Source organism: Coloeus monedula, assembly GCF_965178545.1.
Source record: "Coloeus monedula genome assembly, chromosome: 1".
Classification (NCBI taxonomy): Eukaryota; Metazoa; Chordata; class Aves; order Passeriformes; family Corvidae; genus Coloeus; species Coloeus monedula.
Window position 1 is genome coordinate 36,007,301 of NC_138781.1, and position 144,179 is coordinate 36,151,479.

At 39.8% G+C, this 144,179-nt stretch overlaps 2 protein-coding genes across 2 annotated transcripts; both read right to left on the reverse strand.

The window, feature by feature from the left end:
* Window positions 1-6,004: 6,004 nt before the first annotated feature.
* RFTN1 (raftlin, lipid raft linker 1) lies at window positions 6,005-90,669 on the reverse strand (the record flags this gene model as incomplete). The annotated part of the gene is made up of 9 exons (XM_082290560.1): window positions 6,005-6,442; window positions 10,279-10,360; window positions 11,740-11,843; window positions 22,460-22,575; window positions 30,937-31,140; window positions 35,756-36,179; window positions 49,698-49,803; window positions 60,257-60,443; window positions 90,525-90,669. The coding sequence occupies 9 exons, from the start codon at window positions 90,667-90,669 to the stop codon at window positions 6,005-6,007; spliced, it is 1,806 nt and encodes a 601-aa protein (XP_082146686.1).
* Window positions 90,670-122,078: 31,409 nt separating this feature from the next.
* DAZL (deleted in azoospermia like) lies at window positions 122,079-135,161 on the reverse strand (the record flags this gene model as incomplete). Its single annotated transcript, XM_082299608.1, has 11 exons — window positions 122,079-122,132; window positions 122,876-122,974; window positions 123,715-123,816; window positions 124,879-124,935; window positions 125,710-125,790; window positions 127,106-127,239; window positions 127,564-127,630; window positions 131,010-131,061; window positions 132,421-132,512; window positions 132,853-132,987; window positions 135,036-135,161. 11 exons carry the CDS (start codon window positions 135,159-135,161, stop codon window positions 122,079-122,081), a joined length of 999 nt encoding a protein of 332 aa, XP_082155734.1.
* Window positions 135,162-144,179: the final 9,018 nt, after the last annotated feature.

Below are 144,179 nucleotides of genomic sequence, written 5' to 3' on the forward strand. Positions count from 1 at the left end.
GCGAGCAGCAGCCAAGATGATGCATCTCCCCAGTCCTGCTGCATGAAGTACAGAGTTTTAGGGGACTCCAGGATGTACTGCTTGGAGAAAAGTCTCTGGAAAGGTTGCTCTTGTTACAGCTCGAGGTGTAATGGCCAATACCTGAGCCTTCCTAAATGAAGCTTCTTTGTCCAACTTTTAGAGAAACTCATCATAGAAATAAAGAAACCAACAAAAATCTGTAAGGAGTTTGTTAATTATCTGCATGGACAGTTCAAGTACTTAAGTGGTAGAGCTTCCTATTGTACATTTGAAGACATCAATCAGGAACAATATCAAAAGTGCTAAATTAATATTGAATTAGTAGAACGTTACACAGATAAGGCCTTCCCTTTGTTGGTGGCTCCTTTCCTTGAGTTACATGTTTCAGGCATAGTTAACTAGGAAATGCAGCAAGTTCCTTGCCATCAGTGTCTCCCTGTTCTGCATTAAATAGACATTGCAGAGACACTGAACCCACCAGCCACTTCCCAGCCTGCTGCAATAGTTGGTGTGAAGCACTTTGTTTTTCAAGCATAATGTCCCTGTGGTTGGCTAAAAACGCCTCGAGCCCAGCTGTAGTTCTCTCCAGAGAAGTCACTTCAGCATACTCCAGTTGTACCCTCTTATTATCAGTCTGGTATGTTGTACAGCCTGGGAGATACTGCTACATCCATGTGCACCTCATCCTTACAGTGCAGAGAGGCAGTCCTGCTGGGAAAGGCCAGGCCCTTGCTTTGAGTGAAGCACAGAGCTGCTCCTGGGCCTGTGTCAGAAGCTGATAAATGAAATAATGCCAGCGCTTCCTGGGCATCGAAGAGAACAGGCCATACCTGCTGCCACTCGGAACACACAGAACTTAGGGACAGGCTCTGTTTTCCATCAGGAGGGGTGACTCTGATTGATGGACCTTTAAGAGCTGCCTTTTGGGGACAGTACTGTGATGAGGCTTTGCCCCTAAGTTTGTGCCTTCTGCTGCCTACAGCCTCATCCACTTAGGGCTGTGCTTCTGTTCCGTGCAGTGCCACCACCAGCTGCCATCACTGGCCCCCTGTGCAGCCACTGCACACCCAGAGGGGATGTCTCATTCAATTCCTCCTCCTCAAATGAGAGGAAGATTCTTTCTGAGTACCCGTATTTCAAGGAATGCTTCCTTGTTTGTTCACTCTAGAATGTAAATAGGATAGCGTGCTTGTCATAAAAAATAACACCAAGGGGGTTGTGTGTTCACAGAGATCACAGCTGACATGTCAGAGCTTGATGCTTGAAAGAAGCAGGGTTTTCCTAGGAATGTGCAATACATTGCTATCAGGAAGTACTGGTGCCCTAAGATAGCCATGCACTAGGCTCCTGTGTATTTTAACAGTGCCATGATGAAAAGATTCTGAGAAGCCTTTAAATGTTTTTCTTACAACTTCTGAATCATTTCATGAATTATAAACTGGTACACCCTTTTCTTCCCTTAATGCAGAGGCTTTCTGCAGCCCAAATTACATCTCTTTCACAAACCCCTCATCAGACCTGCACCAAAATGTCCATTTAACAAAAGGCATTTTGAAATCCTTTGCTTCTGTAATCATCCTCTTTTCCCTCTAACCTCCTTCTGTCATCCCCTGTTACACTCAGCCTGAGTGCTGTGGGGCAAAGGCACATCTCTCTAATTGTGTGGGCTCACCCACTTGAACAGCAGGACAAAACACACACACACTGCCCCAAAACATGGACAGGAGTAATTATTTCATACCTCCCCACCATAGTGGTAACCTCTGGTACTGTGAGCAAGAAGTCCTTTCTTACCTTGCAATAAATGACATTTCTAAGCCAAGAAATCAGGAAAGTTGTTCACATCCCCTTCCTGTTGACACTTAAGATCTTTTGGAAGTCTCTTTCCAAAGAGTTTCATGGTCTTTTAGTGAAACATCAGTTTCACCTTAAAGTCTGTTATTGGATCTGACTGCCATAATTGAAGGCAAAAATAACACCCCAGAAATATTAACCCATAGAAACATATGTTCTACAAATAATGGAGTAAATGTGATATTAGCCTGCACTGGCAGGAACAGAGAGCAGCCCCTGCTGTTCAGCTGCTACTGAGTTGGAGAAATAGTCTCATCACACTGGTGAATCTTGTCATTGTAGAAAATGTTTATTCCTATTACACTTGTGCCATCAGCTAAGGAGCAACTGCAGAAGAAAAAGTAGAGTGATTTTTTTTTTTTTTGCAATAAAGGATGAGGAGTGAGAGATGTGCCCATCTTTACATTTATATTTAAACTTAAGGAGATGGTTGGTGAGTTACCTGGTGTTGCGGCCTTATTAGACTTTATCTTTCTCTTCTTCCTGTGACACATATTTTAGCAGTTTGCCATGTGCTCATCTGGTGCAATGAGTATCAAATATTCCTATAGTATTTGCATCAATTAGCTGGAAAAAGAGTGGCTATTCAGTTATCATTACATCATTTTAGTTAGTAGGGTGCTTTTATAAGTGAGTAACAGAAAGCACTAAAAACTGAAAAGCCTTTTTTCCCCCTTCAGTGTATAGGTAAGGTACTGATTAGAGTCAGCACTACAGGCACCTGCCTGAGGCAGGAAGCTTTGGCAAGGATCACCCTTTAAAGCCAAAAGCACATCTCCAGTAACAGCCTCAGAGACAGATGAATTGTGTCTACAACTACGATTCATAGGCATGTTGTTCATATAGTATTCCTCATACTTTAGAGAACATTTATCAGCAAGAAATTAGTATCTGCTCTTTATACTCTTCAGTTCTGGGAGGATGAAATTCCTGCATGAAAGGCTGATGATGCTTCATTTCTGCCCTATAATTGGCTCCCTGAGGCAAATGTAGAGTCACAGCAACTGCAAAGAAAAAGCAGGGTATCCAAACGCAGAGCCCTTCCTCTGCTCACCTCAGAACCTGAGGCTGACAGGGAGCCAAATTAGGGAGAAATGGGTCTATTGTTTTGTACTTAGCTTCATTTCCACACATATATTAAAGCTACTCTGGGCTATTGCATTTATACTGTTTTCAAGTGCACAGATCCAACAATCAAAGACATTAATGCAAGTTGAAGTACCAGTCCCATTGTTTGTGCATTTAACCCCTCTTAACATACCTATTTTCATTATGATGCTTTAAGGGTTTGGATACCCTACCCATCATAGTTGTACCCCTCTGCCCCTGCTCCCTGCTGTTTGTTGCATTTGAAAAACCCTTTTCCATCTTTCATTTAATTCAGCCACTCCTCTTTGCCGTTCTTCATTTGCCTCATCCAGTGTTTCCTTAAACACCTGCAGGGACGGTGACTCCACCTTCACCATTTGCCTCACCACCACCGCCCTGGGCAGCCCATTGCAATGCCTGAGCTGGATTTTCTCCTTTCAACTTCTCCTGTGTAACAGCTGGTGGCTTGTTCAGATGACCACCTGCTGACTGCTCTTTCACTTCCCTGGCCACTCTGGTGGTCCTGCTTTTTCAGACCCAAAATGGCAAAGGCAGCTGAGCTAAACTGCAGGTAACAGCTGTGGAGTCTTGCTGCTGCTGCACCACACACCTGCCTTCCCCAGCCCTCATCACATCTGGACCATCTGTCTGAGACATGATTTAGGCTCTTTCACTCTCCTTGGGAGGGGGGCATGGTGCAAGCACACGCACAACTTCAGACAGCTGAACCAGCTCAGAGTAATTCAAAGTCACAACTTGGAACTGATTATGAGATTATAAACCCCAAAGCAGCTGCCCTTTTGAAACTGAAAAAACATGCAAGTTCTCTTCAACTCTTCCCAACCCTAAGCCAGCTTTTACAGGAACAAAGTTTTAAATCAAGCCTTCACTTAAACAAGTGCAACTTCCCCACTGGCCCTTCCATGCTGTCAGGAAAGGAAAACCAAGTAGCCAGTTCTCTAGCACCAGTAACTACTGCAAATTCAGTAGGAAGGAGCTTCCCCTCATCACCACTTAGAGATCCTGAGTTTGTCCTTTTGGGGACAAATTACTGGCAGTTGTGCAAACACCACAAATAAGGAATCTCCTCATGACCTTTATTTCTCTTTAGTTTTGTAAGCAGCTGGGATTCAGTTAAGCAAGGTCAAATTGCAATCCAATAAACGTTTTCTATTAAAAAGTATTTGAAGAGGTCTTTCTACTGCAACACTTTCTACTAGCAAAACGTTCATTAAATATAGTGAATTTTTAAACAAGATGAATACAAAGCTAGTCCTTGAGATAGAAATCATCAGTAAAAGGATCTTATGCTAATAAAATCTGCAAACAGGAACTTAAAACTGTACAAAGCACAGACCTTGTATTTAAGTAGAACAACTGCATCAACCTATTTTTGAGGCTATTGGAACGCCAGTGTGATCTCAAAATACCAAATGAAACAATTGAAAAATAGCATCAGAAATTGAAGTTATTTACAGTCCTGTGGTTAAACCACTGAATTCAAAATAAAAAACTCCTTAATCAATGACAAAACTACCACTGTGCTTTGTGTGTGTGAAATCAAATGGTTTAAACTTGAGTGCCTTTGTCCCAATTAAATGAATATTTAAGTGATGTCATTTTTCCCTTCTCTGCAATGTTCTGCCAACTGAGTAATTTTTAGGCATGAAAGATGCTTTTGAACCACTCTAGGTGCACATCTGGTACAGAACATAGTCCTTTGTACAGCATTTTGATTTGAAGACTAAGGAAAATTATCAAGCACAAATCAGTCAAGGAAAAAACAGCAAATCACTTACAGAGCTCTTGCTTCAAAACAAGAAAATCAGGGGGATTTACAATATATTTCTCACCTTTTTACCAGATTACTCAACCACTTCTAAATAATGAAGGTGGTTAAGAAGAGACAAACCACTCCTTCCTACATTTGTAAAAATACTGAAGAACTTGGAGAACATTGGCACAGAAACTATATTACATGTACATTCACTTGTAAATATTTTTATGTAGCTTCAAACAGGAAAATGTTGGTAATTTTACAGAGTCCTGTTAGGTATCAGTCCCAGAATACGGTTACTTGTATGAAAAAAAATGGTCTGTTATGGTATTTTCATTTTGGATGGTCCTTTAGTGACATTTGTTGGCCACTGACCCCTGTGTACAATTTCAGTTCTTTACCACAAGGTATTTCAAAACAGTGAGGAAGTGGTGCAAAACCACCTGGAAAAGGTCAGGAGGTAACATCTAATTCCAATTTTGGTGAGGATAACCACTGATAGAAGTACTTTTTACCTGCTTTTTTGTTTCCTGCTTTTCTGTCTTCTGAAGCCCCCACAGCTACTGATGAACTGCTGATTGGCAAAGACCAAATAGGAAATTGCATTTTGTATTGGAATCATCTGCTTCACAAATTCACCATGGGGTTTGTTTACCCACTGTGCCTGAAACAGGTACATGATCTGCTTATTGCTTACAGATCTGTAAGGGTTAATAAAATTCAGAAGAGAGTATCATCAGTGAGTATGCTCCTGGAGAAAGATATGGATAACAGCCATCTTATCTAAGCTTTCCAGTTTCAACCTCTTTAAGTCCAAATACCATTTTTATGACACTACAAGCCTAGTGACAAAATAACATCTGACCACAATAACTTCTCCAGGAAAGCTACGTGGACAAGAAAGTACTACACAGTAAAATCTGACTGAACTGAACACTTGCCCTGACCCAGGCTCAAAGCTGGCCTGCTAAGGTTGGTCATGGAAAAAAGTATGATTTCTGTCCTTCCCTACTTTTTAATTTAAAGTGTAGCTCTAGGAGAGCATTTCCCACTACGTACAGAGAAAGGAATTTTGTAGTTTCTGTGGGTTGAAAAGTCTGGGCCCTGTAGGTACTAAAAACATTAAGATACCAGAGTGCTAAGGAGCAAAGTAAGTCAAAGAAATGCTGAGTTGAGCAATGGAGTTAGCGGTGGGGATTATCAAAATCTGTTCTTCTGTCTTGGCAAAGCATCAGCCACTCACAGGGTTCCTGCAAAGAGCTCTCATTCACAGGAGCAGTCCATGTCCAGCCCTGCCCCGTCACAGCCGCTGCCGCCGTCCAGCCCTGATGCACAGCCCCCGCCCTCTGTGGCCTCACCCGCGGGGCAGCCGGGCACGCTCTGGCTGAGGCAGGCCTGCCCAGCATTGTCACCAGTGTCACAGCTGGCAGGACACGTCTCTGCTGACGCCCCGTCACGGTGGGGACCTCTGTCGTTGGTCCCGGCTACCTCATCTCCCAAGTCTATGACATCATCCAGCTGCTGTTCTGGATCCGGCTTGGCTGCTCTTGAGATTTGTGCTTCTAGGTTTCTCGTGTTCTCTGTGACTTCAAATTCCTGCTTCTCCCCTGCCCTTTGCTTCTCCCTAGTACTTAATTTAGCCTTTGTGGAATTCTTCATTTTTCTGTTGTGCATGTCTTCTTTGGAGAACCTCCAGTGAAACTACAAAGAAGGGATCCAAATGTTAAAGACCATTAGAGGCAATCGCACACAGACATTTACTTTCCTGAGCAGAAATGTTTTGATTATTTAGTTTTAATTCAAAGACTAAAGGGTTTGACCAGAAAGACCCAAGATTAAAAGAAGTTGCCTGACCAAATCAGACGGCCTAAGATGATTTCTGCTCACCCAGATCTCTCTGTTACACAGAGGAAGGAGAGCCCGATGCTTTCTGCTTCTGCTGTTGCATGTGCCTGGTGGGCTCCTCTCTACACCGTGTGGAAAGGGAGGGTGTGCAAAGCTGCACAAGTGCAGACAGAGGAAGCAATGCTGTGGCGTTATTCCAGTGTTTTTCACCAGGTTAACAGCAGAACTAACACCACACCCATGACCATACCCAAACAGTAGAATATTCTGAACCATCTGTATGAATGCTTTTTGATGAGAAAGCATGAGGCTGCTTCTTGCAGCACTGCCACAGGACTTGCCACAGCCACCATTTCAGAACTGTTTTAACTAGTACTAAAAAACAAAAAGGATTTTTTTAAAAAACAAGCAGTACCTTGAAATAATAACTTGACAGGTATAATGTATATAAAGGCTGACAAATATGCCACTATAATATCCACTTCATTTGTCAGAAAATAAATCAACCTTCCCAAAGAAAGCCAGACTACAGAGCCATAGAATCATAGAATGGTTTGGACTGGAAGGATCTTCAAGGTCATCTGGTTCCAACCACTCTGCCATGGGCAGGGACTCCTCCTAGAAGACCAGGTTGCTCCAAGCTCCATCCAACCTGGCCTTCAACACTGCTGGGGGTGGGGGGGGGGGCACCCACAGCTTCTCTGGGCAACCTGTGCCAGTGTCTTACCACCCTCACAGTACAGAATTTCTTCCCACCATCTAATCTAAATCTGCCCTCTTTCAACGTGCAGCCATTACCCCTTGTCCTATCACTACACTTCCTGGCAAAGAGTCCCTTTCTAACTTCCCTGTAGGCCCCCTTCAGATACTGCAACACTGCTGTGAGGTCTCCGTGCAACCTTCTCTTCTCCAGGCTGAACAGCCCCAACTTTCTCAGCCTGTCTTCATAGGAGGTGCTCCAGTCCCCTTACCAACTTCGAGGCCTCTTCTGGACTTGCTCCATGGTTCCAAGCCACTGCTAAGCCATCCTACACAAATTTGCTAAGTACCTCTAAATGTGCACAACCATTTTTTCAGCAGTGTCAGTTGCTGACGGAAGCCTAGGAATGGGTTAGGAGGCAATGTCTGGATGGCATAAATAATCTCATCATGACATTCAGCACACCCAACTGTGTTCCAAAAAGCCATTATCTCCAGTGAAACTGGCTCTGTGCTGAAGTTGGCCAAAAGATCTTGTATTCATAAATTTTTGATCTAGCTATTTATTCCTTAATCAAAAAGCCATTCAAAACTTACTGGCAGATTACAAAGCTGGAACAATGTTCTTTCCTCCTGGTAGCCAGAACTTAATGTAAAAGAAGAAGGGGAAAGAAAAAAAGAAACTGGCTTTCACAAAACTTCTTGGTTTTACTTAGAAGAAGTTATCTTTCACTTCAATAGCACTGCAATTTAGAGAAAGAGGAACGATAACATCTCAGTTCTAGAGCTCAGCTGTTTAAAATTCAGACACCTGAGTTTTTTTCCTCTTTGATTTGCGGAAGTGCTGGGCACCCACTACTTCACTTAACTCAAAGCTCCCTTTGGCAGAAGGTATGATCAGGGCCCTAAATGTGATAAAGATCCAACTGTAGGAGGCTCTGTGTGTGTGTGTGTGTGTGTGTGTGTGTACTCAGTAAGGTACTTACACTGTATTTCACAAAAATGCATTTCAATGCATGAAATAAGCATCAGTTTTGTATAAAGTGAATGAACACAATTACCTCATCCCTGACTGAATATTGCACTAACAGGAGTACTTCTCACTGAAGAGAGAAGTTGTACCACTCCTTGCATATTTCCTTTTCTGTTCCTCTGACTACCTTGAACAGCAGTTCATTGATGTGCAAAGACAGGTTGGAACATTTTCCAACAATGCAATATCCTTTTAATTTTATCATCCTATTTCCCTCCTCTGAGGGTTATCTATAAACATTTTAGACATGCCACAGCTTAAGTTAAAAAAAATCCCTGAGAGCCTGTGATGTTGTATGTGCAGAATATTCAGCAACTTTTAATCACATGCTTGGGTTGGCATCTTTGATGTGACACAACAACCACTTATGGACGTTGAACCAGTCTTACATCTCTTTACAGAGCTATAATCAAGGTATGTCATCCTTCCTTGACCTCTGTTATGAAAATGTGCTGCAGTGATTCTTGCCCTCAAATATGCCTGTATATTTAACACTGCCAACAAGTAAGTCCTTTGTTTTGTCAACCAGACATTTTTAAATAAGTTTTTATAGCCCGGAATGAAAAAAACTTAAACGAAGTTTTAAGTCATCTGGTTGGTATGTATGTGTTATTATAATAAAAGAAATCAGCATCATACTAGTTTCTCTGTCTGAAGATGAACAACCACATATGGGTTCCCATCCCTTCCACTAAAACCACACACAGTAGTAGGAAAAGAATGACCAAATACAGGCACTCTTAACACTCATCCCAGAATCCCCTTAATCACCTGAAAACAAAGAGAAAAACCAAGGAAGATGGGCTTTGTAGCAAGTTCACACAATATTCTGGGCTCTTGTTTTGCTAATGAGAGAAGGTAAATCCTAAATCAGTTGCACTCCCAGCAGTTCTCTCCTACTTCAGTCAGTTCAAACACTCTCCTGCTCTGCACTGTATCAAAAAGACAACTTTCACAGAACCAGGCTCCAAAACAGTGAGGGCTTCATAGATGAAAACTATCTGCAATTATCTGAACTGCTGGGTAAAATGCTCCTGTTGCTCAGGTCTGCTCAGCATTTCTGATCTCCTACTGCAGCTCAGCTCCGCATGGCCTGAAGCGCCCACTCCTGCAGGGGACATCGGGCTGGCAGCACTCACCAAAGCCCACAGAGCCAGAACAAAAGCGAGGCTGCATTAGTCAGCAACTCATCATCACGTGGTTTCAGAGATCTTTTCCATACTTCACCTGGCTTTCCTGATCCCTTGCATACTGAAAGGACAAGGCAAATTTGACTATTGCAGGAAGATCATCTCACTTTCTCAATTCCAGTCCTTGCATTTCTCTCTCCAGCTGTATGGCATGACAGGTTTGGGCAAGGGTTCCCACAGCGAGGTGGTTAAAAAGGGAAATGGGAATACATACATACATCCACATCCATGCATCACTAGCTGTCAGCTATGTCCTTGGACAATTTAGCTGGATTCTAGTGGCTTTTTTTGGTTAAATTGCAGCAGAATTCATTAATATTCACACAATAGAAACACCAGCCAAGATCAGGCCTACATTGTGCCAGGTTCTACCAAAACAGAGAGAGAGAGCAAGAGCGAGAGAGAGAACGAGAGAACAATTTAAACAGAAAAGACAGTAAATGGGTGAGAGAAAATCGTGTTGGTTCCACCTTGCAGGCACTGAACATGGACAGAGAATTTTAGGTCTAAATGGAGGTTTATGGCTGGTTTACATGAAGAAAAATCTTCATCTCTTCTGCTGCTGTGAGTTCAAAAGAGAATGAAATCTAGGAGCATTGACATCATTTGAGCATTTTTTGTCTCCTTAATTTGAATAGTTCCATTCCTTGTGTCTCACTACTGTATTGCAGAAACATTGAATAGGCCATTTTACTTCTAAGGGAAATCATTTTCAATATAAAAATACCACCAGCAAAACCCAAACAAACCAGAAGCTCAAGGTTATTTACCTTAGATTCTTTCTTCTTTGCTTTCTGGGGCAAAGAAGGTCTCTGAAGAAATACAATTTGCTTTGTAGATAAATTCCCCTCCCTGAAAAGAAACAAATGCACACTCCTGAGAATGAATTAAATTCACATCCAGCATCATTCAAAGCAAAAATCCATCTCAGTCATTTGTTTCTGCAGGTCAAACAAGAAAAAAATGAAGAATGATCCTCACATTGCCTATCCCTGGTGTCTCTGAGCAGCCTGGTATTTTGGGGGGCAGGGAGAGGGGAATGTTCAGACAGATAGAGCCTGTCAGCCTGTGACACAGTTTTGCTGAATGCTTTAGCATTAGTGTGTAAACACAGAATAAATTGTTTGGAAAAAAAAGGAAGAAACCCAGGAGTCCCAGTGTGTGTGTGTCCCAGCAACACTGGAGTGTTCCTTCCCTCCTTCCCTCCCTCCTGGGGCACTGATCCAGAATGGGGCTGGGTGCTCCCTATAGGTCTGCAGCATGGCAGGAGGAACAACCACCAGGTGGGTGCCCTTCTGCACTGACCTCTGTTACTCGAGGTATCAGTGGGGTACAGAAAGCTGGAAGAGAAAGAAAATCATATCTGTATCTTCAGGAGTCAGGAATTACAAATTGTAACTGTGATCTTCTATTCATTCTTATATTTAAACATTTATGTGAAACTTAAATACAGTTTTTCCCTCAACACAGATGGCCTTTTACTTTTTAGGTTTTTATGTGTAGGAGTAGTCTTCATCCAAATCTCATAAAGAGCTGGGCATATTTTTACTCATTTTAAGATTAAAAATCATGACTGACTATACTGGTGTGTGTATATATATATATAAATATATCCCTGAAGAGTGAAAATTCAGAAAGCACCATCTTTCATGATTAACAAGTGGGATGATTGTTTTTCACCAGTTATGAAGATAATTTTTAAGTGATTAGCACTTATATTTAAAACCTCAGAATATTAGTAATAGCAAAGTAGACCACAGAATTATTATATCTGCACACAAGGCTACTAGAGCAGTGACACACTCATCTCACACGGTTCTGCTCAGCTGGACTGTATCAGCAGCATTAGACAGACATCTATTAAGAATAAAATGACTCTTCTTCAGTTGGACAACATCTCACTCCAAACATTATCACACATTTTGTCTTTGCTCTAAAGAACGTTACTGGAAGATCCAGAGCAGGAATTTTACAATCACGGAGTTTAGAGAGAGGCAGAAACAACACCCAGAAAATTCATGCAGAAACCACAGTGCCACCTTGCAGTCTTTCTGCCCACGAGACATGTGCTTCCTGCCACATGTGGCTTGTGATGCTCGGAAAGCCCCAAGAACAGCTGCAGCAGGCTTTGCAAGGAAATCCACACTGACTGCACAGGGAATTGCTTGTGCAGACTGTGGTGCTTGTACAGCAACTTCCCCGGCCAAAAGGCAGCACCCACCCCTCCCTACCTGTTTGTCTTCACAATGGGAGTAGGAAGCACGCACGTCAGCTGCCAGCCGTACATGGCAAGGGAGTTCAGCAGCGGAACGTAATCTGTCTGCACTTCAACTCCCTGGGGAAGGAAAAGCAACAGTTGGCATCGTCACTTGGAGTGCGACATTCAGCTCGACACCAAAAAACCCCAAGAAAAAATACATGTGTGGGTTTTCTCGGAGGGAGACAGAGTTTTTGCACTGAAGTGGGTCATGTTTTACATTCAGCTAGGCAGGAAGGAAAACATTCAAAAACATGAGACAAATGACTGACCGCCCATACATCCCAAACTGTTAAAGGAGTTTGTTCAAAATGGTAAACATCTGTGATCTTGTTTTTACACTGCCTGACTCATCCATCTAGCTTTAGATTATTACAGATCTGAACAGGGTAAATTCATTGTATGTTACCAATTATCTCCTCCCTAGAAAAATGATGTTCAAGTAAAAATTAAAAAATGACAGCATCGCTTTGCTTGGATTCTGCACTTGTCTAGGCTTCAGCAAATCCTGAATATCTGCACTGAAATCAGTCATGTTGCTCTACCATGATGGATCAAAAGGAAAATAGCCAACAACAGCAACAAAAAATGTAAGTACAAGTCTGTTCCTTTTATCGCCCACAAATACACGTTGCTGCCTTCTTATTTTGAATCAGGAAATCTGTGGGCGAGACGAAAAGCTTTGCCTTTCAGTGCAGGAGTCTGGCTCCTGCTGCACATGTACCCAGCAGAGCCTTGCTCATTCTCTTTCAACTAAAAGGCAGACCCTGCAATCCACACAGAAAGAACCACTGGTGGTTTCAACAAAGATTATTCCAGTGAGGTGTCTAATTGCCAAGACTGCCAGTAATTTAATGAATAGATGCTAGAGCATATTTACTAGTTTTTAATTTTAATAAACACAAAGCAGACAAATGGTAACTACTAGTCTCTTGAAATATAACTAAATTTGACTGGAATAATAATTACATTTGCCAAAAAGCTCAGGCACTCACAGCGGTTTCACGTGCACGTACGGAGTTTTAACTGCCAATTCGCAACACTGGGGAAGGCACAATAGGTCTGCAGCTCCAAAAAATCCATTTATTCCACAGTAATGAAATAGTCATTTGATCAGAACTAATCCAAATCCTGCTGTAGTTATTTCAAGGTACTTTAGTGAATTTCAATCTCAGCTGTTCCTTTCTTCTAACAAATGTAATTTAGGTCACTTGTATCTTTATAACTGAATGGCTGCCTGACTATACCTATTAAAAACCCGATCATGACTACAAGTGCAAATAGCTGAAGAAGCCGTATCAGTCCTGCTTAAAAGGAGAACGTTTAAAATCTCTACCCCAGAAAGTGCCTGCAAGAGAACACTACTAATGTACTTCTGCACAGAGGCTTGTGGGGGCTTAGAGAGGCAGTGCTACTTTACAACATCACCCTGTACAAACCGGAATTTTTAACTCTGGGAAAGAGATGCCCTGCAAGAAGGGGGCAATACCATGTGGCCCTTAATTCATGTCCTCTGGAGCAATCAGGGCTCACCCTGCAGCTGTGATCATGGTAGATTCAGAGTCTACTTTGATTCCCATTTCCCTCTGGAAGACGGATATTTGAGCGCTCTTTCCAGTTTTTAAAATAGTGTCCAAGAGTAATAAAAAAATTATTACATATCTAGATGCCTTTCAGATCTGATGTCTCAAGAAGACATATTAATAACACAGTGAGATTTATGAGATTGGTCAACAATGGCTTCAAAAAATGAAGATGAAAATATGCAACATGATGATTAAGAATAAGGTCAGAGCATCCATCATGACAAGCTCTTCATGAGGTGCCACATAAAAGGACCTGTCTAAAACCTTTCCTCCATCAAACAGTGTTTGCAGAGGAAAAACCAAAAGGAGCTCACTCATTTAGAGGGTGGAAGCAGATCAGGAAAGACTGGCACGGCAGACCTTGTTTGTGCCCCAAGGAACATCTTGTGTTGTAAAGAGGATTTCTATTTTGAATTCATTGCCTAAGGTGGGTGATTAGCAGGCAGAACTTTCTTCTTGCATCAGGATGTGCAACAAATGTCAGAAATCAGAGGGAGATTACAGCAATGAGGAAGGACATCAATACCACGCAGAGCTCATTTGGCTGCTGTGGAAGCCAAATTGTTTCAGGGACAAGCCATCACTCCTGCCACAGCCCCCTGTCCCTGCAGGCTCTGAGCAGCGAGACAGGGCTGGCTTTGGACCTGTCTGACTTGTCAGGATTAAGCATCATCTGCAGCAGATGATGGTGTATTTCACAACCCAGTGGTGCAGAAAGGAAACAAGCAGGTAAGTACATTCAAAAGGGTAAAGTTATCAGAAAATAAATTTAAGTCAATTAGGCCTAAAGAAATGTTTTTTTTTAAAATCTGGCAGTGTAAAAAAATCAAAAACAACCAACCTATTGAAAGAGTTCTATACAGTTGTTACCAAAAGGTAACCTCTTATTTTTCCCATGTGTTGGTACCCAACAGTCCAGTGTGCCTGTTGGGCTGTCTGGAGGCAGGAATTGTGTACAGGATGCAGAGGTGTACCCTCCTCTGAGCTCCTCATGCCCTTTACCAAGCTCTCTCCAACTCCACGGCGCTTCGCTGGAGTCAGACACTGCACCTCATCTCCAGGCCCTCGGGAAATAGACTACTCCCAGTAATTGGCTGAGTTTGAAGATGACAGACAGAGAAAGGAGTCACTCCAGAATAAACAGGTGTAATCCACATGGGCTTCAAACTCCTGACTTGCAAATACAGATAATTGAAGCTTTTTTTAAGACCACACGAAATTACTTCTCCCTCCGCCTCCTGAATCATTGGTTGTAATTCTATCCCACAACTGGAATTTGTGTGCCAGCAGGAGTCACAGTTATACAGACCTTTAATTGGTGTCATATTAAATGCTTTCTAAAGCAGAAATGCTTCTAAACAAACAATACACTGGGGGACGGGTGCAGAGGAAAAGAGTCATCTTGTATTCATTTTATATTTAATACAGTAATTATTTTATCTACTATTATTAGAGACAATAGAAATAAAATTTCAAACACACTGTTCCATCAGATGAAAGTGCAATGTTCTTTCTAACTAGCAAATACTGGATTTGAACACCAGCAAAAGTAGAAAAAAATGTGCAAGAGCTCTCCTGAAAAAGAAGTGTTCAAACAATGCATCTCAAACTGGGAGACATTTCATTCACTGAAAGGGTGGAAAATTTTAATTAACTTGCTTCCCACTCTCCTGTGGATGATAAGTAATCTCTGATCACACCTTGAGTGTCAAGAAGCCAGAGCATATTGAGCTAGGATTTTCCCTTGACTTGCACCACATGAAAAGAATTCTTTTTATTTGTAGTTGTATTGTTTGTTTTCATCATTTTTTCCTTTCACAGTTGCATCTGCTCATTAGGAGAAAAAAAAATAAGATTAAAAAAATGATAAGAATAATATCTAGGGCAAGCCACACAAACAACTGCATTAACAATTTTTCTTTTCTTTTTCCCCCCTACTGTGGTGATTTTAACCACAGCAAGATAATACACAAGACAACTACTAAGCTCTTGTAAGACAGAAGTTCTTCAGAAATCAGTCTTTCCTGGGCTAAGTGAATGTGATTTAGTTACAAGGCAGCTATGGATTGTCACTATTTAATATTTTTTTCCAGCCTGGATTAAAGAGTGGTAGATTGAAAATCCCATTAAATAAATCTTAATAAAACCTTTATCAGCAAATCCTAACAGACTGCATACCAAAATCTACTGACAGATGGCAAAGAGGATGGGAAGTAAAAAAACAAGTTGCTTTGAAAACCTACTGTTTGTTGCAGAAAATGGGCACTGCTTTCAAACCCAGCTCCTAACAAAAAATAGAGGGGAGAGCCCATGAGGGAGGCAACATGCACCCTCAGCCAAGGCTGGCTACCAGTCCTCACTGGCTTTTTGGCCAAAGCCAAAGTTTTTCTGTCCCAGGGAACTGAAGGGAGGAAGTGAAAGTGGCAAAGGCAGGATTTGCACCTTAGTGGAAAAGAAAGAAAATAAAATGACAGAAATTGACTATCTGGACTGTGCAAGAATGACCCAGTAAAAGCATGCTGCAAACATTTTATGTTTGCAGTAACACAGCTGACAGGGGGACTAAATTCAAGCTCTAAATTCGTGAATTATTTGCCTTTTTCCTTTTCAGACTTCTTCCAAGAGGTAATTTCTGCTGACAGTGTAACAGTATTGAATCATTAAAAACATTTATTGGAAGCAAAAAAGAAGTTTCACAAATGCTTCAGCAATAAAAAAAGTTGGACTTTGTTCCTCTATTATTGAGCTGCTCCTGAATTTCCATGTGTAACACACCACAGCACCTTGCTGGCAGACACTTGCTACACATCCATTAGCTGTGGAGCAGAGGGCAGTGGGATGGCTCCTGCACCCTTGGAAACATCAGTGGCTTTGGGAAGCAGGTGGGTCACTGACCAACAAAGAGTACCTGACAAATGGGGACCTTAGTGGAAAGGTAATAGAAAAAAGAGTAATAAATCCACAGGCAGGCTTTTCCATCAATATTCTGGGCATATGTAACTTAAGAGTTATTTACTATTATTAATATGTATGTCAATTCCTGCAATGTGAAATATTTTTGAGAATACAGTAAGTCTGTAACACTACATGAGGCAGCATCTTGCTTAAAACAGTGTTTCTGCAATTCAGATGTATCCAGTCACAATTTCAGTACACACAGGCTGCTGAGTAGCATTCACAGCTGGCTCCACATCTAGGGTAAAATTAGAAGAAAAACAACAACCAAAAACCCTTCTGTGCCCACAAAGACTGCTTCCCTCAGTGACTTCTGTGGATGCAAATCCTATTTTTTAGCATGTATGTAAATGAACAGAAAGATCAGAATGCTCCTGATACTGCCTGCACCTGTAACAAGAAGTACATTTGCACAGCAACAGAATTCTGCCTTTACAGAAGCACAAGGTCGGCAGCAAAAGCTGGAAAAGGTGAATGTGTCAACACAGAGGGTTTTCCACACAGGACACTTGGAAACACTCAATGAAATGTTGAACTCACCACTGCACAGACAATGTATACATGATGGGACAACTCCACTTAACTGTCCATGAAACACAAGAAATAAATGTGATCTAGCAATCCATCAGTACAGTTTCTTAAATAACTCTGGCATTTTTACTTTTACAATTCCTGCAACAGTTAAGGTGTACCTTAAGGTGAGCATTGATTTTACTGTTTGTCCATCAATTCTTTGGGGGAAAAAAACACCAACACAAAAAAATCACTTCCTGAGAACTTACATACCCCAGTGTGCCCTACACACGCAGCTTAATCATCCCCAGGCAGCTTCCCCAGCACAATTCCCTTTGGTTATAATTTATTCCCAAACAACATGTGGCTTCTACCAGAAGGCTTTGTGCACCACTCCCTAGTTATGCAAGTAATAATCTTTTTCCATGCAAGCAGCACAGCTGAAGCCCAGACCCTCCACTGCCCCTGGCTCGTGCTGCAGGAAGGAGAGCGCTGCACTGCCCCTCGCCCACAGGCGGGCTCTGCGTGCAGCCTATGGGGTCCCAGCACCCACTCCCATGCCCCTCAACATCCTCACACAGATGCACTACCCAGGGCACTACTGCCTGGCTGGAGTCACCTGCTGGGCAAAAGAAACGTGTGCCCTGCGTGGTTTTATAAGAAGTATGAAAGAGGACTGAAACACTTTTTCCCAGCTTGTTCTTAAGTGGGAAGTTCAGATCTGGGAGGTGCACTTTTCCCTGAAATGTTTTATGAGTGAGCAGAGAACTAATTCTTAGAAAACTGTGACAGCTAGGAAAGCTTTTTTTAATCCATAATGTGCTTTTGAGTCTGTTTACTTCAAATGCCCTTTACTCACATGGAAAAAGCATTCACCTTGTTAGACATTCAATACCACCACAGCCACAAGAAATTATCAAAGACATTCCTAGTTCATATTGCTAGGTTTTGTTATTACATTAATCATCAAAAACCAATGAAAGAATACTCTGTGGATTTTAACTGTGGATTTTAATAGATTTTAAACCTATGTCTACTGAGTTCAGCAAATATATATGTATATATGCTGCTTTCATATCTTACATAAAGGAATGAAACAAGAACTATAAAAATCTTTGGGAGGTAACAGGCTCCTGAAGGTTTTTGTTCAGCTCTTCTTAAAAAGCAACAAGCATTCAGCAACAGACATTGCTGAAATATTATGCCCAGGCAGCATATCTGTCCTTTGGGTGGTAAAGAGGGTCACACACATGACTCCTCTGGGCTTTTCATGCCCATCACCATCAGCTTCTTGGCTGACCTGGTCATGCCTTTCTCCCGTGGCCAGAGACAGCAGAACATGGCTTAACTGACCTAAATCAGATTTACAGACAAATCAAATCCTCATTTCCAGAGAATTTGTTTCAAGGCTTACATTAAGGCAACTTGCAACCTAGGCTCAGCAGAGATAAATTTTTAAATCTTTTGGTATGTCGCACTTTAAAAAGGTTTACCATGTCTACGGTGGAGACTGACCCCATTCAAGTCTCCCAGGGAAATGGCAACACCACAATGTATCTGAGATTTTAATTCATGTCAGTACAGTGAAGGTATGGTATAGCAGCAAATACAAAGTGATGAATCAGCAGCTCAAGACTTTCAATGAGAAAATCTGTGTAAATTAAGGACAGTATTTTCAAAATGAACACAGCTTCAGAGGCAGAACAATGCAGCAATCCTAAATGAATGTTATAGCACTCAATTTTAAGGACAGTATTAGCTATTTTGTCTTGGGTAATGGGGAAGGGAAGGTGACAGATTTAGAGTTAGGGAGAGGGAAATCATGCAGGCTCTGATTAGTCAGAACTGTCTACCCACATTTGCCTACACAAGCAGAATTAAAACCATCAAACAAGTTTTAGGGCTAGATCTCAGAGACTGCAGTGGAAATAATATGTCCTGACATTTTTAGAGTTAAAGTGGTAAGGATGAGTGCGGTATTTTGTCATAACAAGTCCTGTGGTCATTTGTAGAGGATACCACAGCTCTACTTTGAGAAGAAAGAGTTAAATTACTCAGAGCTATTACATCCTGTCTGCTGCTTGGCGGGACCACATACTGTGACAGCTGCGAGCTTTACATCCTCTACAAACTGACATTTTACACACATACTGAGTGCATCACACTGTTCAGCTTGTTTTCTCTATTAGCCTTAGCAATTAAAAAGGCAGCACTTTCCCTGCTAAGAGGTATGCCAACCTCTCTCTTTTGTGTTTATAGTTAAACAGCAACCCTTTACCTTTTCATTTAGAAAGGCTTTCTTTCTAAAGGGCATCGATACATGCTACATGTCTTCCCTTTCTAAAAAAGCTTTCTTTTGTTGTGACTGGGATTCTTTTGTTTGTTTCTTCTTCTTCTTAATTAGGATACAGCACAATAATTTACATTCAGTTCAGACCACATCTGAACAACTCCAAAGCTCATCCAAATAACCAAATTGAAAATAAGGATCCGTTATATACATTTGTGTCACTCTGCCCATCCAGGCTTCTTCCACTTCCTTGGTACAAATGGAAATAAAAAATAGAAAATATTAATGTAGATCAGAGCTGAATGTACACCAAAAAAACCCCAATCTTCTACATAATGAGTCATTCCACTGCTCCCTAACTATCTCTGTAACAATTATACTTTGTAACACTCGTAACAGAAAGAAAGCCTTTACTGGCTCTTGGACATCTTCTGTCACTACTGAACTCTGTCTTCTTCCCCATTTTACAGTCCCCTCCCCTGCCACTGCATTATTCCACGTTGATGGTAAATAAAGGTGAATTCCAACAGGGCTTAACACTTGGTCTTCTGGGTACAACACAGTGCACAGTGCCTATGGATCCCCCAGCTTCCAGTCCTTTCACTGATTCCACGGCTTTAAGCACCTACACCTATTATGTCTCAGAAAGCCTGAGGCATGATATATCTGGGCAGTTATTTGAATTGCAGGAGGAGGAAATCAAGGTGGCCAGCTCTGCTCTTTCTCTATATGGGCAAGACCTTTGCAAGACTTCCCCAATGCCTCAACATTCTTCCTTCAGGAGGTTTTTTATTCCCCATATTCTTCAACTTTCAGCTTGGTGGGGAACATTTTCATAGTGTCCTCAGAACAGCCACACTTGATCTCAAAAGAGCAAAACTGCCAGGGAACACCCAGCATCCAAATTTTTCATTACAGCAGAGAATAATCTGATCACACTGACAAGCTGTGTATATGCTATCAGTCAGTTTCTGAAATTGCACATCCCAAATCTTATGTCTGGAACAGGAGATTCTCTGCATTAGCCCTCACAGACATGGTGTGTAGCAGTACAGCATCTCCTGACACACCAGATGGCATCGGGAGGTTCATTCCTTAGTCTGTTGACCAGCTGTGTTCTCCAGTATGGAATTGCTAGAATTGAAAGCAAATGATACTCCACCTACAAGGCCTCTAACACTTCAAAAAAGGGCTCTGCTAGAAAATACTCTTCTGCTCTGTCCTGGTGTTTTGGTCAGCAATCTTCCAACACAGGATCCCCACTATCCTTCTCATGTAGCCTGACAGAAACTGTCCTGTGTCCACACAGATTATGCCTAACTTTGTTACGATATCCTACTGAGATGGAGAACCTTGGATTGGTTGTCTGAGAGCCAAACCAGCTCTGCCCAAGAATCCATTTATAACTCAGAAAACTGTCTCCAACATGGCTGTAAGTGATGGTTAAGGAAAAGCAATATATATTAGGTCAAGCATGCAGGATACTTGCCTCAAATATTTTGCATGTCTGGTTTAGTTTCTACTGAAAGAAATCCAGTTTGTGCACTGTGGGACCATTCTGTGAGGTGAAGTGAGGCATATTAAGGGCGGATCAGTGGGCTCACTTCAGAAAGGCACTCCTTATCTGAATTAAAATGCTTGTATGAACACAAGATCCTCTAAACTTCTGGAACCAACAACCTTGTCCAGAAAGGAGTTCCACAGATCTGCTGCATAAATAATTACCTGAAGTATCTTCTTTTTGTTTGCTTTGCACCTGGCCCTGACTAGTGCCATTTGGCACTTAGTTCTTATACTGGAAGAGACGGCAAACAATCCCTATTTACCTCTTTCCTATGATTTAGGAGCTCTGTACCTATTCCATTCCCTGCAACTCTTCTCCAGGCTGAAAGGATACATCATGTAAAGTCTTCCTTTTACAGAAGCTGTCTGTATTACTGAGCATGCCCACTGCTCTTCTCTGAACAATTACTGTGCTAACACAGCCTTCTGAAATAAGGTGCTGTCAAACACAGCTTACACAGTAGTATGCAGTATTATATACTTGCTGTTTCTCCCTCTATTCATTTCCTAACAGTTTTAAACATATGGTTAACATTAATGCTTCTTAACGTTTGCCTTCTTGATCAGCCCTGACCTAATACACTCATGAAACCATCTGTCATTATTCCAAAACCTTGTTCCTGAGGGGCAGCACCACAATTTGACCCTAAAAATGAACAACAATTTACAGTCAAGTCTGTCATAACTGGAATAACATTTAATGCAATAAAGGAATCATTTTTCAGACACACATCAGCAACAAGAAAAGCTGCTATTAACGCACTAAAGTGTTCTGCAAGTTGTTTGTAGCCATTATTATTTGGCCATTTCTTGCTGCACTACAAAATCATCATCTAATAACAAAACTCTTAATCCTAGTCTCCTGGAATTTTACACACTTACTCTAGCATCTGTCCCATTTTCCCTTAATCTGTTCTTCTGGCATGCGTGTGCCAAAAGGAGGGACTATCTGTCTAAGGATTTTACACCCTTTACTATACATTCCAAGTGAAATGATCAGGTATTGCCTTTGTAGATACACAACACCTATTTCTAGCAGACATCAGATAGAACAAAAAAAAACTTCTAAGAGTTATGCAACTTATTCTTTTTCCTCCATGTTCTTTTTGCTTCAAGTCACAAAGAATTTAGGCCCAGCTATTCAAATACACGGGTATTGTGTGTATCAAATTTGCTGTGGAAGATCGGTCTGCAGTGCTTCACAAATTGATTCATAACTATTTAATCAATTTATGATCTGTCCTAAGCAGTGCTTCTACTGATCCATGTGGGCACCTGGATCTGCAGAAGGCCAAGTTGTGACACATTTGGTTTGTTTATGGGGGCCTATCCAGAATATGCAGTTCTTTCAGCATATGAAGGAGGTCAGACAGAGCCAAGGCAGCTCTCTGTGCCTTCCTGCTGCAGCTCAGCCTGCCGACCTAAAGGGCTGCCTTCTTTAGAACTGCGATGCCACAGTGACTTGTGTGATCATGTTGCCCTGACAACCAATGGAGATCCTCTCTGCAGTTAATCTAGCAGACATCTGTAATTTTGAGACAGACAGCCCTGAGTTTCATTGCTCACTGTCACTCACATTTCCTACCTCCCAAAAAAAGCATGAGGTTTATCAAGATCAGAAGTACATCGTACAAACCCAGAGTGTGGTGAACTGGCATTACTGTAAATGTCACATCCCTTTACCTCAACTGCCTGTCTGGTACTGTTGGAGCACAGATCAGTATGTGAGAGTATTGGAGTGTTTTGATTTACAAAAAAAAGTCAAAGAAGAAAGACTATACACATACCTTCAAGACAGTCCACTGCTCTACCACAATTGCATCATAGCCCTGCGTGGTTTTACTGTCTTCCACAGCAACATCTTCAAAGAGAAATACTCCATCCATTGTCCCATGTAAAGAATCTGTGAAAACACAGGGCTGTCTGTAAGCTTTATAGAAGGCACTCCATGTGTAGTGAGGCATCTGAATTTATTAATAACACATTATTCCAAGGATGTTACTAAAAAGTTCATAGACATTCTCTAACAGTCCAGCTCTATTAAATGAATGAGACTTGTATCTCTAGCAGTTCTTAAAAGCAATACTACTCTCTAATAGCAAAACTTCGCTGTCCAAGTCTCTTATTCCACCCTTTGCCATCAGAAACCACAGCTCTCCCATTCTGAGCAGGCAAAAGTAATTTAGTCCTCAGTTCGGCAGTACTGCTCACCTACCTGAAGCTATAAACATACTAAAGACCATGTATTATGTCAATATGTAATTTTCAAGGGGTTTTGAAGGTATACTGATTTATTTTTATGATATTTATGATACTGATACTTGTGACTATATCCATTCATTTACATCAGTCAGAACCCTGCATATGGATCAGCCACTGCAGCCACAGTGATCTACACGGACTAAGGATGATCTGGCATATCTGAACAGTGTGAAAGAAAAGATACGTTCATAACTATTTAATCAATTTATGAAGGCATTTTGACCATCTGGTTTAGTGCCTCTCTGTTCTCATTTGCATTTCCAACACGTTCAGCCTTTTTTCAGACAACACATACTCTTAAAGTTACTCGAGCAGCACTTTCTCCTTTAACTCAGCCACACACTCAATAACCAGAAATCACTCCAGAACTTAAGTTTTGTCAGCTGCATGACAGAATAGAATCAGAATAACTGGAAAAAAAAAAAAAAAAAAGACTTATCTTTCTTTGTTAAAATAAGCTGATTGTTGGAACAATAGAATTATGTTTAGGAAAACTGTAAATAAGCAGGACTGTGCTCTTTACAAGCAGAGAAAACTCTTCTCACATTGTCAATAGGAGTCTTTTTCAGCCCTTCTAATATGAACAATATATTTACTCTGTATGACTGATTATAAAGACCTTGCTTATCCCCTCCCCAAATGTTGTATTTTGCATGATAGCTTCCTTACATTTCTAGCAACACTATATTCCTTGAACTGGTATGATACATGTTTTTGAAATGCAGTCACACATGCCAAACTGACAGATTCTTGAATTGACAGGGGCGTCTTCTGGATAAGCCTACTTAGGTGCTTCATCAGGGTCATTCTGCTTTCCTGGTGGATGTTACGAGGTCAAGAAATGCCAGCAGGAAGGAATCGCTGCCTCCAAGGGAAAACATATATCAAACTCAGAAACGTTCCTAATTTTCACAAAGGAGGCAGTGAAGAGGATTAAGAGGCTTTTTACCTCTTGCAGACACAAGCTCAGTCAACATCTCCCAATGTCATTATATGATCTAAATTCAATTTATTATCTGGAAATAAAGAATTTGTTGCAGGCAATGCCCACAACAGACCAGACTCCAACATTTGGAGGCTTATGTTTACACACACATACACACACACTGCAGCTAGACTGTTGCTGCAGGTGTCAGTGCACAACCCCTCTGTTTCCATTTGCACAGTCCCTCTTTTGCTGCTGTTGCAGTCCAGTCATTAAGTTGCAAGTGAGAAGATTCAAGTACTTGTCTCTAAACTAACACAGGTTTTTTTCTGTTCACTTGTGTGAAGGAAAGAAGTGGTAAACCACTTACTAGGAATTGTTCTTGAGATTCTGTTGGGAGACTGAAAGAACAAGAAGATGACTCTGTCTACTTTCACACTGTTTCCACAGGCAGGTTTCCTGCAACTCTATTTAAAATAAAGAGAGACGAAGACTCCCCACCACTACAGCAAGCCAGGATTACACATTGCTCCAAGGTGGATGAGCTGGACTACAAAGCAGTAACTCCTGTCATCCAGACAGATTTCTCATCCAAGTGAGAAGGACATTTTTGTTGCGAAATAACAGGCCAGATCACTAAGTAGATGGGTTACAGGTTTGAAAACAAAGGGAGAGAAAGCTTGTCACATTCCAAAGGGTACAAGATTTAATTACTGGATTTCATTCAAAAACAGCACTTTGTAGACCTTACACTACAAAGGGGGAACCAACTCAACTTCTGTGAAATATCACATTCCAACACCCAAACCCATATCCAAATCTATTTCAGGATGCCTAATGTACAAATACCCCTTTAATTTTCCAAAGGAGGGATGACAGGACAGCACCTAAGACTGAAAGCAGATCCCTACTAGACATAGACATCCAGATCTCACCAGAGCAGCTTTATACAGCACCAGTGCACTGCTCCTGTATTGTGAATTCCCTTAATGAAATTCAGTGTCACACTGTTGGCACAACTGCAGCTTGAGCTCTCCCCCCGCCCCGTGTTTGCCAGCTAATTAATAAGCGATCAAAACACAATCAGCAGGCGTGTGTTTACACTCACGCGTAAATCATCCTTTATGTTTCATTCTGCTGCACATTCCACTCATGCAATTCACAGCTTCCACATATGTGAATATGATGGCACATATGTAATGTTTTAGAAACCAATAGCTACAGGCAGCAGAAACTTCACTTGGCAGCGCTGAGTTTATGGTTGGACTCATGATCCTAAAGGTCTTTTCCAACCTAAATGATTCTAAGACTTTGCTTCCTTGTTGGATATACAATGATTACTACTGAAGGCTACCTCTATCAATCATACAATCCATTGATTTTTTAATGGGTTTTTTTGCTAGGAAAGAAACACAGGGAAAATGAGAAAACTGAAGGGGAAAATGGTGAGAGAAAGGCAGCTGCAAATGTAAGAAACGGCGTCTGTTCAACAGAGTGATGCTGGTGAAAAACTCTACAGAAACTGGCTGATGACAGTCACTGAGATTTCCCTCTCAACCAAAAGCAATCTCCTCTCTACCTGTCATGCCACAGTGTTTTAAGCATTCATGCCATGAATGCAGACCTGCCAATTCTCACATCTCACACCTTGCCCACACATTTTACTTTTTACAGGTCATGTACTACTCTTCCAGAGAAAAAGGGGAGGCACAGGAAAGAATAATTGGATCATTACTTCCTCTGCATGTGAAGCATTTGGGATGCTGAGAATAATGGGGGAGAGGAGAAAGCCGCAGAAAGAAAGTTTGCAGGGTCATGTTTTGAAGAAAAGGCACACATAACCCATGCTATGCTCTCAGGACCAGCAGGAATTTCAGGTAAACTCTTACACAGAGGTGTGGAAGGGCAAGGAGATGGACAGATGGACTGAGTCTATCTGCAGTACCTTTACCACACAGGGGCTCTACATCTAAGAGCAACTTAAGTCAACAGCCACATGTTCTAGAGCTGGCCCACTAGGTGAGATGCACATGATCTAACAGTTTCATGGAATCATAGAATAATTCAGCTGGATGGGAACCTCAGGAGGTCTCCAGTCCAACCACCTGCTCAAAGCAGTTTCAATACAACTGCAGACCAGACTGCTTGTGGCTTTATCTAGTTGCATCTTCAAAATCTCCAAGAACGAATACAGCACAACTTCCTAGGCAGCCTCTTCCAGAGAGTGACTGTTTTCATGATGAGAACATGCTTTTTTATATCCAAAGACGACCTCTCTTATTTCAATGCATGTATATTTTTTCCAATCCTCCTACCACACACCACAATCAAGGGCCTGGATCCACCTTTTTTATAGTCTTCTCATAGGCACTGTTAGGTCCCCCAATGCTGTCCTTTCTCCAGGCTGAACTAACTCCCTCAAGTGCTGGTTCATCTTCAGCTTGCTGCCTACTAACATTGCCCTGGACCTTTCAACAGAGCTGCTACCCAGCCGGGCTGTCCCCACCCTGGATTACTGAAAAGGCCTCTCCCTTCCCAGAGGCAGGACATTTGTCCTCATGGAATTTCAAACAGCTCTGCTGGCATGTCTTCCAGCCTGCCCAGGTTCCTCTGGACAGCAGCCCAGTTCTGAGGCACATCAGCTCAGTCTCCTGAGTATGGGATCATCCACAAACTGGACAAAAGCAAGCCTCATTGCCTCCTGTGCATCACTGACAAAATTGTTAAACACAACAGGCCTCAGGATAGATCTCTGTGGTACTCCACTTGTTACTCCAGGTAAAGTGCGACCTATTAACCACGACCCTCTGAGTCTAGCCATGTAACCAGACTTTTACCCATCTAGGCTGCGTGGTCCTAGCTTGGATACAAAAATATTGTGGGAGCTACTGTCGAACTCCCCTGATGAATTTACCCAAAATGACACCTACTGCTTTCTCTTCACACACAAATCATCATTTTATCACAGAGGACAATCAGTTTCAAGTATGCTTTGCTCTTGTCAAATCTATGCTGGATGTCCCCAGTCACTGTCCTCTCCTTTGTGCATCCGGACATGTGTTCCAAGAGGACCTACCCAGTGATCCAGCCAGAAATGAAGTGAGGCAGACCACTTTGTGGGTCCCTGGTTTGTCCTTAAGGCTGTTTTTTTAAAGATGGATGCAACCTTTGCCTGTGTCTGTGAAGACTAAGGCAAAGGAAGCACTAAGTACCTCAGTCTTATCTAGGTGTATCTAATCTCTTTTGTATATCCTGACATTGGATGAGGTGGATCATAACACAAATCCTACTGACTGTATTGGTCCAGGCCTAGATTTCCATTGATTATATTGGCACTTTGGGGTGACAACTCATACAGAGATTCCTGCAGGGCAGATTTTACAGATACATTTATTCAGCTGGATATCACTTAACCTGTCTATAAATATCAGTCATCTAAAGCTTTAGATGGTGAGTTGGTCTTTCCAGTTTTCACTGTTTCTCATGTAAAGTATTTCCTGATTCTCAGGCAGTTGTATTCTCTCTTGGTAATCTCTTGTTTAACAAGATTCAGCTCCCGGAACATAGCCTAAGTTTAAAAGTTCCTTAGAAATGCCAAACATTCATCCATTTGCAATAGGGCAGTAAGAAATGCCAATAAAACAAAACATTTTGACTTTGCTGTTTGTAGTATCATTTCCCAATCTCTACTCTTGAACTTCACTTTCTTAAAGAAAAGGCTCCAAAAGTAGAGGTTACAACCAATGTCCTTCCTCTGAAAATGTTCCATTACCACTGCATCTTTTATTAAGGTATCCTACTGTGCAGAAAAAGCCATTTTCACTGGGTTGTATAAATATTTGATGTAGCTCAATTGACAAAAACCTATTTTGATGTTCTTGCTTCTGATCTACAGGAGGTATATGGGGAAAGATTACTTACTTTACCATGACAGCTGTCTTAGCAGGCAACAATTTTCCCCTTGTTGTCTTTGAACTACAATTTCTCCTTATCTAGGAAAACTAACCTTTAGGCTGCTGTTGCTCTCAATGAAGAAAACTAGCTCTCTGTGGCTTTATACGGCACTTATGTATTTGCATTCCTCCCCCCTTCTGAATCTTTTCACCTTCAGTACACACAGAGAAAATAATTCCATATGAATGGTAGAAATCCCAGTACTTCAGTGGCTAAGGTGACAATAATCGGTCAAAGGTATCTCCGGCTCATCTCTGTCAGAGGCAGATGACAGAGACAATCAATCAGATTCTCTTAAAAAACCTGACTACTTTCTTCTTCCAAGCAGCCCACATTTTGTTTCATTTGCTTTGTGTTTAAGTACTGTCAACGTTTTCTGGCTGGTTGGCTGGCTTTTTCTACATTTGAAAGGCAGAAAATTCACAGACAGAATGGTAGAACAAATACAAAAATGCCAGGCACTTAAAGGGCTGCAGTTCAGAACAACTGAAGATGAACAGGCTTGTGGTTACTCTGTTAAGGCATCAAAATATAACCTTGAAGAGGTTTGACTCTTCTGTCTTCTCACACTGCTGATTGGAGACTTGCTGTTACAGGAAAGAAGGAGACCCCACCTGTTACTTCCTTTCCATTTGGTATTAATCTGCACCTTGCTGCTATAGTCCCCATTCTCACTAGAAGGGGGCAAGGGTGAATTCCTATGGTCACTTTAGATCACTAGGCAGGATCAGTTTACACCTGGGACTACAGGCAAAATTATCAATTACATGAGCTGGATGAAAAACACCAACAAATAATTTAAGTGCAAATTTAAATAAATAACTCTTATCTGCCAACATGAGAACATTCAAGGACCAAGCAAGCTGCAAAATCTGAATAATTTAATATATGGTGTAACTCTGCACGGTTTACATATTGTGATCTGCAATTGTGTTGTATTTCTGTTTATAATTATCTGGTACAATAACTAAAAAGAAACAATTGTTACCAGTGAACTTTAAAACTCCTTTAAAGACTAATTATTAAACTGTTAGCAGAAGGAAGAAACAGATTTATGACTACTGACAATCTGGAAATCTTCACTTCATTGGGTATTCCAAGGACAAGGGGGAAAAGAAGAAGATAATAACCCTGTTTTTAAGTCTAATAAGCAAAATAATAAATTCATACTTTAAGCCAGAAAGAAAACCAGCCCTCAGAACAAAGAAATGTGATATAGCCAATTAAAGAAAGTATGCTGATACTACCTTATTTTGGAAGAGGATTAATCAGTGAATAAGACCAGCTATGAAGAGCTGGATAGGCTGCCATAGAAGTCTAGGAAAAAGTAATGAGCTGAGAAGCCCCCAGACTCCTACTTCTTCTCTTGTCCCTACCCTGTGTTGTTTGATGCTAACTGGCATGTCAGTGAAAAAGCCGTTCCATTTCTCTGCAGCATAACAAAAATTTAGGATTTAAATGATAAAACATTTAACTGCAATGGATAGCAACTTACAGATATTATTAGTAAACATTCTTCTAATAGCATAATACACTTTTAGAAACCTTGTTTCAGCTTTTTGATTTCGAAACCTGTTCTTCCTGTAACCATAAAATGATAATAAAAATGTTTATTAATCATTCATCTTCAATCACTAATCTAACTTAATCCTGAATCCGTCCACTTTTACATAATTTGTAGTCCTGTTTGTGTTGAAACTTTATTGCCATCACTCAAGCCTACTTTATGTCCACAGACAGTTATCCAGCACTCCTCCCTCTGGTATCCAAGTACATGAACCTCCCACAGGGCTCTGCTGTGTAAATGAACTCTAAAAGTTTAAATAACGGAAAAATGTTGTGTTTAAAACATTTTAGAGTGAACTGACAAGCAGATTTTATTTTTAAAAAACCCACTGAGTCTGATAACTGAGCCTGATAGAGCCAATTAGGTTTGCCTCTGTGCAATTTATATACATAAAGTAAATGACCATTTGTTTTTAAGCAAGTTAACTAGCAATTACAAGGCCTTCCAGGAAGCTGTGTGAAAGCATTCCACCAGCTGAACTTTAGACCTTCCTTTTTTTTGCTACTTGTTTGTAAAATAAGTAATTAGGATTGCCTGTTAATTTCCTGATTGACTTTTACCAGAACTGAGTCATATTCCTGTGTTTTATCCTGGGTTCTGGAATTCAGAACAATAGTAAGAAGATGCTCTGGAAGCAGCTCCCCTATAATTTTGAGGCATAAACCACCTAATCTTAGTAGCAATGTGCAATCTCTGGGTTACCACATTCCTTTTGAAAAATGCAAAACAAACCAAAATTAGGTGAAAGATTCAGCCATAAGCACTTTAACCACAAAGTATACCAGTCACATAATTTTCCAGTAAAATTAATCCAGCTGCAACTTCAACATTTTTATTCCCTTCAATTGTTCTCCTGGCTCCTTGGTTATGTCTCTTGGATCTATGCACCAAAGTCCTTCTCTGTACAGCAGGCTTGCCTTCAAAGCCATGGTGGCCACGAGTGTAGTACAGACTGGCTACTGTACTAAGCTGGACCCAGTGCCACTCTTCCACAGCATGCAAAAATCTAGGACTTCTAATCTTCTTGAATTAAGACCAAAATTTATCCATCACTCTAGCTAAGATGAAACAAAAATAGAAGACAATTTTGTAAAACAGTGTGCCATCCAGGTGGAAAGGGTCTCTGCAAGAACTGGAAGTAACCAATGTCTTGTGGGCCAGATAACACTCGAGTCCTTGCACTGACCTGCAATCAGAGCCAGATGCAGTGTGTAGCTGGACAGCTAAGTCACCCTTCTATTTATGTCATCTGCTTTGCAGTCTTATTAGTTTAATTCACTTGACTTCACACTGTTTATTAACTCTATTATTTCTGCAATTACAAAATCATCTCTAGTATGTTTATAAAATACAATACATGATTTGTTTTCCTTATTCAAATGCCAAAATATTTTCTGTACGTTCATTCCATTTCACTGAAAGAGGCTGATCTAATACAAATCTGCCCCAAGCCTACATTAAAACACCTCCCAAATGTCTTCTCTTCAAAGATAATGACCTCTATTAGAGGAGAAAGGAAAATAATCACAGCATAATGCTTTCTGTAATTTCCATACCATTTACCATTCCAAGGCTGAAGATGGCGTTTACCAACGAGCCTCCTTTCCTGAAGTGATCTGTCATGTGCTCCAGCCAATTTGCTTCTAAGCTGTTGACAGTCTGCCCATTCCTGGAGATCCTCATAGGGATAGTCACTGTATAATACTGGCTGCATTTTTGTGGGGTTTTGGGCTTGTTGAAGAGAACGAAGATCTCTGCTTCTACCAAAGAGTAAAAAATGGAATAATGCAACAACCATATCAATAAAATTTCACCTAAAACAATGTATAACCCACTGTTTGCCCTTGCCTAATTACACTGCGCAACTGCAAAAAATTGTTTGGGATGTGGTTATCCCCTTAATGCATTTCTACAGCATCCAACACAGCAGGACTCTCTCAAGACCCAATACAGTATTTTGTTTGCTGTTAAAATATTTCTCACTCAGAATGGATTCACTGTTGATAATGAAACATTTAAAAACAGTAATACCTGAGTACTAATGCAACATTCCCCTATGGGAATCATCTGTTCAAATATGAAATCTTACTGCAAATTTAGAAGGAATTGCATTCTGTAGATCATGGCCATTAAAGTATTAAATAACTTGGTTTTGATAACACAAAAGCATGGAACAAGCCAATAGCAGTCTCATCTCAAGAAAATGCAATGAATCATTCATGTAGAGACTATGGGAGCTTTGTTGATTTACTCTGGATCTGAGCCAGTGTGAGACATTAACACAACAGCAAATGAATTTTAAAAATGGAATTGTGAAGGGTCTTAAAAATTAGAACTAGACCCTTTTCTGTGTCTTCTCCAGTATATTTTAGGAGTGGTTACTATGGGCAAAAAAGTCATTGCTGACAGCAAAGCTGAGCTTTCACAGCCCTAAACTGGAATTACTTTAAAAGCAGATATCCTTTACAGAAGGGTATATCCATAATTAAAATAACCAATAAAAAAACTTTGGACATTATCATTTTACTTCTTAATGGACACGGAAATCAAAGGTAGAATTTCTATTGACTTCCAAATGCAAAAATTCTCCCCAAATATATTAATATGAAAGGCAAAGACACTATATGAAATTGCTTCACTCAATAAGCTCCTCTGGTTTCCAAGCTATTATATTCTAACTTCAAGCAAAAGTAAAGAAAAATGTTAAGATTGCTCTCTAACAAACGTCACTGAGCAAGAAGCAGTGTGTAAATTGAAAAAGATATCAGAAGGGAGATGCTCAGAAACAGGCTGGAAGCACTTGAAGAGAAGAGCTGGAAGCCCATAACCAACATGAAAAGAGACCTAATGATCTCAGACATGAACTATATTTCAAACAGAGTAGAAAGGAATAAACATTAATGTGAATCCTCTTGCTGTTTACCACTTGTTTAGAAAGAATGAAATCCTAGCTCAGAAAAGCACTCACAGAGCTTCTCTCATCATTTTGTTTCTGACCCCCAGAACAGTGTTTTGTTGAAAACAGAGATCTTTCTGGTGCATATTAAGACACTGATCTGAGAAGCTGGACATGACCCAGCTATGTCTGTTCACAGCCCTGAGATCCAGTCATATCCTGGGCTGCATCCAAAGCAGCGTGGCCAGCAGGGCAAGGGAGGGGATTCTGCCCCTCTGCTCCTCTCTGGTGAGACCCCACCTGGAACATTGCATCCAGGTCTGGGCTCCCAGCACAGGAAGGACGTTTGCAATGTGTCCAGAGGAGGCCACGAAGATGATTAGAAGAATGAGGCACTTCTTCTATGAGGAAAGGCTGCGAAAATTTGGGCTGTTCTGATACGTGAAGTGGCCACCTAAAAACAGAGACTAGACAAGAATAAGGGAATAAAGGTAGGTATTTATTTGAAAGGCTTTCAAAGGTACACCCAGAGCAGGCCAAAGGCTACACCCAAGATGGATCCCAGGTCACGGGTTTTTCACACTTTTGTAAGTTTGGTTCATTTGCATATCAGGGTTAATTCTCCAATTAAAACTTCAGTTAATGATGTAACTACCCCAAGTTTGCCCTCCTCTTAGTTTACACATTTTGGGCCTAGGGCAATCTGGGTGTCCTTGGAGAGCAAGCTTGAAGAAGCTTGTTATGTCTAACTAGCATGAGAGAACAGCAGCTAACAGGCTACAAGAAACTTCAGAGTTACACACTAGGCAGTACAGGATTTGAAAAATATAAAAGTTAAAACCTAAGGCATCAGTTCAGCCTGGAAAGACCTCAGAGCAACCTTCCAGTACCTGAAGGGAGCCTACAAGAGAGATGGAGAGAGATTTTTTACCAGGGCACGTAGTGATAGGACATGGGGTGATGGCTTCAGACTGAAAGAGGGCAGGGTTAGATTAGGTATTAGGGAGAAATTCTTCATGGCAAGGGTGGTGAGGCTCTGGAACAGATTTCTCAGATCTGGAAGGTGTTGTCTAACCCAAGTCACTACTGACAACAGATTTCACCAGTGACCCTGAATCCTCAAGCATGGCCAAAGACATCCTTCAGTCTGGGTTTTAAGTAACACAGCACTTTTGGACATACCATTGGAATATCTGTGCCTTGTTTTTTTCAGCATTGCTTTGAAAAGCCTTTTAAAAAGGGGGGAAGTGAATGAGCACTACAAAACATTCAGGAATCAAGTGAAGAAGCATAAAAATAAAACTTGAATAGTATAAAACCTAAAATAAAGAACACATTTGAGATCCCACAAAGAGTAAGGAATAATAATTTTTTTCCTGAAGCTTTCTGTAGGGGAGAACGAGTTCAGGAGTGGTAACTTTGTATGGAATAAGTAGGGAAAAAAAACCCAACCACCTGATGCTTTCGATCTCCACACTCCCAAGGAAGGATAGAGAACTGGTGCCAAAAACTGAAATACATTTTCCATGGGAGGAAAAGGGAGTGCTGTAATAACAAAAATTCATTCAAGAGTAATAAAGAAGTCAGCAGTGTTGTACAGGATTTGAAAAATCTCTACTTTAGATGAGCAATCAAATAAAACTGCCTTCTCAGACCTGCAGCCTTGGAAAGTATTTGCATAACTCAGCAATTAAAAAAATGCATGAAAAATAAAATCAAAAAGTGCTCAAAGAAAGATAACTGAGGAAACTAAATAAATTTTTAAAATAAACCCTCTTTTCTGGGAAATTAGCAGCAATTCTAGGATGTTACAGACAAAAGCTGGGAAGACTAAAGGTGATCAGCTTCACATTATGCAGAAATATTAAGAACATGGTTACTTGAAGCAAAGAATTTCAATGTTCAGTATGGAGAGGAATAGCATCAAAGAGATGATTTAAACTTGCTAAGTTAACTCTCTCAAAGGTAGCATATATAAAAAGAGAAAGAACTGATCTGGTTAGACTTGCAGGTAACTAATTTGTAACTATAAAACTAATAGAGGTTTTACGTGTAAAATTCTAGTGTTGTGACAAGCCATCTTTAAGGCTGTAGAGCAGAAGAGATTGCTCAAACAACAGCCATGCTTTGACCCAATCTGGGTGCCCCCTTGCCCAACAAGAACTGAAGGCAGTGTGTTGGAACATTGCTAGAGTGTGATCCAAATTGGATCCAAACGCTAATTACACCAAACTGCAACGGAAACCAAGACAATAATCCAAGGAGCACAATGCAAAGTCATTCTTGATCCATATATACAAAATTCCCAACGGGAATTTTGACTGAATCCATGTAAAGCCTTAGAGAATAGGGATAAATTAAAGTCAAGGACAGTACCAGCTTTAGAAATTCCACCTACATTCCCCCTGCATAGATTTGTAGCGTGTAAGGAAATGAAGGAAAGCAGTAAGAGAAATGAGTGTAAACATGGTTTTCTTGATTTTAAACAAACATAGAAAATAAATGTATTTTGAGGCTTAAACTGGAAACACAGCAAGAATACTTTTCCTTTTAATTTTCTAAATTTTTCTGGTCTACATCCTATTTTAAAATACAGTTCCCGATACAGAAGTAACCTTTGAGCAACAAACACCTTAAGGAGGGTATTTTGAGACTTCAACTTTGACTTGTGGTCTCTGATGGCATAAAATGACATTTAAAAAGTGGAAAGCCCACTTGAGGAAAAATACGTCAATGAAATGAAAGAAATAAAACTAGTATATGGCTAAAAATATTAAAAAAAAAAGAGAGAGAGAGAAAAAAAAAGGGAAGTGGAAGGCAAATTATTATGAGCCCCATTACCAAGATTTTGTTATGAATTAGCAAACATGGGTCATTAACAAAAATAACTGCTGTTTTCCAGTAATTACAATTCTGACTGTAGCACTGACCCCCAGACTGACTGTAGTATACTAGGAGACTTCAGAGTCCAGATCACATATATTTCTGCTGTTTCTGAGGTGGTTTAATTCCAGCTATCTGTTCACCTGCTACAAAGGGGCTAACTGTGGTAAGGCTTTGTGAATTATTCCTTCTATGGCTGCAAAAGCTTGTCAGGCAGATTAGCAGGGCTTTTTATTCAAACAGACAAAAAGGATACAAAGATCAAAAGCTCTCAGGGTATGGCAACAAATACAGAAATGAACCAATTCAGCTGAACAGTAGACAAAAATAAGTCTTTACACTCAGGCATACATATGGGCCATAACAAAGCTGCACCTGCTTATATCATCTCTTCCTTTGCCATCTGACTCATGCTTAGTTGGTGTGAACTGTGTAACCATGCTGAAATCAGGTTAAGTGGCTCATTTGGGGCATCTTTTCTTCACTATCTCAGTGGTAATGTCCCTGCTGCGCCCCCACCCCCCAAAGGAGCTGGGAAGGTAACTGAGGCAATTTTAACTTGGCTTTTATGTACGAGAGGTCACCGCAGTACTTACTGCCAGTAAGTGGTTTTAAACATCGTGCTGGTGTTTCATTCTCTCCAAGTCCATTCGTCTTGTCTGCTGCTTCTCTCACACTCGGGTTCTCATGTTGAGACTGTTCCTCACTTCCCTTCACAGACTTGGAATTCAGCTCTTCAGCAGTCTGTCCTTCACCTCTACAGCCCTCTCCGGATGTGGCACATTGGTCAGCACTTTGCTCACTCTGTGCTGGAGTACTGCATTCATCAGTGCTGTCTGTTTTCTCACCGTCAGGTGAAGCATAATCCTCGGGGTAATTTGAAACATTTTTATTATCTCTTGATTGCACAGAGTTGTTACTGGCAGGTGTCAGGGAGGCGCTGACAAGACAGTTCTTTTGGGAATGGTACTGAGGTATAATTCCAACAAATTTCAAGCCTTGACTTGCAGCATCTTGAATCTACAAATTGAAGAAGATTAGATTTTTAACTGTCAAGCTGTCTTAGCTAAATAGAAACACAGAAAATAACACCCTTCAAGGCAGCGACCATGTCATTTTGCTACTTTTGTCCACTACCACTAGAAATTGTCATGTTGCATTTATATGAAAGGTACATTCTGAAAAAGCAGCATGAAAAGTTGCCTAAACCATCTGAAATAATGTGAAAATGGAGGGGGGAAAAGAAAGAAAAAAATGGAAAAAAGAGAAAACACCTACATATTACTTCACGAGAAAATCTGTTTGAAAAGCTTATTTATTATAAAATACTAGAAGTGGTATTTCTTACAAAAATATTTTTGTATTGATCTTAAGAAATCTGAGACTTTTTATTATATCTTCTGCTGTATTAGGTGTGTGATTATGACATTTATGCAACGAAAAGCTTACTAATTCTATAATAACAGTTGTTGCTTGTCCTATTTTGGATTGAAACACAAACAGCAAACTTTCACATAATGAGCGCATAAAAGCAAAGCTATTTTAATACACCACTTTTGGGAAGATACAGAACTCAGAATAGAAAAAGGCATTGTGACATGAGCCAAGAAGAAAAAGGAAACTAAAAGGCTCTATCATTAATCCTTTACACTTCAGGTAAAGGAGGAAAATGAAGGAATCAGATCACAAAAGAGCCTAAGAAGAAAAGCACTGGGCTAGTAGTCATGACAATTAGATAAAGCCAGCATTAGCTAACGACGGTTTGAGATGAAGCAGAAAGAGAAATCCCTTTTAGGCAGACTCAGCACTATGGAGTCCTCAGCCTCACCCTCCTCAAACCCAGGAGAAATGAGAGTGCGAGACAGACTTCTGTGAAAACATATGAATGCCTACTGCTTCTTTTATCAAAATCACTCACCAAAATGGTTTCCATTTAATGTATATTCTTCACATAATGCAAAGTCTAAATACTCATAAACCTTTAAAAAATAAAAGCCTTGAGAATGAAGAAATAATTTCACTTTGTCTGCGTAACACGAAACTCCAAAGAGTTGAAGTGTCTTAATTATTCACCTATGCTCATATTACATGAACTTAGGAAAAAAAGTTTAGCGGGACTTTTTTCAGTAGCAAGTAAATAGGAAGAATTTTGTATCTTTTTTAAATTCAAGAGGAAGCTGATTTCTGCATCTTCTCTACACGCTTTTTTTTTTGGTTGTTTTTTTTTAATGAATCATTTATTTCCTGGTAACGTGTTACTGCTCCGAACACACAAACCTACAGACGATGCCTGATCAACAAGAACTTCCTCTTTCAAACCACTATTATATTTTCCATATTAAATTACCTCTTCATTTCATGATCACAGGAATTTAAACAGAGGCCTCCAGGAAACAAGACAATGGTCTTCATAGGTGTTTAGCCTGGGAAATGTGGGATGCTGACTTAAGTGAACCTCATTGCTGAACAGGACAATAGAAATACCACTAGCAGTATCCTGGCCAAAAGGGTATCTGTCTACAAAGAAAGTTAGCCTTTACCTTGCTCAGGAAGGTTTAAGTGAGTATCAGTGACAGATGCATTCATAATGTGCTCAATGGTCCAGACTCTCCATTGTAACTGGATTAACACTTTTTTATATCGTTAGTGATAGAGTTACAAATTCATTTCATCTCTTATCACTCACGTACAGACACAACACTACATTTGTTTAGTAGGTTGCAGGGCAGCTAATTATAGAAATCTAACTAGTATGCAACTGTTAGAGAGTTTGAGGACAGTACATATTTGGTAATATTACTGGTCCTGGTCAATAAAGACTGCTTGTCAATCTCCATCAGACTCCCACACTGTGATATGGATGAGAAGGAACAGCTTTCACAGATACTGTAGCCATGTTTTACAGTCTTGGCTTACTCAAAAAAATTGTGTTTGTTCTAAGGAGTACCTGAAGCTGAGGTGTTTCTTCTGAGGCTCTTGTTCTCAAAATAGAAATGTGAGGAACTGAGAACCAAATTACAGTCTTACCTGTATTGGTCGAACAGCTTAGCAAGAATATTGGAAAAAAGAGTTTGTATCTTCAAGGAGTTTTCCCAAAAACGTTAATACTGTACGCTACAGAACACAAAATCTTATTTAAACATGTATTTCAAATTTTCCCAATGACATATGGCAAAACCAAGCATCTCATTATTCTCAATAAAGCCAATGTAGCAGGAAATGCTACATCAAAAGTGTGATGCAAGCTGCAGAACAGAAAAGTGATGTATCAGCAGACACAGCTCCTTTCAACTTTTCACAAAACCACAAATAAGACAGCTCTCATCAGAAAGTGTAAAGGCTGAACATATTCAAACTACAAGGACAATTTGGTTTTCAGGATCCTGCTAAGAGCTTAAATATTACTAAATTTTAGTTGCCTTCACATCCAGACTGAATCACGCCATCCAGTACAACCACATTTTCTGTTTCCTGTATTTCAAAGACTGAATATATGAATTTCAAAAAAAACAAAAGCAAAACCAACCCAACTGACCAAACAAACCAACAAAACAAACAAACAAACAAAAAACCCCCCACAAAACCAAACCCACACCTCAGTAACTGGAGAGGCTGTTCCCAGGAGATACACAGGACAGAAGGACTGTTTCTGCAAGCCACCTGGAGGTTTTGGACCCTCTTGAGGAATCCTGTGCTGGTACACACAGACAGACAGATATGTCTGTCACAGCCTTTTGGGAAAACATCTCAGCAGATGCAGTGCTGGGAATCAGTAAGAAGGCAAAGTATGGGAGAAAGAAGGGGTAAAGCTGAAGTGAATGGGAAGAACATGATGCTACTTGGACAGGATCACCCAAGACATATTCCAGATCAGATAAATAACACAATTACTTGTCTTTACCTGCCAGTTTAGAGCACTAACAAAGAGCACTAACAAAGGTCGGTGTCACACTGCATTGTATGAAAGGAAATGCATTGTATGAAATAAAAGGAAAAAACATAAAAACAACTACATCTCTATCACTTTTCACATCAAATAAAAATCTAGATTAAAAATGCCTTTACATTAGGTGATCAATACTAATTTCAACGGTTTGACGACAATTTTTATACTTCAAATATATTATATACATGCCCTTTACATATTGGGAAATTTTGAAAAGGGAAATACCAACAAAATTTTTTTAAAAAATAAATTCTTTGCTTTTTTCCCCAGATGGGAACAGAAACATTTCCATTGCCTCATAAAGTACTGCTTGGATGATATTAACCACAAATACAAGACCAGATCTCCATCACAAAAGACGTTATTGTCCAACCACAGAAGCAGAACTTAACTAATTTATTTCAATCTGGATAAACCCCCAAGTGGGTACATCCAAATACATTTGCAACTGGCTTGCATCAAATTGAATTTATGGCAGTTTAAAAATAGAATCTGCTTGAAGAAGGGGTGAAATTTCATGTGTACAGAGGGCCAAGGCAGTTAAAGAATTTAATGTCATCCCTATAATTTGCTTGATTAGAAACCTGGCATTTTCCCCAAGGGGGAAAAAATGACAGATTTAGCCTTTGCTGTCTGCGAAATAAATACCAAATCTCCCACGAACTTCAGAAGGAATAGGAACAAGCACTGTGTCCAACACTGATGTCACTACCTTAATTGAATTTTAGCTGGGGCACTTGTGTTAACATTCTTAACATTTGTGAAATGTTATTGTTTATTTCAGAACTGCCTGACTGCTATTTTTATACTGCATTTGGAAGAAAAGGAGCCATCAGCAGCACAAAACAGTGTCACTAAATATTATGTTGATGTAGCAAATTTATATCCCATCTTTTTAAATATTTCTGATTCTCTTGAAGGCTCCCTACCTTAATTAGAAAATGGCTGACAGTCTAAATTAAAGATCTGTAAAACCACACCTGGCAACAGCATGGCTGAATGATGAAATCCTCTTTTCTGGAAAGTACTTGTTTTACTCTATAGCTCTCACAGTCATGTGAGAACCCATATTCAAAAGCTCATTTTGAACAGCCACATACAGGTTCTCTTTTCAAATCTATTTTGAATAAAGACACTTGGCAAATCCACTGTACAGCCCACATATTGTGCTCTGTGTTTCTTGTTCTGTTGTCAGCTCTGTAATAATCTCCTATTGACAGTGAGCATGATGGTACTCTTATAAATTTGGAAAATCAAGCATATAGATCCCATGCTGAACAGACTCATACACTTTTGTCAGCTTCAGCAACTGCTTACAGGGAGATCCTGATCATATCCCAGTGGGATGGCACACAGAAAATCAAACACTTCCAGCAAGCTCAGGGCAGTATTCTACCAAAATCAATAAAAATACAAGACAACACACAGCAATTTAATAATGAGGATCTCTCTCAGAATTTCAAACAAATTATTTAGTAAGTGCCAGGAATTTCTCTTAACTCTTTAATGCCAGGAGCTGGACATTTCTGGGATGTGTCCAAAGGAAAAGCAGTTTTACTAATGTCATCAAGGCACTTGAGTTTACAGCAGTCCTAAATGGTCTCAAGGCTTACACTTTCCGATGATCTGGGAAAAAACACCTTCAAAACTTAGGCACTAGTAGTGAACACTTCATTAGCAGGTTTGCTATATAGTTCATTATATAACAAGCTACTGAAAGAATTCAGTAAAACCCAGAAACAATTTATGAAGACCACACATAGCAAAAATGCTCTTAGAGAAAGAATATTTTCCAGGAGCAAGGAACTGATTTTTGATGATCAGACGCACTTAGTTAGCTCTGCTGTGAACTTTGGGAAAGACTGCTACTTAATCCTACTGAGGGCCAAACATATGGCCTTAAACAAAAGCTGGTTAATTTTGCTTAGAGCTGTCTATTTAAACCAAGTATGAACTATCTTAGTCAATAAAATAAATGCTTGTCTGTCTGTTTACTTAGTTTTGTTTTTAAAACAACAATGTAAAAGGCATTAGGTGTCAAAATGTGCACCAGAAACCAGATCAGTCCATTTCTCTACCTTTGTTTTAGGATTCAAACAAATCTCCTTTGAGAACAGACAGCACCAAGGGTCTTCATGCAAAAAACATAATCTTGTGGTTTGAGGAGAATGCTATGTACTGTATGCCAGGAGCTGGAACTGGAAAAGTATGCTCAAGACTACAGTCTTCCAACTATGTCCTCCTCCTTTAGTATCTAGTAGAACATGTTTCATCATAAATACTGTACACCCCCCTCCCAGTCTGCTCATTTCTGGAAACAGATGTTTAAAATTAAGACAGGCTTTTAGTCTGCCTCTTATGTTTTCCGTAGGTCTTACATGCTCCTTCCTTAGAAGACAGGAACAGTCATCAAGAGTTTACTGCTTATTTTAAAACCAACTAAGCTTAGCTAATGTTCTAAAGGAGGATTTAGTTCTTTCTATATATAACTCAAAACTTTTGCAACTTTGGTATTTTTGCATCTCTAAAAACACATTACAAAAAAAAGATAATTCTGCTAATCAAATAGCAAAGCATCAACTGCTCATCGTTTTTCTGTTCTATTACTCTGACCTGTTTCACTCCTTGCAGATTTCCAAACCATGCAAACTTTCTGACTAGGATGCTCCATTGTTTAAGCCTGTATTTCCCATGCATTTTTAACATCTTCCAGTTTAAACTCACTCAGTTTGAGATAGATAGTTCATGTTCATATACATAGAAGTGAATATAAATGTAGGTTTTAGAAAGTGAAATCCCAGTCTGCATTCGAGTTTTCAAATTACCAAGTATTTTCACTGTCAATTACATCAAAATAGGCCATGAGGGATAAAACACTGGAGGGATGCCTTGGAAAATGCTACCATAATCCCAAACCATTGACTTGCCATTTTAAGACCTCATTGCATTTTTGGCAGAGGCACAAGAACTAGAACAAGGTAGAGAACAAGGCACTGAACAGGGCAGGAAAGCAAGCTCTGCAGTTTTACAACATGTTCCTTGGTAGTAGCCTCTGCAGAAGGGAACTGAAGGGTACCAACAACACAGGGAGAAATGTACTGAAGCAAGCAGCTACTGCAACTTACTGCTGTGCTGAGTGAAACAGAAGGTGGGATCGTAAGGCAGTGCTGCAGGAGATATTAAATTACAGTAAGCTATATGTCTCCTGCTACTTGAGCCAGGAAACTGGTGAGATTAACAACTTGAAATTCCTCTGCAGCTTGCATTATATTCACTCCTGAGAACAATATAACCATGCTAAACATGCAGTGCAGCATCGTGCAAGTACACTTGCTCCTTTCAGCATATTTCATTAGATGACAGGTGTGGAAACCAGCCTCATCCTCTGTGGTCCTGGGTGTGTTGATTCTTCTCAAATCATCTGATTTTAGCACCTGCTCCTTTGCTGAAGGCAAAGAGTGAACATTGCTGGCCACATGCTACGAAGATTCAGTGAGTGTGGTACTTGTCCAAAAGCCACATAATATACCTGTATCCTCCCACCCTTCCCCTAAATCTGAAAAAAAGCAAATGTAAATTAAATTACTCACATAATTTAGAATTTATTCCCTACAATTTGTTTTAGACTTGGGAAAAAACTGCTAGAGAGCAGCCAGCAATGCTCACTCAACCCAAATACTTGATATACACTTTTAAAGTAAGTCTGTAGAAATTCTGTCCCAAGCTCTTGCTCTAGAGAGCTGGCATTTTTCAAAACACAGACCATGTTCTGTGCAGGAATCTTTTGTCAGTAACTCCTACACTAATTGATGAACACAAGCAAGGGGAAAATAAAGATTTACAGACACGTGTGGTTGATTGTTGTATCTAAAAACCATTTTAGCAACTAGTGATAATGTGATTCAATGTGAGTGATTTTAGTCCATCTCTGTTCCAAGCAGTGAAAACAAACCAATAAAAAGGTTCAGGACAACAGGAGTATTTCAAAAAGTAGGAATTCAGTCTCAAACTTACAGGCTTTACATTTAATTTGCAGGGAATACTTATTTTATATCAACAAAAGAGCTTTTCTTTAAAATCACATTGTTTCATCAAGCCATCTGTTACTCGTAGCCAAAATTACAATTTGAACAATTTGCTGGTAATTTATTTTAGCACAGTATGAAACATTATCATATTTATTGTTATTTAAAAAGTTATTTTTTCCCACCAGACAGAAGCAGGATCATTAAAAATATCAACTACATACTTTATAATATCTATTTTTATCTTGGGCAAGGGGATGACTCTGAAAGCTGCTGGGGGCAAAGGATTATAAAAGCACAACCAGGCTCCTGGGAGAGTACTGGAAATAGTTTTGCAATGTCCATGGAAGATATATATCAACACTACTCTTACAGGGCTTAGTCAAAAGAACACAAGTTGAAAGAAGCTTAAGCAGGAACAGATGTTTCCCTTCACACCAGGCTGTTTAAAATAGAGTATATGCTATTTTTTACCATCTCTTGTTATATATACACTTAGAAAATGTTAACAAAGTGCACTTTAATAAATATTATCACAGCAGATTACAAGCAGCTGAACTATTGATGTTGAGTTTCAAGTTCTGCTTCATGACCACAACTACTGTTAACATCCAAATACTTAAAAAATAAAATAGGGGCTCTGTTTGTACTGAAAACATGCAGAAAACAAAGCTGTCAGCTAAGTGCTCAGCAATGGTTTTCATTACAATGCACTAAAGAAATAATGCTGTATTGCTCCTTTGCAAATACCCTGGAGAGTGAAGGTTTTGTGGTGGGATTTTATTGGTTTGTTTTAAGGATGGAAATGATTTTAGAAAAGATTGAGATCACATCTAGGTAAATAATCCTAGGTAATAAACAAGACTCTAGAAGGGTCATTTTCTAGCCACAGAAATAAATCTGAACTGCTTATTTATTTGAAGAACAAACCTCTGAGTATTAAAGACTCAATCTTTTCCCCTTTTCTCTTTTACTGCCACCTGCTCTGACTGTACACCCTGCAGGAAACTTCTGAACAGACCAGCTAAAACATATGTAAAATAAAGAATTATACTTAGGATTACAACAACCATCTAAGGACCCCTGGCACCAACAAAACACACACTTCATAGAAGAAATGCCTGCAGGACTGCAGCAACCAAGTCAAGAAATCCACCAACACACTAGAGTTCTTAAGAACACATAAGCTGCATCTCTTTAAAGGTTCCTTCTAAAAAATAAATCTCGATGTAAAGATTAAGAGATGAAGAGTAAGTAATGAAAGAGACAAGAATATGAGAAATGCTGGGACAGCTATATAAACCTCAGTATTTTTCTTAGCTATTATAAGTAAAAAAATTATAATAGTAATTTTGGCATTCAATATTTTCTAGGACATTGCAGAATTTTGTCTTCTCGCTTGCTTGTCGTGCTGTTAACAAACAAAATAGTAATATAAATACATTTTATTATGGAGACATTGATACATTTCTCATCTTCCACATCGTCTTGCCATTTCATAATTAGATGCTGAAGAGAATTTAGAAACTCAGAAGCTGAGAGTTCAAAACCATTTCATATTGCTTTCACACCAAATATGGGTATGTGAAGCCCCTTGTTTTGATCACACAAAACAAGTGTTCATTCTAATGTGAGGAAATATGCAGAAAATAAGTGAATCACTCCCTTGACTAGAATCATCTATGGAAAAGATCTTAAAAGCTCTTGAGAAGTCCTATAGGTATTTAGCTGTTATTTTAGAGGAGAAACAGAAGTCCTCCTAAATACTTCAACCCTGCTTCTATCTTGCAACTTAAAGAGAAGCTGGAGAATTAACCTGTCTTTTAAGAGCAACACTAACAAAAAAATTCTTCACCAATTAGAACCGTAACACAGATGATTCTCCAGAAAACGATGTGCATGAACTAAGACAGCAGTAATTCTGAAAACTCCAAAACAACTACAGATCAATGGAGGTGAAAAAAATCACGAGCGCAGGAAAAGAAGGATCTCAGTATTTTAATTAAATCACCAAAGTAGAGACACATGCAGTGCGAGTGACCTGTGGTTGTTCAGGGGGTGTAGCAGTCCCTTACCCAACCACTAAGCCCGTCTCCTGCCTGAGGTTCCCTCCAATGGAGCAAGGGCAGATAACGGGCAGGAAGATCAGACCGCTCCAAGAAATGTCTCGCCCTTCAGGGGCACACTGAGTTCAGCTACAGCTTAGCAATGTGTATTAATTTCCAGTGCATAAACTAACACTTGAAACATACTTGTACCTCATGCCAGTCTTATTCCTGATAACATTTTTATGGAAAAGATAACTCTTTTCCATAAAACTGTCAAGAGGGTTCAAATACAGTAGATCCTTTCAGCAATGCAGGCTGCAAGTTCTTCACACGTGTGTTAGTACTGTACAGCCTTTCTTTCAAAATAGTGCAATTCTCTACTCAACTCGCCTTTGTACCAGAGAGGACTGGGGGTCACTCTTTCAGAGCCCAGCTCTAGATCAACTACAGGGGTGGCAGCATCCTTGCAATGTATATTGTTGGCAGATTCCTCCCTGGGGTCCCATTCACTTACTTCTAAGTTAGCATCGCTTCCATGGCCCAGCAATGCTATTACTAGGCAATAAAATAAATGTCAAAAAACTTACTGGCAATGTCACTGCATCTGCAGGAGTCAAGATTATTTGTAGGATGCTCTGGACTACAGAAGTTGTTCCGAGGATCAGTTAAGGGAGTGACACCTTACTGGCAGCTTTGGAGCCAGTGTTAATAAGTTGTACTCACTGAACTTGACCAAGGCACAAGAGAGGAAACAGCAATGAGCAGATTTGACACACAGTGTCTTATCCAGCAGACTTCACAGCACAATAAGCACTACAAAGGCGTTTCACAATGGCAGTCCTGTTACAAGAGGAACCAGTCCACCTCTGAAAATGGAAAATCAATTATTCATCTGTACTGCCTTAGGTTGGCTGGAAGAAATTAGACTAATTTCTGAAGCAAGTAAGGACAGACCAGCACGGAGAGATCCATGTCTAGCCAAAAACACAAAAGGAAGATGCCTGCTTTTGGATTTCAGTTAATCTGCACCATTTTTAAACCATGCTTTTCTATACTTATCATACTTCCTACTTCCCCAGAGAAGGATAATGAGTCCACAGAGACAAGAAACATGAATCCTGCAATGGTGTCACACTGAAAATAAGATACCATACAAGAATTCCCTCTGATGGTGCACTATTAAGGAGATAACCAAGGATCCAAAGATGTGCTTCCTAAATTTTAAGAAGTCAGAACTGGAGAGACATAGTACAGAAAGAATCCTCCATGTCCTAACCTGTCACCAACACCACAAAGATGTGAATATAGGAGTAAAACCTTCTGCCTGTTACAGTTCTAGAGCATGTACCTCAGACTGATACAGAAAACAGAGGTCATGAGAAACATATTTGGTATTCATACATATGACTGTGTATCCAAAATAAATCTTTACTTGGGAAGTCAGCCTAGCTCCTCCTTCCCTTACTTGTCTCCACAGACTCCAGAAAACACTTTCAGAAGAAAAACTTGTAACAGGATACACAGAAACAAAAAGCAACTAAGGAAGTAATTAAAGGCTACCCTATTTGACAAGAGACACAAGTCAAAATATTACAAAATATGGTATCTTATAAGCAACATCTCTACTTTCAACAACTTCAGAATGATCTGAGCCACAGTGATCAAAAGTTCAGAAGTTAGCTTTGCTTATTAAAAAGCAGATGAGTAAATCTTTAATCTCTGTTTTGCCTGAGAGCTAAAGACAGGAGTGTTAATACCAATACAGCAGTACAGTATGTACACAACAGTTTAGTTACTTCTTTCATTGCCCACAAATTATGTATCAAAGACACCATGGGACTGTTTGAGCTCTTTAGGACAGGTTAAGCTGCACTAGATCCACATGGATATCAAAGAATAAACACAGTGTGGTGATGTTGACATGATTTTTAAGTATGGGAAGAGTGTATTTTATGCAACATCATGTCCCCAATATTTAAATGTTCCCTGTCTTGCCATAGCCAGACACTGTGGCACAAAAGTAGCAAAGAGAGTGGAGAACTGGGACAAAGTCCAGCAGCGCAGAAGGATCTCAGCACAGAACAGAGGTTTGACCAGAGAGTCTTATTTGGCATTTTTTTAATGTTTTATAGTCAACATTGTACTGAGACACTTTGTTTCAGTGAGCAAGAGGCATTCTCCAGGTGAAATAACCTCCTTGTTTCTACCGCATTACTCTCACACATTTATCTAGAGTTATAGAAGAAAAAAGCACATATTACCTATGCTGCATGCCATTGCAAAATTGTATTGTGTTTGCAGAAGGAAGCAGTTAATATTCAATATGATGCACATTTTCAATGCAACAAAAAGTCAATCCAGAAAAGTTATTAAAATTCCATCCTTGTTCAAACTCAAGGTAAGTAGTACTTGCTCAGTAGTGCACAATAAAATTAATAAAATTAATTTTCTCAGGGTATAGGAATTTTTTTTTAGTAAGCTCAGGGAGAAAATTTTGACTTCTTATTCTGTTTTGAAAATATGGCTATTCCATTTGGTTTGGGTTTTTTTAAATACACTAATTTGCAATACAGTAAGATGGTAAACCTGTGTTAAAGGCCTCTGTTATGAAAAGCTTACGAAAAGATAAAGGATTTGTCTATTCAATTAAAACATTCTATTAACTTTAATTGTATTCTACAGTTGGACAAGAATTATAAGGCTGTTCATTTTTTAAAGAAAGGAATTGCCTTCTCTAACAGCTTTTTGTTACTACTTTGTTTGAAGAACATCCTTTATTTTTCCATTTATTTTGTTTGTAAACATCTGGTTTATCTGCTCTTAAAAGCAATGGATTATTTTTGTTGCTCAGACAAATTAGTTAATATGACAATTAATTCCTACTCCCAAACAAGTCTTGTTTCCTGAGTTAGATTTACATTAAAGTGTTGAGACTTTCACAATGTGTTTAATCAGATATAGTGACACAGCATGCACTTGACAGCAACAGCTTCAAAGAACTTCAAATTTCTCTACATCAAATAACATCTGAGGATGAGCGACATATTCAACCTACAGAAAAACAGTAAATATATATTCTTGCTATTAAAATTTAAATTATCATCTTTCAAAAAGGCATCTTCATAACCCCATAATCAAATGGCTTCTATCAACAGAAACATTTCCATGTCTAGAAATGCACTATAAAGAGTCTGAGAATTGGGTATTTATGGAAATAAGATGACTCCTGGATTGTCACTTTGTTTTCATGTTATCCATACTCTTTCTGAAGTCACAAATGCAAAGAAATTTTCTGTTTCAATGATACACAATTTTGCTACCAGTTGTGACAGTTATGCCTATATTTCTACTCTGACTCAAAGAACTGAAGAACAAAATCAAACATGTTGAAACTGGTACACAATAACTACACCAGTTTTGCCTAAGTGTGAATATATTGAAATAATCCAAGATAACATCAGAATAGTAGTGTAATAACACAGTTAGACCTGAAACAAAATTTGGGCTCAAATTTTTGAATATTATTATGTGTTCAGAAAGCTTCAGTTTTTCTGATACCAAAATCTATATATCTTTTAAGTATCAGATAGTTACAGCTGCATTCTTTTTAATCCAATTCTTACAATTCACAGTAAAAAGGAAAGATTGAAGATGAGTATAGTCTGTCAAGATCAGTCCCCATCAAGCTCATAAAGCCTGTGCTGAAGTTTATTCTAGAAATTTTTTGAAATATTATCACTGCAAATGGACTAAAGCTAGGGAAGTATGCCTACTCACAGCCTGTGGCTAAATAAATACACTACTCAGTGCTAGTTTATATAACATGCAACAGGACACAACAGATGCTGCAGAATTTGAAGCAAGCACAATCTGAATCTGTTTTCACTGAAATGGACATAACCTGCTAATTTCCAGTCTGGCAGCATATTACAGTGTAAAAAAATAAATTTTAAAAGAAGGCAATAAATAAATGCTTGCAGTGTTCTCTTCAAATTCCCCAGTATAGATAATACTTAATTGAAAGCAACCCTATTCTGGTTCACAAAACTATTTAGGTAACCAGTACCAACTCTGTCAGATAAACAACATGCGATACTGAAACAAAACTTAAATAATCTGGGGGTTTCCCTGGAGGTAAAAGGCCTTTTAGGTAAAGTACTATTCAATAGGATATTTGGACATTAAAATGGAAACTATACATATTGCTTCAACATAAAACGTTGCACATTACAGGACCATGTTCTACACTGATATCATCTGTGGGAGATCATTCTCCTGTGACACTACAAATCATTTTCTAGTAATAATATGATCAAACTTGTTTCTGTCAAGAAGTAAAACTGCTGTTCAGATACTTAAAATTACAAAACACCAAATTCTAGTGCAGTATTTCAGCTGGTAACAGTGATACATATCCCTACTGCCAAGTTGACAGAACTAGAAACAGTAATTATAGTGCAAATAAAAGCATACTGTGTTTTGGGGTTTGTGCCCCTACCCCCCTTTTCTTTTTACTCACTTTCTTAATAAAATCAGGGATCTCCTTTTTCTCTGAAAGGTGGTTTAAAGAGGAGCAGCATTCTACCTCCAAGACATATCCTTCATTGCCATCACCTTTTGAAGACCTAAAGAGGCAGAGAGAAAAGAAGAATCAGTTTCTGTTGCTACAAGTGGATACCCAGATATTCCATTTATAAGTATTTCTCCTGGAGAGCTAAACTTCAGACAGAACTTTGGTTCCAATACATTCCCTGCACTGAGCTCAACACAGTTCTGACAAGTGGCAGCTACAGCACCTCACCCACTTGCTAGGAGAGCAAAACACACCAATGACAGCAGATGGAGGAATGCTTCAGGGACTTCCAGATTTCTTTTTCTGTCCAAGAAACACTTTGGCAGCCTGGCATCTAGGGCCAACACCAAGGAGATGCACGGGTGATATAACTCAGAATATACAAAAAGAAGGTTCCAATGCAATGGTCTGACAGATGTTCTGGGCCCCACAGGATAGCCTGATAGGTAGCAGTTAAAAGAAACCCCTTCTCTTATCTAGAACCATTCCAAGTCAGCATCTAAAAATCAGGGGCTGATCAAAATAGTTTAACCTTTAGTCTTCCCTTACTCTTTGTTTTTGAGAAATGTAAAGCTGTACCTGAAGTCCCTTCTCTTTCAGAAGGAACTAACTCCTAAAATAATTCAAAGCAAATGGCATCTGCCATATGCATTTGCTAACAAATCAGCACTGTGGAAACAGGTATTGGTCAAAATACGATAAGGGAACGTTTGGACTGAATGATCTTCAGAAACAGTCTGCAGGCATGCACTGTAAAGCAGTGCTACTGAAGCAGTTTTCATCTCCTCCAGACTCCCATGAAAGGAAACTGACACACCTGATCAACAGAGGATATCCAGACAATCACTTGCTTTCTCAGTTTTTCAGGAGAACACATGGAAGAACATTCAAAATAAATGCTAGCCTGTAATTCTTGACAGTTATCTAACCCTTCATGGAGAATCAACAGATCGAGTTCCAAGCGAAGAACTAATCCCGGCCAGCAGTTGTTTGATGCCTGGGTATCTACAGGACAGGAAGCAAGGCACCCAAGTTTGAACTGGGAGTGCTAAAGAAGCAGCAAAACAGCAGAACAGGGGCTTGGCAGGCTTGCCATGCTTGCAAAAGCAAGCCTGTGCAAAAGGCCTGCTCTGGGGACTGGGATTGTGTGACACGTAGAACACGCCTCAGCTACAGATGGTCCCAGGGGCTTTCCCGAGACAGTAACAGCTCCCCGGAGCCGTGCGATGCGTAGGCTGCTGACTGCAAACTGGCAGTGTTTCCTAGGCAATACTGCAGACATTTGCTGTATTTCATCCTCCCACTTTCACACAGGCTACACTCACTTCACTTCTCATATCTCACTTATACCTGAACAGGTGGTAGCAGACTGTGCACTGTTTGGTAACACTGAAGTCCTTTCCCTATTTGTTTTTCCCCTCTTTTCTAGGTTCTTCTTATAATCTTTGCTTCCATTCTCTACTTCATTCTGGACAAAAATTTTAACAGAGCATTGGTATTCATGAAAATTCTCCAAACATCTCTATAGAATTTACACAAGTCATTATTGGGGGACTAAGTATTTCACCACTACTCCTCTGCAACAGGCACACAAATTAATTTAAGCAGCAAGAAGAACTTTGTCAAGAAAATAAAAAATCATTTTGAGAGGGACAACACGTGTACTGCTGACAAAAATTTTTGCTGTTCTGAAGTCCTAGATAAGAAAATCTATTCTATGCAGATTTTCTGCCACAGATTAACTCAAGAACATAAAAATAAACTTTAGAAAGTCTCCCTGCAAGCATACTGAATATGACTAACAGGAAAAGTAGCCCTGATGTTATCTAGCCACGTTCCAGACAGAAATAATATGAACTCGGGCTCTCTAATGTTCCTGTGATCAATAAACCATCAAAACTGTCACTCGATATTGCAAAGTTAAGTCCATACAACACCAAGTGGAGCAAATACAACTCTCCAGTGCTTTGGCTGTTGTATAACTACAAATCAGACGTATGTTATCAGGAACAGGCAGCAAGGAACCAAGCCCCTTTTAGACAACCAATCCCATTTTAAGGGGTCAACTGCAAAACTCTACAAATGCAAGGAACAAACGCCTCCACTACTTCCCTTGCTTGGATAACCCACTGTACTCATTGCAGCTCCCTTCCAGCCCAGCTGAGGAAGCCACTCCCCTTCAAGAGACTGTAAAATACTACAGCTCAAATTCAAAGTTAAAGATATCAAATCCCAGAAATTAAGTATGTGTCATGCTATTTCTGTGCCCATTCATTTGGCGAAGGTTGTTCCTAACTCTGGCACTACTGTGACCCACATGAAAACTTTCTATTCTAATTATTCTGAAAGAAGAAGAAAGACTATATTTTAATGTTTAAATCCCCTGACTGTCTGAAAAAATAAATCCTTTTCGACCTATATTGGTGAAGTTATAGACAGGTGTAAGGAAGAGAGAAGCTTGCCTTGAACCACTCTCTCCTAATTCCTCTCCTCCCCCTGAACAGCTCCCCAAGCTCTGATTATGTGCAATTTTTTGACGACCTGCCTCCAACCTCTTTGAAAGGAGTAAGAGTTATGTGAGATACAGATGATATCCATAAAAATATAGTGCTTATTACTACAGCTGCTTAAAATGTCCTGTTTGACTCCTTTAAGAAGCACTTACTTTAAAATACGCTTGCTGCTTGGAAATATTTAATTGCAGACATTGAATTCCTTCTCTAAGAGTTTGGGGGCTACCTTTGTACTATGGCTCATGAAAGAAATGGCATCAAATACAACTGCACTCTGTTAAGAACATTATTTTACAGAACACACTTAACAGAACCTACTAAAGGCCATAAAATCCTTAGTTAAAATCTTCCAACAGAAGGACTCTGTATTTCCGAGAAGTATTTTTCCATGCTCTCAAGTAAATTATGTCCATATATGTTAAAAGCAAGTCTTTGTCTCTTTGTCTATACTGGTAGTTTCCACCTTTTTAGGAAAACTTTAAAAGCCTTTTATTCTGTCAAAAATGAACAAACAGAACAAGAGCCATAGCTTTTCAGATGAAAATAATAAACAGCTGTGGATGTCACAGACCACAAAAATAATTTTCTGAGCAAAGATAGGTGGGTAAGAAATTCTTTCCAGTCTCTATGCAATAAACAAAGCATTTCATACATGTATCACAAAGTATTTCATAAATATCATAAAAGTTTCTCATTAAACTCTTAGAATATTATTAATATAGCCATAGAGAGGTAGATAATTTTAGGTACAGGTAAATTCTGTATGAACAGAAATTAATATGCTTTTAGTTTTATTAATTTAATGGCACTACTTTTAGGACCACTTTCATTAGAAACTATGAAATAGGACCCCCCACAAAATGTACATCTATCAAGGTCCCAGAAGTGAGAGAAAAAATCCAAGGAGCACAGTTCTGTGCACTTGCATTCCTCTGCTCTCTTCTGAAAAAGACTGATGTCAATCGTGAGAAATAACCCAATAAGCCATACTCTGGAGTCTCTTACCAGTTTTATAGCACAGGACGTTACTGGTAGTCCAACATATAAAATATTTTTAAATTAAAGCAATGGTTTTATGTAAAGTTGATTTTTACTCTCCTGTCATGAAATATTTCTCAACAAAAAGGAGAAGAGAAAGAGAAATGCTGAGATCAGTTCAGTCAAAAAAATGTGTAAGCTCCAGCAGTCGTAAAGATCTTCCTTTTCTTCTGGATGCACAGTCAGCAACTTCTTCCTTTTCTTTTTGTCCTCATAAGTTGGAAAATTGAATCTTCCTTCATTGCCTGCAAACATTTGGGGGTTTTGTATTACTTCTATTCCTCTGATAAAAAAATCGCTGGGTTAATTAAAAAAGGTCCAAGCCTGAAAGAAGCACACCTGGATACACTAATGCTGTATCCTTCTTGGAAGCCAGGATGAACCAAAAAAGCTGCTACATCCAGACTCATTACAACACCCTGTACTCACTGTACCGCACTGTGGGATACCAGAGAGGGAACAGAAGGGACAGAGTGAACAATGCCCAGCACCTCCCCTGCAGTGAGGAAGGGCAGCCTCCTGCCTCCCACCCCAGGAGAGGACAACCACTGGCTGGCTATGGAGATTGACAGAAAACTTCACTGCAACTTATACACCCTGGGCTTTCATTTGTTTTTCTTCCTTTGTTATACATCTCATTGTTTGTTTATCTTGAACAATTTTCCTGAAGAAGGATTTTTCTGTCACTGTAGGAACCCTCAGTGCCCACCATGGACAACCTTAACCATGGGATGGGAAAGAGTTGAGGTGAAATTTCAGTCTACCTGATGCCGAGCAGTGGGACAGCATTCGCACGCCTGGTGGGGTGGGGGAGAGGGTACCCTCAAATTTACCAATATGGAAAAGGCTCAGGACCACAGACTGCCAAAAAGTGTTATCCTGAACCTAAACTGGTCTTCTAGTGCCACTAAACAAGATGATTATACATAGAATAAATAAGATTTTAACTTATAATTGGAAGTTCACTGGCCAAAAATATGTTACGATGGTTGTTTCAGTAGGTTGTCATTTCCTGCACAGCTGTTTGCTGTTAAGCACCATGTCATGGTAGAAAAACCACAACCAGCTGTGGAGAACCAGTAACTTACACAGTAACTATTAAAGATGACAACTTGGTATCTGTTACAAACTGGATTTCCAAACCTTTTCAGATACAAGAAGGAACAGAGCAAGTCAGCATTTGGTCCTGATCTTCCTGAAATTACCTATGCCCATGAGTACAGCAAGCCAAAACAGACTTGTAAACTGCACAGACACTCTAAAATTACTATTTCATTAAGATGATGCTAAGAATGTAAGTGCAGTTTTGAGATTTTCCACTACACAGGAATAGCCCTACCATTCAAATAGAACTGTACATTCATAACAAACTGGTCTGCATTAGGAAAACAATAAAACCACACCAAAGTGATGAACATGAGCGGCTGGTATCTCTACAATTTCAGATTAAAAATCCAGCAGAAGTAGAGCATCTGAAAACCAAGAACACACCATCTAAAAATCCATAGGTTTTATGATGCCCAGCCACAAACCACACCATTTTTTATAAAAATAAAAGCAGGTATATTTCATCATAAGAGCCTCAAGTCTAACCCATGTGACATTGTTTTAACTTTATTACCTAAACATTTTCTTTACTATAGGAAACCTTACCACTGGAGTATGTATTATTTGTTAGCAAAATTTATAAACTTTTTTTAATGATAGTATATAGAGTTTCTTGAGAAAAGTTTGGGCATGTATTGATACACAGGCACCTTTAATGTGCAGTGTTTATAACTTTAAGAACACAGATAAAAGAACATTTATTTCAGGTCACTGTTAAAAGTTATTGTGAGGAAATATGTATTTCTTTGAACTTGTAACAAGTAACAAGCTTTCAAAACTCAAACCATTGTCCTTTGAGCTAAAGGAAGATATCTGTTGACTCTTGGGTATGGAATAAATATTATCTTTTCATTAAGTTGAAATCAGCCTGCTGAGAGCAACAACACACATTGCATTTGCACACAATCATGTTTGATCCTAATGCTTATGACGATAAATTCAGACATTTCTTATCTTCAAGCTTAAATCCTACATGAAAACCAACATATCCATTTATAGCCAAAATAAAAATATATTGTATCAATGCGAAGTAGTTACTTTCACCAAAGTGAAAACATCCAAGTGAAATACCAGCAAAATCAGGACACTGTAAAAATCTTGGTTTACTATTAAACTTTTGAACTCAGTCTGTAAAATTCCTTTGCAGATAAACAGAGTACTTGTTATCCAAGTGATGGTAAGTTTGCGTTTTGTCAGGACTAACAGATACAGGGAAATTACAGAAATAGAATTAGACTCATCAAGTGAATCTCTGCAACACCTGACACCTCATTATTTTACAGAAAGGGAAGACAGCTGCAAAGCTGTGTGACGTAAGCATAGAAATTTATAACATTTAGAAACTCTAAAAAATTATGGTTAAATTATACTACTTAGTCTACTTCTGGAGAGCAATGTTTCCCTGTTAGTTCCTTTACTGACTGCAAGCAAAACCTGTAGCTGGTATGTCCTAAGACATAGATGGCACAACGGAGAGAAATTCTTTGGAATACCATTTAAATACCCTGCGTCTCTATCATGGTGAAATGAAGCATCTCCAAACATGTCAAAACTATTATAAGCAGACAGTTTATGAGCCCAGGCCCTGAATCTTTCCCGGTGAGAGAGAATGGAGGTTCCTTTCCAGTGCTGAGTATTTAGAAAGGGACACCAAAGCATTTTAACCAACAGTGAATTTTGGAACTGTAAGGTACCAGAGAGGGGTATCACACTACAGATTGCTGGGAACAAGTTAAAGTAGCTTTGTGCTATGGTTTTGTTACAATTTTGTTCAGGGGCTGACTTTGTAATTTCTCTGCAGGATAACCTGCAACAGCCACAAGCTATACAAAATAATAATGCACCCAAGACACCTACACAGAGAAGTTTAAAGCAAAAAACCAGTGAGTGTGGAAATACAAGGCCAAGGAGAAAAAGGTTATTGCACACACAAAGAACTACAGATTTCTGTTCCTCTGGGGAATGTAAGCAACATACGTGTTACTCTCCTCACCTCGGTTAGCCAGAACCTCCCAAATACATGGACCTTCCCCCGTCCCTTCCATCAGCAGAGACCCACTGTCACACATTCATGCTTTTCAGGCACCAGCTTATATTCCCTTTCCTGAGATTCTAAGTGTAAATCAGTGTGAATCTACTCTTCTCAAGCGTGAACGTGAACCAGCAAGGCACACCTATACTTCACACTCAGAGCCTTCCCCAAATTCAGAAAAAAAACCCTCTAAAAACCTGGGCTCAAAGAGTTTTCTTCACATAATTGATACAAGATTCTTCAAGATTTCTTCTCCAAGAAATCCACATATCTCAGAACTCAGCACAGACAACAGAACAGACAACTGCTTTTTAGTTAAGTCCACTGAAGTTTAGAGGGGGAAACAAAGTATTCACAAGAACTGAAATTATTATTCTTTTATCCAACTCTATTCTACGTGACTTCCAAACCACTTTCCAATCAGCTGGTTAGTGTACACCATTCCATTAGATGTTATAGAAATATTTAAATTTATTATATTAAATTTAATGAGGGCAATGGCAGAGCTGTTTAGCAACTTTGCAGACTACCTTCATGCCCAGTGACTCTAAAGAATTAAACTTTACTTTTCATTTACTTTAATTGAACATAATGCCTTCTGCACTGCAAACAATTAATTGTTGATTTTTTAAAAAATCTGTCCCTTAATTTCTTATTTTCCCTAACAATTCCAGTGGATAATTCTTGATTTTCAACATATACAGCTCCCATATATGTTAGGAATGTGTTTCCTCAAACGTCCTACAGCAGGAATGACTCCTATTTCCATATTTACCACAAATGATTACATAGCCAAGATAACAAAGCCAGAGATACCAGCACAGATTAAACAGAAAGCTATCAAAGTGACTTTCAAAGTCACCTTAATGTACAATGCCACTGCAAACTAACACAGAGTATTTTGAAACTACAGTACAATGGCAATATAGGCTAAAAATAACACTAACAGGTACTGTTTTCCCAAGTTCTAATATACAACATTCCTCAGCACTCCCTTTTCCATTTTACTGTTGAAAAAATTCAGGCACTGCAAATCCCATTGACAGCAGCAACATGGTGTTCCATGATACCCATCATCTGCTGCAGCTGGCATACCCTTTTCCCGCTTTTGGAGAGGCAGAGCTATGAAACTAAGTCCTCAAAGCACAAGTCAACAGTATTAATTTTAACACATAAAACTGACATAGAAAAGTGCAACACTGACTAAAGATTAATTCAAGCGTTCAGTTCTGTCTCTGTATACATGGAATTGGCATTACTGTAGGCACTAACACAACAATTTCATTTCTGTTCCATTCAGGAAACAAAAAAAATGGAAGGTGCCAGACAACAGACAGATGAAGTGCAGAGTGTTGGAGCCATCTGTGGTGAAACACCTGCAGTGAGAAAGGAGCTCCTGCCTCAGGTGTTTTGCAGCCAAGTGCCCAGGAAGCCCAAGGGTGGGTCCCAAAACAAGGTACAGTTTTTTATGGCTCCCTGGCTCCCCATGAACACCATACCATCAAAGGGACTGATTTGTACCCCACAGCATAAATGACATTACTAGTGATCCTACAACTGTGGCTGGACTACTTTTACTCCTAAAATCTTATGACAGAAATAAACACCTACCTGATCAACAATTAGCCTAAGCAGACCTGACTTCTACCCACAATTTAACTGTTATATACAGAGACTGCCTTGACATGACAAGACACCTGACAGTCCTCAGGGGAAAAAAATATAATTTAATCATTATCAGCAGTGTAATGAGAAAAGTTAATTAAAAAAAATTAACAGTACATCTTTTTTTCCATACTGTTACATATTTTTAATCCCCAGCAGTTTGTGGAATGACATAAACTTGCAGTTCAGATACAGGTGGCCTCTGTGCAGGCCATAGTCACCTGAAATCTGTGCAACACCCATCTCTCTTCATAGCACTTGGTAACACAAATTATTTGCTGCATCCACACACTATGGGAGAAGCTGCTCCCAAACTCTCAGCCAAACTCAGGAACATTTAAGCTACATGAAACATCAAACTGATGTAATTTCCCTTTCTGGTACTTGTTTTTTTCCTGCTTCACCACGTCTCTTCCGCTTCCCTAGGCAGTCAGAAACAACAGATAAGAGAATGCAGAGAAATGGACTGTGAATGTAAAAAGAAATTTAATTGGTTCAAGACTCTCTACTGTCTTCAATTTTGTACAGTCATTTACAGCTGTCTAAAGTGTGTGAAACACTGGCACCCAAGTGAGTGAGCAGCCAATTAAGATTTTGTACTCTTCCACAGTCATTCTGCACAGATGTAAACTACTGGATATAGTACGAGTGCAGCGACACAGTGAGCACTCTGGCTTGAAGGCCACATCACTCCATTGAGAAGGAAGCTGCTCTTCCCTGACAGGTCTTCAGAGCTCAGACCTGGAAGATGTTGAACCTTCAGACCCCAATCCAACAGAAGTCCTTAAGGGCTTACTTAACATTACAACCTCATGCATGTAAATACTTTCATTGCTTGCAGCAAGGTATTGCGTAGGCAGGGAAGGCAAGGCCCCAAAACCAGGCAAGCTCAGCCCAACACCACTCAACAAGTCCACTGTTCAGCCAAATATTCTATGTTTTGACCATAAAACTGGAAGCCATTTAAACGATAATATCAGGCAAGCCAGCATGAAGTTCTGTACTAAAAAAACTAAAATCAAGTCAAGGTAAATTAAGAGTTATTTTAGAAGCTCAAATTGCCTGTGATGCCTAATGCCTACATGTATTTACTAACAAAATGCAGAACTTTTACCTTAGGTCAGAGGCTGAAGTTCAACCCTGTCCATAACCACTACCAACTGGATACCAGGCTGCAGCAAATTGAATGGTGAGTGGTTTACTTTTCAAACAGAGGTATAAAACAGCTACATCCTTTCCTTCACGCATCAGCACAAAGAGAGGAACCAGGATCAGCAGACAGATTTCATTATCTGCCAGCCTTCAGAATTGGTCACTGTAAGAAGGGCTGGACTGGGGAATGCAACTAATGCAGGAAACTGTAGAAAATGGCTGCAACAATAAAGGCAGCTGCAGAGTTGGGGGTGGTCAGATAATATTAAATTAGGTTTTAAATCATTAACCAAAAATCTTATCTTTACAAATATCCACATTTTCATTTTCTTCTGGGCCATTTAACAGCACAGCCTATCGATTTTTTTTAGAAATCACATTAAATCATAAAAGAACAGAATTCCTGTTTCTTTATTCATCTCCAGACTTTGATTATGTAAAATATTCTGAATACATTTTAAGAAAGGAACACAGCAGGAAAGCAATCTTTTTATTTATGGAGTTTGCACCAACTAAAAATTTGAAAGAACTTGTATTGTTTAGAGGAAAGAAGGGCCTAAAGTCTACACATAAATTTAAGAAGTACACATTAGTACTACAGTTCTCAAATTAATTGCATTAAGTGTAACTGTCTAAACACAAAATATGCCTTCGCTAAGCAAACAATTCTTCTGTCATAATTTAATCTAATAAATTCTTAAAGGGTACCAACAAGACCATCCTCACAAACTGTCAGGCATAGGGCTTGTTTGTTTGCCTCTCATGACAACACATCCCAAAATACAGAGCATATTTCAACTTGTTATTCTCCAAGTCGCCTGCCAAACTGCAGACAAATTGTAAACATGAAGAACATGTTAAGCCTATTCAAGCCCACCAACAAAAAAAAAAAATCAAGTCTTGCACAGTAAACTCTGCTATAATTTCCTGATGTAGGTCAAAATTCAGCAGGAAATCCCATTGTCTATTTTTATCCCAGTTCACTGGAAATACTTTACCTTTCTGTTTTCTTGATAAGCACAGCCCTGAAGATTTGTTCCTGGGGAGTTTTCTCTTTTTCATCAGTTGGTTGCACAAAAGGGTGGACAGCAGCCAAGACAAAGCCCTGCTGGTACAATTCTTGCAGCTGAGCTGGAAGATCACACAAGGAGGAGAGCTTGATTGCAGATGATCCTGGCAGCTCAGCTGGAAACAAAAAGAAATTGGTCAATAATCTGACACTGGACTATCATGTATTTTAAAATCCAGGCTCTTCAGAGTCAAGCAAGATTCACACTGATCTACAATATTAACACCACAATTGACCTTTCCTGAGACCCATTTTGTATTTCAGATTTCAAGCAGGCAGTCCTTCTTGGCGAAGGACCTGTATTACACAAGAGACTGGTGCAATTAAACAAGAAGTCAGATTCATTAAAATGCCAAATTCACTACACAGTCTGGCAGAGAGAAAGTGAAGAATTTAATAAAAACAAGGCAGTTGGTCAAAAGATATTCTAGGTTTTAGTAGTCGCCATAGTAATGCAAGTAGAGAAGAGCGAGCCATGAGTCAAAAACACAAAACAAGAGAAAAGAGACAGTCAATGAAGGCAGAACACGTTAAATTCAAAAGCTATAAAAAGAAGCATCCCTCTACATAAAATCAGACTAAAAGATCACTGATGCAAAATGCTGATGAGACCAAGTATCTGTCAATATGTCTGAAGAGAATTTTGGTAATAGGAATGCTGAGTGATGCATACCTATAGTGATGGGAAACCTTTTAGAATAAACACTAAATCTTACACCTCAGGGTTTAAGCAAACCTATACATATTAGAGATGAGGATGAAACATAGTATATGAAAATAATCCTTCCTCCATCTGCTTACTGTAGGGTTTTATGCCTTCCTGTCGAGTATTTGTTGCTGACTCCTGTCAAGACACTTGACATACACGTGGCTATTTCAGTCAGTACAGCAATTGCCCTTATTTCTTCAGAGTCTTGTGGGATTCAAAAGAAAATCCCATAAATCACCTAAAACAATCTTCTATTCTCTTTCTCTCTAAGTCAGTAATTCCTCATACACTTTTTATATTTTATGGGAAATGACAACTCTCTTTCCTGACCTTTGCCTCTTCATTTCCATCTCGCTTGGAGGATGTTTATTATTTTATCTAAACCACGCCAGGGCATATAGGGTGGTGAGGTGCTGGATGTTCTTCCCTCCCACTGAAACCAAGAGGGAGGGGATACCGCAAGAAACACAACAGAGGTTCCCAGTACCTTGCAAGCCTTTGTCAAAAAAAAAAAAGCACTGGAGAATAGTTTGTATGAAAGAAGCCAGCAATGCAAAATAAGGTTTCATTGTACTGCTTTTTTCATCAAACCGTATGGCTACCCTTTATGAATTATTTAAGAAGTTATCAAAAAACTAATAAATATTCAAACCAAATAATACAGAGGAATAATTTAAATAATAATAGGATAGATGTGCTTGGTATGTCTTTTTCTTCATATAAGACCATTTTCCAGAAGAGAATAATGGAACTTTTTGACCAGGATTTTAAGATGTAGAATTTTTTATTATTTTTACAAACAAAATGAGATCCAAGCAACATGCACATTGACAGACAATAGGGCTCTACCTTCTACAACAGCATACAAATCACTTCAGAGTCATAAAAAAAGATGGCACAATGAATAATGCATAATAAATAATAAACCCAACAGTTACTTACTGGAACCTACTGGGGATCAAAGTAGGGAAACCCTGATTTTACAACTCCATTTTTCCTCTTTTGGCTCAGAAACCCCAAATATTTTTTACTACACTGCAAATAATTAATTTCTAAATGAGGGGTTTACTTGGATACAATGGAATGTCTAAACACTACTCAATACTGTTAATTCTGGTCGTGGTGCTCCAATTTTTAACCATTTGAAAACTGATGCTCGCCTGGCGTATGTATGTAGTATCAGCATTCTTGAGTAAGATTAGTAAAAAGTCTAGTCATTAACATGGGAGACTGACTGCTTCCTCCTAAAAGTTAAACATGAGGAGAAAGTGTGAAAATGCATGTAATTGGAGCCTTGGGATGTAACTTGATTAGAAAAGAAACGTAATAGAAAATAGAGATGGGTGGGATCATCCAGCTAGTTCATCCTACTACCTAGAGGCAGGATCAGTTCTCGTTTAGTTATTTCTTGGTTTTTCTCATCTATTTTTAAAAACCTTTAGTAATGGAAATTCCACAAGCCCCCTAAGTCATTTTTCACCACTTCTCTATTCTTCCTATTCAAAACCCTTTCCTAGCACGTGGCCTAAATTTCCCTCTCTTAAACTCAAGATTGCTCCTTCCCCACTAGAGTACGTCTTTTTTGCAACAGCCTTTTATAATTCCTAATACCATTCATGCCTTAATCTTACTTTACACTGTATAAACTCAGTCCTTTCAATGTTCCTGCTCTCATGTCTTCTGTATTTCTAAGTAATTTTTGATGTTCTCTCCTGATTCTCTTCAACTGGTCCACATTTTTCAAGTATAGTACCTAAGTTTCACCACAGTGATCCAGCACAAGCCTCACCACTGCTTTGTAGAATGGAAAACTCTTTAACACTTACTACATCCTATGTCAGTTTACATCATCTGGGGGAAAAAACCCAAAGGAAATTCTTCTCCCCCCAACTAACAGTGGCAAATTTGCCTGTTCTTAGTGATTTTTAGGGCTTTTCCTGACAGTTTTCAAGGGCCATTCTGGATTCTGACTTTCACAGTATAAACATCACTTCTCAGATTGGCAAACTGTAATAAACATACTCAATTGCTGGAATAGTTAATGAAAATTATGAATTTTAACAGACTCTGAGCACAACAATTTTAAGCCTTACAGTTAATACATCTTTTTGGTTTGATGCTGAACTATTGCTAATTTCTCCTCAGACTAGAGATCCTTCACAGCAAAAAGACAGTTCCTGTTACATAACTGATGCCCACAAGGTCTCAACAGTTTTCTGGATCTACGAACTTATGCTGTGTGTTCTTGTTACTCTCCGAGTGGCTTGAGTTATGCAGATTCCTCCGCAGAAATCCCTGCTATACATCATCCTTTGGCTATTTTATAACTCTTTTTTTCCAGTATCTTTCTGGGCATTAAGCTGGGTTAACAATCTCACCATTCTCTTTAAATGTAGGTTAAAAAAGGACATACTTTGCTTTGTAGTCATTCTTAAACAGTCTTCAATCTTAAATGATAAGATTTCAGTTATTTCTTCAGCTAATTCCTCTACGATGCATATCTGTAAGTTTGACCTACTTGGAAACATTTATTAAATCAGTTGTCAGTCCAGACTTTCCTTACTTTACCTTAGAAAAGCATTAACATTTTCAGAAAACCTTAGCGAATTCTCAGTAAAATATATGAAAATGCTTGGTTTAGTTGTTAAAGAGAATTCTAACCAAGCCATTTTGGAAGCAAAAGGAAGATCAAACTTGTGTACAACAGGGACTTGTGTCAGGTAAAAGAGCAAATGAAAAACCAAATAAAAACTTGTGTAAGGCCAGTGCTTAAAGCCTTTATTTTGCCAAAAGATAATGCTGACTTCTTTTATCAGCCACCTTGTTGCTCTTGAACTGCAGCTGGCCTTAAGTTTTAGATTCTGGTCCATATTCTGCATTTATTGTTTCATTTCCCAATGTGACTTCAAAAGATTCCTTTGTTTATCATCTAGATGAGAGTATTAGAAACTTGTAAATGAAAGAAGCCACGTTTTTCAATTTGGTTAAGGTTGAAGGTGGAAACAGCAGTGCCTGCTGCTTTTGGAATGGATCAGACAAATTCGTTTGTTGCCTGATAATTGCAGCTGAAAACACTTCCAGCAGTTCTCAGATACATACAAAAATACAACTTAACAGACCCTTCAAAAGGAAAGAAAGTTTGTGTTATACAACTGGTATCTGTAAGGGGACTTTCCTGGGTCTAGGGACTTGCGGATTCTTTGCTGCTAATGGAAAAACCTGACCACATATTCACACTTATCCTCCTCTTACCACAGAGCAATCAATAAGAGGAGTAAATTTCCATAAAAATCTACAGGTTGTCATGTATACTTGAAAGTGGTCATTTCTGTATCTCCAAAAAGCAACTTACAGAAAAAAGAGGCACAGTCTACCACAGGGATCCTGAGGGACTGAGAGAAGGCTGAGAAACACAACTGAGGAGACAGATACTGAAAAGAACTTGCTCCTCCTGTGTTAAGGAGCTCCACTTTCCCTCCCAGTGGATCACCTGAACAAACAGCCACTGACTACCTTCAAACTGAAGCATCTCATGTGACCTCTGACAACTGTGCTATGGTCCATGCTAATAAGGCAGATATCTCCTGATCAAATATTAAGAGAGAAGACAGTTAACAGCAACTGTCTATAAAAAAACCTCTGATTTTTGTATATTAAAACAATAGATTTGGGTACCTTTATAAACCAACACTCTGAAGTAAGAAAGGTACACTATGCCTTATAAAATAATCCCTGGATTCACCTATTAGCCCGTGCTTAATGACACCCATCATCAAGTCCAGTATGTCTTTATATAATATATATACTCAACAGAATTAGATGATTTTAACTCTATTCTATTTGATAAACAGCAACTTCCTCTTCCTGACACATTTAAGACAAAGATAAAATGAACTTTATTATTTTTTAATTTCCTATTACGTAAATGATAGCTATGCCCCAGAAAAGCTAAAATGTTAAATGCCAAAATGGCATTTATTTAATTTCTCTTTATTGAAATGGTCAAATATGGGGTCAAATTTGGGTCATCTTAGTTTCTTGGCACCTATCCTTACTACTTTATTTAAAAGAGCAAGCATATAGTTCTACTTTAAATTTCTATTACCCTGTGTATCTACTACCCTGTAAGATTTGGTTACTTTGCTTACTTGAACAAAACAAATTAAGTGTTGGGATTTTTTGGTCTTCATTTTTCAACATGTTTTTCTGATTAAGCTTTTATGCTTATTCCAGTCACAGCTGTTAGAGGCGGATGGAGCCTTTAATGACAGTTCACATTACAGATGAAAATGTTCCACGAAAATAATGGGGACTCCTTTTAACTATTCCTTGTTCCCTTTTAAGGTTTTCATGTTCATCTGCATTTTAAATGTTCCTCAGTTTATTACGGAACATTAAATAAGCCTTTTTCATAGAATCACAGAATAGTTTGGGTTGGAAGGGACTTGAAAAATCATCTAGCTCCGGTCCCCCTGCCTTTGCATTAAAACAACGAAAGATCAGTATGGTGTGTATGTAGATTGTACACATTCTCTGTCCATACCAGGTACAGAAGAAAACACTTTGCCCACGGTGTGACACATCATGGGGTCTGAAACAAAGGCAGACTGGCAAACTCAACAGACCCACACTACTAAGTGATGTAGCAACTCAGTTACCTGGTAGCTGCATGCATATTACTCCTATTTCATAAAATCACAGAATGGTTTAGGTTCAAGGCTCTTTAAAGAGCACCTGGTCCAATTCCCACTGCAAGGCCCATGGACCTGTTCAACTAGATCAGGTTGCTCAGAGTCCCATCCAACCTGACCTTAAATGTTTCCAGGGATGGGGCATCTACCACCTCTCTGGGAAACCTGTTCCAGTGTTTCACCATCTTCACTGTAAAAAATTGTCTTCCTTATGTCCAATCTAAGTCTATCTTTTTAGCTTAAAACCATCAGTCCTTCTCCTACTGCAACACACTCTACTAAAATGTTTGTCTCCACCTTTCTTATAAGCCTCCTTTAAGTACTGGAACACTGCAATGAAGTCATTCTGGGGCCTTCTCTTCTCTGGGCTGAACAAGCCCAACTCTCTCAGTCTTTCCTCACAGGAGAGGTGCTCCAGCCCTGCGGTCAGCTTTGTGGACCTCATCTGGACCTGCTCCAACAGGTCCATGTCTTTCTTGTGCTGGGGCCCCTGAGCTGGATGCAGCACTGCAGCTGAGGTCTCACCAGAGTAGAGGGGCAGAATGCCCTCCCTTGACCTGCCAGCCACTCTGCTTTGGATGCTTTGAGAGCACACTGCGGGGTCATGTCCAGGTTTTCATCCACGAGCATCCCCAGGTCCTTCTCAGTGAGCTGCTCTTAATCCCTTCACCCTCAGCTTGTACTGATACTTGGGGTGGCACTGACCCAAGCATGGGACTTAGCACTTGGCCTCCTTAAACCTCATGACGTTCACATGGGCCAACTCCTTGAGCTTGTCCAGGGTCTCTCTGGATGGCATCCTGTCCCCCTCAGGTGTGTCAACTGCCCCACTCAGCCTGCTGCCATCTGCAAACTTGCACTCCATGTCATATGACCAGGCCTAACACATATTATCAGGCCCAGACCCTTCAAGAAATACAGGTCCAACTGTTTTCTTTTTCAGAGTGCAGGATGAGACTATTTCCCAGTCCACGGCCATTCCTGTTCGAGGAACCCAAAGCCAGTGAACTATGGACCCACTCATGCTTCTTCTTGTACCTCTTCTGTCCAGCATCACAAATCTCGCAGGCCCTTCTACAAAACTACAGATGCTTCAGGTAACTCACAGAAAGAACGATGCCCTCCCATCTCCTCAGGGGAGCACAGGACTCACAGAGCCCTCCTCTGAAGAGGGAGGTGACTGACAGAAGGACCACAGGGGCGACCACAGTGGCGACCAGAGGCAGCTCTCCCTTCCCCACTGAGGGTTCAAAGCCCTGAGAGCACGGCTGAGCCTGTGAGCTATAAAGAAGCAAGTGTTCAGGCACATTACACACTTAGTTACTCCTACTCACTACCTCCATGCACCTCCCTATTCAGCACAATTTTTTTGCTGCTGTCATTCCAAAGCACCCAAATCTCCCTCCTGCACTACACAGAGCACGTAGGAGGAAGCTGAATAGTGTCCAGGCGTTAGCATTTACAGTCCCTCGCAAATCTAGCGATGAGCATCTAAGATGGAAACAAGGTACAATCAAGATTATGGTCATATGGTACTACAGTCATTGCCCCAACACAATCCATTGATGTCCTGCAGGGCTTTATAACAGACCTAGCTATTTCCCTCCTGCCTCTAGTGACCACCTCATGGAAAATGGCATTAGCTCACTCTGTCGCACCTCAAGCATCCCACCAAGGTGGTCGCAGTCGCATGTCCACTGGCAGGAAACTAAACAGCAGCAACGAATGCAGACAAGAATGCGGGAAGATGGTGTATCACACAGCAGGGGTGGGGGTGGGCGTGTGTGTGCAGACACAAACCTGGCTCAAGCCCAGAAAATTTCCCATGTTTTCACACAGGGCTCTTCCCGAGCACGTTTATGACTGTTTATAACAGCCCTGATCATTTTGTAGAATTGCAAGGCAAGCACACTTCCTCTATTTAGTATGAGGATTGCTGTTTCTTAATTTAATATTAATTCTTTCCAACAATTTTAATCTAATTTAAAGAAATCAAATCTACAGCAGACTAACTTCCAGAAGAGCAAAACATTGTCTTTGTGTTAGGACCAGCCAAAGAAATTTAACTAAAAAGTTTACCATGAGAAGATGCAGTTTCACCTACATTAAAATATTTTGTAGGAACATGTCAACTGCAGCAAAGTTTTTAATTTGGATAATGTTCAGAAATAAAAGTAATGTATTCAAGTGGTTAAACAAGCACCTTTTTTTTCCCGTGTTTCTATGAATTTCCCCTCCACTTGAAATTCTGGAATTACCTATATTACTGGAATTGTGATTTCCTGTTGGAAGGCAGAACTGCAGTGACAGAAGGTGCACAGTCACAACAATTAGGATACACAAACAAACCAGTGCCATTAGGAGCATCTAGTTTGGGTAAGCTGAGCACTGACTCCTAAATGAAGGACCCTTGTCGGTTTGCCAAAATTCTTGGGTTTGTCTGTGTAGGCCCTGAGGGCTGAACGGTACCGCGGCCCCTCTCAGAGAGGTGGGGGAACATCAGAACTGAAGTGGAGGAAGGTGCAGGGCAACAACCCATTGTGAAGCATTGGCTTTTCTCTTATAATGCAGGACAGACTGGAAAAGATCCCCTCTCTGTACTACAAATAAGAAAGTTTTTAAGGCACTTTTCACTGACTTATTTAGCACGTAGTTTGGAACAGCTGAAGGAATCCAGATCATCATCCTTTCCAACTATTCAGTCTTGTTAAGGCCAATTTGTTACCCAGAGGAGAAGACAGCAAACTGTTACTTGAATATTCTCAAAACATTTATAGACTGATCCAGAGAGAAGGTTATTTCCATTCAGTGTCAATCTCATACAAAAAAAAAAATTAAGCCATCTATTGAAAATTTTTCATTCTGTGTTACAAACACTGAGATACTCTTTTTCATGCAGCACAAATTGTTTGTGGGTCAGAACAATGCAATCATGCTACTCTCACTTAATTATTCTTTCCTCATTCAACCACAAACAGTTTCTTGTCACCAATGACAACACAAAGCTATCAGAGAACCAGAGTACTTCTAATGCAAATAAAGGCAAACCTACTAATAACGTAACTTAAAAAACATAAAGCAGTAAATACATTTCTAGCAAGTTTTGTGATGAGTTTCAAATAATTGTTTCTGAACTAAAACCTACCAAACAAATTCTAAAGCAGTATAACTAACCTAGCAGAAAATACATGGTACCTGTGACACTATCACATGGTTTGAATTACCTGAAACACACTAATGCTAGAATTCAATGAGCTAATGGCTCAAGCTTTTGGAGTAACAACTACGCAAGCTGTACTACAGGTTCTTTTCCTTTTGAACAGAGCTTGAGCTTCCATGAGGTGCATACAGAAGTTCCTTAATTTCATAGAGAGGATGGATAGTCTTGCTCCACTATTCTTCAGAAAATTCTTCACTATTCTCAACAGAGGCAAGATACTGGATGTTAATATAACACGTGGATTTTTCAGTTATGCTAAATGACATTCTCAGTGGTTTTTCTTTCAATCTTCAAGACAAATACAATAAATGTCCCCATAAAAAAACATTAGGGATGAATACGCAAGAGCAATCAGTACTTCATAAATGAAGGTGTCTGTTCAATAAGCTCCTAGTGCTTACTTCCAGTGAAAATGTAATAATGGAAGTTAAAGATATTCAAAAGCAAAGCACTGTCTCTTAAGGTGGTAGAGGGGAGAAAAACCACGGAAAGACCGTGAAAATGCATATATACCTTTTGAAAGCATGTAAGTACATAGAAATGTACATATACACATATGTAGATACACACATATACACCAACACTTTTTTTTTCCTTTAGGAAACAGCAGATATGTGCATTAGTCCAACTCAGAAAGTACTGCGATGACTCACAGATGCAATGAGACTACATTAACTTGTCTGAACAATTGTGTTGTCGAATTTCATTGCATCTGTGAGTTATCTTGCTTGTTGCCCAGTCAAAGTTTCATTTCTGTGTCTTGCAAGCATAAGATAACTATCTGAAGAACTGGGTATGTTCACCACAAACATGATGGTGGTTATCACCCAGGCTATCACCTCCACTAAGTTAAAAAATAATCACTACACAGAAGTTTAGTAACCTAAATAAATTAACAAGCACTTCTTAAATGACCCACAGCTTATACCCATTAGTTGGTGGGCAGAATTATGCAAAATGGGCAAACAGAAGACCACCTATTAGAGGTAAAAAGGGTTAATGACTGCAAAAAGCAAAATAAAAGAAGGTGAAAAAGGGGAGGGGCTTCTCATTTAAACTTGCACAGAATTAAACCTAGGAAATCCTATCCCTTCTGCACTTGAGTAGTTCTTCAAAATGCTATTTTTTAAATTCGTCACTCCATCCTGCTTGGTTCTACATCCTAAATTGATCCAGACCGAACACAGAGACAACAAAGGTAATTTACATTTCACAAAACCAAGGAAACTCCAATTATGTCCAACCAAACACAGAAAGTGTTGAAACTTACATTTTATCCTAACAGACTTGTTATCTGTGTAAGCTCCAAAAGACAAGTATTACACTGAACCACAGAGGAGAGAAAGGTATAATTCTGAACTACAGAGAGAACCAGCATGTTAATTCACATGTATTTCCATCACCACCACCACCACCCAAAGTACTGGCTCCCTCTCCTAAAGCCTTCAGACACAAAATGAATCTGCTGATGGCAATACTTTAGCTGCCAAAGTCAATGCTGTTCTCTTTAACAGCTTAAGAAGTAGCAAAAGAAGGACTTCCCATCACTTCCACCAGCAGTGCAGCAGGTCACGTCTCTCACAGCAAGTAGCCAGTTATCAAATACTTCAAAAGGAAGGAAAGGGGAGCTACCCAATGAGCAAAAAATAGTACAACTCACTGAAGAGATCCGATATCTTAGAAGTTAGTGGCATCGTAAAATTTGGAGGACTGATGCATCTTTTTTGCTTTAACCCCCTCTCTAAGTAATGTGCTTGCCATTTTTCTTAGCAGCAATAATAATGAATACTGGCAAGTTTCACAGTTAACTCTGCTGCCTACAGAATCTTTCAATTCCCTCCCATACTTTTTAAAACATATTTTGTCTTTTCCCCCTGTCATAAGCCCCTCCTTTTCCTTTCCTTCTCCTCCTCTCTGTTTTATTCTTCACTTCAATGTTTTTTCCATATTTCTGGCCAATTTTCAGGTTTTAGAACTGCAGAATATAACAAAGTAACACTGGTTTCTTCGCAAATTTTACAAAAAAGTAAACTAGGCATTGCAGTAAAAAAAAAGCACAGATAGTATCACCAGATGAGTACAAAAAATTGCCTACTTTATTAAGTTTCAAATTATGCAGAATTTATTCATTTTATGGTATACTTTGCTGGATGAGAAAAACCTCCTCTGAAATAGAATTGTAGCGTTTCTTAGCTTTCCAAATCACTATATCCTATTGTCAATAAAATGCTGCATGTGCTGATTCTTTAAGGAGGTCAAAAGCAGAAAGGTACATATATCCATCTATGAATTTCCATCCAAACCAACTGAGAACAACCTTGAGATTACTGTTTTTAATTTTAACCAAGCAGAGATGAACGAAGTAGTTTGCATTCATTACATGGGATTTCTTTCCATACTCACACGATAGCTAATAACTATAAATCTGACTGAAGCCTAGTTTCCAAACTGAAAAATGACAAGAGGATTTCAAACATTTAAGAAAAAGGGAGGAGAAAGAAGTCAACAAAGCAATGACTGTGTCTGAATACACTTGCTATGACCTGATGCACATTTTTCATGATACACTGATAACTGATTAAAATCAAAGACTTGGCACAGCAAGACAAACAAGAAGATAAAACTAGCATGAAAGTATTACCATCAAGGTTTTCTTCTTCTCCCAAATTCACAAGGTAACTGCTGCATATAATAAATATATGCCAGGAGAAATAGCTGGAATCTAGAGAGAACATTCTAAAAACTTGAATTTTATAAATTCAGCCTTCAACACAAAGATCTAAATTTACCGACATATCCAATAACCTCAGGAAGAAAGGTTAGGATTTATCAAGATAGCTCTTATTCCCTAAGCCAACCCGTGCAACAGAGAACTGATAGTCTCCAGGGAAACCAAAATCCTCTTGGCAGGTCATGCCTGTATATATTTTATACATAACACTTTGCATTATATATATGGAAAAGGACAGATAGCTTTAGAAATGCTTGAAGGCTTTATTCAAATGTTACCTGCTGGTTTCTGTTTCTTGTCATTTTATATCACCAGTGTTTCACATGCATTTTCCCCTTCTGTTGTAATAGATGTTTTAGACTTTCTTGTAAAATCTTATTTAGGATGATACTGCGTGCCAAGTTTGTTTGATTTTTTTAAAAGCTATAAAGGGATTTTTCCAATCCTGTCACTGAAGTCCATATATTACCCTGTTTCAGATGTTCTCATTTCTTGACTGTATCAACCAATGATATTCCTTTTCTTCAAAAGGCAGTGGTAGATGCTAAGCACTTAGTATTTTAAATTAGATTAAGTAAAGCATCATAGTGACTTTCATCTTTTTATCTTTTTCCTGGCTTAAAATATTATATATTTTAGATAAAGAGAAGACATTTCCAAATGATATGTGTTCTTCGTTTGGAAGATAACATATAGTGTAACTTCTCACTGCTCTTTTGGTCTCCATTAAACAAAAATCCCCTATTTAGAAAATGCTATTAATTTTTCATAGATGTCTGTTAAATTGTTTTCAGCTTTACTGGCAAAACTAAATAAATGTTAAAGCGGCCAAAAATGTAACACACATCATATAAGCAAGCAAGCAGTGCTACTTGTGTTACTTGAAGTTATACTCTCAATTAGATTCTGGCCCCAGGTTTAGTCATTTTTGAAAAGGAAGTTGGGTAGGAGAATGCTACATTATTAAATTCAGTATAAACAGGAGATATTCAGGGGCAGGTAAATTAAATTCAGAAGAAAGGGCTTATAATGCATTTGTATTTTTTAAAAACACATTACCCTGTAGTAATTCTAAGATGAACACTTCTGCGGACAACTATACAAGACTCAGAACTCACAACAGCTGTTAGATCATAAACACAGTCAAAACTGAGCTATTTAACTCCATCAAAATTTCCAGGAAAACACCAAATTTTAAAAAGGAATAAAAGCAAATTAGATCTGGCTTAGTTTCCAATCGCTAGTCCTGCTTGGGAACTGCAATGAAAAACCAAATGCAAAACATTCTACGGTATTTATTATTCCTCTCAGCTCTCCTGTCCCACACTTCTATTTTTTGTTATATTGATAATGGGAATATATTCCCACCACTGCTAATTGTAAGAATACCTCTGTCAGGGTATGTGAATTTCATGTGAAGAGTCTGTGTCCACAAAAGCAAGATGAAGATTTTACTGTCCCAGCAGACCTCGTGACACCCTCATGAGACTCGCTCTCAGTGCCACTGGTGAGCTGTACTTGGACATCTCAGCTACCCCCACAGCATCAAAGGTAGCAATCCAGTTGGAACTGAACCTGTTCTGGTATTTGCAAATATGGCATCTGCAAAATTTGCAGGTCTGAAGAGGAAGACCTTGTGGTCCAAATCCTCGTAGTTCAAAACCATCACAGGAAACCCATGACATTCTTGACATGAAAAGATTTGCGTGGGAACGTATGAAAATACAGGGTGGCAGTAATCCCTATCAAGCAAATTCCCCAATGGTTCCTGATTGATTTGGCATGTGGAAGAGCCATGTATTACCCCATTTACGATTTTTAGAGTGACCAGATAAACTAATTCCGGAAGATACAAAGCTAGAACCACCAAATGGATCAGTTACCTCGCAGTGAATTAGGCAAGTGTGAAACGAACTAGGGGAGAGTTCCAGCTATCCAAAGAGAACCTACTTTACTGTCCATTCATCTTTGACTTTGCCGACTCTGTTGGAACCCAAGGGTGGTCGAAGACCTGACTAGAATCAGTACAAGATAAAGTATTTCTTGCTGACTTTTTGCTACCTGTGCTATTATACAGCTTCCTACTCAAGTTTTTCTCCATTAGCTAATGAAGAGTGATTCATACTAAGAGGCTTTTGTTCTTCAACCTTGCTGCCACAGCCTCAAATTTTCCTTTGTTTTTTTTCTTCCCACCCCTTGGATTCCTCAAGGTGATGAGAAACAGCGATTATGTGGCTACATTGGAGCAATGCACTGGCTCACTGGCCAGCGAGCTGTCAGTGCACATCTTGGTTCTCCTCGCCTTTCCCTGATTAATAGAGGTCTCTGTCTTCTGCCCAACTGCCAGTTTCCACAAAACTAGCAGCAGCCTAAAATTCTCACAAATTGCTTTGAAATTGTGCGGTTATAATTATTTGGAGGAATGAGACAGACAGACTGTGAGCCTTTTTTAACTCTCGTTTCCCTAGGAAACCAGTTCAGAAACAAAACAGAAGAATCCATCACACTACCACCTACAAACCCTCTGAAAAAAAAAAAATTCCTTCAAAAATAAAGACCTCGAAAGAAAATCCTGCAAAAGGTATTATGGGATATTGCCTTCTGTAACACCTCTAACAGTGTATTTAACAGTGATGAGGCTTTCACAGAATATTGAAAACTACTAGCAAGCAATAGTTCACCATTGGCACCTAAAAGCAGTATGTCACTGCCAAACACACCACATCACTTCAACTTGGCAAGAACACTTGATAGAAAGCCAAAGAGTAGTGGAAAAGGCTGTTAGAAGTTAACAAAGCACTTCCCAAAAGTACTGTTTTGTTTTTTTACGCAAGTCTGCTAGAGCATGGGTGATGGATTTACTAAAGAAAAAAGTTTTTCTTGGCAAAAAAACCCTGCTTTTTTTGCTTAGAGAAAATTTTCCTGTCACTCTGCAGAATTTGAACTCCTACTCCCTTGTTTCAGAAAAATGCGGCCAGTTTCTGTTTTCAAGTAAGAATTCCCACACAGTAATACTAACAGCATGGAAATCCATTGTTTAATGTGGGTCATGGGAAAATGGCCACAAATTCAAGCATCATTACAATAAAACGACCACAGCAAATTATATTTTTTTAGTTTATCTTTTTAAGTTTGCAATAAAATGGTTGTCGTTGCAATTTTGTTTGCAAATAGCAGCAGAGTATTTCTGCACGAGTTTATGAGAAGGCATTGTTTTATCCTTATTTCTCAGCGTAGCTCTGTCAGAAAAAGTGCTGCAACTACAACATTTATTGGAAATTAAAAGGAAAGAAGCAGAGAAACCTTATCTTCAAAGCTGCTAAGGAATGAATTAATGAAGTAAATATAATCTAATCCCAAAGTAGTAAGTATATGCAATAAAGATATAACAGATGTCCTGTCCAACAGGGACAGAATTCTTTCACGGTATGAAGGTGGTAATTAAAAAGCATTATGCAGACAATCTTAAGATCTAGACTTCCCTTACCCCCTGGATAGGATCCCTTCTGGGCTAGTGACATGAAAAATTAATTTCTTAAATGCACATTCTTACTAATTAAATAATAAAATACAGAGGCAAATAAACAGGTCACTTTCACAGTTCTCTTTATAAGGAACAGAAAATAACCTTTCCAGGTGGCACAGTGGTGTGTGACAGTGCATATTCACAGTGAGCATACAACAGAACTGCAGGCTGTTATTCCTGTCAGCTCCTCCTTGCACAGACAATATTTCAGAAGCAAACCTGGGAAAAAGTGCAAAACACAGTGCTTCCATGGGTTTTTTTGATGCTCCTTATAAAGCAACCCAAAGAGACATCACAGGCAGCCTCACGTGGCTCTAACTTCTAATCATATGACAGCCCATATCCAAGACACTTTCACTTCTCCCCAGTCCTAACTGGATTCTGCAAAACAGAGAGAACAATTTCTAACTTCCCTTATGTCAAAAAAGGCCACACCTGCTACTGGCTAATAATGAAATATCACTGATAAACTAGTCTGAGTTTTCACCAATGTTTCTGGAAGGGTTCCCTGAAAGTATCTGTTGATAAGAAGACCAATTTTCACAAAAATTTACTGTAATAAAAAAAACCAAACTAAACAAACAACAATGACAACAAGTAGTACAAGAGTGTAGCTTGAAAACAAAGTGTTACAATTATAAAGTGTTGTATTCATTGAACATGTGGTGAAGAACAATGAAAATAATCCCACAAAATATGTACAATTTTATCTATTTGATCATTTGAAAGGCTTCATCAAGGCATTCAATCCAGCTGGAAAAATAGGGTAGAAGGACAGCAGAGAAAAACAGATGCTGCATCTGAGCTGAGCATTCCTAAGTAAATAAACAACAAAACCAAAACAAAACAAAAAAGCAATTCTGACACAGTTCCAAACTTTATGAGACAATAACTTAACAAAAGACCATTTATTCTGACACTCCTTTTGTTCTTTTGTTTTGTGATTTGAGATAGAAGTAGATGCTAATTTTTTTTGCTTTCTAGTAATCTGTACAATAACTGCTAGTGAATTAACCCATGCAATTTCAGACTATTTGTCAATTCTTTTATCAGTTGTTATTAAGAAATTCAGGAAACAATTGTTCAAATAGAAGAACACCACAAAGGGCTTAGCAAATGAGGAACTACAGCAGTAGACTGCTGTTTATTTATACTTCACTAGTAACCATGTCCTGGCTTATCTCTAACTTTCTCAGAAATTCCACCTGTTTATTTGTAAACCTCATACCTCATTCTCTTTCAGATTTAAGGCCTTTTATCAATTCATTTGGAAATGCATGGCACCTTTAGGACTTCTCACATCATTGATGTCTTTAATTTTTTATGTGCCACATCGTACACAAAAGCCTCTATATTCTGAGACTGAGATGAACTCTTTCAACTCATGACTGCATAACAGAGACAGATAATACTTTTGCAGTTCTTAACTCACCTGATGACTGTCAAGCTTGTCTTTCGTGTGCTGATCAAGAGCTGCAGCTCACAGCAAAGGCTTAATGAGATTCTCTTCCCCTTGAAAGGACTGTTTCTTTTAAGAAGAATCTGTAGCTAATCACTGCAAGTCTCAAGTTGAGAGAATGATTATTTGGGGGGAGAAGGAAGCTGTGAGCTCTGTACAATTCATCTAAAGAGAGCTCCATTTATATGAAATGAGCAGGTTTTGCAAAAACCAGTTGGCTGGGAAGCGTTAAGCTTCAGTTCCTGTGCAAGGCCTTATCACAGTGCATGGGGTTACCACGCACCAGGAAGAGCCACACCAGTTCACTACAGCGGCTGCTGAGCATGTATCGGACTCAGCCAAAACTTCTCAGGTGCCACCTCTAATCTTGGAAACTCCATGCCACTGCTGCTTTTCCTAAGATTACCTCAGTGTGTCACAGGTATCAAATCATTTGCAAAAACATGACTGCAGACAAACCAAGAGTCTGCTGGGTATGCAAGCTGTATCACAGAAGGCAGGCTGCAATTTAAGGTACTAATTGCGTCACTTGGACTCCTCTTAAGTCTGGGATATTACACACTTGTACGACTGCAATAAGATAAAACCAAGTCACTGAGACTGTTTAAGACACAGGACAACATGCAACATGTGTCAGGGTTTTGCCAAGATACCTGAACAAGTGCCAAAGGAGCTAGCTGCAGAACTGGAAGCAAGACTAGCACAGTGTTTGGCAAATACTAGTAAGCTCTTGTCCTCCACAGAAGCCATGAACATATTTCCAGGCTGCCTCATCACTTAAAGAGAAGGCTACAATCTGGAGGCCTGGATCAATCTTCAGCAGCTTTGTAATATGTTATGGCTGCAAGATAGTAATGATCAAATGGTACTTCACCAAGTGATTACTCTGAAGAGTCCTGACACTGCTGCAGACTAGCCACAAACCAGCAAGCTCCTGGAATGCAGCACTAAACTGAGACCTATGGCAAAAAGGTGCATTATACCAGGTCCAATGTGAGATGTTTGCCTGGCAGTATATTTACATCTTCTACAGACTTACTAGGCTACCTGTCACCTGTGCACATACACACAGGCACTGAAAAACAAAACAGTAACAAAGGTTTCAAGTAGATAAAGCACCTTCACGGGCACAGGATCAATGCCTCTCTATATACCAAGTCAAGGTAAAGAAAATGCAGGTCAGGCATTCACACACAAAACCCATGCAAATGCTGTAAGAACACTAACCTGAAGAACAGTTAACATTGAGACAATCATTGAGGTTTGCAAGCTACATTATTTTGCTGAGTACAATATTTGCAACCTTAATTTAAATTGCAGTCACAATTATGCTTGTTGCTAAAGCAACAATTCTACATATTTACAGAATAGGGCAAAGAAAAGAGAAATTGTGCAGTTTCCATGATAGATTCAAACTACCTAAATGTTCTCAGGTTATTCTTGAAACAAAATTTTAAATGAATGTTCATCTTTTCTAGAAATAATAGAGTTTTAAGGTTTAAAGTAAACTTTCCCCTGTTGATAATGAAATAAGTCTAACACACTCAGAGGACGTTTTTCATGTCACTCAGATTCAAAAAAAAAAAAAGAAAAGTAGTTGTCATGAAAGACCCAAAAGGGATCTGAATCCAGAAATGTAAGTTGTCTTCTTCAGAAAAAGACCATGTGCCTGTCCATGAGTTTTATTTAGGCAGAACTTGATAGCAAATCTTGTCAGAATGACAGCCGCAGTCCCTGCTGGGCTTCATTGATACAACACAACAAAAAGGCATCCCTCTGGCACTGGAAAGCTCCCAAAACACTGAGAACTCATGCAAGGCCATGTCTTCTCTTCCTGCTAAACATGTCAAATGCTATCTGTCCCTCCATTTTTACAGTCACTCATGACCCTCAAATTCTTTTAATTTATGTGTTCAGCTACTCCTGTCCTTTGATATTTTTTCCCTATTTCATCTGCTCTATTTTCTACTGACGCCCACTCCTTTCTGAAGATCGTTACTCCTCTCTCCACCATGGATGGGTGCTCACATCAAGTGAGCAGGGCACAGTAAGTGTCAGGCTAACATTTCCCTCTTAGGCTTCCAGACACAGTGAGGTGCTGCTGTGAAGTCCCTTCCCTCTCCAAACACAGGGGAACACAGCCATAGCATTAAACACAATGTCTGGGGTCTCCATATCCACGACCTACAACTGGTCCAGGCCAGGGTGGTTCTACCTCTCTGAAGACATAAGTGGCAGCGCCCTTTCCTTCTGAAAAGCCAACTGGCCCCATACCCCCTTAGGGGAACAGCAGCACCAACATGGTCCTGCTCCTGGAGCTCTTCTTAGCTCTGTGTGTGATCCACTGCAGAGATACCCACAGCATGGGGGCCTCATTTTGTAGCATGGGAGGTGCTATTCAATGGAAGGATGTTGGAAGATTTGCTTTTATTCCCCATTTCAACATGTAGCCCACAGACACAGTGCATAGCTCTCACTTCTCCCCACGACAGGAGTGCAATGCCAGGCACCAAAGCTGAGCTAGATTTTGTTCCAGTTAATTCTCTGGTCATGCTGGCCCCTGGGGGAATGTTTCTGGCGTAGGCCGTATCAGCAACCCGTCATCCTTTTTCCTTGTCTTTGTCCCTGTTCCTGGAGTTCCAGATTCCACTTTCCTTGTTTTCCTTACCACTTTCCTTGTAACTTTGGGCCACGTTCATCTTGCCTGACAATGAAGTTAGCCAATATGTTACCTGAACTCTTTTTCTGCCCCATTGCTGCTTAGCTGCAGCTGTGCCTTCCACTCCACTTTTTCTGTGGAGAAACCTTAAGTGTCTGTGTTGTCTGGGGCACAGCAGCAGGAAAGCTATGGCAGGGAGCCTGGGCTAAGGATGTTACAGCTCATCACAAGGCTGACAGATATCTTGATCGCTGCTTTTTTTTTTGCGGGAAAGAGTGTGGAGGCAGTTTCTAGGATTGAAGGATTCTGGCTATGAAGACCCTTTGGAGCTTCATATGAGCTGACATGTCAGCTGAGTGTTGACAGCCTATCAAGCAGCTGACAGGGCATGGTCCTCTGAACGAGATGCTTCAGCCAAAAGCCTAGGAACAGGACTGGCAGGCCATTTCCTCTGCAAGCTAAAAGAAAAGCAGGGAAGGAACAGATGCTTCCCAGGGAGAAATAAGTTTGCTGGTTGAGAGTAGGGGGGGAGCTGATCACCATACTGCAGGACTTGAGCAGACTGTACTACTCCCCTTCCTTCTACTTTGTCCCTTCTCTCCAAGCCAGGGGAGCAGAAGGACAGACTTTATCACCGTTCCTTTTGTCAGTTCTCCCTCCTGTATCACTTCTCATAAGAACAGGGCACAAGTTTGACTCTCACCCCTCCCTTTTCCCGCATGGTGTGCTGCTGCTGCTACTTTTCAGCCATGTTTTTCCTTAGCAAAAACACTCAGTCCAAAGCCTGTTATGATTCCTGAGAGCCACTGAACTAGCAGCCAAAGGCATCTGCCAACAGGGAGAAAAAGTCAAAACAGGCATTGAAAGTCAGGCAAGAGACAAAGTAAATATGCCCATATAAAAGGGATAAACAGCCAAATGCCACCAAGAAAAGACTGGATCTCCTCACTTCTAGACATTGAGCTCTGCTGAACTTCTCTGCAGGAGTAGTGTTTGGAACAATGTCTGCAGGATGACACTGCAGACCTTGATCATGGCTTTGCCCACTGCAAACCTGCCCTCCCTCCCCAAACTGCCTAGCCGCTGACCAACAGGTACTGCAATCATGGGACTCAACAGGACAACAGCCACACCTGTGAACGCAGGTTTGGACTCCCAAAATTTCATCCAACGATTGCAACATCACAGCAGTAGCTTTTACAACAGCAAGTTCTGACCTACCACACCATCCTCAGTGCAGAGAGGCAAGCACTAGCCCTATCACTCCAACTTTGTGTCCCACACCTGTGGTATCCTCCCCAGAGGGGTAGGTACCACCCAGTGGGTGTAGGGCAGAGAACACAGAAGAGTGAAAACTCATAAAGGCAATACACAGTCCACATCTTCATCCTCAGACAAAGGTAGGGAGGAAGCAGGAGGTAGTCAGCTCATCTGGAGTGTGCTCACAGAGGCAAAAAGAATTCAGGAGAAGTCATCAGGCAGTAGCTGAAATGGTAGCACGTATGAAAATGCAGGAACAGAAAACTAACCCAGAACAGATGTAGAACAGAAATCAGACATGTTTCTGAATGTGGAATCTCTCTACAAACGTCACTTGGGCAGAGCAATGACAAGTACAGTCATAAGAGTGAGACAGACACTGGGACAAAACAGCACATCCTGGAGTGGCCCCCAGAAGGGCTCGCAAGCCAGACAGGAGCATTTTTATTGAGCTAACACAGGTAAAATGAATGACTGCATGGTAAGAATGGAGTATTACAGGAACCCAATCTTCATTCTAAGAACGAGTGCAGACTAGAAAGTTAGCACCCACAAGACTATTGTGGCACACATTTTTCAGAGCAGGCTGCTCTGAAACACATGCAGTGGCATGTCCAGTATACAAGAGGACATGTAACTTTTGTCCAAAGTAAAACCCTCAAATGCATTTAATGGGGAGTGTAAACTTTGCAGAAGCAACTGCCCCAACCTGGCTGTCTGCTTCTCTTGCCCCACACTACTGGCTTAAGACAATGCACAGACTGATACCACACTTTGTTCTGCTGTGAGGACCCTTGGACCTGACCCACCAAGACACTGTTACAGGCTGTACAAAACAGCTGAATGTTGACACCATTTCCATCACAATAGAGACTCTTTATTCTTCACACTGCAATATGAGGAATATAAATGCAAACAATAAAAAAAATCCAGCACAACCAATGTACATCTGTTCGGTGCTTTTGGTATCTTAAGGTAAAGAGCAGTTGACACCAGTAGTTCCTTTTTTCTCTCAAAGGGGCTATGCTCCACTCAGGATGAACCAATTCTAAACCTTTTGTTTGCATGAGATCTTAGCCAAACAAAAAATAATTTATTTTGCAAAGATGTTAAGAACAATAATGCATAGGTTTTGTACATTATCTTTTGTCTGGATGGTTTCAAGGAATTTGCAGCAACAAGTCCTAAAAAGACTCAGCAGATTACTACAGTGATGACTCCTAATCACTTCTCTCCCACAATAAAACCATGAGGCTTTTACTATTTGAAGTAACAAGTTTGAAGTTACTTGGTCTCCTGCTACAGTTAAACACAGGGGAAGTTTTGCTTCTGAGAAAACAGGATTGGGCCCCTGTGGCTTGAAGAATTTCACCATTCCATCAGAAATGCCTGTCTGCCAGCCTTGCAGACTGCCAAGTCTGACTCCTTGGCTCTTGAACAGCATCAGGAGGAAGAAAACCACATGAAGATTGGAAAAATGTGCAAAGCCAGAGGCCAAAGAAAAGACACGGCCACTCAGAAAGATCATGTGCAGTTCCTGAGCTGCTGATAGAACAAAAAGGTTTATTGGAAGTTGAGAGCTCTTTTTAGACAGTATCTGTACTTTTTCCATGATGCTAGGGAATTACAGCATTTGTGTAAACGTGATGTATGGAATGCATCTCTTGCAAGAACTCAGCAACTATGTTAAGAAGAACCTTGAGCTAACACAGCAGGTAAAATGAATGACTGCATGGTAAGAATGGAGTATTACAGGAACCCAATCTTCATTCTAAGAACGAGTGCAGACTAGAAAGTTAGCACCCACAAGACTATTGTGGCACACATTTTTTGACAACATGAAACATGTAAAAATAGAACATCCTGCAGATGTTCCTTTCCTCCCTAGTCCATTTTTGTTTCACACACACCCATTGCCTAATATACAAGCAGAATCCACACAGAAAGAGTGGTTATGACATTGCTAGATGTACTTGGGATTCCATAAAAGCATCTAAAAGAAAACTCTGTTTCCAATCACAGGTTGAAAATACAGCTCCAAAATACATCATACTCACATTCTTTAACATATTTAAGATGTTCTAATATACATACCATACTTTATCTAAGGTTTCATCTAGTCTATAATGTATTATTCCAACACAAAATAGCAGTGTCACAGTACAGCTGGATCTTGAGAGGACAAGAAATGTCAGCAAACTTTAGGCTTTTTTACATTTGAAATTATGTGAATGGTACAGCTTTTCTGCAGGTATGTAACTGTTAAGATATGGGCTAGGATAGTTAATTCATAATATTGACCAGCTTCTTGCTTTGAAGGCCATGATCTAGCCACCAGCACAATGGATTGCCCAGGACTTATTCCCAGTTCTGTCACAGTCATCACAGGACTTTAGATAAAGCTCTTCACACTTTCTATTGTGGTGTAATTAAGTGTAGCCATAAAGCAAAATTTAAGTGATTGAAAGGTCATATCCCCAGGAACTACCCCCTCAAATGACATATGTGTATAAAATACAATACATACCTGTATCTGTGTATTGCACACCTCCCTGATGTGCAGATACAGAATATATATACGTTAGAAGAAAAAGTGTGTGCATGCAGTCTATTACAACAAGGATCTAGATGCAATAATTATGGAAAGTAGAGCTTCCATTTAGAAACTAAAATATGTCTCACAGTCATGCATCCTTATTTAAAAAACAGTAAAGTTCAAATCTAATGACTCTTTCCAGCAATTACATTTATGATGTAATTTATGGCATTTATTAAACTGCTAACATATGGAATGCTCCTTTTATGTCAAATTGCAAGTTTCCCAAGACACACAAGTGAGTTTTATAAACTGCTACAGCTGGAACATTTCATTCTGCTGTGACTTACAGTGGCAAGTCCTGAAGGGTTACTGGAGCAAACCAATGTTGAGGGTTTGATCTCTGCATGGGCCATTCACTTAAGAGGTAGATTTGATGATCCTTGGGGATCCCCTCCAATCCAGAATATTCTGTGATTCTCTATTGCTACCGACTGGAATTCACTTGGAACAGAAAACCAAGCCAAAAAATTTCATTTCTTCATATTTGCATCAATAGAAAGGACTGAAGCCCAGATCCAGCAAAAGCCTTATGCTGATTCTTTATATCACATACATGTAATCAAACTAAGTTGAATGGGATATGTGCACAGACAAAGCTTTAACAAAGGGGAAACATTAGCAGAATCTGGGCTACAAAGAAGTAATCCATTGGCCTCTCCAGCTCATCATCTTTTTGCTCTGAACCTGCTACATATTTATCTGCTCTGAAGCACTGTTTTAGTCAGTTATAGATAATCTATACACAGTCTGGTTCAAGTTATCACATCTCATATATAACCTAACAATATTTTGCCATGCTAATTTTATTTCATCACTCCTGAGGACTAAATGGTGGTAACAGGCCTGGTCAACTTGAAATACAAAACTTGAATGCTAACTTAATTTATGTTCTTCTGCTTACAGAAATGAAAACAAAATTAAATAACTTCGCCAATGGGGAAATATTTGCTTTTACTAGTCTTAAATCTAGTAACACCTGCAAATGCAGAGTTGCAGGTTTTGTTCCTTTTTCAGTCACACAGCCACTTGCTTGGAGTTGTTTATTTTTTATGTTTGGGGTTTGGTTTTTTTTCCCCAAGTGAATGGTGAAGTGAAACAGAAAGCAGAAGCCAGTCACAAATAACTGCTTAATATAAAATAAAAATTACCAATAGGAAGAGAAGGTAAGCATTGAAATCAACAACAAGTACTATGTTCTACAAAAAAAAGAATTTCCTGACAAAAAATGCATACACATTTTACAGGAAAAATGCTTCTCTGTCCTCTACTTGCACACTTTCCAGTGCATGACACTTCCAATTCTGAATCAGACTTCTTTCCTTTTCCATGGGGAAAACTGAGGGGGTTTCTATTAATTTAAGCCTACACACGACTGAAATTTAATCTCAAATTAATGAAGCTTTCAGTATGGAGATTTTATTAACTATTGATTCTACTACAATAATGCCCTCTACAAAGGTCCACCAACACATTATTTGTGTCTTGTATGAGGGGAAAAAAAAAACCACAATAAAAACCAAAAGCCCAGCCATAGCAGTTTTCATAACACTGCAGTAAGTGGTTTTTGAGCAGTATAACTGGCTCCAAAACACGATGGTGAAGTATCCATATGCTTGACAGAACTTGAAAGATAAATACACTTTTAAATTTTATATATATACATACATACATATATATATGGGTATGAGTGTGTGCGTATATATATACACACACACCCCCCACAAAATGCCTCAAATAAGAAGGTTTTATGTATGTAGTAAATTTGTTACACTAGGAGTACTGTCCTGGTAAAACACATGTCCTTAGACTAAAACACTTACAACATTCAAGCAAAAATATGGTGGGAATGTTAGAATGCAATTAATAACCTTATTTTTAAATCATTTTCTTCATTTTGATTTATTTTTAACTAAAAATATAAATTCTTGACAATCAGGATAAAAACCATATGCTCATATATTCACATTATAACTTAAAAACTTCTTTGGGACATGTGAAGTATTGCTATTTTTCATTCCATCAAAACATCTGGATTTTAGTGGTTTTACAGCACAAATGGCTTGTTCAGAGTATAGCCTTTCCCCATTTAAAAAAATTTATACCCCATTCCATTCTCATCACATGGCTACCATATGTTTCATGCCAACTTTATTCAAGACCAAAACCTATCGTAACTCATCAGGCCAATGAATTAGTACAGGAATGTAAAGCAAAGCAGAAAAAAAAAATAAAAATCCAATCAAGTCAGTCAAAAAAATTCCCCTAAATACCAAAAAATTCCACCCTATTCCGAGAAGTGAAGAGATAAATTACTATCAGATTCCTGTTTTTTCTCAGAAGGTCATCATAACCCAGGAGGTGAAAGAAAAGAAATAGAGGGTGAATAAGTTAGCTTAGTTTCTGTATCATCTGTCATTGCAAGTACAGTTTTCCAAAATAAGTAGATCAAAAAAGAGCAAGAAAGGAATGCAGATTACTGGAATACTTCTCTTTCCAACAAAATAACAAAACATAACAACCAGATTACCCCATGGAGTCACTGTTGAAAGCATGGTTGCTTTAAATTAAGACTATTCCATTTGCCAGCACATATCCTCCCGAGATTTGCTCACCATTTGCCTCTTATTTCCAATAAAACTTGGAGATAGCAGAGGCACAAGATGATCTTATTCATCTCCTTTTATTTAAAAGGAGAGGGATGCAAAATAGAAACAATTTTTTACTTTTGGGCAGGTGATACAGTCTTTTGTTGTCTGGGGTTTTTTTCAGTAAAGGCCTGAAGTATATAGAGTAGACCCTAATTCATCTCTTCCAGCTTTGTAGCAAAAGGTTTGCTGCAACTGTCTTTTATTTTCCTTGATTTTTTTTATTGTTATAAAATTCAATCATTTCTACTTAACATTAGTATTGTCTCTAAGGCAGTGAGAAGACATTTCTTCTGACATTTTGCTGAACCAGCAACAAGCCACCCAATTCACAAATATAGTAATGTCTTCTTCACAAGTAAAAATGTGTGATGATTTTATTGATTTACTGTGGGTGAAAACTGGTGTGGTGAGGGAGAAGAGCAGCCCATAAGCTTTGGACAGTACAGATGACTAAAGAATAGAACACAGGATGACACTGTCAAGGGACAACATGGAAGACAGACCAGGATTTCTTGGAAGAGGCCACCTTAGCAGAAACAAGAAAGATCAGGCTCATAAGCAGATTTATAAAGCGAACAGCTCAAAACAAGTATGCCCACCTCAACTCTAAAATGTCTCAGGAAAGTGCCCCTTACTCCTCAAATGCCAATCTACACTAGATAGCCCTTTGCTGATAACAATTTTCCCCACTTTTTAAAAAAGTAAAGGACAGTGGCAAATCTAACCACTTTGATTCTGGAGAACCATGTGGATTATTAGTGTTGTAGCACACAATGGAAACCGATGGGTTCTTCATAGCCTGTTTTCCTTGAAAGCTTGGTAAATATTTCCCTAGACACTTCACTTTCAAGTAAATCAATTTGCAACACTGGGAAACATAAAAATGAAGCTTACACTTGCAACCTTAATTCTGTCTTTTGCATCTATGCACTATTTATAGAGTACTCAAGTAAGTGATCAAACGCTATTTTCCACTGGACATCTGCATCAGTGCAAAGCAAGGCAAAAGTTTAGAAAATAATAAAAAAATGTAATAAAGGAGCATATTTCCCTACATTCTTTCAGCTGTGTATGTCAGAAGGTAAACAGTAACCAAAGACAGCAAGCAAGTGAAGTTTCTAGCTAATATTCCAGAAAAATTATCATCAGGACAGTATTTTATCCCTGTTTTCAACAGAGTGATGCTAAGGGAATGAGCATTGCCAGAAGGTCAAGGGAGGTGATGCTCCCGCTCTGCTCAGCCCTGGTGAGGCCACATTTGGAGTGCTGTGTCCAGTTCTGGCCTCCTCAGTATAAGAGAGACATGGAGCTCCTGGAGCAGGTCCAGCAGACAGCTACTAAGTTGGTCAAGGGTCTGGGGAATCTTTCTTACAGTGAAAGGCTGAGGGAGCTGGGTCTGTTCAGCCTCAACAAGAGGCAACCAAGAGGGGAGCTCATTAACGTGCATAAAATATCTAAAGGGTGGGTGTGAAGATGATGGAGCCAGGCTCTTCTTCATGGTGCCAACCAGTAGGACAAGAGGCAATGGACAGAAACTGATGCACAGAGGTTCCATCTAAATACGAGACAGAACTTCTGTACTGTGCATGTCTGAGCACTGGAAGAGATTGCTCAGAGAGCTTGTGGAGTCTCCCTCACTGGAGATGAAATTCAAGAACTGCCTGGACGCAATCCTGTGCAATATGCTCTCAGATGGCCCTGCTTGAGCAGGGAGGTTGGACCAGATGACCCATTGTGGTCCCTTCCAACCTCACTCACTCTGTGATTCTGTGAGTTCACAATAGTGTGAGCTGATTTAAAGAAGGTCCTATTTCTCTTCCTGACAACATACTGCCTCCACTTCTACCAACTCCAGAATTCTTCAGACCCTTCCAGAAGACACAGATACAGCCAAGGATAACCAAACAAAAACACCATATAACCTGCCAGATACATGAGTTAAATCAGCTCACAGAACTGATAAGAGACAAGAGAGGGGAGCAGTATTTCCCCACATATAGCTGCAAAATCTTACATCCGGCTAGCTGCCAAAGTGCACTTTAAACATGAGCCACATTCTGGAACTGATCTCTGATTATCTGGATATCAGATTTGGAAATAGATGCAGTTCTAAACTGCAAATATGACCAGCATCCACCTTTATGTCTGAAGTCAACAAGAATTTCTTTTGGAACACACGAGGACATGCTAAGAACTTGGGAAACTTCTGGCAGTAACCTGTGAATTAGCTCCCACTTGCAACATGGAGATATTCACATCCTTCTTACCATTAAGATTAAACACTTGTGAGAGATACAGTTATCAGAGCAATCAACACTATAGAAAAGCTACAGAGAAATATGAGTACCTGTCTGCACTGCCAGGCTCACTAGTCTTGTAAATAAGGTCTAGCATAAGAATACAATAAAATACTCTGTCGACATTCATAATTTAACATGGCTTATTCTTAAAATCCAGTGAAGTAGAAAACCTGTGGAAAAAATGAGATACACACATGCTGGAACAGCTAAAGCAGCTTCAGAGAAGACAGGCTTCACAATCTAAATGTTCTTTTTACACAGCTAGGAGCATTTCACTCATAGAAGCCTCTGAATCCACACAGATTTAGGTGAAACACTTATTTTTAATGCTAGTTATCTGCAGAGATTATTTCTCAGCAAAAACATAAACGAACCAGTGATGATGAGAAAAACCTGGAATGCCACAACACTACATAGTGCAACATAGGCCTTCACACAGCCAGTGACTACAATAGGGAGGGAGCTGCCAATCCTGAGAGCACACAGTCATAGGTGGTACTATGGAAAAAGAGCAGGAACAACAGCTCCATCCCCTCCACATCTACCTATCTGCTGACATGTTCAGAGACTGGAGTGATGGGGATACAACATGCCAAAGCAGAACTCAATGGAGCTGGAGAGTTTATGCTATTTGGCAAACTGAAGAACCTGACAGAAGTACTTCTGCTAACAGTCTCTTTGAAGCCACACCTCCTAAAATCGTAATATAACAATCTATGATGAGTAAGAAAAATGTACACAAGTATACTTTACAACAAACCTATGCATTTAATCAGACTTGGAAAGCCTGAGTTTAGTTTTTTGCTCTTTACCAGACATCCTCTGAGCCTGCGGCAAGTCACATTGCTACCACAAGTACTGATTCTTTCTCCATAGAGTGCCAAAGATGAGACTTCATGAGAGAACAGGGGAATGCACATGCTAAAATTTGAGAGACAGACAGAATGATGAATATTCCAGAAAAGCCCACGGAAGTGTGTCCTCAATATTAATTCATTTTCGCTAATGACACAACTTGCAATACATCTCAGTAAAAGCTGTCAAACTATCAGAGGACACAAACAGCTCACTTTGAAATAAAAACACATAAATGTCGAAACAACTGCAATACATAAACAGGAAAAAAATTCCTCTACCACTTGCTTGGTGCTCTCAATAACAGCAGTGCATCCCAATTAGCGTATCAAAAAACATAAGGGAACACAAACACAGAAGACAGGCACTCTAAGTCTGCAAAGACAAAATTTCTCAACTCTCACACTGCCTACAAGAACACAATCCTGTCAAACCACCTATTCCAAACCTCCACCATTTCAAACTCAAGTTTACTTGCAGCAGGTTTTAAGACCCAACAAATTCCCACTACTCTGGGCTGACACACTGAGCTGCACAAGGTGCCTCACCAAGCGACACACCAACAGCTCTTTGTCTCGCACTGTGAGAGACGCACGCTCTGGCTTTTCCTTTGACCTGACTTGCAAAACAAGAGAAGTCACAGCACACTGCAGGGCAAAAGCACAGAGGCTCTACCTGGCATCCTGCCAGCCAGCTCTAGCAGATTTTGGTACTGTGCTGTTTTCTATATAGCAGGAAGCAGGTCCCAGCCTTCTGCTCAAGCTTCCGATTCCCAAATGGTGTGAGGAGTAATTGCTTGTAGAACAGGCTAATTCTGAAGTGAAAGAGGACACAGGCAATGGTGTGAGCAATACTAGCAAAGAAGCCTGATGTCAATCACGAAGGAAAAAAATGGAGTATCTGTGGATTGTCACGAGAATTAAAACAAGACTATTTCAGACAGAAGAGAAAAAACAAGGTAAAAATTGCATGAGACTGAACTTCACCCCTTTGATGTTTTAGGTCTTTAGTGTCTCCCACTATCCTGTTTCCACCTACATGGGTGCATTTTTAAGTATCTGTAACCACCTAAGAGTTATTTATGGCAAGCTACTAAAACTGAAAACACTAACTTCAGCCTCCCAAAATACCTCTGACAGAGCCCAGAGAGCACAAGGGAAAGAAGAAAAAAGTAAAGTATATAACCCTGCAGACCTGAATTGCTTTATCATATCAAAGTTGGATAAAATGTAAATTAGGGAAACAAACATCCACATCAGAGTAAAAAAACAAACAAAAAAATTCAAGAAAACAAAACAGAAAGGGGGAGGGTAAAACAACATAAAATCTGATAACCTGTAGCTACCTGTAAGGCTAAAAATTAACACAAAATTCTCCCTGAGATCTCTGCATGGAAGCATTGTGACTGAAGAGGAGGCATTTACTTACAGAAATTTAAGACATTTTAAGAACTTAACTACTATTCAAAAAATATCATGAAGCAATTAACACATATATTTTAATAGAAAAAAAAATCTAAAGAAAAATACTGTGTACTTACTATCATTTAGTGTTGTGAAGTCCAAGAATCGATATTCATAGCAAACATCTATCTTGGTTTCTACCTGGGGCCTCTTTAAAGTTGAATAGATATTACCAGGTCGTTTTTCATCATGCTTCTCTAGTTTGTTCAATCCACAACCCATTTCAGCAGTTCCTGATACAAAGAGGTAGGGAAAAGGGAAAATGCATAAAATGATTAATTTTGAGGGGTTTTTTTCTGGTTTCATGCCCCACACTAGTACATTATGGTAATTTTTAATTTTTAAATACAAGCTACCTACAAACTACATAAAATTGTATAATCAAATAAATGCTCAGATAGTACCTGAAGTATATACTACTCAGATCTACCCCCAGGCATACTATTATTTTATTGGAAAATTGACAGTTTAATTTATGTACTTTGCATCTTTCAAATGTATTCAACAGTACATCTGAAAGACACACATTCCATTATAAAAAAAGTAGCTGAAAATGCAAAATAACTTGCTAATATTAAGGTTGTCAACTTAATAACAATTTCTATATATGCAGTTACTAAGAGAGCACCTAGTATTAACTTTTACACAGATCTCTGTAACATTCAAATTAGTATCTAGCCTTGTAATTCAACGGAAAAAGCAAGCCCTCTCTGCAGAGAACTACCTGCATTTACAAAACAACCTCACTTCCTCCCACCTCATTTTTTTAGGAACTAATGGGACTTTACAGACTCTGTCTTCAAAACAGAAGAGGCACCTGGCCACAGAACTGCACTAGATAAATCTAGTTGTCTTTTAACAAGCTGCCAGCCCACAACATATTAAAGGATTACTCCTGACAACCATGCCTGCTACACATTAAATGTTTCTCAGTATCCTGCACATTACAGCTCATCTGAGTAGGAAAGAATGGAATAATTACTTGGTGAAAATATCCAGATCATCCAAACCCTCTAATTCCTCTCAACAACACTGGTGGGGCTTCAGGCAAATTATTTCAACCAGCAGCAAGTATGAAAAATACAAGTATGAAGACACCAGGTAGGCACCTGAGGCTTTTCATTACAACCCACCCAACACCATGCCTCCACCTACATGGAGAAACTCATGCTCTGGGGACAGGGAGGGAAATGCAGAACAAACGCTCAGTAACAAGGAGTGGCTCCCACAGGCCACTCCAGATACTTCAAGGCATGGGATCCATTCAGTGTAAACACACTGCATAAAGCATTAGGAAGGTCAGTGTCACAGCCTCCCTGCAACCTCTGACAGACAGCAGTGAGCACCTGAGAAAGTTCAGTCACAGATTAGGGTGATTACCTTGACAGTTAATAAACCTAAAGCAGAGAATGAAAACCTTGTTCAGGTTCACCTTCTCCAAAGAGCTGTCTGTAAGCTTATGCCACAGCTCCATCCCCCAAAAGCTTAGAAAGTTAGTCAAATGTACAGCCCCAACGTATTTGGAAACTACTTGCAGAAAATTATCTACATTCTTATTTATACTATGCTTTAACTTGTATAAATTTTGTCCCTCCCTCATACTTCCTTGTGAAATCATTCTTATTAATAGTTCCCAAATCCATTGCTGTATTTTGCTATGATAAATGCGCTCAAGTCCTATTCTGCCATTTCCTAGACAGGATCTCTGCTCCCTTCAGCACCCCACTCACTCTCATTTGCATCACTGTTCTCATTTCTCTACATGAACACAGGTGGCCATATGCTCCAAATGAGATCTTAACAAAGTGTATGAAAATAACATTCACACTTCCCTGCCTCTACTGCAAATAATACACCTACTGCACCTAAAATCATCATTCACAGCTGAATCATCACCTTCACAGTTTACTGTCAACTTCCTAGCAGACAAAGAACCTGTTTCTCCTCATTTTTATCCAACACGACTGAGAAGCTTCCAACTCATCCCTCATAACTTGGCTCTATTTCTTTGCACTCCTACTGCTCAGTAATAGTCTTACCCCATTCTCCAACACCCTTGGAAGAAGGAGCTGGAAGTCTTTCTGGGCTCAACAATACCACCCACCTTCTTATCGTGTGCAAAGTCCATAAATGCACACCTACATCCTCCTAAAAAGGCTCTAATAAATAGACCAAAATAGGACTGAACAACACATTGAACTTGAAAAAAAGTAACATAGTAAATACTTGATCATACAGAACCCGGAAGAAGAAAAAACATTTGCTATAAAGACCACTAGCATTGAGAAAAAAGGATGATGTGCCATTTGTATTACTGATGTTTCAATATTTGGTGGATGCATCCAGCAGAAAACAACCTTCCCTGATTATTTTGAAAGAAAGATAAAAGCTACTTTAACAATTTCTATCAACGAAATCAAGGTTTGCAGACTCTTTTTTTTTTTTAATTTGGAATTTAAGGTTAAAATCCTCATGATCATTTTACGTTCTCAAAGTGATACTTTCCACCTTTTTTTTTAATATGGTAACTATTACCATTAAAGGATTATTCTTTCATATATACAGCAGTTTCTTCTTTTGCCTGTGCAATATTATTTGCTTCAGTCTAAAATGTTATTTTAATGCATAAACATATGTTGCATATTAATGAGCCTAACAATACACCAGGTATTTTTCCATTAACTATAATGGAACACATCTAGCAGTATGCTTGTGCTAGTGAAGAATTAAGATAGCAGAAAGTGTTAGCAAGTGTACCAAATTTCTTGTTTCAGCGATGGCCCAGTAATTCTTACACATCATAAGTACACAGGATTTCATAATAAAAAATTCCATTTCAGAGGTCATTCTGCTGCAGTGTCTGCAACCTTTAGTTGTACAAACAGTCTGAAATCCACAGGACTCTTAGACAGTGATGGCTGCAGAAAGAGGCCTTGGGGACTCTGCATTTCACATCACGGAGAGTTTTGCATTCTTTCCCAAACTGGGGTGAAAGTGCTAAAAAATAAAAGCCTGTGCTTCCAACAGCAGCCACAGACACTCTCCCGTGCATCTCCAGCAAACATTTTCTCAGCCTTTTGGAGAAAAACTCTTCTACCCTCACAGCCCATGTGAGCAATGACCTCGGCAAACAGAGACAACCCTCAAGCCATTCAGCATGAGCTACCTGCCCGCTTGGGGGTGGACTGAAAACATGCTTTTTTTGGTATTAATTCCCTGAGTGACTGCTTACTAGAAGACTGATTTTCCTTTTTGTGCTGTTTAGCTAAAACTTCAATCAGTATCCTTGAGGATAAATGCTTTCTCACATTCTGTTAAGTATAGGCAGTTATGTTACTTAAAGCACGCATATGGAAAAGGTTGATGAAAAAAGATGCTTTCACTTGAAAAAAATGAGGAATCGGGGGAAAGAAATTAAGTTTCGCAACATCACAATCTTTTCCACAGTAATTAGAATAGAAGTGCTACAGCAGTAGAAAACAAACCTTAATAAAGGTTCTACTTTAACACAGGAGTCTAAACATGAAAATAAATCCACAGACGTAGGAATACTTAAAAGCTTTCTCAAATATAGTGATGATGTGTGTAGGACAAGTCATCATTCAATCACCAAATTCTGCTCAAAGTTATCCCACAAACATCCTTCTGGGACAGCTTGCTTTATAACCTTTCAAAGGCTTTTAATATCAGTTATTACCCTTTTCCTTTCCTTGGCAGCAAAGTTAGTGCTGTTCAGAGTCTTCCCACCATCATCTGAAAAATATCTCCTTGCTTTTCAGTTACAAATCTACTTGTCAACAGGACATTATTCACCTTCTTAATTTTCTACATTGCAGTTATCAAAGAGTGCTGTAATAAATGTTTGTAACTGATGCATTCAAAGTAATGTAAACCCACTTCAATGCATGTTTTCAGAAGGTGTATTACTTTGCTGTAAGACCTGCTTAAGGTTTCCATACTACAGATTTATCCTCACTTTCTATACCTGCATGTGAATTCCACTTTCTTTTATTCATATTAAACCAAAATATTATCACTAATATTCACTTTTTAGTAAATTGAAAAACAATCCTTCAAAGACACTGCCAAATTTTCAACATCTTTTTGCTCTGCAGTAGGTTCTAAGATAAACATTTTCTTTTGCATTAATGCAGAAATTAATTATCAACTCAGTAGTTCTACACTTAGAAAAAAAACCTTGAAAAAGTAACATTTAATGAAGAACATTAACCCCTAAAATTAAGATTTAGCTATAGGCTTTTACAATTACACATGCCAGAAAAACTAATTCTGTCCACAAACTCACTTAGACTGCAAATTAATCTTACACGTGCTCTATGATCTTGTTGATCTCAAACTGTTCATATGTTCAGCCACGTGATGATAAAACTAGAACTGAAACCCAAATCACACAATAGATTGGGTTTTTTTAGTCTGTATCTTCACTTTAATTCCACAAAGCATCAAAAATAAAAGGCATGCCAAGCTGCAAAACAGCAGCAAAGACTAGTCAATTAATTTTTAAGTTTCTCTTGTAAAGGACAGAAAAGACCTTCACTGCTTAGGAAAGGAGCAGCTTGCTTCTGCAAACTGAGTTCAAAAATTTAACCCAGGATTTGTAGATCCCAAACAAACACCCAACTCACAAGTCACAGAACAAGCCTCTTGCTGCCACCACCTCTTCCTCCTCCCCGGTACTGTCCTTCAATGTGTATTTTAGGAGCAGAGGAGCTCTAAGGAGCATGTGGAGGTACAGGAGAGAAACTCATCCCAGCATGGCAAATGACCTGCCCCTGAATGCTCCTTCTCAATACAAGTTTTATTGAAACTGGTACCATCCTTTGCCAAGAAAAAAAGTCAAAAAATTACAACAAATTGTAGTCATCAAGAAAAAAAAAGCCAACAGTATTTCCACTTTTAATCTCCTCTGTGATCCATGAAAATGAATGTATCTTGAATATATCATAGGAATTTTTACAGCTCTTTTAGAGATGCGTCAAATTCTCAACTGATGATATCTGAATTTAAGCTTTGCTAAAATACCCTCTTGCAGCTTGGATTTGCTTTCTCACATTGCTACTGTATGTTCAAAATAGATGAAATACAACAAGTTCAGAATTAGCAAAGAAGAAGGATAAAATAATACCACGTAGCTAACAACTTATTTTCTTGTTAACAGTGATTCAGGCCCCAGGATTTCTTTTCACCAGAAAAAGAGCACAAAGAAAAAAAAGGAAAAAAACCCCTTGCCTTCTATCTGGTTTTCTTTGGAGGTATACTGGGGAACAAATGAGGCTAATTTTCTGATTTATTGATCCATCCTTTCACAAAAATCCGTAACAATCTATCTCCATGGAATAATAATGAAAATTACACTGAAATGTAGCAGAACCACATGGCTAATGGAAGTTTGAATAGATTACCAGAATAAGTAATTTAAGGGATGTTTATCAACTAAGTACATATTGGCTAAATAGTTTATTTCAACTAATCAATGCATGATGTCAATGACTACTTAGAGGGATGATTTGAAAATAATTCCAAAACAATTCTTTTAAATACTTATGGTTTTAGAGTCAACTGCTAACTGAATATTCTAGCAAGTGTGTAAGTGAAATGCACTACCATCTGAAATAGGAACAAGGTAATTTCAGTGCTTACAATGGCATCCAAGGAAAATGTGCTGTATGGAAAATTAATGCTTGTCAGCTTGTTTTTAAGCAAAATTAGTAAGAACAAGCTTGCTTGCATTAACATATTTAAAGCTTTTATTGGCCAGGACTAGTGAACGTATTTTGTAAGCTTTATCATGAATTAATTTATTTTTTAAAATACATATCCTAGGTTACTGCTAATGTTCTTTTCCCAAAATTACGGAATATAGTATTCTTACTGATGAATGCAGCAGCTGGAAAACAAGATAACTGCAACCTATTAATAGGTTTTCTCTCTTGATTTTGTTTAAGGCCTTTCATCCTCATTCTTCCTTCCATGGGTAATACTTAGGTACCTCACAGGGATGCTAGAAGGCATTTACAAATAATTACAGGACTTCACATTTGTTGTGCAGTAATGAGACATGCTTATTTTCTTAAACCCTCACTTCTGCAATCCTGACCTTTCCATTTTCAAAATAATAAGCACTTCATGCTTAGTTCACTTGCTGGCATGTGGTCACTTAATTCTTGCATCCTTCCCAGTCTACAAAACACCAGAGTGTTTAGTCCCCCACTCGGCTCTCAACAAACCCTGAGAGAGCTTGCAAATTATAGTCAAGTCTCTTTCCTACCATAGTTAAAGCAATGAAGCAGAGGAGGAATAACAGGGCAAAAAAACCAGCATAACTGAAGCAGAGAATTAAAAACACCAGACCAGACAAACTGGGTGTACAGGTAAACAAAGAAAGCAGAATAGCATGCAGGATGATGCTTTGTTAGTTGCCAGGAAAGTGCCATGTTCCTGACTTCTCCTCATTTTTTCCCACCCTGGCTTACTACTGCACCGATTTTTTTGTGAGATTATGCCACTTAAGAGGGAAATTCCTTACCAAGAGATACCCACTTGGTCTTTTTTTTTCCCAACAGTATTACCATCCAGGAAGATATGTAAGCATATATTCAACAAATACTGCAATAATTTTCATTTGTGGGAAGGGATCTGTACTTAAGTAACTAATGTTTACCAAACAATTTGAAACATTCTGAAATACTTATAGACACAAGGAACAATTACCATAAATCAGTCCCATCTCTTGTCAGATGTTACAGCTGACCAATTCTTTTTCACCATATACTTATAAATTTGACCAGTAGCTGATAGGATTTTAGACTTGAGGCTGATAACTAAATCTCAGCTTACAGGAAGGTTGGTGAAAGAATAATCCCAGATTTATCCTTTATGATTGATTTGATTTAAATTAAACTGCAGAGCAACCCAAGTAAATCTGCAATTAAGATCTTCTATTTCAAAAAGCAAATCTCAAAAACTAAGGAATTCATTAGTGAGATGAACAGGAATGAGCAATCAGAGGATGTGAGTACAGGGGAGGTCTGGAACATGTTTGAACTACAATATGAGTATCTGCAGAACTTGGAACCCAAGAAAGTGACAAGAGAATTCATAAGAAGGTTTCCAGACACAGTGAGATGAAATTACCTAATAAATAAGGAAAGGTAGAATAAGCAGAGAGCTTAAGGGACAGGAACAAAGTTCAGCAGAGGAAACTACAGTCTCAGATCAAGAAACACAAGCATAAAATGAAATGTGCCAGAAGCCAAGGCAAGTAGGAGAGGCCAAAGATACCACAACTCAACAGAAGCAGAACACAAATCAGGACTAATCTGGATTCATACCAAGAAGTCTGGAAGACCTGGCATGATGAACTGCAGCCCCAATTGCTAGAATTAAAAACCAAACTACTGCATCGGGTTTGGTACTGTCTCCCAGGGAGACAAGAAAATGTACTGACTACACAAAAAAACCCAGAGAAAAACATAATTTGGCCAATTAAGACAATTGCTAGTCTAGCTTCCAGGGTTTCTAAGCTTAAGGAAGAAAGCAAAGAAATGCATGGATAAATACAATAAAGATTCAGTAAAGTTAGAACAGACTACCCTGACAGGTCTTGTATACACAAGTCACAAAGAAAGCAGAGCACTAGCATGCAGCACGTCAAATAACACGCCAGCACGATAACGTGATTTCAACAAACTCTTATTAGGTGCTATTGTTCTTAATGCAGTATTCACATCACTGACTTGGGCTCGACTCTGCTGCCCTGCATAACACACTTTGCTCTGTGCTGTCTCTGGGTCTGCAAGTCACCAGGCCACCTCTGTGGGCTCCCTGCCACCAGCCCCTCTCTAGGGAAACAGAGCTGGTTTGTGTGGGGGGGTGTGTGTGTGCACATGAGCAGCAGGGTGGGAGGTAGAGGAGCAAACAGGATCAGAGAGAACTGGTGGAGGAGCAAGGCAAGTGTTGTGCTAGCGGTGGGGAGCAATGGAAGGAACAGTAGGCTGGTGGGAGACCCTTGCTTTCCACACCACCCACATCACCCTGTAACACTCATTCAAAATATTTAATACTTGATGATACCACTCTGCTGTCTTTCAGTACAGCAAAAGATTCAGATAATACCACATCTTTCTACAAAATACTTTTAGGCGGTGTGGTTTTGATCAAGATAACAAAGTGTTAATGTCACTGAACAATGCACAGATGAAATTTATGCCAAAATATCATGTGCAAATGTTCAAGAAAGTTGCATCCATGTGACAACAGGAGACTACCAGGATGCTAATAAAGACTAGAGAACTACTCTCAAGAACACAAAGAGAAATCACAGCAGCTTAGAAAATAAAGACTGAATGAACCTGACAAAAGCATGAATAGGAATGTTAGATATTAATCCAGCTTTCTTGAACCCACAGAAAACAGGCATGAGAAACCAATGCATAGTAAAACCATGATAAAACACAAAACTACAGACTTGACAGTCCTATGTTTACTGCCTTCTTCTAGTTTGCCACAGAGTAAAACCCCAGTCAACTGATGAAGGCAGAAGGTAAAGTGGACCACTAGTGCCAGGCATGGAGTTTTGGGATCTCACATCAGGTCAGGGATGGAATAATAGTTATGCGAATACCTTTTATTTATTTCAAATAGAAATATCATCAACTTTAATTTTTATTTTTCACAAGTCTGTGACCCCAGCTTTTCCACTACAGAGTCTAAGACCAGTTCATTACACCCAATATGGTATTTGTGTTTCCCAGTACCACAGCTCAGAACTCCCCTCATATTTAATCACAGCTGTATATACTCATTTCATGCTACATTCTCATTCTCAGACCGGGGAATGCCAGCATTCAAGACGTGGAAAGTCCCTTGTCTAATTTAACCTACTTGAGGTTAGCTAGATTCCTAAAACAACCCTTCATTCTGGGACTTTTATTTTTCCCTAAAAAAACCAGAAATTAAATACACAAATGTGACCACTAGCATTGTGAAAAAGGGTAATTGATAACTTGTTATTCAATACCAGGACCTGAAATGGATTGTATTCTTTAAAAATAATACATAAAAATAGATGTATAAAAAGATCTCCCCGTGTGAGCTAGAGGCCAAATACATATTGATAAGGTTATTATCCTACAAAATAAATAAATAAATAAATAAATAATTTTTTAAAGGGAATAAAAATTGAAGCAGCATACAATTAGACCACAGCTTCCAAACTTTGGCTGGAAATATTAAAGAACATTCTGCATAACAGGTATAATTATACTTTTATTATTTTAAATCCGGCATTCGCTTTAGCACAACAGCCACCCCGACTAAGACTCCAGCACCGCTCCCCGTCCTGCCACACAGCAGCCTCTGGTTCAGCTCGTTCCCTGGTCCGAGCTAGAAGCGCTCTGGAGGGAAGCACGCTCAGGCGTAATAGAAAACAAATGTCTCCCATTAATTATTTGACTAAGCCGAAAGTATCAAAGAAGAACTGTAAAGTCCATCCAACTAAATTCTCCTTTTCCAGAAATACACAGGCAGTAAGAAGAGGCTGTTGTGACAAGAATTCAGACAAACCAGAGGCAAGAGAGATGTAGTTCATACTATGACGTACAAATGCTGAACCGTGGTCACCCTGCCTCTTTATATTGTAAGAAAACCGTGCTGAAACAATATCGAGAACTTAAAAAGGCAATAAAATTGGAAAACAGCGACTGTAAAATCCCAGACCCCAGCCAGCCACACGGTGGCACGGCACCGCCGCCTCCAGGTGCCCGGCATGTGAGGAGCGGCGCCGGGCTGGGCGGGCAGGCGGGCGCCCACCCGGCTCCCCTCAGAGCTCTCTCCTCTCCCGGCTATGCCTCACCGCGGCGGGGGCTGGACACGGATAACCATCACTGGCTGGAAGCGACTGCCAGCGATGCCGCCTCGGTCCGCCCCGGCCGCGGGCAGCCCGGCGGTCTCCGCACCCATGGGCTGACAGGACAGCACCGGCCGCCGGCCCCGCCGCCCTCCCGGGCGGGTTCCGCTCCGGCCCCTCGGCAAGACCGCAGCGGGCGGACCCTCCGGAGCAACTGCACAGCCCGAAACCTGCCCGGGGAGCGGGCGGGAGGCAGTGCCCCCCCGCGCCGGACTCCAGAAGCCCCTCCAAACCCGGGCACGCCGGCCAGCCCGCGCCCTGCTCCGAACTTCGGGAGCCAGAGGACCACGACGAGTCGGAGCCCCGGAGCGGCTTTCCCCGCTCCGGCGCACCAACCCTGCCCGGCAGCAACCCCCTCCCGCCCCCTGGCCAAGTTTGCCCGCCGAGCCGGAGGGGTGCGCGGCGGTACCTGGGGCAAGCGGCGGGCGAAGCGCAGCCCAGCGGTGCTGAAGGATGCCCGGCGGGCGGAGACGGCCGGCCCCGCTGACAGCGTTTCCTCCTCCTACTCCGGCTGTCGCCCGCGCCCGCCCGCCGCGCTCCGGGGCCGCTCCCCCCTCGGCTCCGCGACAGGGACGTGCCGGGGCAGCGCCGCGCCGCCACACGGCCCCGCCGCCCGGCACAAAGTTTGCTCGGCGCAGCCCGGGGCGGCGGCTCCGCTCCCGCTCAGCCCGGCCGGGGGCCGCGGCCACTTCCTCTTCCTCCGAGCGGCGGCGAGAGCCCCGCGTTCAGCCCGAGCCGCGCAGGGATGGGGCAGCCGCGCTTCCCGCTCGCTCCAGCAGCACAGCCCAAAGGCGGATTGCTCCGCCCGCCGGCCAGGGCGGGAAGTCCCCCACGCACTGCCCGCCTCAGCCCCCACCCCGGCCCCGGCCCAGCTCCCCTGTACTCCCCCCCGTCATCGCTGATGATACAAAACCGGGAGGAGTGGCCCATACCTCGGAGCCTTGTACAGCCTTTCAGAGAGACCTCGATAGGTTGGGGAATTGGGCAGAGAAGAACCATTTCAAATTCAACAGTGGCAAATGCAGGTTCCTGCACCTGGGGAGGAATAACCCCACGCACAAGCACGGGCTGGGAGCCAACTTACTGGAAAGCAGCTCTGCAGAGGGAGACCTGGGGGTCCTGGAGGATAACAAGCTGTCGATGAGCCAGCAGTGTGTCCTGCTAGGGGCTAGGAAGGCCGAGGGAATCTTGGGATGCATCAGGAAGAGCAGTGGCAGAAGGTCGAGGGAGGTGATGCTCCCGCTCTGCTCAGCCCTGGTGAGGCCACATTTGGAGTGCTGTGTCCAGTTCTGGCCTCCTCAGTATAAGAGAGACATGGAGCTCCTGGAGCAGGTCCAGCAGACAGCTACTAAGTTGGTCAAGGGTCTGGGGAATCTTTCTTACAGTGAAAGGCTGAGGGAGCTGGGCCTGTTCAGCCTCAAGAAGAGGCAACCAAGAGGGGAGCTCATTAACGTGCATAAAATATCTAAAGGGTGGGTGTGAAGATGATGGAGCCAGGCTCTTCTTCATGGTGCCAACCAGTAGGACAAGAGGCAATGGACAGAAACTGATGCACAGGAGGTTCCATCTAAATATGAGGAAGAATTTCTGTACTGTGTGATTGACCCCACACTGGAAGAGATTGCTCAAGAGAGGTTGTGGAGTCTCCCTCATTGGAGATATTCAAAAACCATCTGGATGCAATTCTGTGCCATGCACTCTAGGATGACCATGCTTGAGCAGGGAGGTTGGACCAGATGACCCACTGTGATCCCTTCCAACCTGACCCATTCTGTGACTGTACTGCAGCTGTGCTCCCTTCCCTTCTGCCCCCAGCTGGCATGGGTTCCACCTTGGTGCTTTCAGTCCCACACTATCAAGCCAGTCCTGGGGTTGCTAGAGTGGAACAGGCCTCCTTCTACGCACAGCCTTGAACACCTCCTTTCAACATGCCTATTCTCTCAGATGGTGGCAAGCCCGCCCAGCTCCAGGTCAACTGAGTTCAGCTCCCTCAGCCTCTCCTTGTAGGATACATATTCCATCCCTGGCCTTGTTGGCCCTCCACTAAGCTTGTCCCAGCTTGTCAACAACTTTCTTGGCACTGGATTCTGAGAGGGGAATGACATACCTGGACACAGTATGTGGTCTACAAGAGCCCTAATGAGTGCCAAATAGCTGTGGATCGTCATTTTTTCCAAGCTACTGGCGTGCTGTTGTTATCTTTGTTGGCTGTGGCCATGCTGCCTGCTAGCATGGCCACAGCCTTTGCAAGAGAGCTGCTACCCAGACAGGCAGTCCCAAGTCTAGATTCTCTGCAAGGTGTCCTCCCTTCCCAGAGGCTGAATGTTTGTCCCTGTTAAATTTCAAAAAGTTCATGCTGGCTTGTTCTTGAGCCTGCCCAGGTCCTCTTGGACAGCAGCCCAGGCCTGAAGCTGCTTGATGGCACCTCAGCATGCAGCCATATGCAAACATGGGAGCAGTGGATCCTGTCATCTCCTCCAGGTCCTTGGAAAACATGTTAAAATACAAAAGGATTCCACTTGCTTCTGCCCTCCAGGCAAAGTGCAGCCCATTAAACTGCAGCTGTCTGACCCCAGCTACGCAATAAGCTTTTTACCCATCTAGCTGTCCACCCACCCAGATTACAGAATCCTAAGCACATACAAAAATAGCACAGGAGCCAGTGCCTGGCACCTTACTAAAGTTGCTATGGCATCAACTACCATCCCCATGCCTGCAAATGCCTATATTTTATCAAAGGTGGCAAACATTTGGTAAGGCTTGATGGCACAGAGAACAGCTGCTCTCAAGGCATCAGCCAGATCTTCCCAGTACCCTCAGGCAAAGCGCAGAACCCCAGTGCAGCCAGGTTTGTGCAGGTCAAGTTCTCAGAAGAATCCCTCTCTTGATCCTCAACCATTGCTGGTAGCTCTTCACTTGCTCCAGTCTTACCTCTAAGCATATGTGCAGGTCAGCGAGGCAAAGGCAGCTCCGAGGATATCAGTCTTACCTGTGCTCACGTTCAACAGGCCTATGTGTTCCTTGCCCAGCCCCTTAACTGTTAATGTAGCTTTTTGAGAGCAACATGAGACTCCAGAAGCCTTGTGTATGTCTACACCATTCCTACACACTTTGATACTTCTGTAACTCCTTCTCTATGACATGTTCATGCTTCCACCATGATATTTTTGCCATGAAGTTCAGTCAGGTGTTCCCCACTTAGCGTAGCTGGTATCCCAATTCATCAATACGGATTCCTACTTGGATGTGTCACTCTTGCATCAGGAAAATGCTTCCTTAAAAATCTGCCTGCTTTCCTAGGCTCCCTTCACTTTTCAAAGCTGCCTCCCATTTACCAAGTCCTCAAATAAGCCCGAGTTTGCTCTCTGAAGTCCAGAGACTTGCTATCCTCACTCCCTTCAGGATCTTGAGCTCTACTGTATGATCGTGACTATAGGCAGAGTTGCCATTCCCACATTCCTAGACAATTTTTCATTACTAGTGGACATCCATTAGTGCAAGACCCCTGGTTGGCCTATTCGGGATATCTACCAAGAAAGCTTCCTAAAATTTGCTGGATTGCTTCCATCCCACCATGTTACTCATCCAACTGGCAGGAAGCTTAACTGCTCTCCAGGAATCATGATGTGTGACCCACAGATATCACAGAGTTGCTATTTTAATCAATTTTCGTCAAGAGTAGCTGGTCTGTAATCCACCACCATCACTCTCAGTAGTCACTCCTTTGATCCTTAGCGTTCTCAGCCAGTCTGATTATCAGTCCAAGAGCTCCATACATGCCAGCTGGTTTTTTTTACAGAGGGGGCAACCCTCCACCCTCATCTTCCCTGTCTCTCCAGAAAAACATGTATCCATCCCAAACGTAATGCTTATGAACCAAGTCTGGAACTTTGTGCACCACCTTAATTGTTCTTCCCCTTATTAGGCCAGAAACCTGTTCAGCATCTCCTGAAACACCCTTGATTAGTACAGAAACTGCTTGAAGTCCTTGTGCCCAGCAGGCACAAATACATTTGCTACACCTGGTCCACTTAAGAATCTCTCTCCCTACTGTGTAGGTGCATAAACGAAATTAAATTATGTAAAAATATATAAGCAAGCACTACATTGGCACATTAATTCCTTCCTAAGTGCAGAATATTTCTCTATTAAATGCTAGTATTGTGATGGCTGACATCTATTTGAAAGTACTCCCCCCACTTCTCCCTCCAGTGCCATCAGGGAACAAAAAAAATTTCTTCCCTTGCCTCAAGTCCTCTTAAAGCACAACTATCACCATTAGCAAGCAGTCAGTAACCAAAAGCATAACAACACCACATTGGAAATGAGGAAATCAAGTTACTTTACCAGCACTGAACTATGAAACAAACACTAGTAATGCATTTTGTCTGGGAACTTTACTCATCTCCTTTTTCTATTTCCTTCTGTGTATTTTGGTTTTATCCTGTCCATTTCTTTTAACTATACACACAGGTTTTCCTCTTTCCTTGTCCTCCATCATTTTTCCTCCACTCATTAGTTTCTCTGGCTTTCCAACCATGTGAGAAAGCAGCATGCAGTCACATCAGGGTGCCATGTAATTGAGCTGTTTTTCTAGTACTACTGTTAAAGCATATGGGGAAGGATTGCTAAGTGTGTAGGGAGATCTGAAAGTGCAGCTTTCCCTGTATTGTAAACACATCAGATCAGAGATGGCTCCAGAAGGAACATCCTAGGCGCCAGACCTTGGCAACACCGTAGAAATTGCAGACCTACACCTAAAGGGTTGAATTGAAAGGATGCCTGACAATATTGAAGACTTCTGGTGTTGCAGAATCTTCTTGGATACATAAAGGAACACCAGAAAAACAACATTCCTGCATGTCTGTAGATTGTTATGAAGTAGCAGTCTTGTACAGATGAAAAGTGTTCAAATTAGTGTTTACAACAGGTCACAAAGCACAAACCCAGGCACTACAAACCATTTTTCCACTGCCCACTTCACAGTCATGTATCAGACATGATTGCAAACTTATAGCCATCACATACGAGGTGTTTTGATACACCATTTCAACCTGGAATTCCTCTACTCCAGCATTACATACACCACCTATTATGACAGTCCTGCACTTTTCAATAGAGAACAATTGGAATTGAAAGTTGGTTCCATAGGAGTTTTGATGCTAACATATTTTCCTCTGACTACAAAAGTATATTAGAGAAGCAGCAGATTGATTACCAGAATAGGAAACCTCTAGACTCACCTATTTAGATGTGCCAATATGGAAATCATGTAATTCATGCAAGTTAAAACATAGCATAAAATCTAAATTGATGCTGCAAATCCAAAGTATTATTTTTAGATTACCACGGTGAGAATTTCAGAATTCAAATCTGGCTTGCTAGTGTTCATAGATTTTGTTTCTAAGTATGCACTTTTGACATATTTTGAGGTTATTTGCCTCTTTAAGATCCATTTTGGTAAAGATTTGATAACATATGATCTATAACTTAATCCATAATAGGTATTTCATGTGGTACTCCAAGAACAGGCAACATTCTTTCCACAAGAAATCTGATCAGCTTGAAAAAATCCTAAACAAGCATCCTAGACATTTCAGAGTTATGGTGAATATATATATATACACACACACATCTCCCTGCAGAACAATAAACTACTGCAAAACAGTAGTAAGTTGGTAATTAAGTATAAAATACTTAACCATTTAACTACAAACAAGTGAAGGACCTTATATCTTTAATCAACAGTAAGATGTTGCCCCTAGACACTCCATTAGGAAATATTAATTTACCCTAGGAGTTAAAAAGAGCTTTAATACATTTTACTTCTGTGTCTAGTCAGTGTAATCTCTCTGGTAAATCCACATATTTAGCAGTGCAGAGCTCTACAACCTCCTGTACCACAAGCAGGAATGATCACGTTTTCTATTTGCACTTTGTAGTCCTGGATGGAGCTGAGTAAGGCAAGTTCAGTGTAGGTGTAAATTGCTACTGGTGGGGTATTGAATTCTGCTTGGCCAAATATCTGTGTTTATTTTGGCCTAGGCATAGAAGATTACATATCATGAAAAGCAGCATGAAATCACATTCACAGCATTTCTGTCTTGTGCAAGGTGTTTCTAGTTATGCCACTAGGTAACCCCTTTCTTTGCTATTCCAAGCACTATTTGAACAACTAATTGGCAAAGATCCACACAGGTGTAAGTAAATTTGTTTTTTTTTGCATGACACTCAGTGCCAGTTGCTGCTATGTTTACTACAAACTTAGACTCCAGCATTCAAGGTAACCACATCCCATTTTTCTAGTTTTCATGCTTGTGTGAAACAGACTTAAAGCTCATTTAGAATAAAATCTTTTTCCTCTGTCAAAACAAGACACCAGCAACATCACATTGAACAGGATTCGGCAAAACTTAAGTTACTTCTGACTGACTTCTGTTAATCAGAAACAGATACCAAAATATCAGTAAAGAAAGTTAGTTTTGTTATTTGTCTACCACTCTGCAAAAGCATGTTTAGGATCTACTGAATTTTTTATTAACAAGACAAAATATGAAAGAAAATGCAAAATCAAAAAAACTAGGCTCTATTTGAGGTAGACAAATTTAGAATATTTTCCTCATTTATTGTTACTGTTAGCTTCAGATTGCCAGGGCAAACTGCTATGAAACATCTAAATTATTCAAGGATCAGACTTTTTTCTTATTTTCTGAGAAACCACATTTTTTATTTCTAGTTTGTATTTGGGTCCTGTAGTACAAAGTACCTCTGTCTTACTAATGCTAAACATATCATTTCCTTGTACTCATTTCCGTTTCCTCCTCAGTTGGTACAAACTGGTTTGATTGGTAAGAAAACCATTCCTTTAGTTTTGCATAATTCCTTAGGGCCAAGCAGTCTGCCACCTGGTAGCTCCAGGAAAGGATCTGTAACTGTCTGACCCAGGTCTGGTTCTGATTTGTTTTTCCAAGACTCGCATTCACAAAATCTTAAATGTCTTGTAGCTTTCAACATTTGAGTCTTCAACAGACTGAACCTCTCAAGACACAGAGGTGATAATAAGTTTGAGTGGAAGTTTAAAATTTCAGGTTTTGATGAACTGTTTTCTTATGGCAAAGAAATAATGTCATCAGGTGTTACTCAGAACTAGGCCGTAGCTTCTCAGAAATACCAGGAAAACTGCTTCCCAATCTGAAGAAGTCGGACAGACTAGAAAGCTCTGGAGAAGACAGATCTATACTGCTGCTGAAGAGAGGATCTGACCCGTCCCCAGCTGCTAATGGTGATGGTGGTGTAACCCTTTCCATCGCAGCAGCAGCGCACAATCTGACCTTTGCTCAGAAGCAGCAGCTACTTTTGGCTTTCCAGAGTTCCAGAGCAAGGAGGCACCTATGCCTCAGACTGGCTTACAGTTTTAGCTCAATGAGTATTGAAAAGAGCTCACATTTTATTTTCCAAGAAGACTAAATTGAACATGAGTCCTACCACTACAGCATTTTAATAGCACAGGGCATTTTTTAAAAAAAAAATATTATTATTAAAGTGCTTCTATTGTTCATTTGAAAGCAACTACTAGGGAGCTGTAGAGGCTAGATTTAATTAATAATCAGTTTTCTGCTTGGAAGCTCTTTCTGAAAGCTGCTTTCTATAGTCTTGAAACCTAAAATGCATTAATGGCCATAAATTTCTGAAGACTATACATAGTTATATAACATTGTGTGGACAGGATTTTTAATGAGATAATTTTTCACAGGATATGCCTCTGTAGGAGCAAGAGGAAAATTGTGGCTACATTTAAAAATTCACAACAATTTATTTAATTCATTCCTACTTATTATTTAGCCATTCTTGAATGTTTCCAGTACACATCTGACAGATAACACAGATTTCACATTCTCATCTCATTAATAATTTTGGTTAAATCCAAGATGTAGAAGAACCTCCAGAAACTGGAGAGATATGCCCCCAAATGGTTGCATATAAAAGACTATTGTCCAGAGAGTGAGATTTATTGCTCTATCAAGTTGGCACTAAAGCTGCTCCTGCTCTATGTGATGAGAACAGTGGCCAAATTTTCCTTGCCAGAAGGGCCACTCTAACAAGCATGAGAGAAGCTATGTCCTGCTCCAGATTACAGAGCACAAGCTGTTTCTCTTGCATAGGTGCTCCAAAAACCTGCAAGTGGAAGCTCTCTATAAAAGGTCAGCTAGTTATAAGCCAGTGCAGAAGGCTAAAACTTATGTTAACAAGAAACACTAAACTACTGAAAGAGCTGAGTATGTGCCTTTTCCTTTCTTTGGATATCCAGATTAAGCACTACTTAGTACCATCAATAAGGAGTTAGATACACATACGTATTTCTGGTTTTGAACATTCCAGTAGTTTAACAGAGCACTATGAACAAATCCATGCATTTTCCCCCTTTCTCCATTGCATTAAGTTCAATCACATATAAAGAAAAGTAATTCTTAGACTTTCTCAAGTTTTAAATTTCCACCTACCAGATACCTGGTGCCCAACTGCACTAATGAGGTCAGCCGAGATTCTAATTTGAGAGATTTCACGAATATGAAAAAGGACTAGACAACCAGGCACTTTAAATAATGCAAAACTTCATGCAATTTTTACTATGTGTTAAATAGTCTATTACCTTTCCAGGACATAGGTAAGATACACCCCAGAAAATCAGTATTCCATGAATTTCATAGAATACCCTGATTTGGAAGAAACCCACTAGGATCATCAGCTCCCGGGCCTGCACAGGACAGGTCCAAGAATCACACCATGAAGAATCACACCAAGAATCACAACACACCCGAGGGTGTTGTCCAAACACTTCTTGAACTCAGACAAGGCTTGGTGCTGTGACCACTTCTCTGGGGAGCCTGTTTCAGTGCCTGACCACCCCCTCTGGGTGAAGAACCTTTTCCCACCTAAACCTCCCCTGACTCAGCCTTCATGCCGTTCCCTCAGGTCCTGTCACTGTCATCAGAGACAAGAGATTGGTGCCTGCTTCCCCTCCTGAGGAAGGTTTAGGTGGGTATTTCCAGCAGCCCAGCTGTTCCAATGTCACAAACAGTGACTAGACAAGGCAAAAGACAAGAATGGGTCACTATCTTAAGGTTCTAGCTTGATTGGTAATAACTTGCAGGAAGAGTTTGCTTCATTACCATCTGAATAACCTCTACATAGATACAGTCCTAGGAAATTCAGTACTTAATGCAGCAATCTGAAAAATGAATGAAAAAGTAAGATGTAATGAATTAATCCCTTCCACAAGCTTAGGACCTCACAGAAGTTGCACATGAACTGTATATTCTGAGTGCATTGTTTTATACACCAGAAGTATCACTGTGCCCTCAACTACCCTACCTCTAAGTTTTCTTTAAACTTCTCAGACCAAAAATTATTTAAACAGTGCTTCACCCTCCACAGTAAAATCTTTTTAATCTCTTTGTGTAACTGGATCAGGTATGTATATGAAGAGAGAGTATGAACAAGGACCACAATCAAACCCAGACTCCTAAGAAGCAGCATAAATAATGAGTATCAAAGAGCATTTTCTATTCTAGATCCAACTAGAAGTTAACAGTGTAGGACAGGAAAAGCTTGCTCCAAAAGGACTCAGTTATCAAGAGAAAAAGCATAAGCAGAGTACCTAGGGATTACTTTCATATTTTGAAAACTGTAGTGTCATACCAATCTAGGCAGTTCCACTACAAAAGTGATTTCAGCATGCAGAATTTTATGCCACCAGAGACAGAAAGCCAACGGTGATGAGAAGAAGCTGCTTGAGCACATGATGAGTTAAAAGTGAGCAACATTCAAACAAGACACATGTGGACTCTGTATTCATTAGCATTTACATACACACACCAAACAAACTTGTCTGGGCACTTGTGCTAATAAACAGATATTTTAGTTTACTAACTTTCTGTAACTACAAATGTTGGTATTTTCTGCACTATTTTAGTTTTCTAGAGTGGTAAGGTGAAAAAACATGCTGCAAGCCTTACTGTGCCACACAATGCACTTGCTATTGATGAAACCATTAAGTTTCATCATTGACCTTAAAGTTATAAGTATGTATATTTAAAGTATATCCTTGTTGTGATAGGTAACAAATACAGTAAGGAAACACTCGTGGCATTTGTGACTAGTCACAGCAATGCATTTTCCTCACTAGCTCCACCTTGTCTTTGTCTCTAAGTATGAAGTGCAGCAAAAAGACTGAAAGAGCAGGTAAAAAGATTTCTAAAATGTAGTATCACAAAAATCAAACTTCAGTTGCCTAACAGGTCAAAGAAATGGAAGTTTATTCAGACAAAAGTAAAACAAACTTTGCTGTTGTATGCAGAAAGACAGAGGTCCTGTCTCTTTCCCACACAGCCTTGCCAGGGGCACTTAATGGGCATGTTGGCCAATCCCCTTAACTGTCCCTGTCCTTAACCTAAGATAGAATTCTGTTTCCAGTTAGGTTTGAGACATCTGCTTTCCAACTGAAAAGCTTTCTTTCCAAAATAACTAACAGTACAACAATACAATTCTGTTTCAACCTTAGCTTGTACATATGTGAGGAAACAGACACAGAAACATGAATTTCATAGTTTCTGAAGCTGCACATTACAAGCCAAGCAGGCTGGTTTGAGATAATCCATCATCTCCTACCAATCACAGATGTGGATCAAGACCACTCTAGTAGCTTGTAACAGGATCTGTTGCCAAAACTCAAAGCTTCAGGACACAATCAGAATCATCATTAGCTACATGTGTCCCCTACATTTGTTACGAGAATCTTACTCAGGCAATATTTCATCATATACACTAGAACCTTCCAGACTTAACTTGTCCTGTGGCCTAAGGAGCTGCTTCTAATTCTGCATAGAGGATATTTTTGGGTGCTTAGGCAGCATGTACACAGAACTTGAAACTACCATATTCACAACAAACAAAAAGTACTTCTGGAGACCCATAGGGATAAATACATAGTATTACCACTACTGTCTTCTATTTAGACAGTTCCATCACAGGATTGGGTTTTTCTATACAGAATTTAAGCTCTTTTCAGAACACTAAGTATGGCAGAAAATCTGTTAAAGAATCCTAACAGTCTATGAAAAGTTTTATTCATAGTTTGACTTTTTTTTTAAAATTTTTTTAAAGTAACAGGTTTGCTGCAATTGAATGCATTGTTATTTAGGTTAAAGCATTACTAAGTCAAAGGAAAGGATGAAAACATATTGGACTCATGCAACAAATATAATTCCTTTTATTTATAACATTTATATGCATTTTATAACATTGTGGCAAAATACTCTAGTACAGCCTACCTTGCTACTCTCTTCAATATGTACCAAAAAGAAGAATAAAAGGCTAGATGAAAACCTCAGGCACATGCCACTAGAAGCTGAGCATGTTCTCAAAGATTTATTTTTTGCCTTTTCATTCTTCCATTTACAGACAGTTTTCCAATAATAACATACAGTACTGAACTAGACAAACCTTGATCTGGACACATATAGTAGTTCTTAACTAAAACTATTTAAGAATCACTATGAAATGTAGGAAACTCAGCAAAATAATATTTTATTATTTTTTCACTTCTGTGGTGGTGTTTCTATAATAACAATATAAGCAAATATGTAAGTGAACCCTACCTCTTTTTTTCTTAGTCTGTTCACTGTTGGCTTCATAATACCCTATCATAAAGTGTCATTTATATTGGAAAATGTCATCCAAGAAAACAAACATTTCATAGAGCTCATAGTTCCCTAGGGGAAGCAGACATAGCAACTGAAAATTAAGTTTTCCACAATTTCTGCTGGATAACTGCTACCCCTCCTCCAGCCAGCCTACAGGGATCTGGTCCTAGGAAACACTGAGAACAGCAGGTAACACCAAGCACTGGTAGTAAGGGTAAACCACATATCTGAGTTCCCACCCACTGGCAATTACTGTGTTCCATTTACAAGAACGGAGAAATCAAGAATGAGTATCCAATTTAAAGAAGTGGTCCATATTCTTACTCATTTCAACACTGGATCTGTAAAAAAGGGAACAAAGAAGCTAGATAAATTAATAGATTCAAAGTATACTGAGTTTTGGGTATCTCTACAGGTTTTTGTTGTTTTGTATTGGTCGAATTCTTGGGATTGTAGCATAAACTAGACTTACCTGAAAGCAGAAAGGAAGACCAAAACATTTTCTGACTTATAATCCTTTGAAATACTGTCGAGTTTATTTAAGGATTTGATTTGTAAGAACTGTACAATTAAGAGAGAAAATGAAAATAGTTACAAATAAGATGGAATTTTTCAGCTAAAGAATACATCAATGGTTTAAACTTCCCTGACCTGCTTCCCCATGGAATGGCCAGCTCTGTCCTGATGACATATTTGGAACCAGTGTCAAACCTGCTCACAAACCCTGCCTTTCTTCCAAACCCACTACAACTCTTCACACAGCTTTTGGCAATCTACAAATCCTTCTCACTGCATTTCTTACAGCTATATTTTTTAACAAAAAAAAATTAATTATCCCACAATAAGAATTGCTACATTCTGCAATGGACACCTTTTATTGTAAAAAGGACAAACCGTAGTGTTCCCCAAGAGAAAGGTTTTTTAAATTACAGGATTTGGCAGGTTTCTGTTAGCTTAATGCCCCACCTGCTGGCTGACGACTAAATGACATGGTGACACTTCCCAAAGAAGTCACACGCCTATTATTCTGTCACCAGTAGGTAGCTATATGCTGTCATGGCAACTGGTACCATTCTGCGTACAAGATGGACTGCACAGCTGGGTCCACCACAGTGTGAAGATTAACAGGCAGAAATAGAACCGAGATGGTTATAAACCAGACATAAGCCAGACTGATCACGCTGAAGTATTACAAAGCCTAATGTGAATAAGAAATACTACAAAAATAGTGAACTCCTCATGTATCTTTAGCTTGTAAGAATTCCTACACCTTCATCTGCACCCAGCTCAGTCACCATACTTATCTATGTTATATTCAGGGATAGTTTCTCAAAAATGGATCAAAGAGTCTAGAACCAGACCAAAGTCAAGGCTTAAAATGTAAAAATATTTCAGTCTCATTTATTTGAGAATGCTCATTGAAAGAGCAGTTTTAAAGCCTTATTTTAAAGAATGAGTGCAGTCTACTGCTCACTTTTTAACCAAACCTCACTTGCCTGGAGGAGCTCTTGCTTGCAGTTAATGCTGGCCTGACTTTAAGGCCTGCTCATGAGCTTGAAAAGCATGAATAAGAGCCCTTTCACAACCGGATGTGCTTCATCATGTTCATTCCCCACCAAGCTCAGGGAAATGGAGTTAGTAGACACCTGCTCAGCTATGCTGAAACATGAAATGTTTCTGCAGTGGCCCTGAATTTACACAGGAACATAGAAGACATTCTTTCCCCAGACACAGAAGAATTTGCTAAAGTGTCAATTCCAGGATTATCTTTCATTTCAATCTACTGACTCACCAGCTCAAGGGTCCTGAACGTCTTGCAGGTATTACTTCATGGAATCAACTGCCTAAAAGGCTGTTTTTAAAAGCTGAAGAGATACAGTCAAGTTACATATAGCATGAGAAGTACAAAAAAATCCCTTTTCAGGCTTCCTTCAGCCCAGCAGCCACATTTAGTAGTGTCTCAGTGTAAAAAGCAGGCTTTGGTGAGAGCTGTCACACAGCACAGCAGCTGCCCATTTTCTAGAGCCCGCCATTCTGAGGTGCTGTGTGCCTTTTCGAGTTCAGAAACCCCAGTAGAATAAAGCTCACCAGCCCAGATTTTGCAGTCTACTAACAGGCAACACAGCCTGAAACTTCACCTCTGTTGATCATTTTTATCTTACTTCAAAAAATCTGCATTTAAAACCTGTTAACACAATTGCACTTTTAATTAATGAAACTATCACAGACACCCTAAGAAAACAAGTAATTTGAGTCTATCTATATATCTTTCTCCAAAGTCAGGGAATAACCAATGCAACAGTGAGAGAAGCACAACTGACAGTTTAGGTTTTATGAGTAACATTCAAATAGAAAGACCACACACTTATTTCACTATCAAAAACACACGAAGTCCAGCATTTACAGGAAGTGTATTATCAATAAAGATCTGTGTGTAGTTAGTTTTCTTCACAATAGCTAGCATGAGGATGTTTTAGATTTGTGCTAAATAGTGTGCTGGTAATACAGAGATGTTATTGCTGAGCAGTGCTTACACAGAGCCAAGGCCTTTTCTGCTTCTTGTTCTCCCATACTAGTGAAGAGACTGAGCAGGCATGGAAACTGGGAAACATAGCGGGGACAGGTGTTCCCGACTGACAAAAGCTATGTTCCAGACCACAGGTCATCATGCTCAGTTTACAAAGTGATGTGAAGGAGAAGCAGGGGACATTTGGAGTGATGGCATTTGTCTTCCCAAGTCACTGTTACATGTGATGGGCCCTGTTGTCCTGGAAATAGCAGAATACCTGCCTGCTCATGGGAAGCAGGGAATTAAATTCCTTGTTCTGCCTTGCCTGTGTACAAGGCTTTTGCTTTTACTATTACAAAGGCCTTTATCTCAACCCACAAGTTTTACAGCTACCATTCTAATAAGTATCTCCCTGATTCCACTGGAGAACAACAAGCAGCTGCATGGTACTTGGTTACTAGCTGGGGTTAAACCACAATCCGGTGTTGCAACACTTTTCCTTAGAAGAGATTCAGTAACTAGGTTGTTTGATTATGTATAAGGATCTCTATTCTAGTGAATAGTAAAATCAGGAGTACCAAGCAAGCAACCTCAGTTAACATTCCTAACATTTACTGCTGTATTGGTAACTTCTATCTGCACAAGTGAAACATCTAACAAAAAGGAAAAGACTGCTTTGCCCCCCTCCCCCCCCATATTCTAGGCAAATCAATTCTGCACAATTGATCAAAATAAATGCAATAAATAGCATTAAGGGGAATCTTATTCACACTGTAAGCTTTTTGTCTGTATGCCATCTATAAGCACATACCTTGATCAATTATGTTTTCAGTGCAATTGTTCTTTGACATTTCACAGCTACACCCAGAGTCTGTTACGTAGGCCTGGATGTGAGAACCCCTCTGATGGCTGTAGCAAAAACATCACCTGCAGCAGACTTGAAACCTACCTGAAAAATCGCACATGAGCTGCTCAGTTCCATGGGGCACTGTACAACCAATCCTGGCAAGGTGATCTTCTCCCAGTAACCTAAGATGCTACCTTCAGATTTCCACCAGTTGTTCTTGGGGATATCCAGACCCCTGACTTTAGTAAACTTCAATAGAGTCTTTGACAATTGCCCACAGCATTCTCCTGAGCAAACCAGCTGCTCATGGCTTGGACAAGTGGACACTGCTGGGTAAAACTCTTCAAGATGACCAGGCCCAGAGTGATAGCAAATGGGAATTGCATGCAGACGGTCACTAATGGGGCTCCCAAGGACTCAGTATTAAAACCAGTCCTGTTTGGTATATTTATCAGTGATTTGGACAAGATCAAGTATACACTCCCTGGGTTGCAGAACACATGAATTTGGATAGGAGTGTTGATCTACAGGAGGGCAGGAAGCAGGGTCTGCAGAGGGACCTGGACAGGCTGGATTAATGAGCCCATTTTATGAGACTCAACAAGGCCAATTGCCAGGTCCTGCACTTGAGTCACAACTCCATGAAACACTACAGGCTTGGGGAAAAGTGGCTGGAAAACTGCACTGGCAGAAAAGGACCATCCGGGCAACCCACAGTGCTGGTCACCTCTATCCCAAGCTGCCACAGGGGTTCAGAGCCACAGAGCTGCAGGGACACTGCACTAACAAGACATGCCAATGGGAGAGTTGGGTGATAGCTAGAGATTGACTTGGTTACCTGTAAGGCCATCAGGTGAGACCACAGGGAGCTGCAACCTCTGCAGCAGAGCCCATTTAGCAACCACAGTCCCTTCTTAAGGGAATCCCAAGTCACTCCCTCCATCTACTGCACTTCATTGAATTTCTTCACTTTGACATGCCAGGCACTGGGCAGAAATCACGTCACATAAACACATGCCACAGGCCTTCATAATGCTTTGTCTTAATTAAATGGTCAGATTCCCCTGGCCCAAGACAGCTGTTAGGCCCTGGGCAAGACAGGGCAGCCAGAATATAAGCCAGTAGTGTTCCCAGGTGGCTAACAGCATCCTGGCTTGTATCACAAAGTAAGGCCAGCCAGATCCGGGAAGCAACTGTCTCCCTGTACTGGACTCTGGTAATGCCACATCTTGAGTACTGTGTTCTTTTGGACCCCTCACTAGAGGAAAAATGCAGCACCACAGCATGTCCAGAAAAGGGCAACAAAGCTGGTGAAAGAGTCTGAAGCACAAGTCTAAAGAGGAGCAGCTGAGGGAGCTGGGGCTGTTTAGCCTTGAGAAAAGGAGGCCTGGAGAAGACCCTGTCACTCTCTACACCTACCTGAGAGGAGGCTGGGGGTCCACCTTTTCTCCCAAGTAACAAGTTACAGGACAAGAAGAAATGGCCTCAGGTTTTGCCAAGGGAGGTTCAGTTTTGATATTCAGAAAAATTTCGTCATAAAAGAAGAGCTGTCAAGTGTTGGAACAGTGGTGGACTCATCATTCCTAGACATATTGAGAAGATGTGGCACTTAGGGAGATTGTTGTTGGACTCAGCAGTGTTAGGTTAACAGACTGAACTCAATGATCTCAAACATCCTTTCCAACCTAAATAATTCTGATTTAGTGTATGGCCTCTGACCAATTCATATTCTATTCCCTGCCTCACTGTCCTCTTAAAAGCTACAAATTGACATGTGTGTGCTCAGAACACACTTCTACATGATTACTTCACCGTACGTATGTAGGATCCCCTTTACATGTTTTATAAAAGGCATCATTTATCTTACTGTGACATACAAGAGCCACTAATCCCATTTTAATAATGTAACTGCTTCCTTACACTCAGGAATAGTAAGGTCAACTTATGCTAAGAATTGGATGGCTGCACAACTCAGCTGCACATGACCCTATTAACTGCTACAGGCAAAACCCTGGGTTGTTTATCCCCTTTCCCCCAAGGGAGGCAGTTCTGCCACTCTGGTGAAACGCCTCCTGGAGTACTGCATCCATCTGGAGTACTGAGCACAGGAAAGACATGGACCTGTTGAAGCAAGTCCAGAGGAGGGCTATAGAGATCATCAGAGGGCTGGAGGACCTCTCCTATGAAGTCAGGCAGAGAGCAGTAGGATTGCTCACCCTAGAGAGGGGAAGACTCCAGGGAGACACTATTGAGGTCTTCCAATACTAAAGGGAACCTCGAAGAAAGACTAAGACATTTTAGTAGGGCCTGTTGAGATAGAAGCAGTAATGGTTTTAAACTAAGATGGCAGACTTATACTGGACAGAATGGAGAAATTTTCTTCCATGAGGTCCGTCAGACCCCAGAACAGGTTGCCCAGGAGTGGTGATGTCCTATCCCTGGTAACATTTACAGTCAGTGTGGATGGGGCTCTGAATTACTTTATCTAGTTGAATATATACCCTGCTCATTGCAAGGGGATTCACTAGATGACCTTTAGAGGGCCCTTCCAACTCAAGCCATCCTAAGAAATGAACTATGAATTAATTTACAGTTCTAAGCAAAAATTCTTTTCCAGGAAAAGAAGACAACCTCTATTTTAATTGGTGGGTTTAATCCTAAATTGTTCTAGGAAGACTTTACAAGAAGTTTAAGAATTCCTTGAACATTCATTCATAGAGGAACAAGCACAAAGTAATGGGGGAGAAGAGAGTTTAGGTTTGTTCTAGCCAATAAAAGGCACCACACAGGAAAACATTATTCCTCTAAATTTAAGACAGCCTAAAGAGGTTAAGTTCAGAGTGATCCTGAATGGGGATAGGGGAAGAGGAACGCAGACTCCTTGACAGAATCTTAAAGCCATTTGGGATGGAAAGGATCTTTTAAGGTCATCTAATATAAACACCAAATAGTGCAAACAATACTCTGAAATTTGAACACCTACTTACAGGAACAGGTGAACAGAAGCTTAAAGGGCATGATACACATACCCTGAGAAGGGGTACTGCTGACACATCAGTACTGTCTCACAAGCAGTACTTCTAATATCCCAGTACATCAGCAGTGTATTAACTACAACATGCATCTTTATTTGACTACATATTCAGAAGTTTAGAGATAATTAAAATCAGAAAAACTATCCATGCAGTAACTGCTTTAGGACTAGCAGCATAAATATTCTACAGCAACATGTTTTTAAATATAAAACTTGCCCTCATTACTGTACTTTCTACAGTCTCACAACCTTAAGGTAAAGGAGTAGAAAACCCTTTTTCATGTTTGTGTTGAGCACCCACTACACAGAAGTTCACAGTACCGGAGGAAAAAAAAAAAAACAAACCAGAACGAAAAAAAAAAAAAAAAACCCCACAAACAACAAAACACACCAAAACCCACCCAAAACAAAACAGCCACCCCAAACAAAACCCCCACAAACAAAAATAAACAAACAAACAAACTCTTTACACATTTATTCACCAAACTTGAACCCTGAACAGTCACTGGGACAGTAACAAAGGCCTTTTTAAACTCGGGGGAGACCTTCTTCCTTAGAAGAAGTTACAGTATGTGAACTTGTCCCCCCAAGGTTCAGCCCAAATTTTAGAGTAGAAACAAAGCAGGAAGTAAGAATCCATCTGGGTTGTAAAGCTACTTCAGGATTTTCAAGATGCATATTCCATCTGAAGAAACCTCAATTTTCTTAATAGCTTGGGATCACTTTCTTTTAAACTTTCTTAGCAACCAAGTGGCAGACATTAGAGCTCTTAAATTATACATCTATCTTAAAATAATGGTTTAGAAAGTCATTCCTGCAAGGAATACAGACTGTAGACCTGTTAGAGGACTTCAAAAATCTCTCAGTAAGGCATACAAAAAAACCCCTGTGAAATACAATTAAGGGAAAACCCTTTTGTTTCTTTGTAGCAATAAAGGATCACATCACCTTCAGATTAATATAGTTTATCAGCTTGGTGTAGCACACATACCTAGGAAAGGAAAAAATATTTCCATTTTGACAGGGAATTAGTGTCTGTGCCAGACAATCATTCTAATGGAGATCCAAGAATACCATCTGTCTCTGGCTGTCTCATTCCAAGAATAATTCTGTCAGGTGGCCAAGTGGGTAAAAAGATAAGAAAAGGCCATCAGACAGCAAACTGGGGTACTTCAGGCAAGAACCATAACACAAACCCAGTGTCATAGCTCTAGAATACCAATTAAATGCAAGCATTGTATTTTTCTATCTTGTCTAAGCCATTGTTTCTTTTGACAAAGAGCTGTTTTAATATTTAAAGTACACCCAAAGCTTTTGAGTATCACAGAATGTAAATACTGTGTGCAAGCAAATGCAGATCCACAAAAACTCACTACTGCCTGCTAGTTCACAGTTAACATGCTCCACTCGATTTGAGAATACAAGAGGTAAAAATTTGCAAAATGCTCCAACCATGCACCGATATTGGAAATGCCTTCAGTCACAGCAATATTAAACAGATGTTTCAATGCAACAGGAAAGAGATCTACCTATTGGTTTTTTGTTATGCTTTATGTTAATGTTATGTTATAGGGTACTTCAAAAAAACATTAAAAAATGCATGGGTTTAGTTATAACTAAAGAAAAAAACAAACCAGTTCTCTACAGGTAAGCAGCTAGCAGAACCAGCACAGTGTGATCTAATAGAAGAAAAAATAAGTGGTACTTGTAGGGAGGCCTTGGTTATGCATTCCCCTGTGACAAAACCACTCAGGAGGCCTGTACCAGCATTTCAAACCCACTATACAATCCACTTGCCCACCAGATGGTCCTGTGCATAACACTCGGTCAAATAAACAGAAAATATGCACTCTGCATAGGTATCTTCTAGTCTAATCTCTTCTTTTGGTGGTGGGATTCTTCAATGAGACAGCTATGCATATGGCACTTTGTATTTTCTTAGAGCTACAGCAGAAAGCTTTAAGTAAGGCCTGGGGCAACCAAGTCAACCTAAAGCATTAAACCAAAAAGAAATCTGTGTTTGCAAAGAAACGACTACCTTTTATCAAATAAACTGACATCACAGCTTTGAAAGCACATGCCAGCTGTTTAGGTACTGGGAGTTGGAAAGGACAGGGTCCTGAATCAAGACAAGAAAAGCCTTGCAAAAAAAGCTGCTGACACAGAAGTTAAGCATTTACCAGGCCACTATCTTTAAAACAGCAGTCCGGGAAAAACACAGCAAATCAACATCATGGAATGCTTAATACCATCTTCAGTGACGTGAAACAGTGAGTAGAGAAACTGGTATGGGATTTGCTTTTTCCAGGTTAATTTATGCTATCAGAACATTGGTACAAAACTGCATAAAGTGGCTCAAAAAAAAAAACTTACCCCCATTCTCCCCCACCCTACTTTAATAAAGTTTTATCCAGAACACTCCTGAGCAGCAGTCCTTGGACATTTGCTCTAGCCATATTCCCCCCTTACATGTTCAGTTCCCTTCTAGACATTTCACTAACATGTTTCTGGCCAAGTCTTTGCCTAGCCATTACTACCTCTAAGTCTTCTGGAAATCTGAAGCTGAACATGACATTCTAAACAACCTCATATATACGTCCTTAACAGGAGAAGACTAATTTTCTTTTATCGTCTGGAGACTGAGGTGTTTGAGTAGGAGAAAAAAAGCAAGGTAGGACCCAACATACAAGACTGAATACAGTTCTCAATTCTATTCTTTCAAAACTTCAACTAGTATCTACACAAAATTAAGGTTACTATAGATTTATAGTAAGTTATTATTTAGATTTGTCACACCAGAAGTTTAGGAAACCAAGGAAAAGTAAAAATTTATTTCACTGTTTCACAATACACACCTAAAATCTACATGATTATTAAAACAGTCTTACACATACTCTGCATCACATAACAAAGGCTCATATAAGTGCAGTATTTTCTCAGAAGTTTAAAATACAGTTATTGCTAAGATTTTTCAAGTAAAAAGTCCTGTATTGGCTGACTGAGGGTCCAATACAGATAACATTCTTGCATTTGAAGTTACATACAGGAATTTTAGGATTCTCTTCATTACTTACCCAAAAATAGTAGTGATGCTCAAGACTGCAGGTACATAGACTGTCATCAGTGAACATAACCACATTGATTATGTCATCTAAAGGCAACCAGGACTTACAGGGCTCCAGCTCAGTTACAACTTCTCATCATCTTCTGCACTGATTTAAGAGTTCAGTCTTAAAATACAATCTCTTGGGCAAATAACTACTTCCATTTTTGAACTGCAGGAGTTAACTGGTCAGTATGAGTGAAATTGTAGTTAATGAAAAACCATGCGTAATATGCAAACTGTACCTTAAAGCTCAGAGAAAAATCCACATGCAGCAAACATATAAACTCTCTAACATTCCAGTCAGTTATCAGGGGAAGCACACAAACAGTAGCACTGAAGTTTGTCACCTCTTACAACTTTGAACTTCAAACTACTCAAGCAACAACAACAGTATCAAAACAGGTAGAACATGAGCACAAATGTACTTGAAGTAACTTTGAGAAATATTACACTCTGTATTGCTAGTAACATCTAGTTAATTTAGATACTCTGAAGTCTTCATTGATCAAACATTTTTGTGTACTGTCCTTCCTTTTCTGAAGTGGTATGTCTTACTCTCCTGGGATGGGACAGAAGGGAAGACAAGGGAAAAAAAAATTAATTTATCAGAATAAAGCAACCAAAGTTGTCATGAAACTATCTCCAGATACCCTGTACTCTATTCACCCCTCTCCTAAACTGAGAAAACACAGCTTTTCTGCATTCCTGTTTCAGAGTACACCTACCTGTCTAGTTCATATCTGTCCTTCTACAAAAAGGAAGCAAGGTCTTAGAAATTAATAACCTGAAATTACACATGACTTGGAATGGAATCAGAAATTGCAAATCTACAAAGACTGAACACATAACAGCAAAAAAAAAATGACAACCACCTACCAACCTGGACTACGATTTATTGGTTAAAGCAGAGACAAAGCATAACTAGCCACCATCCACCATAGGTACTTCACTGTATGGACAAGGTTTAAAAGCAACATCCTCTGTCCAAACTAGGGAGTAATCTACTCCTTTTTAAGCCATGTCACTGAAAAATGACTAGCCACACTTATGCTCTAATTGTTCATTGACTGTTCAGCAATTTTTTATGCTGTCCTGATTAAACCCACTGACTCCAATTTCAGCACTTCCTTCCACCATTAAGCTACTGAGAGCCAAACCCACACATCTCAGAGCGTGTACAAGGAAAAAAAAATTCAAGTGGCATTAACAGGTATGAATCCCTTCATCTTTATGGTATCCTGTAGGTGAACACATTGAAAGTCAGCTATGTTTCAGGGATATAATTTTTCTTTCACTACATACCTTTACATTGTTGTCTTGTGATGCAAAGTCATTTATCAGCTGGTTCTCAGGACTAGACATACAGGATAATACCGTTTGCATGCCCCTGTCCACAGACTTCTGAAATACAGTTATAGGTGCATCAATACTGATTTTCTTAGTTAGGGCTACAAGCTAGCAATGCCAGTGTGTCACAGGGTTTACTTGGCAATCAGGATTCCTCAACTCCCTTGTGTTCCCTGAGGTATTTATAGTTTTTTTCTCCATCCTAATCTTTTAATATTAGTAACTCATTATCCCCCTTCAGTATTACAGCATAACAATTCTAATCAGTGACATGATGCCAGTTCACTTGTGGATTAGGCCGACAGCTGAGAAATGAAGTCTCCTTTAGAAAACTGAATTCAGAGCCAACTGTTGGCTCAACTGGGGTCACCTTCCACAAAACAGTGAGAAAGGGAGAAAGTTACCAACTCAAGATATTTGAAGCTTAACATAAATCTACCTAAGACAGCAGGCAGTGCTATCTAATCTGCTTTTTTAGTACCTGGAATTTTCCCTGGAATTTCCACAGATTAAGCAAAGTCTTAGCAGTAGACTTAATCAAGTAGAACACACATTTTATCCAGCCCTCAGCACTGCAAACAAACACTAACAGTTTCAAGGAAACATGAGACTTCTGAAGCTGTACACATAAATCAGATACAGTGGACTAAACAACTGGCTGAAAGTAGCAACTATAACCTTGATTTCTAGGATATCTGTTCAAGGCCCTTGACAAAGCTAAATAACTCTTATGTGCAAGTTTCTGGGAATAGGATTTATGGTAAAGAATATTAAAGTTTTGAGAAAGCACTTACCTTTTGTGGGCTGTTAGGCAACGGCAGGAGTTCTGGAACAGCACATTCCATCTGTATAAATCCTGGATCCTCAGTGCCATGATAGTTTACTGAAGTATACACCTATAGAGTTTTTAAATATTACAATGTTTCAGTAACTGGGAAAACACGCATCGTTGTGGTGTCATTGATTCTCATCTATCCATAAACTGTGCCAACTTTATCTTTGCACCTTTTGATAAAAGTTTCATGAGTGGGGGAAATACTGTATCATGATCTGTTTTATTAAGACAGTTTAGAATGATAGGTAAAGTTGCTTATCTGAGGTAGTTCTAGAACAGTTGTCTGCTCCTATAATCAAGATTGTAATACACTTAACAGTGTATTGTAATACATTTAACAGTGAAATCCCCATGCACCCCTACTCTAAAAACATTTTGACCTGCTACTATTGAATTGTAACATGATATACTATGGCTGTATCACATTCATGGATGTTATTAAAAAAAAATTTATCTCAAGCCAATAGTGTAATCAATATTTCAGTGACTTCTGGTTGCTTTCAGAAAAAGAATACCATTCAGAATAAAATTATATATTACAGCTTTTAAACACTTAATCAAAACCGCAGTCAATAAATATACCTAAAGAATACAAAAATGCCCGGGGGCAAGTTTAAATTCCAACATTGTTAAACAGAGTATTTTCTCCCCTTTCTTGTGAACACTACTCATATAAAGTCACAGAAAGCAAGGAATTTTTTTAGAAGCCAGCAGCACCATCTACAGTTTGTAGCAGCCTGGGAAATGATTTTTAAAACCTGTTGAAAGGAGCCAAGAAATTCATCAGTATTTGCAAAGAACACTGAGACTTCTAAAGTTTAAAAAAAGGTTGTACATCAGGTTAACTTATTTTTCCTTCAACTCTGCCTGGAAAACCAATTCCAATTAGGCTAAAATTCCAGAGTTCTGTGACTAGAACATGTAGAATAATGCCAAAGATCTGTTCTGCCAGGTAACTCAAAAAAAGCACATCAGTAAAAATGCTAAAAAACTACATACTCTCATCAGCAATTACAGATTTTTGTAGACCAGATTACACAGATCCAGACAACAGACTGGTATCAAGCTGTAAAAACAATGTGCTATTTAAGACAGTTTCAGAAATCAAACTTTGTAGACTTACCGGAGGTGGAGGCATAACATAATTTCTTTGGTCCCCAGCAAGCCATTGTGGTTGAGCCTTAAAAAAAATTGGACAAGAACCACCTTTTATTCATTTATTTCCAACATTGACAAGTAACTGCTCTGCAGGAGCCACCATTAATAGCATTTCATGTCTTGATTTTTCACAAAACAGTACTCCGTACATAGTCTTACCTCCAGCAAGATACCTTATTTTATTTAACTGTCTCCTCGTTCCAAATTGCAAAAAAATTAAAAATATTTCTAAATATTAGGAAAATAAGGGAAGTCAAAGTACCTACACTGAAAACAAATATCAAACTCCTAGTTGCTTCCAGTTACTCCTAGTTTCATTTCAGTAACAGGACTTAGCTGCACATTTCATTTCTGAGTTCTAACATAACTATCAGCTAAGCACCTTCTCTGATGTTTTACAGTCCAAGAGCACATCCCCCCCATATGCTTCCCACATTGTATCATCTGATAAGACTCTGATTCCAAGTACCAAACACCCCACACTACAGCATGTACAATTGCAAAGCTTCCTCCCAGAAGAAAAAGTACTACTAATCCAGGTACTTTTTTCTCATTTGGAAGTTGTTTTATCACTGTATATTTAAGAAATAACAGTAAATGAAACAATAAAAATGAAAGAGTACGTTAACTTATTTAAAAGTTCTCATCTATTTTGTTTTTCTTTGGTAGCTGTGAAGGAGAACTGACAGAAAATAGAATTTTAAGAATGAGAAACACAAAGATCAGACTCCAGTTAACACCTCATTCCAGTTTTGTCAGGTATCAGCCCTTCTGCTTCTACTAAAATTTTACATACCTGATAGTTGTAAGCCGGTTGATACCCGATGGGAACTTGCTGCTTTAGCAGTACAGTTGGTGATGAACTGTATGGATAGGGCTGCAAATAAAGCTTTTTTTAAAAAAACTGCAAGTTTGAAGCAAGATACAAGTATGGTATTTGTAGAGGTATTAGCCAGGAGCACATTTTTAGAAGTATGTAGTCACACTTATTTCAATTCCTGTGCAGACTAGACTCACAATTTTAAAGCAACCCTTAGATTTCCCACAGGGCTTGCTTCAGCACTTCAGGCACTAATAATGTCTACAAAGTGGGATTTCAAGTGTCTTATATATCTAAAAATCCCATCTCTGCTTGTAACTGATCTTTTAAGTCATTTTAGAACTGCAAGTCATGCCATAAACTTCAAGGAGTAGATCCGAAGCAGGCTAACTGCTATGAAATAATGGGGTACAGTCTGAAGGATCAGTTTCTAGGAGGCAAAGAAAGCTAAGTACTGCAATTAAGACCATTTCCTGTATTCCTTCCCTGTAAGTACCCTGACAGTGTTAACCTGGAACCTTCTGAGATTCTTCAGAGAATAACTGAAGACACATTCCAACATTTAGGAGAAATAATTCTCTTAAATTAATAAAGAGAATCAGCAAGAATAATATCATCAAGCTCTCTGCCTTGCAGCAAGTCTGCTCTTCCTCTTTGCTTAAAATACACAAAACAGGCTCAGTTTGTAGTCAGTACTGCCCCACTGCACTGCCATATCCTACAAGCTAATGCAGCAAGAGAGTCTAATTTGGTCCATTCACAGCATGGGACTCATATGCAGGCCAGAAGCACTGTACCCACACCTCAGTAGGAATGCTTATCTGAAGTACCAGTACAGTGATGTCCTGCAGGCAATACAGTGCTGGTCACAGCTATGAACAGCAGATGCTGTAACAATGTTCTTATAACACAAGAGCAGTTCAAAACCAAGAATATGTTTGGCTAGCAGGACAGAAAGGTACCAGAGAACATCTGATCCCACACTAACTTTACAAAAATACATTTTAAATTTTGTAGCTTATTCTGAAGCAGGAGAGCAATACATTAAATATCTTCATTTGTGAAGTGCATCTATGACAGGCAATAAGATCACTTAAGAACTACTAAATAACTCAACCACTTTCAACAGTTCTCATTCTCAAAGGTTATCTTCCTCTTGTTTTATAAAGAGTTAATATCACTGAATCAATTTTTCAAGGATCCTGGCATTCCTCTGAAGTGGTTTGAAATTGGGTGCTTCTTACTGGGGAAGGTAATATGAGAACTGACAAGATCAGATTGGAATCTCAATACATACTCCAGAAGTTGTACATGCTTGCATCTTCAAAAATTTTTAATTGTGATTCAAAATCAGCGCCACGTGCAGTCTTACCTGAACATAGGGTGTTACAGGGTTCATTACGGCTGGAGGCTGCACGTACGTCTCCACAGTCTGATTACCCCACACACTCTGAAACTGTGGTTGGGGAGGACCAAGAACTAATTGTCTGGGCTGCACACAGGAATCTTGTTTTGAAGCAGATAAAAAAAGAGTATTAAGACATTACTACATGTGTTTCATTAGGAATCTGAGTTCAAGCTGAAAAAACTTTTAAGGGTTTTGACTCGAAAACTTAACTCAATATCAACTATATTGTATTGTGCTACCAACCTGAGTCTTTATTATTAAAACAGTATCATACATGTGAGGTCATAGAAGTCAGAACCAGGGTTTCACTGAAATGTACATATTGCATCAGATAAAGTATTTGCAAGGACACTGATGTATAATTAAGAAAAAAAATTGTTATAATGCCTGCAATATGAACAAATTTATTTAGATATACTTACTTAAGTTTTGTTGTTTTCTGATTGCTGGCCCCAGTTTCAGCTTTTTACCATGGAAGTTGATTTGTGACTGAAAGACAGGTTATTCTCTGTAAGCTGGGAATCAGCAAGGTGAGTGGTTCATGAGGTTTTAAAGAGACTGGACTCTGCTTCTACACCACAGTACATTAACCCCCATAAAGGCTCAACAGCCTCCAGTCTTCTCCCTCAACACCGTAAGCCTCTTATCTCTGATGTCCTGCAGCACCCTCAGCTCAGCCATCTGCTTACTCACCGACCCTCCAAAATTATGTATCACTTGCCCTAGCAGCAACATGTACTACTACGAGTTTGCAACTATGTATCAGAGACTGTCAGCCCTGCAGTTTTATACACAGAACTTTCAACTATTCTTGGCTCAATTAGAGTATTGACAGAATGACCACAGTCTTTAAGGTTTCTAGATTTTTGATTTAGCCCTGTTACCACAATTTTAGTACCACGCATTAAAGTCAGTATTGGATACAGACAAGTTTGTCCAGATTCTCCATCATGCGTGACTCTAGAGAAGTGCCTGCTTCAGAAGAAAATACATGGTTTTGCAATTTTCTCCTATTTCTACTAAAAGGAGTGCTTTGGACAAAAGCAACTTTATTGCTGCCTGCAAAAATACAATGATAGAAATCAGAACAAACAAGATGCTTTTATATCAGTACGAGACAATGATTCAAGAGATATATGGGGGCAAAAAAAAGATGCAATACCCAGACTAGTTTGACAGGAGGATGGGTTTTGATTTTTTTTTTTTTCCAGGGGAAGGTGTCTTCTGGTTGGTTGATTTTGGGCATTTTTAAATTAATCCTGCAATCCTGTTATGCCCAGTATCACACAACCACTTTTCCCACCTCAACAATGAGAACTCCTAGGAGACAGGCCTCCACTCAAACCAGAAGACAGCTTTCTGTACTGACTGAACTGCAAACAGACCAGAGTGCAGTTACAGACTTAAAGCAGAAGAAAAATACTGTCAGGCTGAACATGGCTACAAAGCCAGGCAGATGAACACAGGCACCAAGAGTAATTTTAGCCACAGAGAGGCTCTATGTCATTCATTTACAGAAAACACTGTGACCACTCAGTGCAGATAAGGCCAGAAGTGATTTAGTGAGGTAATCTTTCCTTAACAATTTGAGCTCCACACCACCAATGGTAATTTCTTCCTTTCTTCCATCCCCTCCAAAAGCCAACAGGTTTTCAAGATGATTTTTATCTGAACGTGTTTCTTCCTGACATGGCAGTAATTTGTACTGCCTGCAGAACTGAAATGTACACTAAAAAAGAAAATCAACCGTATGCCTCTGGGTCTTCCAAGACACCTCTGGTATACAAAGTCACATCACTGAGTACTATATTAATAGAGGAACACTGCAGGCTCCAGTTTTGAAGAAACACATGCAGAAAATCAGCAATGTACATGGCTGAAATGTCAGTGCTATTTAAGAGGTCTCCACAGGAATTGTTACCTCAGAGCAAGCAATCCACACTGACATAGCATAATAAATGTAATCCCTAGTAAAAAGAAAAAGGTGTTCTCAGATGAAGTCTGTTGCTCAGTGCAGCAGCCACGATATATTTTTGGCATCATGCCATTTAAAGAACAGCAAGCTCTTAAAATTTTTTGGTGAGAATCAAGAATCTCCTGCTGGGGTTTTACTACTCTCCCCTTTATTCAAACATGTTCTCTTCCCACTTTTGGAGCTGGATGGCCAGTAAACACATCTGCACATCACAGAACACTACATTTGTGCCTGGCACATCTATCTGGTTTTGTCTTTCTGATCTACTTCCCTATCTAAGTCTCAGAACCAAATGAGAGACTGCTCATCCTCCAGAGACACAGGAGTTTTCTGAGGCAAAGACTTCAAAGAGGCAAGTATTTCAATACATGTTATTTTCACAGTTACTGTATTCGGTCTGGGGAGAAAGAGGGGAAAAATAAAAGCTTTGTCAGTGGTTTGTGACCTGCTCAAGTCTATCAAAACCAAGTAACTGATCTCATTATAAGCACGAAGATTTAAAATTTCTCTGATACTGAGCTCCCAAGACCAGAAGGGCTGTAACAGTTCTACCCTTTCATCTTCTGTGTTAGCTATAGGAAGACCATATGATGACATGGGAACAGCTGCAGCACAGTCTAAGAGGCTTAAAAAATACTTGCACTCCAGGTAGCATCCAAATGCAGAAATACTGCAAGAGAAACATTTCAACTACTGAGACATAAAGTAAACAACTAATACTGTCTTCCATGATACTGTTATTCCCATGCCCTGGATAACCCAAAATGTTATTGTATTTCATCTATCTGTGCCCAAAATTGTTACTGTCTCTAAAGACACTGGAGCCAGAAAACAGAACCATGGGGCAGAGCAGGGCAAGCACCCCAGCCTTTTAAGAAATCAGAGCAAACAGGGAAAGTGCTCTCTCTTGCCTCATGGTCTTTGCTCAAGGCAGAGGCCCTGCTCTGGGGTTTTTTTCACCCCCTCTTTTGCTTCTCGCTTGCATCTTGGACTGCCTCAAGGTGAATTCCACGACTGCCTGTCTGCAGCCACCATGGAGTGGCCCTGCAGAAGCGAAGGCACCCAGCCCAGCTGCCTTGCCTGACTGTCAGCTGCCAAGAGGAAAGTAAACCCCTCCATGAGTTCTAGCCCTTGGCCAAGTACCAGCTGCCGAACTGTGCCAGCTGCATTTGCAAATGGAGAGATAAGAAGGGGGGAGAGGGCTGTCACCATCTTCCCTTAGCCTTTGGAGCCACACTCCAACTGTAGAGGCCACCATTTCGGGGGAGGTGTCACTCCATTTTAAAGTTTCTCTTTGTTCCCAGAGAGTCCAAGCAATTTCAGCAACTTTGTAACTGGTGACTATTATTGTTATTTTTTTGCCTGTTGCTATTTACCTCTTTATTAGTAAAGTTATTTTTTCACTTATATCTATCCATATTTATTTCTCCTTATTGGTGGAAAGGGATTGGTTAACCTAAAGGGGGGATTACTTATTATAGAGTATCCCACTTGAATTACCTTAAACCAAGACATCCCAATAACTAAATGTCTGCATTTCTGCTATAAGCACAAGGGTTCTATGACAACCATCCACTATAAAAAGCAAGCAGCCAAACACACTCAAGGCTTTCAAGCACATAAATAAATGTGAGCAAATCAGGAACAGAATGACATGAGATGTTCAAGATCACCAGGCTAACAACTAATTACCTGAAAACTAATTTTTTTTCTTACTTAAGCAAATACATAAAGATTTTACCACCAGTATACATTTTAGCAAGTTTACTTTTTGGGCAGCCCTAGACTTTGTGTGTCCCAACTTACTCTACAGGGTACATAACTTGGCTTCCCCAAATTTGTCTCTAACCTTCATACATCAACTTCTTTGGATAATTTAGATGAAGAGCTTACCTCAACTATCTTTTGAACATCCACATTGTCAAGGAAAGACACAAATCCATACCTAAAACGGAAGAACAGACTGTTCAGTCATCAGTTGCACTTGATTGTTAGCCAAATTCTTTTGAAGAAGACCAGTTAACAAGGTGCCAGGTACACTCTATGGCACATAAAAATTATCAACTAGGACATTAGTTTATGATTCAGCATAAAAATCTGTTTACTGCTAACTAGCTGTATCTACTACTGGACCAGATGAAAGAAACTAAATGCCAGATTTTAGAATAATATGAAATAAAAATAAGGGCTATTTTTCCATTTTAACTACTCAAAACAAGTAGTGCTGTTGGCATTAGCAACTTAAAAAGTTAAAAGATTAAATTAAATAAGATTAATTAAGATTTTGACTTATCAAATTTTGTATTTGCTACAGAGGTCTGGATGAAAGCAGGCATTATAGGAAGAGTGACACCAGTGAGGGAAGCAATTCTTGAAGAGGTTTTTCAATTTATTTCACTCCCTCCCTAATTTATCTGCTCTATACAATTAAGATCATTTCAGAGCATTACAGTTACAATTGTATCCCATTAATGGAATAAGTTAATTCATTACCAATACTCCTAACATACACTGGCTAACTGCACAGTAGGGTTCACTTTGAGGACTAGCAAGGGATATGAGAAGATGCATTTTACTTCCAGCTCTTCCATTGCTATACATGCTGAAGAAAAAAAACATTGTAGGATCTATGCATAGAACCTTAAAAAAACTGGGTTGGAAGGCACCTTACAGTATCCTTCTCATAAGGAGGGATAGCCTCAAAACTGGGATGGCTTCCCCAGAACTCAGGGTAAGGTCCTTCATCTTCTTATTTACAGGTTTCACCACAGTAATCCAGAACTTTCCTATATATCCAAATTTCCCTTATTTCAACTTGGTTCACATACTTAGCTTCACTCTTCACCCAAACAAGTTTGGGCTGTTTTACTCTAGAACTTATTCCCAAGTGTCAGGAGAGTGCAGACTCACTGCACTGAATAAACCATTTTAATTCTCTTAACCATCCTGAATTGTCTCCAGATTTTTAACTACTCTAGCCATCAGGAGAGTCTTACAAAAGAACTGGTTGGGTAAGCATAACACAAGTTAGGTTTCCAATGGTTAAGTGACAAAGAGGTTCTTCTCACTGAAGGGTGAGACTGAAGTCAGAAAATTCGTACTATTCTTCGTAAGATTATACAGATTTAGTCAGGGGCAGTACAGATTTACTGGTTTCACAGTGTTAACTCACCATAACAGAAAACTGTAGCTAGTATTACGGCTTAAGCATGTCAAGTGTGTTGCTAAGTATCTGCTCGTATCACCTACTACAGAATGATGTCCCCATAAGCAGCAACTTAAAACAACTACTCATTTTACTCACCCCTTTGAAACACCAGTTCTGTCAGTGATGACTTTGACCTCCTTCACAGTACCATATTGTTCAAAGACACTCCGAATTTCTGCTTCGTTCATCTAAAAGAAAACAAGGTCTCAAACATCTTCAAACATGTTCAACTGCTTAGAACTGATTTAAAACGGACAGTACCATTTTTTAAACCCATTTTCCACTACCATAAGAACTAAAGGTTTGTTTTGGAAGACATATTCCAGATCTCCCATGACAATTCAACACCTTCAAGATTGGCAAATGCACACATGGAAAAAAACCCACCAAACCAAAAAAAAAAAAAAAAAAAAAACCAACACCACAAACAAGTAAAAAAATCCACACCAAAACAGGAGTTAAAATTCCCGTTTCTTTTCCACTGAAGTACCCTACACCCATTTTAAACAATTACAAGTATATAAATACCCTTATGTCAATTCCACCAACAAAGACTGTGTTTGGCATGATTTTTCCTTCTGGTAAAACATAGCCCTGACTGACTGTTGCCGAATAGGCGCTGCCCTCCGTGGCGCTCGAACACTGGGTCTCCACATGGGCTGCCTAAAAAATTTAAACAGAAATACTTATTTTAGTCAACTATATTACACTTTTAAGATATCATAATGCCTGCAGCTTCGTACAGATACAGCCTGGGACAAGGAATTTCAACAGCACAAATGGATCATTCACTGAGGAAAAAAAAATGAAGTAATTATTCCAAGAAGTTTTAAAAACTTAAATCTAGACCTAGTCTAGACTACTTTAAGTAGCCCTGCCAGACTGTATCAAATTTTGTGACTAATGTTGCTACTATACCAGGGTTTACCCCATCTCTCTTGCTGCACCTCCTCTTGCACAAGAAGTTCTAACACTTTTCAGTTCAAATTAAACTGGCTCTACAAAATCTGGCAGGAAGATCAACATGAAGTGAGCGGTTTTTCACCCACCTGATATTCTGCTATTGTTTGGCTCCATACCCAGCTAAAGGGCATTCGAACTGAAATCTGAGATGGCAACTCCACAGCACCCTCAAGCTAACCTAACTGTTGCTTCTACTTCTTTCTTTCTGGATGTTTCAGCAAACCAAGCTAGAAGTATTCACTCTGCTGTGCAAGCTCCCTGGCAGCGTAGAACAGGAAAGAGCTCTCAGCAGAGGCACCCAGCAAGTGCCAGCACCAGCACAAGGAAGCCGGTAGCACAGATACTGCTGCTACACCTGTCACACGTGGCCTTGGCTGCCATGGAAGTGCAGTGTTCATGTCTCATGCTAATGATGCGGAATTTTCTAAGAAAATTCACTTACTTAACACTCTTACACATTAAGTACCTGAAAGAAAGAATAAACAGACTACTTAGGCATTCTGGCAAGATGTTCAACATCAGAAATAAGATTTATTAATACATGTATTTCCTAAAACTTGAAAAGGAGATGAAAAACACACAGTGGTTAGTCTCCTAGAACAAAAAAAACCAACCAAACAAACAAACAAAAAACAAACAAAAAACCAAAACAGAAAAAAAAAACCAACCCACCTCTCTCCAAAGCCACTTTTCAAGTTTTCAGTACTGCAATGCAAAACCTTTTCCAATTCAAAAAAATTACTGTCGTATCTAAACCCAAATAATTTTATCAACATAGCACTACATAAATGACTGTTCTTCTACATATCCTATGCGCAAAGAACTCACACTGCTGCTGAATCATTGTTCAAAGCCTAAACCACCTCAAGTTTTCAAGTGGGAAATCCTGCCGGTGATGAATTGGCTACACCAGAATTATATAATCAGCTAAAGTGACTCAAGCTTTTAATATTACTCTAAAAGGAGTCTGATTTGCCTTATCTCATGAAGTCGCTTTGAAATCCAATTTCTAGATGTCAGGAATATTAGGGTTTATTCAGTTTTTCAGCTTACCTGAATTAATAGGTGCTTTTTCTTCTCTCGTCATAAAATGAAATTAATCTGTTTGCTATCTATTATTCCTGCAAGCATAAAGTTTAAACTGATCCCGGAAAACTGATATATTATGGTTCTCCTTACAGTAGTCGTGAGACTAGCTACAGACTTTTGGCAAAAGAAAAGGTGAAAAAGGATGATCGCTGGGCCAGCTGGAGGAAATACCTACCTACCCACCAACCCAAGTGTTATTACAAACATCACTCAGTTTTTATGCTCATCAAGGAAACGAAAACCCCTTTTTCTTGGCCACACAAGCCCACGATTTCTGTGTCTTCTCCCTGGCTTCAACACATTCTTTGTTTAAAGCAAGCGTTTTTATTTTTTTTTCAGTTGAAACATTTGAACCCCGTGACCCACGTCCCGCTGCGCGGGCGCTGAGGGCAGTCTTCGTGACGGCGCCGCTGCCTGAGGGAAGAACACGGCTGGCGCCGCAGCCTTCCCGCTGGGCACTAAGTGGAGCCCTCAGCCCAGCACTGCACGCTACGCACTTACGAGGCACAACTTTTCCTGTATTAAAAAAAAATAATTTAATAACCTAGACAAACAAAAAACCCACCACCTTACACGTACAGCGTTTGAAGCGTCAGCGCTACAATCACAAATCACGTTTCTCAAATAAAAAGAACAAACAGCAAGCAGCATGTTGGTACGAGCTCAGGAGCTCGCAGCTCCCGCTGCCTGCACGGCGCCCGCCGGGCCTTCGCTCTGGCGGGGTGTGAGGGATGCCGGGCCGGGGAACTTGGGGTGAGCCGGGCGCCGCCGCCAATGGCCGCCATTTTACGCCCTCACACCTCGGCTGCCCCGCGCCGACGGCGCATGAGCAGGCGGGTTTGGCGCTCAGGGCAACGGAAACTGCTCGCGAGCCCCCGCCTGCCGCACCGCAGGCTCAGCGGGTACCCCCGCCACGGGCAGGCGGAGGAGCGCTCCCCCGTGCGGAACGGCGCCATGTTAGTGCCGTCACGAAATGGCGGCTCAGGGGTGTGAAGCGTCTGCCGTCGCCAAGCTTTCACCAGACCGTAACGCCGACGGCTACGAGCCACAGGTTCCCTTCCACAAGTCCCCGGCCTTTCAATTGCGGTAGTCCCTCCCTGACCTTAACCGCTCGCCTCGTAAGACTTGAAAACCCCTCATAATACTTAAAATGCTAGCAGCCCTCAGGGGTTCAGCCGCCTCACCGCGTTACAAGGCGGCACTACTCCGGGCTGTGAGCATTCCCATTTCTCACCCCAAGAACAACCTAAAGAAGTTACTACTCCACTCCGCTGCCCGCGGGGAGTCTCACCAAGGCACTACATCACCCAGCAGAAGCCCCACCGGCAGCTCGGTGTTCAAACGCCCTACACCAGCCCACTTCCCACCTCCCCAGCATAGCTGCCCTTCCACGTTCACTCACCATCGTTCACCGGACCTGAGGCTGGGCTCACGCACTTAAAAAATAAATAAGGCTTTTAAAACTAAACCAACACGAAGCTTTTTCAGAAAACTAAGTGCAGACAGTTGGTTTCCTTTGATCGCAAAGTGGAGTTACGGACGTCGATAAAGGCAGCTCTGAGGTATTCCCGTTCTCCTTAAATAGCCCCATTGGGGGCTGGGACGGAAGAGGCCACACCCGCTCAGTTCGCTCACGCTCGTCCCCTCCTGCACCACATGGTGCCTTTGTCTCAGAAGACAAAGGATTGAGGATACCGAGGCTTGTCTTTTTGGGGGGCAGTTAGGTTGGGACTATCGCTTGTGGCCTTGTTGTGCTGAAAGTTGCTGTTAAGTGCATGTGATAGCAGCAGCAGCTCTTGCCATTTTGACAAGAACTTGCACTTGGCTTGTGGAAGATTTGAGAATGCTGCATTTTTGTAGAGGCTTTAACTCACTTCGAGGCAAAAGCTGTAGCTCTCTTTTTAATGTCTTCATGAACCGATGTTATATAGCTGTTCTAGAGTAATCGGTTTCCATCCTGTGACCACCTGTGCTGAATACCAACTTTCTGTCTGATCACCAGTGGCCCAAGGCCTTTCTAGAAGGAAACGTCTCTGGAAGCTCTCCTGGTTCTACAGTAGTAAGATGGGATTTGGAAATTAGCTTTAAATAGCTGCTTGCCACTGGTGTCAAATGTTTAGAACAGATAATGATTTTAGAAAGTTCCAGGGAGTAGGGAAGCTTATGGACATCTCACCAAAATTAACCCAACCTCTCACTGGCCTAGATTAGTAAGATGTTTGATTTATGGTTTGGGTTTTTTTAATAGCAAAGACATAGGAGTGATCCTTGTTAAGGATGGAAAATGGAAGTAGAAAGCAGAACAGTTTACCAAGTGTTCACCTTTTCCAAATGTTATATTAGGAATCCAAAGTACACTGCTGCACTGGATATACATGGGACCCAGAGTTAGTTTAGGTAACAGCAATAACAAAGCCCTGATCACAACAGATGTATTTATGTTACCTGTAGAAGAGGTTTTGTTAAAGTTGTTGGGGTTGCAGTATTATGTAAAGGTAAGCATATGCCTGGGCTTTCATTGCAGCTAATGCCCACACTGAAGTAAAAGGCATGCTCTGCCATACTTTATCAGATCTTCTATACGTTTATTCAGGCTGAGACTTTGAAAATGGGCCCCAACAATAAGGGGAAAATAATGCATAGTATTTACTTTAATATAATGGATTCATATTTGGCCTTAAGGGTGGCAACAAGTGAGGCTGTTCTAAACTTTTTTGGAATGGGTTTGGGTCAAGTTTGTGTCCTGTTTTCCTTCACTCAATATTAGCTTCTAAAATTGGAGAAGATCTGTTGCTTAAAACAAAGGGGAGAGTAATTTATGTTCTGCTGTCAATACACAAATCTCAAAAGGAGTGGAGGCAGTGGAGTAGAAAATTACTGTCTTAGCTTGTTTTATCAACATTGCTATTGGAATGGTTATTACTCAGTAGATTTATTTGTTAAATGCAATAAGTAACAGATGAAGAAACAAATTTTATATTCTGCTACACCATATAGTACTTACCACTTTAATACACCTTTTTTTTTTTTTTCTGCTTTAATTGGGACATTGGTAAATCAATTAGTTTAGTAAATCAAAGTAATTCCAGGAGAGCATCTGGCTTGGAATCTGATAGGCTTCTGATTACAGACAGGAGTGCTTACATATTGAAATTTAGTAGTCATAAGTACAGGACTACATGCTTTAAGTCAGGTTAGATTTAGTCTTCCTAGAAGTAGAACTAAAACTGGATAGCAAAGGTATTATATAGCATTTGAATTTTTGTAGCATTTCTCATAACTCTTCTGCAATTTTGGGACCTTTTCTTGAGAATCATGTTGACTCTTTCTGTAAAGTTAAAGCAGCTAACTACTCTTAGGAGATAAGTAAACATAAAAAGGAGAATATAAAAGACATATCAAGCTATTAGATTAAGAACAAGAGAAGAAGGTCCCAATTTTTAGACAGCAAGCTTGCCTAAGAAAAAGATGCTGGGTTACCAAATAGGATTCGAATGTATGTTTTCTGAGTTTCTTACCTCCTACTGAGGAGAGAGTGCCACGTGCATTTCACAGCAGGCTTTAAAGCCCTAAAAGCTAAAAAGGTAATTCTATATCTGGTTTAAATTTTAACGTTTCCTTTGCTGCTGTTTGCATCAGGGTAGCTGTTTAAGAGGACATATCATAATGTTCTGATGAACATCTGCCTTTAAAAAAAAATCCACAATTTTATAATTTGCACTGAAAACATTAGTAGAGTTTCCATAAGCAAAACACAATCTGTAGTCTCACTAGTATGGTAAAGTCCTTAAAAATGTAGTGGATCATTTGCTGAATGATTTTTGCGATCAGTAGCAGAATGAAATATATACAAATAAACACGACATTTTTGGCTGGTGTTTTCCTTTCTCATACAAAAGAAGAACAGGGATAAGTAGTTGGTTGTTGGAGAGTGAAGAGCACTGAGTGAGCCATTAGACCACTAACTAAAGATCTTTTTAATCAAGCAGTAACTGGATGGCCGAGGATTATTTGCATGTGGCTGTCTACAACTGATAGGTTCACAGACAAAGCTGCTTTTGTACTGGCCGTGTGACCGAAGTCCGATGATTTAAACACAGTTCATGTCTACATGACAAATAGTAGAAGGTGAAATAGGTAGTGTTCCACTAAGGAGAAAAAATTCTTGTTTAGTATAACTGCATTTGCAGTAGAACTCACAGCTTAGATGTATATACTGGGGAAAAAAATTACCTTCAATCTGTATTGCAAACACTATGCCAAAAATTCTTGCTGTGTAAGTAAATCCTACAAAATCTTTTGCAAACTTCATATCTAAGCCTCTTTTCTAAAGCAACTAGAATCCTCTAGGAAAGACAATAGTTTCCTAAACATATTTTTGCCAACAAATATGTTCAGATAGTTCTGGTGGTATAGTACATTTTGTCTGTTGCAGCGTTTGTACTCTCTAAGCCAGAAGTCATTAATTCCCTCCTAAGTGCACTTGATTTGAGAGTAATGCAATTTTCCAAATCCTTCTCAATCTTCTCTCTACCAGGTGAAAATAATAAATTTAAATAATGTAAGAAATACATAGGGTGTTGATACATAAGGGTTATCATTGTGGTGTATCTCTCACAAAGCTAATGTGTAAGGCATTATAAAAAATAAAGTGCACTTTAAATTCCTTCCTTTTTTATCCTCCACAAGATCACAGTATCATTTGGTGGTTGGTCATTAAAAAAGACAGCCAAAAAAACTTCTCAAGCATTCAAAAATGTTTGAATCAAAGGAAACAAAGAGGAAGGGCAAATACTGAGACTGGGCTATGTACAAATCTTACCAATAAATGTATAGTCAGTCTAGACAGATGTTAGGCCAAAAATATGAGGTGGTGATACTACTGTGTTATCTGCAATACTAGTCTTATGGCCTGAGCTCTCTGAAAACCTTCCTGGAAAACCTTTTCAGGGACACTTTCATTTTCTTGCTTTCTTCTTCCTTTGTGTCAAGACAAAGGCTGTGTGCGTGAATATATATTATGCACGTATTGACTAACAGTCATGTGGGGCTGCTGCTATTGCATCGAGCTCCTTTACTGCATCACAAAGGAAAAGAGAGGTTTTGTCTCTATCTTCTGATGTGTCTGTGTCTCCTCTTCTGATGTCTTTGCCGTGCAACTATTGAGGACTATGAAACAGTTCTGACCCTCAAGTAGGTTCAAATTGTTTATCAACTGAGAGGAGGGAGACATTTACAACGCCTGAAACCTAAGTATGGCCTGAAGCCATACTTCAGAAACGTAAGACTTGTGCGTCTTTTCACAAGTATGTATTTTCTTTTTTTTCCCTGTGTCTATTTTAAAAAGTAAAAATATTCCAAATTAATATTTTTCATCAGATTCTTAATTCAAGATGTGTTTAAAAGGAGATCCCTACAGATAGACCTCTAAATATAGGACTTAAAGCCTACTGATTGGGTTTTTTAATGCTGTTTGGTCACAAGTAACTAAAATTGTGTAGAAATTATTCTGATTTATGCCATTTTTGGGTGACTCATTCCTGAACAAACCAGTTTGTTTTAACCAAAATGGAATGAGGCACTTCTGTATTAAGAATGGCCCATATGGAATTAATCAGGAACAGTTCCATGTGTATAAAAGCTTTAATTAAGTTTTGAGTGAGTTTCATTTGCAGTGTCTTTGCTGGAATGTATATTTGGATCTAGATGTATATATAGGATACTAAAATACTTGCAAATCAGGCCATCTTTCATTTAGAGATTTTGCCAGAAGCCTTAATGATGATTTTTTTTTTCTTTCAAGAATCTTATTATATGTTGGTGGGAAAACAAAATTAGAACAAGATTTTTTTTTTATTTATTTTAGTCAGTATGTTGTTCTTTCTGATTTTACATCACATGAGTAGCCTTTTCCTGTTTCTAAGTTTAGGTTCTTGATTTTATTTAAAAAATAAATAGCAGCTTAAACCTCTTACGTGCTTTAAATAACGAAGTTACTCTAGGTAATATTGAATGTTCTGGAGTAAATTTTCTCACAGACAACTTTCATTGCTACAATGAAATTTCTTTAGTGAGGTAATTTTATAGATTAGTATGTTAATAGATGATTATAGATACATTGTTGGAGCTGTAGGAGTGTCAGAGAACAAAGCAGGTTTCTAATACTTCTGAGTGCCTTTATATATACAATTTGCCCACAATTTAATTATGTTTCTCTAAAGAAAGAAAGTCTCTATTTTATTGCCTGCTTTTGATATTTTCTTTCCTTCCTGAATTTTCTTTCCTTCCTTCTATCCTATCCTGACGTCAAGGATATTTATATCATGCCTTCTGACTGGTGTCCCCTGTTGGTGTGGCAGTGGACTTAGCAAATGTTAAGAAATGCTTTTTGTCAGGGGAGAAAAGAAACAAAGCTCTCATATACTTGTTTCCAAAATGAACTGTTTCTTTCCTTATTTGTAGAAGCATCAGTTACTTGCTCAGAAAACTCTTGCTTGTCTGAAACTTTTGAATTGTCTAAATTAAAGTTTACACCATTTATTTTGTGTCCTCCATTGCATAGGCAATCCTTGACTTCTTAATAGGAGTTATGTGAGTGATTTGCTTGAAATGAGGAACTTTCTGTAAGAATCTGAGTGTTCTTAGTTTTGTTGTGCTTACAGTTTTTCAAAACATGGATCCCCTCATGGCTGCCACAGATAAGTGGAGGTTAGCACAGCCACAGGAATAACACAGGGATGCTCAGAAATAACAATGCTCTGGGCAGTGGATTTTCGTACTGGGGTGGTACCAGGCTGAGCTAACTCAAGTGTTTAGGCCTGATACCAGTCATTCAATATAAGTAAACAGGTTGTACTGTGCTTGACACCTTTTTCTTAAATAGCTCCTTGTAACATTAGAGCTGAACATAAAACGAAGATTGAGCTGCAAAAGCATACTCTGAAAACTGTCCAGGCTGGTGAAAATAGCATACTTCAAACCAAGAAGCAGCGAAAAGCCACTGAATTATGGATTTGACATTAAATCAAGCAAGAATGTTGGAATTTTACTCACAGGGCTAGCTACAAAAGGTCATGTAACATGAGATGGCTTAGAAACTTTTTTGATTTGTTCAAGGAAATGCTATATATTCAAACTTACTATGAAATTGTTTTAAAAAGTGGGGTGGAAGAGGCATTTAAAGAACTTGATACAGGTGGAATTGTCACCTGTCACATGTGTTCCTTCCTTACCTTTGAAAGGAGAAAAACAATGAAAAGCAATTAAATTTTAACTGGCTTTAACTTGCAATTTTTTGCTGATAGAAAGAAGTATGTGAATATGAGCAATATAATCACCTCATCAGACTTTGGAAAACTCCAGTTCTTTGCATACCTGAATGGTAGACTTTCAGAATTGACTTAGCAGTTGCTGAAAAATGTTGTTTACATTTCATAATTAGGTATTTGCTGATATGAATGTAGATTACTCTAGTTTCACACCTTAGCAGAGTAATGAAAAAATAATTTATTCTGAGAGAAAATATATTCTGTAATATGTTATTGTTAACATCACTGCAATCTTCCCTTGTTTGCCCAGTGTCTTAGTTTAAGACAATTTATGGGGTGGAGACTCCAAGGTAAACTACCTCCTCTGAGTTTTAACCTCTCCCCTCTGCCAATAAGGAGAGACAAATGCAAAGAGAGACCAGTGAAAAAAATAACAGTTTACTAAGAGAAGAGAGCAATAACCAAGAAGTACAAAGGCAAACGGTTCAACCCCCACCCACAGTTCCAGAGGTGGTCCTGCTAACTGTGCCGAGGAACTCAGACAAAATGTGGGAGAGTCCTCTCTCTCTGGGCCATTCGGCTGAGAGAGAACAAAGGAAACAATACGGCAACAACCCGCTTCCAAGAAAACAAACTCCCTCCCTCCCAAACAAACGAAACACTGGGGAGCAGCGGAAAAAGAAAACCTGGGAAAAACTGGTTTTGTCCAAAGGGACTCAGTGCTGCCGAGGAGCTGGCACAAGCTCCCCGTGTGGCGGCTCAGCAGGCTTTCTCTCCACAGCGCACCCGTGAAAACGCAGTGGGCTGCGCCCTCCCCGACAAATGGCAGGCGGCAGCCGTGAAAGTATTGGCCTGTCCGTCCCTGTTTTTAAAGGGATCCAGCACGCCTGCCCTGCCGTGAACTTGGGTAAAGCACAGAGGCTCTGCTTCTTAAGAGACACTAAACTAACTTGCACGTGTTGATGTAGAGAAGATACGGAATACATGGTTTTGGGTCGCCCCTAACCCTGAACTCCACCTGTTACCTCTGTAACTAGGACACCCACACATGCTGTTGTCCATCCTCACAAACCTTCTGTTTATTTCTTTAAAACAGGTCTGACATGCTTAAATTTTCTTGCTGATGAGGTAGTTTTTCAGTCTTGGTTAAAGGAAGATGGAAAAGGAGGTAACGGTTAATTGTGGAGGCAAGATTTTGGGAGGTTTGCTTTTTCTTTCCCCTTTTCATTCACTTAGTCACAGTGGAATCTTTTCTGTCAATTTTTAGTTACTCTTCTATGTCTTTTATGGAAACTTGTAACAGTTCTAAAGACCGTATCTAAAGAGCCTTCTGTTGAATGCTCCTTCAATCTTGGATCCAATTTAGTTTCATTCTGCATCCCTACGTAACACAGATGTGTAGAGATGGCTGAGTTAGCTCAAATCACATTATTTGCAGGAGGAGAAATGATCTAACCAAGTGGATGCAGAGCTTTAAATAATTACTGCTGCACTTGGAAGAGAGAAGTGGTGAAGTTAAGGACTATGATTTGCAGTTCAAAGGAGACTGTTCAAAGGAGGCTGAACTCTATAAAACTCAAGGGTAAAGTTTAGTGATTTGGCAATACTGACAGCTCTCTGGTGTTTCCCACTGCTTTGCAAGCCTATACACGAGAGTGTAGAAGTGGGGACTCTACCATTCCATCAGTCAAGGCTCTGACAGCCCCAGTAAACATTTCTGCACACATATGGTTTCCATACATCTAAATAGTTATTTGTTGCTGAAGCTAAATTGCCTCTAGTTCCAAGCCTAGCTGTTTACAGTTAGCTTGGTAACTTCTGCCCTACTATGGGATCTGCAGTAAGTATCCTGAGAGATGTCACATGCATTTACTGCTGGATATTGACTTCTTGTCATCTGGAGAGTTCTGTCACTTTGATCCTTGCATGTGACTGGATGTTAGAAGCAATTCTTGATATCTTACTAGTGGTCCTGTGTCATGTTTTTTTATAATACTGTCATCTCAAGCATTCCAAAGTCATTGTTTAGGTCAAAAGTAATCATTGTATGGCTTAAAAATTGGACACTTGACAATGATATGCATTTCTAGTTGGTCTAGTCTGCTTTCTTGTCTTCCAGTGTTTGGATTTGCATTTTTAAGCTTTTTTTAGCAACCAAAAATTAGAAAACTTTTCTGCAAAAACCAAGTGTTCTAAATTAAGCCTCCAAATATAATTGATTTTAGAAGTCTGACATTTAATAAAAATACTTCAGCATAGATTTCTGGGGGGTTGTCAAGCTTTTACTGTGCATGTACTTTATATTTTGGGGACCTAAATGGCTAATAATCAGACTGGAAAGTTAAAACGAGAAATTTAGCATTCACATGGTTCTACTTGAATAACAATAAATGTACCACTTGTGATAAAAACTGCATCTGTTACTTACTTAACTGCATTGCCTTGGTCCATCTACTTAATGTCTGCATTATGCACTTTGCAGTAGAGCAAGGGGATCTGCAGATGCCCATATAAAAACCTAGTGAGATGGAATTA